The following is a 143400-nucleotide window of genomic DNA, read 5'->3' as shown; positions in this document are numbered from 1 at the left end:
ATGCATTTATATATACAATATATATATTAAATTTTAATGTGTGTTTGTGTGTTGATTGACCAACTTGAACCCTCGAGCCTGGATTGATCCAACCCAATTACATACATATTTGTATACATGCATTGACACATATAAACATATATGTTAAATTTCTGTGTGCTGATTGACCAACTTGAAACCATCTTAGTAGCGGTGGCAATTGGATGGGTTGGGTTAGGTTTGGGTTGAGCTTCAACCCAATCCATCAATGACCTAGTTATATAAAATTAAATGGGTTGGGTTCAACCCAAATCCGTCTTGGCCCAATCTAATCCGCCCAAACCCTTTAATCTTATATTTATGTACTTAAAAGCAAAAACTATCTCCCTTTTAACAAATGAGTTGGTCATAACTTGGTGGTTATGGAAGCTATTGGTTACACAGGTTTTGAGTTTGACTAGACTAATTAGGTTCAAAACCAACTTGAACTATTTAACTAGATTTATCTTTGGGCTAATCACATCAAGAGTGGTCAAACCGTTTGGATTTGAATTGGTTTGATCAGACCAAACTGGATTGGTTCAACATATGATGGGTTGACTTGGGCCGATCCGTATCGAGTTGTGCAAAGATTCAGGACTAAGCCGGTTCGAACTAGGTCAAGGCAACTAGCCTAGGTTGGTCCAGATTCGGGGCTGGGTCAGACTGGTGGGGTGGCACAAGGTTCAGGTTGGATAGTCTGGTCCAAATCTGGTCAATGCGATCAATCAAGGCTAATCGAATCCGGGTTGGACTAGACTCGACTAGGACCACCCAACCCAAATGGATTAAACCGAAGTGATTGGGTCTGTTCATATTCAAACTAGACTGAACCGAGTCGAACTGATCCGAACTAGGGTAAGATTGATTTAAATTTATGCCAATTTGGGTGAACTATGTTGATTCGAGTCAAAAGTAATTTTAGTTAATAATTAATAGAAAATTAATATATTAATTAAAAATTATTTTACTCAAAAGAAGAAAATTAAAGAAAAATGGCTAAAGAATTCACACTTGTACCATTAATGATTAACCCAACGGTTATTCATAACCCAACCCGACACAACCCATTTAAATTGACTCGATAGGTGATTAGCCCATTTCCAATCCGCCAATTAAATGGATGGATTGGGTGGTGGGTTAGGTACTGGGCGGGTTCAACGGATTGGGTGAGGAATTGCCACCCCTACATCTTAGGCCTGAGCCCAACCAGAGTGTATTAAATTTGAGTGCATTCTGGGCCTGGATTGGACATGTTGGGTTTGACATATGGCTTGCTCGGGGGCTTCAGGCCCAATTATTAAGATTGGGCCTGGGTTGACCCTTAAACCCGGCTGAGCTCGTCTTGTCTTCTATGCTTTTCCCATTAGTAGTGTCAACTGCCAGGTAGCCTCTCTCCATTCTCAAGCCAATGTGGTGGGAATAGATGAAGCATGAAATAGTTTTGGTGCCTGAGCAGGGAGGAGCTTCCTTATTTCTTAAGTACTCAGATCTTGTCTTCACTTCTCCGTATTATATAGGCTTCAGTACTAATGTTACTCGTGTGAACTAAGAAACATGAGGCAATTGGAAGAAATAAAAGAGAAATTTGAGAAAAAAGATGGGGAGCCACTTTGAGCCATTGCCTGAGCTGCCCAAACCCCAAAGCAGGACCTCGGACGGTCGGACCAAAGTTGTACAAAAATATATAAAACCTGTGCTCATTCTCATAATCAAATGTAAAATAGTAGAGATCATTCACAGGATTTTCTCAAAACCTAGTCATTGTAAAGTTAACTTACTTGATTGAAATGGGCTTGTTGGATGATATTGGGCCTTTGAGCTCTTTATGTTTGGTCGTTTGGGCTCGGGGTTCACCATGCATTTAATTTCTTGCCTTAATGGCTTGATCGCATATGAACTCCAACACCAATGTGTTAAACCATCGCCAACCCTAACCCTAATCCTAACCCAGCTGAATGTAGTCAACCCAAATGGATGCGTGCCCATTTGGGAGTGCTGCAGAACAGTGGCTTTTGGCTGTCTAGGTGTGGGGTTCACATGGACAGCCTATGAGCTATGCTTGGTGCCTGTTTTGGAATGCTGAACTAGATGTTTGGGAATCATGGGTGTTTATTTTTATAAACACTCACGTCAACACCAAGTAGGTATGGTCGTTTTACTACCTGCTTTTTATGTTTGGTTGGGATGTAGCATTGCAAGAAATATTTTTTGGTGCTTCTTCCCATTGGTATCACCATTATCTACCTTTTTGTCTATGTGACACCTAATGGCACTTAAGTGGCTTGAATAAATAATAAAAATGTGAACATAATCCAATATCACTTTGACGATTTTAAACATTTTATGAAAAAATGCCCATAGTACCAAACACCCTTATTGAAGTGTAGTAGGGTTTGATGTTTGCCCCTCTGTACAGAACACACTAGCGTGTTCTTTCATGATTGGCTATGTAGCCCCCTTATTCAACAGGGTGAGCAGCAAATCCGGGCTCAACAACCATGTCTGATGAAAATTCTGGAAAGCCCAAACCGACTATCGGTCAATCATTTGAAGGGTTGTCCACTTCAGCTTATCCGGAGCACTTCAATGCAAGTAAACCAACTTCATTGAATTTTCATCTCAGCCATCCCAAACGTGTCCTTAATGAAAAATATATGAAGAGCCAAATCAACTATGGATCAACCAGTTCAAGGGCTGCTTGCTTCAGCCTCTTTGGATGGCTTACTTGGAGTGCCTTGTCAAGATTATCTGCTTTTTTTTTTTTTTTTTAGGTTTTTATACTTGTTTGACTACTTAGACAGCTAAGCCAATTGTCAACAAACATAGGTGGAGGTGGCAATTAATAAAATATACATAAGCTCAAGCAGCTATAGCGGAAGCACCTTACATCAGCTTATTTAATTATGCAATTAAGTGTCCCCAAATGTGCCTTCCCCCATCCGAGGCTGAAATTGATCCTACTGATGGAGGTGGCAATAGATTTTCTCTCTTTTTTTTTTTTTAGGTTTTGATCTTATAGGTGGGAATAGATTTCTCTTGCCACCTTTTCAACCCAAATGCTTGGCACACATCTCTTATTTTTTTAGAAAAAATTGAAGGAATCATCTCTAACCTGTTACGCAGCATGAAGAGATAGATAACAAGCATGCATGCTTTCAATCAGTGACAATGGGTCTTACTACTCTGAGCTTCTTACTTTATTCATTTACATTTTAATATATTTTGGTTGACTTAAGTAGATATAACAATTCCCAATTTCCCACAACTTGTAGCAATTCTAGCTACATCTTAATAAAAAAATACATAAATAAATTGAAATTAAGAAGTTGGATTACGTGCAACCCTTTCCATTCCCTTATTCACGCCAAGAAGAATAATAATCATTCAATTACATTGAATAAAATGGTCTATTCTCATAATCTGTTTGGTTCAAATAGGAATGGGAATGGAGTGAGATTAGAATCAGTAGGAATGGGATTTCATTCCCAAGAAAAGGGCAGGGAATGCCCATTCCCTCAAATGGGGAAATGTCATTCTAGTATGAATGAGAATGGAATTCTGATTCCCATAAACCAAATAATTGGAATCGGAATATCCCATTCCAGACTCTTATTCCCGTGAATCAAATGCGGCCTTAGATTCTATCCATATTGAATAAATAATATTAATAAGAATTTGGACTGTTAGTTCTTATCTATATAGAAAATGCTTTGAAAAGGTCAATCAATTTCCTTCTGGAGCTACAATATTAAGAACTTCTCAAGCTAGCCTGGATCTTGGAAGTATGATACAACCTTTTCACAAGTAGCTAGGTGCTTGTGTAGAAGAAAACTGTTACAACAATGGAAGAAAGGGAAGTTAAGGGGCTAAAGGATTTTTGTATTCGAATCCCTGGTTGAGAAGAGAGCCAGCTACCCATAGCTCCAATGTTGCCAAATTCATCTTCTCCTCACATTCTCTAACCTGTTTTTTTATTGAGATGAAATTAATTATATATCAATTAAAATGATCCCAAGATAATTAATCAAGACAGAAACTAATTAAACAAGATGAATATATGGTCTTCTTTTACTCTCTTACATTGATGGTGAATGTGAGCACGAGTCTCTCGGAAACCGTGGTGCAGTTGGAGCTCTGAACGTCGAAGCTGGTTAGAGACTCAAGGGCCCTGTGAAGAGCTACTGCGACACCTTCTCCCTTGTCACACACCACTCTCACGTAGAAACCTCTTTCCTCAACCTGAAATACATCCATCTACACAAATTCATATAAACCAGAAGTTATTACAGTGTTTGATTCAATACGGAGTTATTTTTCTATTTGCTTTCTGTAAATTAAAGCCTGTAAATATTTCAACATAAACCTGCAGTATCGTCTTGCGAACTGGTTGACGCTTCTTGTCTGCAATCTGGGTTTTGTTTAGGCTACAAACCAAACCTTCAGCTCTCTCTAATCCTTTGAACGATGACTCAAGCCCTGCTATTTCTGCTCTTAGCTTCTTAGCTTGCATTTGCAACTCTTGCATGTATAGCACAGCATCTCCGACGATGGAGGCCTTATCCATCTGCATTTAATTCCAAATGAGAAACCATGCAATTTGAAGATGAATTACTACAGAGAGAGAGAGAGAGAGAGAGAGAGAGAGGGACCTTAGTTATGTTAGGAACCAAGGAACGCAATGCATAGAGCTTCTCCTTCATTCGGCCTCTCCTCTTCCTCTCAGAAATCAATGTTCTCGAGCGATCGGCTGTCCTCTTCTTTGTTGGTGTAGTACCAGTAGTTGTTGTTGCGGAGGAATCGTCATCATCATCATCATTACCATCGTTCTCGTCATCCCTTACCTCGAGATCCCCGCCAAAAGGAGGCAACGACATGAAAATCGAGTTGGGATCTGAATTACTCATGGAGTTGAGATCAGACATGGCCGCTGCCGCTGCCGGAGTGGTGGAACAGAATTGGCTATCCACCAAGCCATCACTGAACATGAGCTCCGCATCATAATTGGGGTTGAAGCAAGTGATGGGGTCGTCATTTTCTCCTCGAATGAGACTGATGAACTGCTCAAAGTTGCTATCGTCGTCGACAAGATCATGAAAGGCGGCAGAACCATAGAATTGGGGTTGAGGAATTTCAAATCCTTGACTCTCCATTCTTTCTTACTCTGATCTTCCTTCTCCTAAATGCACGCATAGATCGATGTTAGGAGGTTTACATTAATAGAGAAGAAGGCAAACGCAGATATATCTGGGTTGGTGTGAAAGGAATCAATGACCGGCCGCTAATAAAATAAAAACTTAGAAACTATTTAATGTCTCATCGTGTTCTTAATTAAGCAGCTACCTGATTGAATAGATATATTTATGTAATTTAAGCTTCGGACCCGAAATCTAAGCTCAAATGGATGTCCTGAAGAATTTAGAAAAGCATGGTTGTTAACCCAAAACCTGGAAAAAGGAAAATCGGAGCCAATATTGAAGCTTTAAGTCCAAAGTTTTTTGAGCAAGAAAAAGTGAATGGATTCTGACTTTCTGACTTTCATAATTATATAAGCACCACCAACTTTCCCACATACTGTGGAATGAAAGGCTCTAATTTCGTTATTAAATTTGACACTTGATGAGCTGTTCTTATCAGTCACTTTAAATGATAGCCCCTTACTATGTGTTTGGTTTGAAAGAAAAAGTAGGGAAATGAAGGGAAATGTAAGGAAAATTATACAAGTTTTGTAAAGGTTTTCTTATCTTTTCCTTCTTTTCCTTATATTTTACTTCAAACCAAATATAGCCTTAGGGGGGGTATTCTCCTTTTGAATTTTGAGAGAGAGGAAAATTGATCAATGGGATTTTGGTTTTCATTGACCAAGAATCTCATGTTATTTTTTCAGATTTATGTGTGGATCAGGCCGAGAAAGTTTATTTTCCTACGTATCATTTATCCGGATAAGTGATTCTCACCTCCTAGGTGGGTAAATAACTTTCCCACCTAAGGGGAAGTTGGCAACACTTGAATGGGAGAAAAATGCCCTTTTAATAATGGATTTTTATGGCTAATATGGTCATTACCTTATTTACATGAGAAATTAAAGAACATAGATAAATGCACTTACCCGAGCAAGTATTTCCCAGGAAAAACTTACCCAGGTAACTGCATTTACCCGGGTAAATAACTTACCAAAAAGCGAACAGGGCCTTAGAATAAAAACCTTCTAGGATCGAATGGGTCGGGCAGTGTGGTTCAGGGCATGTTTGATTTAACTTTTATTTATTTTTTCGATAATAAAAATTGTAGAATGGACAAAAATGGATAGAATGAAAAAAATTAATGTTGCTATGAAACAAATGCTTTTTAATAAAAAAAGTGTTTTTCGTGATAAGAATGAAAATAAGTTTTTGAATTTAATTGGTTACAAACATGATAAACATCATATAAAAAATCTCCATTTTACTCATTTCCATTCTTCAAAGAAGCTCTATGCTAGTGGTCATAACCGCGGGTCTAGGTTTCCAAACTGCTGGAATCGATTTTTACTGATATTGGTATAAGTTTTCACCACAACACAATAATCAATAAACAGTTGACCTCCAACCATCTGCCAATAAAAAAGTTATGCCGATGGTTTGTATGATGTAGGTTACCTCAAATTTTATGTCATGATCTCATTAATTCTAAAAAGAATAATTCCTTGACAAAAATTTTATAAACAAACACTTTCATGTTATTTATTCTTCCATAGAATTGAATAAATAAGAATTGAAACTTGAAAATTAGCATTGAACCAAATATGGCCTCAGTTAACCCGGACTCAACCTGATGTTTGAACCTTGAACCCAGAGTCCCAGACCCAATCGAAGGAATATGGTTGGTTGAAGGGATTACAATTTTAAGTAACCAAATACAGACCCATGTGCGCACACAATCAGACACAATACTGGGACATATATAATAATATTTTCAGCAAAACAGCCCGCAGCATGCATCTTTCTTCATTCAATTTCTCATTATCGATCAGACTGACACAGTCATGGAGGCTATTGCGTTGGGTTTTCTTTTTGTCTTGAGAAACTAAATTAGGTCTTATCTGTGCTTTAACTATACACTTACAAGATCAGGACCCACATTACTATATTAATGTATTTGGTTTAGAGCCTGCTATTCACATATAAAATTAGAAATTATAAATCAACAAAATCTTTATGTGGGGTTCTTTGTTCAAATAGAAAACTAAATTAATTATATTTGACAGTAAGTAAAGTATATGAAGTCTCTTCAGCAACGATGTTTGGGATCCCATCACTGTTAGGCTGTGTTTGGTTTGATGAAAAATAAGTGAGAAATAAATTTTGAGGGAATGATTGTAAGGATTTTATGAAATTATTATAAGAATTCCCTCAACTTTTTATTTCTCTCTCATTTCCTATTAAATCAAACACAAAATTAGGGTGTGGTTTTGCTACCTATGTCATTTACCAAGTTTTGTGTGAGTTCCGTGAAGTTTATGGCCGGTTCAAAATTTGAAAATTTTGATTAGTCCTTGATGGTGATTTCGTTGTCCATGGAAAAAGCATACAATGAGAGATTTCAAGTTCCAAGGATTGAGAGAGGGAATGTATTAGACACGCATCTCTCCAAGTTGCTATAACAACCCAATATGGGAGCTATTTAGGCTCAATTTCTTTCGAACAACCAATAAACACAATTGCTAGAATTTATGAAATATGGAAAAACATGCTCTCAGCTTCTCTTGAGGCTGACTTTGAGGTGATGTTATCGGGTCTTAGGTACTAATTTCCTTAAGACCCTTGCCTCTCTAACTCTATACTCAGTCTAGAAGAAGTTGAGAATAATGCTTCTCCAAGGTCTTAGAACTTCAAGCAACCCAGAATCAAAACCTGAGCTAGAAGATAATGCGAGAGGCTTACCTCTTGTATGTAATCTTGTCAATGGTGTTATAAAGTCAAACTGAACAAAAGAGTGGTTAGATGAGCTCTAAAGGGGTTTGAAACTAATGCTTTGATGTTTTGTGCAGATTTCCAATCTCTTGTGTGTGACTTCGAAACAAACTTTCCAGTAGCTAAAAAGACTTCAAACGAAGCTTGAGCGAGTTACAGAGCTAGGTTGAGCATTTTTTGTGTTAAGTCTAGCAAACAGGGGAAATAAATTTGAGGCTTGAGCTTGGCTTTAAGGATTTCGAGATTTCAAATAGAATGAATGTATTATAGAAGTTGGGAAACTGCCCCCCACCCTCACTCTCAAGCTTGAGTTGGACCTCTATTTATACAAAAAAAGGAGGAGAAAGGGTCAAAAACTCGTCCATCTATAGTACTTGGGACTTAACAGTGATTTTTCACACAAATAGGCAAAGATTCTTGAAGGAAACAAATGCCTAGTCAAGCTTTCCTATTTGGTGAAACATTTTCTTCGATTTTGGGGGTGGTTTTCATAGCTTCTATGCATCCAATGGGAGCTTGGGGCGTGCCTGTCATGGCAGTCTCGTATTTGGGGCTATTAGTGCCAAATAATGTAAATTTGATCAACTTTAAAATGCAATTTTGCCTTTTATTGGTTTTAAGTAGGGATATCTTGGGGTTTTTCAGTCCATTAGGCTCTATTTCATTGGTCCAAGTGTTCTAATAGGTCTAACATCAGCCTCACCATTTAGATGTTTCAGGTTGGGACAAATGGCATGACAATTTAATATGGTGTGTTAAAATGGTATCTTTTTAGTTTAGCGATCAACCGGATAAATCTGGTCATGAAATTTGGCATGCATGGTTTTTTTGGGTTTTTGAATATAATGGTAATGTTTGATTTGTCAAATAGGCCAGGATGATTGAGATCTATGGCTAACAAGTACAAGTCAATAAGATTTGTCGAAATAGGATATTGGTTTAATAAATGGTCCAGCAAGGGAATTTTGGGATGAAAATTGGTGGATAAGCACTTTTGATTGTATTGAATCTGATGGAAGCTTTAGATCTTTGATCAGAGGAGTGGATTAACAGATTTAGTTCAGATCATGGTCTTAGCTTATAGTTTTCCAATCAATAAGAGGGTCCAAAATAGAATCTTACTTTTCAATAGTCAAATGAAAGTGTTTGATCGTGAAATTTGATGTATTGGGTTTTTTGGGGTCTCCGATTATAATGGTAAAGTCTGATTGCTCATGAAGTTGGGTTAATAGATGGTACGCTTTAATTAATTAGATTTGCTAAAATATGGTCTAGGCTTGATGGGGGGTCAAATGGAGGAATTTTGAACTACAATTTGGTAGGTAGGCATAGATTAGGGTAGGAGTTAAGTGACTGGTTCTGTTATGAGAAATATATGGTCGATATTGGTAATTGTTCAGGGCCATTAGAATGAAATTTTGATGTTTTTTGTGATTGGTTATCATAGATCTGTGTTGGGATTCTCTAGTTGATTGTTTCATAATCATATTGAGGTGATGGATATATTGGATTTGATTTTGAAGGAGTTGGAATTTAAATATCTCATGGATTGGGGCCATTAGAAAGAAAGTTGGCATGATGAATAATGGATCTTTGTAGTTTAGTCATGAAAACAAATGTGTAATTAAGTTATAGTTTTCCAAGTCTAGGGATGATGTCTAATCGGACGCTGATATTTATCTCAATGTTCTTATTTGTCCCATGGGTTGTGCCAAAGAAGGGTATTTTTGGTTTTGGAAAGTCTCAAATAAATCTGGTTGTGTTTCCAAGCTTCTAGGGTCTAAGAGGAGGGTACGAAGATGTAGGGTGAAGGGACTCATCAAAAGTTGGGTGCTAACACTTTGCCAAGTGGTCAAGGAATCTTTCAAATGACAAATCACCCAAAAGAATCTTGTCTTCCTCTCTCCACCTCGGTGGAAGACATTTAAGCCCAACATATTTCGGTAGCCCAAAGTTTTATATATTCAAGAAATGGGTTCAATAATGATGCCAGAAGACATAATATAAAAGAAAAAAGCATATAACCAATCAACCAATATTATAAAAGTGGTAAACAATCAGATGGGTTTTCATCCAAATTCATGAGGATTTTGATTGATCAAAGCCTTTCCGGTATCATGTCTTTCTGGCATCATATTTTTCTTTAAGGTTGTGTTTGGTTTGAGGGAAAAAGTAAGGAAAGGTAATTAAACCATTACAAACCTTGTATAGGTTTCCCTGCAGCATCTCTCTCTCTCTCTCTCCCCCCCCCCTCTCTCTCTCTCTCTCTCTCTACCCCTACCTTCCTCCCATCGCCACTATCGCTGCAACTTGCAACAACAGCGGTCCAGTGAGTAATAATAATATTTTTATTAATTATTAATTATTTTAATATTTTTATTAAACATTAATTATTTTTTATTAATTTTATTTGTGTTATTTATTAATTATTAATTATCTTTGTTAACTAGTAATTTTTATTTATTTCATTAATTTCTAAAAATTGTTTAAATTTTTATTTGTGTAAATTATTAATTATTTTAATATTTTTATAGTCATTAATTATTTTTAAATTTTAATTGTTTCATTCATTAATTAGTAATTATTAATTTATTATTTTCATTTGTATTGTTTCAATTAGTCAATAAATAATGTAATCTCAAATAATAGTTTAATCTATAAAAAATATTAATCAATAAAATATAAAAAAGCATAGTTGCTAAAAATAAATTTATAACAAAAATACAATAAATAAGATAGATTAAATTTCAAAAATTAAATAATAGTTGTTTAATCTTCAATAATTATTGACAATGTACTACTAAATAACAAAACAATAATAGATTTATAAATGATTAATGAAAATATATTTATGAAAAATATAATAAATAATTACTAAAAATAAAATAACTATTAATTCTAGTGCATATATAAAATGAATGTACACTATTATTGTAAACTTATTACTAATAAATATTATTTTATGAAAGTTATTTTCTATAATTATTAATTGATATAAATAAAAATAGTTCTTTAAAATTTTAAAATATTAATTATTTATTGAATTTAATAATCCATAAAATTCTAATTAGTACTATTATTACATAATTCATCATTCATTTAGTAATACAATAAATTATTATTATTATTATTATTAATATGAATATTATGAAATATATTATAATTATTTTTCTACTTTTAAGAATTGTTATAAATTTATTACATAATTTCGTTATTTTAACTATTCAAAATTTAGTCATGTTAAATTTGTTATTTAAATATTTAAATAATATGTAAAATATTTAAAATTTTCATTATGTAAAACATTATTTTTAGTGTTTTGTTATTTAAGATATTTAGTTATTGAATTATTTAAATAATGTTTTATTTTTAATGTTAATTTTTATTATTTGAATAACATTTAAATTGAGTAATTCGTAAAATTATAATTTATATTGTTACTACATAACTTCATGATCAACTTTGTAAAAATATAGAATTATTAATAATATGAATATTATTAAATCTATTATAATTAATTTTTGTATTTTGAATCATTTTTTAAAGTTAGTGTATAATTTCATTATAATATTTAAATAATTCTGATTTTTTTTAATTGAAATTTTCTTTAGATGGATGTAGATAAAATGTGGAGGAGATGATAAATAGGAGATAAATAGGAGTTAGAGAGAGTAGGAGCAGGTGGGGGAAGGTGGTGCCACTTGGCTAAACATTATAAAAATAAATCCCTCTTTCTATATGATTGTTAAAAATAGTTAAGCCTATGTTATTTCTTTATTGATTTAATGGATAATTATGTGAAATTTAAAAAATAAAAATAAAAAATAAGATATATATATAGATAGATAGATAGATAGATAGATAGATAGATAAATAGATTAAATAAACAAAACTAAATGAAACCAAAGCCTTTTAATCACATATGCAGTGGCATGTTCAAATGTAATCGACATTCCTAAATCCTAACTGAAATAAAACAACCCAACATAAACAGAACAGTTTTAGCTTCAAAACTGATTTGCTTGGTATTCTTAGCCTCTCAGTTTTAGTTTGCATTTTATAATATTCTCTAATAAAAATAAAATAAAAAATCATGCACACTTGTTTGCACTTCTTGTAGTTATTCTATGCGACGGGATTTTCTGCGAGCGAAAACTCTGCACATAATCTGAAAATCACAGGCATCAAGTCGCACATTGGGATTATCTCGCTATGAATTCAGTATAGGAGATATTACTGATGTGTGGCTAGATGCCATATGCGCAGAGCTTTTGCTTGCAAGACTTCTGGTCTTTTCTTCTATCTAGTCAGAATCAGTTGTACCAATGATCCAAGTATTAGTATCACTAGATTGGATACCGATATACTTTGGAAATATCAATAGGGGCAAAATATATGAAAAATACTTTGGATAGGCTAATGAAATGTATCCAAGCCACATAAATATGGGGCTGTTTCGTGTATCTTTTTGACATTCAAAAGATACATTGAGGTTTTGCATGAAGATCTGAACAGTCCAAAGTATATTTGGAAGATATATATCTTTTCGTACTAGATTAAAGCACAAAAGACATGTAAAGCTTTATTTGGAACTTCTGAAATCATCCCAAAATGGGTTTTTTGTATATTTTCGGCGTTCCGTTTTTTGGCGGCTAGATCTTCCGCATGCCAAACGAAAACAGACCGAAAATTGGTCTTTACAGCTTGTAAACAGCTGAAAGACCGCACAAGAAGATGCACTAAACGGCCCTATATTAATAACACTAAACCTGAAGCTGGATTATCTATAAATTTTTATAAACATATAAGAAATGCAAACTTTATTAAGTTATATAAAGAGAAACATTAGATACAATCAACAATATTGGGACTCTATCATGTATATGTCATACAACAATTATCACTCTTTTTCAGTTTTTATAATTATAGTATTTAATTTTTATTAATTGTGTTAAGAAATGTTATTTATTATCTTTATATAAATAATAACTCTATTTTCAAATAATAAATATGTTTTCATTTTTAACATATAATTGTAAAGTAAAAAATATAAATCATTTAAGGTAGATAAAATAAATTATTTTATATTATCCATTATAAAATTTTCTGATTTTTATAATTAGAATATTCATTTTTACTGATTTTTGGGAAAAATATTTATTTGGTATTTTATATAAATAAAACATATAAATCATTTAAAGTAGATAAAATAAATCATTTTTATAATTTCCAAATTTTATTAAAATTTTGGAAAAATTAAATCATCTAAAGTTTTCTAAATTATATATTCAACCTTTTAGTATAGTCCAAAAATAGTCTACAAATGATCAATATGCAAATTCGTCAAATCAGGCACCGACAAGCATTCATATAGCCATAAAAAAACAAATGAAGCATTCATACTACAATTCTAATTTTTAATGGCCTTCATAGGTGATATGATAGGTGATTGATTGGTGCTACATATTTTTTAACTAATAATCTATATATCCAGACCGGACCGGAAAAACCGATAACCTGTCAGCCATGGGTCCGGTTATACTAGAAACCGGAAATTTCTGAAAAAACGTTGAAAAGGTTAGAGAATTGCTGACCCGGGCGTTTGAACTGCTAAACCGTTTAACCCGGGCAGCAGTTCGTGGGTTGTCCTTTTTTTTATTTTCACTATTTTAAATAAAAATCAAAAAATAAAATGACTTGAATATCCCCAAATCAAAATCGAATGTTTAAGGCCTTTAGGGTTAGAACCCCATTTTCATTACAACCCTTCCCTCCTCTCAACCCTCACACCCAACCGGCCACCTACAGCGGTCAGCACCTCCGACGTCCGACAGCGATACACATCATCGACCAATGGCGATTAACGACTACTGGCAACGACAAATTTGCAGCGGTGGGTGGTAAGTTTGCAACGGCAATAACACCACCATTGGTGATTTTGCAAATTGGAGCAGCACTTGCAACGACAACTTACTTACGACCAAGCCCGAGCCCACCGCGGTGAGCCCACTGTCACACTGCCATTACCAGCACTCTTTCTACTCTATTTTGTTTCACAGCTTGAATTGTTATAGAGGAGAAAAGCTGGCTGTCATTTTTCCCCCTTATTCATCATGACATTGCAAATGAAATACCACTCCTTCTACAAAAGTTGCAGTTGTTGCATTTACAACATTGTTAGGTATTATCAATATTCTCTCTTAAATGTTTCAAGCTATTTTTGAAGGATTTATCACAGAAGAAAAAATGAAGATTAGCTGACTTTACATTCCTTTGGTTAGTGAGCACTGATTTTTACATAGAGATTTAAGGGTTTATTTATAGATATTAAGGGCTTATTTCAAGCTTTTTTTTTTCTGTACTTTTGAATTTTTTGTGTTTTTCTGTATTTTTTAGAATTTTTCCGTACTTTTTTTTTATATTTCCTATGTATTTTGTACTCTATTATTTTTTATTTAGATAGTTTTATTTTATATATTTTTCTGTTTTTTATTTAATTTTATGGTATTTTTATTGTTAATTTATTTATGACATCATGGGTCGAACCATTTGACCAGATGGTTGAACCGCTTAACCGAAAACCGATCCCCTGACCGGTTCTGTTTCTGGTTCGCTTTTAAATACCATATCCAAGATGCATACAAATGCAAATATGTATAGTACAAAAAGGCCCCATATTGGTTTAAAAATGCAATGGAGCCCTTGTTTCCAATCAAGCAAACACATGTACATTTTTTCTGGCATTTGGAAGAAAGCATCAGAGCAAAGATTAAATGCTCTATAAATGAGGATATGCTTTAAGATCTGCAAATGGGGTTTACCTGAAACGTTGAAAGTAAAAGATGATAAATCTGTTATTGATTGTGTAAGAGAAAGGTCACCGTCTCCAATGGGTGGTGGTTCAGAGTGGACGACACTGATATGCGATGGATAGAACAAAGAACACCTATAAATAAGAAGCACAAATCTACAAAAATAAGGCGGTGGTCAATACAAAAAAAAAAATAAAGGAAAATCCTGTTTATGGGTCATATTCATTGGATTTTTCGTCGTGGCGGGAAAAAGATGATGATAATTTAACGTTGTGATAAGGTTTAGCAGTGATGGCGACCACCTCCCATGGACGATCGATGCATCCATGAAGTTTGCTTGCTCTCTCTTCGAGGAAAACAAATGTTTGTATCGAAAAAATTAATACGGAAATGTCTCGATTTCTCCAAATCTGAATTAAAGTACATAAATGTATGGGTTTTGCATTTGCATCGCAAACAAACACAGCCTAGAAACGAGTAGTCAAGTATATAATGCTGATGTAGATTAAAAATGAGTTCGTATCCGTGCCCGTACAGCGCACCCGCTGGTGCCCCACATGCACATGTGAGTGTGTATTAGGAATACCTCACATGTGATTAGAGGTGTCCAAGAAAAACTAAAAAATTGAACTAAACTGAAAAAGTGAGCCGCAAAATGTGGTTAATCAAATTGATCGGTTTGATTTTGGTTTGGAATTTTTGAAAAACCAAAAGATCAGTTCGATTTTTGGTTAACTTATAAAGAAATTGACGATTAACTGAATCGACCGGTATATATATTTATATGCATATTTTATATATTTTTAATATACATCACATATTTTTTATATATTATATATAAATATATATTCATTATATATATATATAAGTATATACTTATATTATATTTATAATAATCTATTTATAAATATATATATTATATTATATATTTTTAAAATATTTATAACATACTATATACCATTTATTATTTAAAATATAATATTATACATATATTTATATAATATATATTATAAATATAAAAAACCGAAGTTCAAAGCCAATACCATGGACCAGCTAAATAATGGTATCGATTTGGTTTTAATTTGGAGAAATGAAAAAGCCAATACCACCACCGGTTCGGTTTACAAAATATAGCCATAGTTCAGTTAAGCAAACCGTGGACATCCCGATTTGTATGATATCCTGTGGGGTGCGGTCTGTGGGCCGCAGATACAAATTCTCTCCACAGTTAAAGACCAGAAAAGTACATGCAGGCGAAATCAAAGAAAATTAATAAAATAAAATGACGTTGTCTTGAAAATGCAAAGTTACAAACATTCCCGAGCCTTAGCTCAACTGGCATTACTAAATACTAAGATTTTTTTTTTTTTTTGTTAATAATAATTAAATCTTAAGGCAAACAAATCTCAATGAAGCTAAACTTTCGATCGGATTAGGCCTTTGATTATTATTTACATAACTGGGGCAAATAGGGGAGTGTCCTTACATGATTAGGCATATATTGCCACGTGGAAACATTGTCACTCCAAATCCAAGATGTTCACTAAACGGGACACCCTTCAGATTGGCCACTTGTCAAATACTATGGTTTACATCAGTTCTAATGTTTTAATAATAATAATATAATAAGCTTGCCCAAAAAGAGGGGTTTGTTTTATCCACGTGTACAGGACGAACCCGTGTGATGCAAGGAAGATAGAGAGAGAACTATCATAGAGGGGTTTACATCAGTTCTAATTATGCTGACTTTTATGCCCTTCTGCTCATGGAAACGAATCCATTAACAAACTTTGTTTCCTCCTTGGACATGCAGTCAGCCAGGATTTCCCTGTACCTCCAAAACAATTCGTCCATTAAAGCCTCCCCAAAGTGATAAGTAAGCAATGGTTGTGCCACAGCTCTCATACATCTGGTTAGGATGTTTACACCTCTGAACTTGTCATCTTCGTTACTACCAGACTTGTCTTCAGAATTCCAGTTTTCCACAGAAGTTTCTAGTCTATCAATGTCAAAGGATCCCTCCCTTCCTATCACAGTCTTTATTTCACTTGGAGATGGTGTATACTGGGGCACATTAAATGTGTCCACTTTCTCCTCTTCTATTAGTCGCTGCATGCATATAATTAGGGCTGATCATCAAAAATCCAAAAAATAAATAAACCAAAAATTCTGATTAATTGAATTTATCAGTTTAGTTTTGATTAATCAATATAAAAAATCCGCGATTAACTGAATCAATTGGTATATATATTTATATTATCTATTTGTTATAATTGAATATATATGCATTATATATACATATATAATGTATAATATATTCTTTATTCTTTATAATATAATATATTATATGCATTTCTAGTATTGTTTTTATTATATATTTATGTATTTATTTATAATATATATTAGAGAAATTTCCCGATTAGTACTCTAATCTGTATTTTGGGCTTAGTGCCACTTTGGTCCCCAAACTTTAAAATGTGACAATTCAGTATTCGAACTTTCAAAACATGACAATCCAGTACCTACTGCTAACTAGTTGTTAACCAGCTGTTAAGTGGCATTTGAAAAAGACATAAATGCCTTTCAAGTGCCATCTAATTTTCTTTATCAACCACCCAAACATTGACAAAAAATTAATAGTCTCAAATCCTTGCCTCTTCTATTTAAGAAAGTTTGGGTCACCAGAATACCAACTCAAACGTGACCCCAACTTTCTCCAATGGAAAAGGCAAAGATTTGAGATTGTTAATTTTTTGTCGATGTTTAGATGATTGATAAAAAAATTAAATAACATTTAAAGGGCATTTGTGTCTTTTTCAAATGCCACTTTACAATTGGTTAACATCTAATTAACGGTAGGTACTGGATTGTCACAATGTAAAAGTTTGAATATTGAATTGTCGCATTTTAAAATTCAGGGACCAAAATGGGCACTAGGCCCAAAATAAAGGGTATTAATCAGAAAATTTTCCTATATATTATAAATATCAAAAAACTGATGGACCGAACCAGTGCAAAACTGAACGAATCAACCTGCTATCTAGCCAAATTGGATTCGGTTTGGTTTTTTGTTCGTGATTTTAAAAAAATCAATAATACTAGTTCGGAATAAAAAATAGGCCCGTGATTTGGTAAACTGAACTATGAGGACCCCTGTTTATAATGATAAAAATTAACAAATAAATAGTTATAAAGTAGTGAAAATAATACGATCTTTGCAACAATTAATTAAAGTGAACCGATAGAAGTGCTTTTGTGTGGTTGAGAAATTAATATAATACCATGATAAAAGTTTTTTTAGTTTTACATTTTTACTTAGAAAAGAAATCAAAATTTAAAAAAAAAATGAAAAAAAAAACAATGCAGCCCGATTCGGCCCAGGCCCAAGGCCCACCCTGTGGCCTAGCCCGGCACAGCCCTAGCCCACGGCACGGCCTACAGCCTGACCTGTCATGGCCCACTTTACACCTCTAGGAGTACCCACGGTGATGGATATTAATCCGAACTATACAAAAGCTTGTATTTATCATTTTTGGGTTATTATCTAAAAACTCCCCATCACTTTTTTTCACATTTCTCTTAGTTAAAAATCTATGCTGTTGGAAAGGCATGATACCTAAAGGGTTTTGACCAATCAAAACCCCCCTGTGAATTTGTCCATGTGATTCATTAATTATTTTTAATGACTAAATTAACCTTTAGAAACAAGATTGGAACAAAAAATTAAAAGAAAAAAAAGAGGAAGCTAGAGTTCAGGGTGATAATTCCTGCATAAACCAAGGCAAAAGATAAAACGATGTCAACTGAAATTGCATGTAGCAATTTCAAATTACAATAACAATTATTATTATTATTGTAATTATTAGAGATTTTGTTTAATATAATGATTATATAATATGAGAAAAATGTGCCCAAACTTTTCTAGACAATTTTTATATTTTTATACTTTTAAAGTTTTTATTATTTAATTATAACATCATGGGTTGGCCCATTTGATACAAAATGGTATAAATTCTTACCACCACCTAGACGAAAAACAATTTTGCTTCTGTGTTCATTTTAAAAATATAAGCTTTTATAGTATTAAAATTATTGAGTGGTTTTAATTAGTGGGGTTTAGTGATAAGAAACAAAGTGCCTTAAATATAGTATTCGATGATGGAGAATAGGAATTAATATCTTGAATGCAAGACTTAATGAGAGGGAATTGAATGAACTCATTAATATTATTCAAATTACATTTTTTTTTCTTCATAATAAAGAGGGGCCATATTTAAAAATGAAGGATATTTTAGTCAAAAAATCCAAAAACCATAGACCCTATTCGTATTTATTTGTAATAGTATAGATACAGATATAGATATATAGCCACATGTATGACAAAGGAGAAGGAAGATAGCTCAATGCAAGGCCTGTGGTGAGAGACGATTTGCCTCCCCTCTTTCCTCATTCTAATATAGATTTGGATAATAAATCACAATAAAAATACTCTTAAGTCTTTATTTCCTCTAGCAAAATCTATCATTGTTATCTCTGATAAAATCATTATCAAATCTCTCCCTCACCCCCAATGGTCAATGGTTGGAACATCTCCCTTCCTCCATTAAATCCCATTTTTCCTCTTTAATTTCTCTACTTAACTCTTTTAATAAAGCAGGTTATAAATCAGATGGATTGGGTTGGACCAGGTTAAGAGCCAAATCAAGATTAGCCCTAAACATGAACCTCGCTTGGACCCAAACTAATTTCGAAACTGAAATTTGTCAACCCAAAACTAACCAAATTTCTATTCATATCCATGCATTGCATGGGTTTACCTCGTAGTTATTAATTATTGTATTCAGGTCTTAAAGCGAATTATTAATCAAGTTCCTAACATAAATTGTATTAGTGATATTGTACTAATGCTCCTTAAAAGCAATTGATAAAGTTAATAATTTCTGCTGTTAACCTTCCGTCATGGTTAGCACATTATCTTTCAATTGTACAAGCAGTGATAAGTGGTTCTCTGTTGGGTGGATCATATTTACATTTAGGAGACACTAAAATTCATTGAAAATGTCAAATATGTAATCCACAAAGTATTGCCATAAAGAGATAGATTTATCGTTGATTGTCTTGAAACTTCACCTGAAGTTTAAATATCTTCAGTTTCTGGTCATTGTTTGGGTTTTCATGGTGTATCGAAAGATGTTTTGAAAATTTGAAGAATAATGGAGGGTTAATTTAAGTCATGTTTGAATCGCTGCTCTAGGTCTCATTTTTTTTTTTGAATTCTTGCTCATTATTGACAAGAATGGGAAGAATGAATAACATTAGAGTGCTTGGTTACAAAATTCTTGCCATGGGTCTCATTATTTTTAAAATGAAAAAATAGCCCATATCATAAAAATTGAGATAGCCTATAGCACAAAAAGTAATCATACCCCATCTTGCTCATTTCATTCTTTAAAGAAACTCTATGTCAATGGTCATAAACTGTACGCCTATGTCTACAAAACCACCACCACAATTGTCTATTAGCAGATTGCCATGGAAACTTATGCCAACAGGCATTGACCACCAGCTATCCACCGGTAAACATCTATGCCAATAATTTTGGAGACCTAGGCCGGCAGTTTATTACCGCTAATACATTTTTTTAAGAATGAAAATGAACAATATAAGGCACTTTCCAATTTGAAAGAATTCATTTTTTAAGAAAAAAGTGTTGTGCTCATAACAATATTTTTCATTCTACCCATTTTTATATATTCTTGTCCATTTTAAAATTTCATCTCAGTTAAAAATGAGAAAGAATGAGAATTAAGCTAAAACATTTAGGGGGCATTCTTTTTTTGGGTTTTGAAAGGGGGGAAAGTTGGTCAATGAGATTTTGATTCCCATTGACCAAGAAACCCATGCTCATTTTTAAGATTTATGTGGAGACCAATGAAAGTTTATTTTCCTGGGTATCACTTACCTGAGTACCCATCTCTTAGGTAGGTAAATTAACTTTCCCATCTAGGGGAAAGTTGCCAATACTCGGATGAGACAAAAATGCCCCTTTTAGTAATGAAATTTTTATGGCTAAGATGGTCATTGCCCTATTTACATGGAAAATAAAAGAACATAGGTAAATGCACTTACCCTGCTAAGTCTTTCTTGAGAAACACTTACCCAGATAAGTGGCTTACCAAAAAGTGAATGGAGCATTAATTATTTCGATCAATGTTTAATGACAATGTCAATTTAAAAAAAAAATTAGGAATATTTTAAGTGATTTTGCAAGTAAACTAATATCCATTTGATGATGTTTTCTCTCTGAACCGTATGCTTTTATGAAACATGGTATCAGATCACCAAAGCAATTTTTTTGGGTATTGTTGGGTATTAATTATGTATCCTTTATTTGGGTATTGTTGGGTATTGGATTCTCATCTTTAGGCACTACAAGAAAATCAGTCTATCGGCTTAGGCCTTAAGACCGCTAGCTTTGATCTAAGGTGGCGGTCTTCAGTCCGCCCCTTAAACCTCTGTCGACTTAGGTCAAGACTGCCGCCTTAGGTGGCCCATTCAAATTGCTCTGAAGCGGCGGTCACACTGAGTCAGCGGCTTAGCATTAATCAGGTGGCGGTTTAGACTGATGTCTTATATTTCTGTCAAACTCCCTCGTGTTCTTAGGTGGTGGTCCGACATAGATTTTTTTATTTAATTTTTATTTATATTAAGTTAATTCTAACATTTTTTGGTCATGTTGATAGCTAAGCCGGAGGACATGACCGCCAACATATACCTATTTAAAAAAAAAATGCATATACCCGCTTAATTGCATCATTTTTGTGGTACCTAGATTTTTTTTATTGACTTAGCATTTTCATACCTGTTTATTACAGCAAAACCATTTGATAAAAATCAATTTAAAATGAAATCTATTAATTCAAAGATTGAATATTAAAATATCCAAAAGACATTGTTCAAATACAATATCCAGTTGACATATAAATAATACAAGAACTTAAAAAAAAAGTTAATCAAATTCTCTAATAATGTAGCACATCTTCCTATGCAAATCCACTTAACATATTGGTTGGACCTGCAAATCAAAACATATAAATATTAGAATTATATTCAAGTATTTTAACTATAAAGATAGGAATAGTAACTAAAATCTACATGGGCTGAATTCTAAGCAATTAATTGGAATATCAATAGTAGTTCAAAATATTCTATAGCATCTATAAGGGAATACTAGCATTGCATCACTTATAATTGGAATTCTAACAAGAAATGTAAAACATGGTTTTAAATTTGAGTAGTTCAAAACATGGTTTGGTATAAGAACTGTAAAAGATTTTTTTAAAGAAACCTTACATTTGGCATTATGTGCCTTCCAGATTTTTTTAAAGAACTTTAAAAGATTTTTTTAAAGAAACATGGTTTGGTATAAGAACTGTAAAAGTTAGTTCGGAGCTTGTCATTGTTCGCCTCTTCGCCATAAAACTAGACATTCGCTTGGAGAGAACCAGAGAGAGACTTGTGATGGAATATGTGCCTTCCAAATCCATTTCCAAAGTAAAGAGTTCTAGGCAAGTCCCTTTAGGCATGAATTTAACTATTAACCAAAAGTGACAGGTAGATAAATAGAAACAATTTTATGCTTTTAAGGGAAGCTAAGAACTCTTGAAGCTTCAAACCACCTAAATTATAACAACATTTGAATCCCCATGAGGTATCAAAGATGAACACAAACATGCTATACTAGATTTTACATACTAAAAAAACATATTATATAAAGGAGGAAATGATAGGTTGATTTACAAGCATACACTAATCATAAATTGCTTTCAAGTTACTATTTGCTTAGGCTCAGTTTGGAAGGAGTACAAATGCAAATTTGTAGTGTAAAACCTTGTATTTTGTGTTATTTTGTATGTATTTGCACTCTACAAATTTGCATTTGTACTCCTTCCAAACTGAGCCTTAGGAGGAAAAAAGATAGCTCAGCTATTGCATAGTATTTCTCCATGCATTTCAAAACTATGATTGTGTTTTGATTGTAGAAGCAATAGATCAAAGTGAACAAAAAGTCATATAGAAGCAACAAGCATAAAATGATATGAAACATAGATAATACTTGTATGAAGTGATATCAGCATTTGAATTCTCCAATTGCCTCTCCAATTTTAACTCATTTGACCTCAACCTCAGTGCCTATGTAAAGAAAATAAAGGAAATAACCAACAACCACATCAAATTTAAATATGTAATAGCATCCTGCCATGAAAGAATGAAGACAAAATTTACAAAACAATAACAAATTACAAAAATTTAAATTTAACATATTCTTTTGCAAGCTTTTGTTGCCACGAGGAGTTCCAAAAGGATTCAACATGGTCCACAAAGCGCATCATGTATTTCTGAAATTCTGCTCAAATTTAAAACCATGTTTTGAACTATTTTTCAATAATCATGTGCAGTTCCAGCATTATTCCATTATATTCTAGGAGCTATCAAGCTCGGCATGCAAGCCAACAAGTACCATATCAAAAAGAAATCCAGTCTTCAACTATATAGTCTTCCCAAGCAAAATATTTCCCATTTTCCAACATAATTTACCCAAATAATAATACAAGTAAAATTGTAGAGGACAAATCATAAATTCATAAGTAATAGTTAATTAAGTATTATTATGGTCGAAATGGGATTCCTAACCAATCGGATAACTTTGGAACAGATAAAACATTGAAGTCAAGGCAGTAGAACTATACTAACTTGACAATCCACCAAACAAACACATCAAATGCCTTTGCAGCAATGGCAAGCAAATACTTGGCGTGATAAGCCCGGAAGCCAATGCCTAATATTTCCTTCCGTTCCTGGAGAGGGCCCTCCAAGCAGCATCCACTGCCAACTCCTCATCTTCAGCAGTTGCCACAAGTATATTCTCTGAAATACGTCGCGAGCTCCACAAAATCAGATGTGTGTTAAACCAACCTTCTAGCGGGGTTTGTCGTGTTTCAGGTATATCCCCAACACGAAGCGCGTTGATGGAGAAGATTTCTTCTACTAGAAACTCCATTGGAACAAATTTAAGGCAACAAAGTAGAAGTATAGGGTTTTTGAGCTGAATAGATGCACACATTAAGAGTAAGGAAGGCGTAAGTTAAGACAAAACTATCCTTGTCGAGGTTTGTGGTGGCCATAAACAAATACTGATCGAAGAGAAGAAGATGGGAAGAATGATGCTCTAGGCCACGAAGGGTTTGTCATTAGGCTACTAATGAGGAAGACCGGATCATTGTAGATTATACCGATTCAAATCCGGTTTATTTTGAAAATTGTCGTGTCTATTCTTTTAGACCGCCGCGCCAGTTCTCGAATTGAATTGTAGGTATTAGTATAGCGGCGGTCAAAGAACCATCGGCTCTAAACCGCCAGCTTTGACCGATTTTCTTGTAGTGAGGCGTTCTTTGGATATTGCTGGGTATTCGTTACATGTCTTTATTTCCTCTTTATATGTGTTTCCTATATTCTGGAATTTTTTCGTGGTGGTTTTGGAAATCGATGGCCTCTATGTGGGCCCATGTCCCAGAATGCTGAACGGATATTGGGCTTATATTGTCTTTACACACTAATGATTACTCCTTTCTTGGTGCTCCGATTTTGCTTTTCATGGTCGATTCTTTCCAATGGATTGATCTCTCATTAGTGGGACAAGCATTTCATTTTTATTCCCTGTTGAGACAATATTTGTGCTTATATCTACATGGTGGCGCATCTGATGGTTAATTTGGTTCTGATATTTCCTTTTATCGTCTCTTTTTCAGTTGCTCTCATGGTTTTAAAAAACGACCTGAAGATAGAATTGTTCTGGCCATTTGTTTTTGGGTAGATGGTTTGATTGTACAGTTTGAATGGATGGTTTATTTTGATAAAAAAAATAAAAAAAATTCATAAACCGTTAAACGGGTCGACATTTTGACTGTCTGAATTATTGGATCGTTGACTGATTGTCAAGGACTGGGTTTAAAGTAAAATGGAACAAGTTGTCTGAACAGTTCCTGAACCAAACGGTCCAACTGTCTAGGTCAATGACAGTTCAAAAACCATGGTTGCCCTTTTGCTATTTACTTTTCTAGTTGTACTATGAGCAGTTGACTTGAATATAAATGTATTTGGGCTTCGAATAAATACTTTTTAACAAAAAAAAAAAAAAGAAAAAATCAAAATCATGCATTCCTAGTTTTGTATTAAGAAAAAGGAAAAGCAAGAATATGTTAGACCCGTTCATTGGTCATTATTTTGGGATGGATAAATTGGTCAATTAGATAATTGATGACAGTACCCACATTTTTATGTTGCTAGATTGGGTTCCATGATAAACGAATTTTCTGAAAAGTATCAATTACATGATGAATTGATACCCTCCTATAAAGTGAATAAGTTGTTTATCCATGCCTTGATAACAATCTCTCCCTCCTGACTCTAATTTTACCCACGGAAGTTATATCACATAAGAACGTTCTAACAGAACTTACCTAGGCACCTTTTGCTCAGTAAATACTTGTTTAGGTAAATTCTTATCTATAGGTAAGTGAAAACAAACGAGACCTTTATGTGCTTTTCTTTCAAGTAGTGTTTTCAAACCGCCATTGACCCAGACAATCGGACCATTTGTCCCAGGAACCATCTAGGTAACTGATTCTGTTTCAACTCTAACCCGTTTTTGACCAAAAACTGGTGACTTGGTCAGCGATCCACTGACTTGAAAGGTTTTTGGCTGCTTTTTACATTTTAATTATCTTTTAAATTTTTTATTTTTTAATTTGGAACAGACCATTTATTCGAACCAGGTGGTCAAACCGTTGGCCCAGAAAACAATGTCTAAAACAGTTACAATTTTGAGTCAATTTTTAAAACATTGATTTCAAGAAAATGATGCTGTTCAAAGCATTTTATGAGCCCTGTTTTCCTGAAAGCGCAACGGAGAAAACAATTCAGGTTAGAAAACATCATCTCAATGACCTAAGCCCGACCTTACCACCTTAGGATTGGCACAAACAGCTAGAAGCCAATCATGCATCAAGTTCAAGGTTTGTGAGCCTTAACTAAGCCTGGTCTTAGCTGTATATCGGCTACCAAAAACAGAAATAGAAAAGGATACAAATCCGAAGGACAGAACCAATGTTAAACCAAGCATCTTTTTCATCAGAATTCATCACCACCCATTAATAAATATGCCCAACTTTCTACTGAAGGCTTACTGGTCCTACTTGAACGGGACCAAATTGACCCGGCTGGATATGGCTCTGTCAGATCGCTTCTCTCTCTCTCTCCCCCCTCCTTTATCCTGATTCCTGACAGGAAATAGCTACCATCTCAATTGATGAACTTGTTTGCTATGAATCTAAATGGGTTAGAGAGAAAATCAAGTATAGTTGGTTAGATAACCTATCAAGAATGAATATGCCGATGTTTAGTATACATAAAACATGGGTCCCAAATAAATTTCATATATAACACTAGTGTGTTCACTCGTGATAGATAGATTACTCAGCCCGCTGTGCATAATTTTGTCTCAGCCCATTTAATCCGTTTGTCGAAGGAAACATCCAAGAATTCTTGGGCTTTCCATTTCTTGGCCGTTCTGTTAAGCTTTTGTGACGACGACATGTCCCTTATTTATCATGACCGTGACCAAACCACCAACCATACTGAATGCCAGTGTGAGTGTTGAGAATGGCTTCCCACCAAAACTTGTCACATAACTTGAATATCATCCTCTACTTTGAGAGTACATTAATTACCATAAAAAAAAAAAAGGGAGAGAAAAGAATGAAAATTCCTACCTTATCTTCTTATCAAAATACCGGCACTACATCCATCAATTTTTCCTTCAACTGGGTCCTACATGGTGTACATTATCATGCTCATTTACTTGATCTTTTTTGGTTGAACAAACCCTATTTCACTGTGATAATGGTGGTGGAGATGGTTGAGTGCACCAAGGTTTGAGTCTTCCATACCCAACTGTTTCCCCTCCTTTTCAATCTTTTTTTGACAACGTATTCTTCATGGTTTTAATAATAAAATAACCCAAGACTTTTTATTTTTACTTTACTTTTGTTTCTTAGGTCGTGTTTGGTTGCAGGACAAATAAATTTGCACTGATACAAAATTATGATAGTGCAAATGATTTGGGCACAAATTTTATCTTGATTGCAGTACAAATAAAGTAAAATATAAGACATGAAGCAAAATAAAGTAAAACCTAAGGCTGCGTTTGGAAATGATGCAAATGGAGAGAAAATCCCGGTTCTTAGTAAATTTGCATTCTAGTTCACTTTTGCTTGTTTTTGGCAACATTAAATTTATGTATTGATAAATTACAGACCAATGTATATTTACTTTACATTGATAATAAGATGTAAAAGTATATCAATAAAAAGAAGTAAATTTGCACTCAAATGGACTTTTGATTAAAAAAAAAACATATGCTCTATTGAAATTCATATTTGCATCCATTACATCTAAAATTCTGTTTAATAAGAAGGTAAATTTATCGGTGCAAAATTAACCCAATTTTACAATTTATATGAACCATTTTACACTATATATTTGCATTCATACTTATTTGCATCGTTTTCAAACAAAGCCTAAAACAAAATTAAAATAAAATTCCCATTTTTCATTTGCACTGTAAAAATTATCCCATGATTTCATCATCATCCTTTTTTTTAGTTTTGACTCGGCATTCCTTGATTCCATCTCAAAACGTGTGGGAAGGATCAAATGGTCACGGTCATTGGACTGGGTGTCTTCATGGGCTCTTGACCCTAATAAGACCCGTTCGGATGTTGGAAGCTGGAACATTTCTTTGGATAAACCGGGTCCATCCAAGGTCAAAGCCCATTAGAGGGGTAAATTCGTCGTTTAGAGATTATATGGAAGTCAATATATACACAGACATCTCCTTGCTCTGTTTTCTGTCGTTCCAAGTTTACTCGTAGCCCGCAAAAGCAGGGTTGTTTTAGTATTTTTCGCCATAAACAGAAAATAAAAATAAGAATAAAAGAATTTCTCTTCTCTGTCCCCCCGAGAAATTATATTACAAGGGCTTTATCGGAAAACAAACTGTCTCTTTTTATTATTTTCCTTCTTTAGGCATTTCTCTATTATTATCTCTATTTTAGTATCCGATTCTCTTCGTCTCTGGCCTCCCTCTCTCGCTCGCTCGCTCGCTCGCGCGCTCGGTGGTTCGATTGATCGATCGGTCGATCGGTCGTTCGTTCGCCAGAAGCCCATGAATTGACCGTTGGAGATCACCTCATTTGGTTTTTCCGGCAATGTTCTATAGATGGTTTCGGTTTTACCATTTCTCGGCGGTCGGATTTCTCGACTACTTGAATTAAAATCGGTACCTTTCTTCCCCTGGTTCACCTTCTTAGATCTGCCTGTATTTGGTTTTGTATAATAACTTGTTCAGACATTAGAACGAGAATGAAGACATCATTGTTTTCAGAATTTAGGGTTGTTTCCTTCAATTGTTCTCAATTAGTTGCGATCTTTGTTGGAATTTCAATCTCGTAGGGCATTGCTTGATTCACTGAATTACGTTGACGTTAGTAGCCAGAGGAAGATCCAGGGTTCGGGTTAGAAATGTTTCACAAGATAATAAAGCGTGGGCATCGGAAGGTCTCCAAGTCGGATGCCAATGAGGCTGCTGTATTTGGGCACGGTGCTTCCGCATATCGGAATTCTGGATCCGTTTCGACGTCGAATATTACAGTAAACCATGCCTCTCGAACTACCGATGCTTCTTCTGTTGCCAATTCTCAGCAACAGTCAGGTGGGTCGGCAAATGGCGCCGGCTCGGAGAGGGGGAGCGTTGTTGAATCCATGCCAGTAATCGTTGAGACGCTTCCGTTGTTCAGAGATGTCCCTGTCTCTGAGCGACAGAATCTATTTCTTCGGAAGCTGAGGATTTGTTGTATACTCTTTGATTTCTCGGATACATTGAAATCCATTCGGGAGAAGGAGACCAAGCGACTGACTCTTATTGAGCTTGTAGATTTCATACAATCCGGTTCCAGCAAGATTACTGAGAATGTTCAGGAAGAAATGATTCGGATGATTTCTATCAATATTTTTCGTTGTTTGCCTCCAGCTTCGCATGAGAACACGGGAGCTGAAAATACTGACCCAGAAGAAGAGGAACCGTATATTGAGCCTTCCTGGCCTCACTTGCAGATTGTATACGAACTGCTTCTCAGATACGTTGTATCGTCTGACACGGATACTAAGATCGCGAAGCGATACATAGACCATTCTTTTGTTTTGAAACTCCTGGATCTTTTTGACTCCGAGGATCCTCGTGAGCGGGAGTATTTGAAGACTATTCTCCATCGAATTTATGGGAAATTCATGGTGCATCGCCCATTTATAAGGAAGGCAATAAACAACATCTTCTACCGCTTTATTTTTGAGACAGAGAGACACAGTGGAATCGGCGAGCTCTTGGAGATTCTTGGTAGCATAATAAATGGATTTGCCCTGCCAATGAAGGAGGAACATAAGTTGTTCCTTGTTCGGGCTCTTATTCCACTCCACAAGCCTAAAGCGGCTGCCTTGTATCACCAGCAGTTGTCATACTGCATTACCCAGTTTGTTGAAAAGGATTATAAACTGGCGGATACTGTCATAAGGGGGTTACTGAAGTACTGGCCCGTCACCAACTGTCAGAAAGAGGTTCTCTTTCTAGGAGAGCTAGAAGAAGTGCTGGAGCTAACACAATCCGCAGAATTTCAACGATGCATGGTTCCTCTTTTTAGACAAATAGGACGCTGCCTCAATAGCTCGCATTTCCAGGTTTGGATTGCATTTTTTTTTTTTTTTTAAATCATAAAGTTTGCAATTCATTGACATGGAGTTCATCTTTTGGTATCCGTGTATCACAAAGAATGTTGGTTGTTAGATGATCCAAGTAGAAAATCAACAGCATACTAGAAATAAATCTAATACCTTGCATGGATATGATATTGACGTGTTTTATGCGGAAATTATAAGATGATTTTGAGCCCAAAGTAACAATGGTTCTGGTCAAACCATCATTCTGAATATTCAAGAATGTCAATTTCATTTCTTCTTTCTTACCTAATAAGGATTTGAATTATCCTCATTACAAGTTTGTTTGTTTTCTTCATGCCTCATTTATTTATGTCATTGTCCTATTAATTCTGCTTTTCTTCATTTTTTGCTGGTTTCTTGCATATTACATATTGATGCCTACTTGTTTTTTATCAATAATGTCTCTTTGTTTATTTATCTTACAATGATCCAAAGCAAGGCTCTAAATTTCGACATGATATGCTCTGTATTGGGTGTATCATATCAGTGGGTGTCTGAAACAGGAAATACAAGCTTTTTGGCCTTTTGACCTATTTCAGGGGGTAGGCAGATCTAAGACCTACCCCCTGACCTGTTTTTGGGAAAAAAAGGCTTCCACTAGGTACAAAGTATCGATGCACCCCTTTCAACATATTGGGGTGTATCAATACTTTGAGCCTTGATCCATAGTGCAGAGAGAGAAAAATCTAGCTTTCCATTTGTTAGAGTCCGCTAAGGAAGGGAATTTCAGTCTTTTCTGTTTAAGTATTATGTTAATTACATGTCCCATACTTAAGTAGGGGCATATTTGACTTTGCACACTGCTTTCGATATATAAATATATGGTCAGCTGGGAGAGTCTTTTTGACTTCTCAGTTCGACACTTCTTTCTCCTCTCTTCTTCTCCTCCTCCTCCTCTCTCTTTCTCTTCTCTGTCTCTAAAACTAGTACGACTGAACTATTCTTACATGGTATCAGAGCGCTGCTAAAAAGGAGAAAGGAAGAATACGGCTTCATTTGATCAGATCCTCTTTCCTCATTTCTTTTATTATTATTATTTTTTTATTTTTTCTGGTCTGCCCAATCTGGAGTAAGTGGTGGAGAAGGTTGCAGCAATCCCCAGAAGTCTGCGGCAACCTATTCAGGCGTTCCTAGGGTTATGGTGGCCTAGTTACAGGTGAAGGGAGAGTGTGGCAGCCCTAGTGGAAAATTTCTGGACTACTATCACCATGCGTGACAGCCTTGGTGGTCGTGTGGTTGTAGTTGTGGTGGTCTGAACCCTCTATTGAGCAGTTTCAAGAGGGATATTTTTTTTATGGTGGTTATGAAATCGTATGTTCACAGAAGTGGTCGAATGTACACTAGGGAAGGATCGTGGTGATTGGATGAAGAGACACTGTACGGTAATAAGTGTGTTGGTGTAGTATTCAAAGAACAATAGTCGAAGTGTTTGGGACTGATATTTTTTTTAGTTCAAGCAGAACCAGTTTCGTAGGTTGAAATGGCGTCAATGGGAGATGTTAGTGGTGACCATAAATCAAGTGTGATGATTTCCTCTGATTTTTTTAAGTGCAGATGACACCCATCGAACTCAACGGTGAAAACTATGTGCCATGGGCTAAATTGATGGAAGTGTTTCTTAAGGCTAAGAAGAAAGTAAAACATGCACGGGAGGAGAAACCTATTGGCTACTGTTGAATCTCTGGGTTTCAATGATTGAGAGAAGGAGGATGCTCAAATCATGACGTGGTTGTGGAACAGTATGGAGCCTAAAATCAATGTTAACTTCATGTTCTTAGACACAATAAAGGATATATGGGAACATGCCAAGAAACTCTATTCTGGACAAGACAACACTAGAAGAGTTTATCAGCTTTATCAGGAGTACTTCGGTTTGCAACAGGAAAATCAGACCCTTGAAAAATGTTATGCCAGTATGAGAAATCTTCGGAATGAACTTAATGTCTATCATCCCTTAACTCCAGATGCCAAAATTCAGCAACAACAAAGGGAACAACTTGATGTTACCCGATTCTTACTGGAGCTGAAATCAGAGTATGAACCTATCAGAGCACATATATTAGGTGGATCTGCCCTCCCTACTATAGGGGAAGTGTTTGCCTGTCTTTGTAGGATCTAATTTGGTCCCACAGAGATTACCATACCTCCTGACAGATCAACACTTGTTGGAACTCGAGGAGGAGCTTATGGGAACAGAGGAAGTGGTAACCCTATGTTTGGTTGTAGCAATGGTGGAGGTCGTGATTCAGGGGGAGGCCATGGAGGAAGAGCAAACACTAGGAAATGTATACATTGTGGAAGAGATGGGCACACAGTTAACTTCTGTTATGATCTGCATGGTCCACCCTCCACATGGGCTAATCATGCAACTGTTGGTGGTAGTGAAGTTAGTGATAATCAGCCAGTTGATCCAACACCTTCTACAGTAACAACTACTTCTAGGAAGGAGATTATGAGTATTCCAAGAGATGAGTATGAGAGATTCTACTTCACGTCAGAATACTGCCACCCTTGCTCATTCAGGTATGGCTTGCCTGGCATCAAAACCTTCCCTCTGGATAATTGACTCTGGAGCGAGCCTCTGATCACATGATTGAGACTCTAGCTCCGACCTCCACATCACATAATGTTACCCTAGCCAATGGTTCTACTTTCCCCATTTATGGTATCAGTAATGTTGACATTGCATCTCTTTCTTTGTCTTTTGTTTTATATATACCCAAGTTTCCTTTTAATCTTATGTCTGTTAGTAAACTAACCAAATCCCCCAATTGTTTCATCACATTTTACCCTTCTTCTTGTGTTTTTCAGGATTTCAAGACGGGGAGAAAGATTGGTGGAGGGCATAAAGCCGATAGATTGTATTACCTTGACGGTGGTGGTTCTACAGTTGCACTTCAAACTTCTGTTACTCCTCTCCAGTGGCATTGTAGACTCGACCATCCATCTCTTAAATCTCTCAAGCTACTTGTTTCGTCATTGAGTCATCTATCTTCCTTGCAGTGTGAGTCGTGCCAGTATGGGAAGCACCATTGGGTTTCCTTCAATCCTAGAGTTGATAGTTGCATGTTGAGTCCTTTTGCTTTGGTTCATTCAGATATTTGGGGTCCACTTAGATTTGAGTCTTATAATGGTTACGGGTATTTTGTTGTTTTTGTTGATGACTGTTCAAAAATGACATTGATTTGTTTAATGAAAGAAATGGGCGAATTACTTTCTATTTTCCAAAAGTTTCATGTTGAAGTGTATACATAATTTGGTGTTTCAATTAAAATTCTTCGTTCAGACAATGGCAGAGAGTATTTTTTTCATTTCAGCAATATTTGGAATAACATGACATTATTCATCAGACATCTTGTGCAAACACTCCTCAACAAAATGGGGTGGCTGAGGGGAAGAACCGACGTCTACTTGAAACAACTCGGTCTCTTCTTTATCATATGAATGTTCCTAAACGTTTTTGGAGCGATATAGTGCTTACTACTTGTTTTCTCATTAATCGCATGCCCTCGTTCATTCTTGATGATCATTCTTCGTTCTCTATCTTGTTTCCCACTTTGTCTCCATATCCCTTGACTCTCATGATCTTCGGGTGTGTGTGCTTTGTTCAGAATCTTGGTCCTGGTCTAGACAAGTTGGATGCACACTCCATTAAGTGTATCTTCCTTGGCTACTCTAGGACTCAGAAAGGGTATAAATGCTACAATCCCATTACTCGGAAATCATTTGTCTATCATGATGTTACATTCTTTGAGTCTGTGTCATACTTCTCAAGTCCTGATATTTCTCCTCCCAAAGAGGTTCATCTTCCTCTTCCAGTTGATAATCCCATTCCTGTTGTTCCTGTTGTGACTGAGTCTCCACCTCCCCCAATGCAGGAATTTACTGAAAGGGCACCAATTTGTCAAGTGTATACTCACCGACAAAGACCAACACCTCCTCCAGCTTGTACTCCGTCTGCAGATCCAGTTTCTTCCACACTCAAGTTGCCTTCTGACCTTGACCTTCCTATTGCATTGTGGAAAGGTAAACGTAGTTGCACTTTGCACCCCATATCCAATTATGTTTCTGTCTCTCACCTTTCCGCTTCCCATCGCAAGTTTGTTTCTCTATTATCCTCCGTATCTACACCTAAGGATGTTCAGGAGGCTCTTACTTCGCCAGGGTGGCATAAAGTTATGGAAGAGGAACTCTCTGCCCTTAATCACAATTATACGTTGGAACTCATCAATCTTCCCCCAGGTAAGCATGTTGTTGGTTGTAAATGGGTGTATACTGTTAATTATCTACCAGATGGGAGAGTGGAATGGTTGAAAGCCCGTTTAGTTGCCAAAGGGTATTTTCAACTTTATGGTGTAGATTATGTGGAAACCTTTTCCCTTGTTGCTAAGATTGGCTCAGTACGAGTGTTGATTTCCTTAGCAATCATGAATGATTGGCCTCTGTTTCAACTCAATATTAAAAATGCCTTACTCCATGGTGATCTTCTAGAGGAGAAGTGTACATGGAGCAACCACCAGTGTTTGTTGCTCAGGGGGAGGATGGTAAGGTGTGTAAGCTCAAGAAGGCAATCTGTGGGCTCAAACAGTCTCCCTGTGCTTGGATTGGAAAATTTAGTGAGGTAGTGAAAGAGTTCAGAATGAGACAATGTCAAGTTGACCACTCAATATTTAGCTATGACTCTGAAGTCGAGAAGATCTTGCTAGTAGTTTATGTTGACGACATAGTCATTACTGGCAGTGGTAGACTTGTGATTGATAGACTGAAGGTCTTTTTACAAGATCACTTTTAGACAAAAAATCTTGGGAAGTTGAAGTTTTCTTGGGTATAGAAGTTATTAGATCGAAGCAAGGCATAAACCTATGTCAGAGGAAACATGTTCTTGACCTATTGTAAGAAACAAGACTATTAGGTGCTAATCCAACTGAAACTCCCATGGAACCGAATGCGAAGTTGGGTAGTGATATAGGTGAATTATTTGATGATCCCGGAAGGTAAAGAAGTTTAGTGGGAAAACTGAATTACCTAACTATCACTAGACCTGATATCTCATTTTCTGTCAGTGTGGTAAGCCAATTTATGCAAAGCCCTCACATGACCATGACCATAACTATCTCTTTTGCTTCCTTGGATGTTAGACCCCTTGGGGCCAGTCACATCTGTGGCTTTCATCCTGATGTCATCCCCTTTCTCGATCATGAATTCAACTTTTTCTCCTTCAGCAATGCTCCTATAACCTCAGATTTAGTAGGTGATTGATGGACAAAGAGATCTCACTACCATCGTCCAGAGCAATGAAGTCATAGCCCTTCATTCGATTGAATCACTTTACCACCACTGTAGTTCTGTTACCTCCATGTGTGATGGCTCAATGGGTCGACCTGTTGATGTACCAACTACATCTAAAAAAAAACTCTAGACCAGATACAAAACTCCAAATCTACAAGACTAACAAAAAAATGAAGAGAAGGAGAGAGAAAGAAAAGCCTTGCTGAGTCCAAACCCCCCCCCCCCCCCCTCTTGAGAGTTGAGACTCCTCTGCCTCTGGCTCTGAGTCCAAATTGCTTGCTATGTCACTAAAACAATGGAATAAATAATTTAACTTTCTATTTAATAGGAGTTAAGTACTTGATTATTTATGAATTGGACAATCAGGGATAGTTTGCTCATTAAAAAATTAATGGTCTAGGTGGATAACTTCTGTCATGGTTGCTAACGGTGACCTGCTGGAAGGTAAGTACTAAGTAGCTGATAATAAAAATTCTCTAACAGGGGGTCTCTGGAGGTTTTGAAAAGTAAGGGTATGTTTAAGAGAATTAGAGAAAAGTAAAGGGGAGTTTATAACCCATTTTTAAATCAGAATAAGCCCCAGTTCAAAAATGCAAGCCAATCTATGTTGCACAACGGGCTATTCTGAATGAGCTATTTTCTTAGACTGTATGCAAAGATTAAGGATTAGAAAAGGGTGTCTCCTTTTGCTTGTAGCTGTTTCTTAGAAAAGTCAAGATATACTGCTTGTTAGGGCAAGCTTTCAGATGCCCATTTACATTTCTACACTATATTTCAGGGTCGGGGTTTCTGGTGCCATAAATTGACCCTTATTTGTGAAGTGTTTATCTTATCTAAAACAAAATTCATGGCCAGGGCAACCTGTCGTTAAACCGTCATAGTGCATGCTTTGCATGGATTTGTATCTCTAAATTAGTAAATTCCTAGATGCGTTTATCACAACATTCTTCACTAGTTTAGAGCTTTTACCTTCTAAGACATCACCTTCTAAAAGAACAGAAAAATAGAGACAGTACCTATACAAGATAAAGACTTAGAGAGCAGTACCCAAAAAAAAAAGACTTAGAGAGTACCTCTGGTGTCTATCAGATCTGGACAACACCACCATATTCCTTACAACCAGGGTTGCCATCTCCATAAAAGGTTCTTTTTTTTTTACCTTGCTAGAAATTTTATTATTTCATAGTTGTCAAGGTAACACCTAGGCCACAAGGCACCCTTGAAGGATCATCTTGCTTAAGCACTTAGTTATTTTGTACATGGCTCTATGAAATCCTTTTGTATTCTTTATTTCAAGATTATAATAACAAAGTAGACATTAACTATTCATTTTGTGGGTTTATATTACTAGTTTCTATTTTATTATTTTTTTGATGGGTAACTACGAAGAAGTTTTATTAAGAATAATCATAATGTCCATCATTACAAGCAATTCCTTGGATAGGCAGCCAATACCTCCCCCAAGTGTACAGTGAGTAGCTAAAGTTGAACCCAATACAAAGTACCCCCCCCTGTTTGGCTAAAGAATCAGCCAGTCCGTTTGCGATCTTTGCACCCATTGAACTTTTATTTCCAAGTTTTTTGTCAGCCATTTGATCGTCTTTAGCTCGTTCCTATATTACCAAGTTGCTTTCTCATTGTCCATCATCCATCCAACCATGACCATGGAATCACCCTCTATGATTAATTTGTGCCACTCCACATATTCCTTAGATAGCCACAAGGAGCTCAGCCCTTATAGTGTCTCCAAAACCAATTGGGGCTAAACAAAGCTACAATTTGGCCTTCCTTGTTTCTAAAGACTCCGCCCACTCCCATGGATCTGGATTTTCGAGGCTGCTGCCATGAAGTCTCCTTCAGGTGGTGTCCATAGCCTTGGGACCTTTGTTTTCCTTGATGAAGATGCAGTCACTTCCCTCTATTTTCTTCTCAAATCATCATATGAAAAGGATGCAAGTAAATCAATGGTCCTGACCCAATGCAACACCCTAGCGATAATACATTCAATAACTGCTTCCTTACTCTTTTCCCGCTCCTTAAAAATTCTTGCATTTCTTTCTTCCTATACCATCCAAATGGTTGCTGCTCTTGTGCTTCTCCACATAATTCTTCCTATTTTTCTTGGTTGTACATAAAGTTCCAGAACTAAATAGACTAGCCACACTCAAGAGTAATGCCCACTGCACCCAAAAAGAGAGAAAAATCATTCCCAAATGCAAGAAATAAATGGACGGGAGATTGGTAAATGGCGGCATGTCTCACCATTGGATGTACCAGTTTGGAGATAAGCACCAATTCAGTATTCTCCTTTGTAAAATATCCATGGTATTAATCTTCTCATGGTACAGCCCCCAATAAAAAGCTCCTACCATAGGGGGAATGGGATTAGACCACTCTTCTTTTGTGGGAAAGGACAAAGGGAATGGAGTAGGGCTTTTTTACCCTAACCCATTTGACCCACCCGCTTGAAAACCCACCCATTTAAATAGTGGGTCAATATGGGTCGAGTGACCCATTAGGTTCAGGGGAAAAGGGTCAGGCCTCTCTCTCTCTCTCTCTCTCTCTCTCTCTGTTTTCTTACCACGGCTCCATCATTCCAAGCAGATCTAGTGGGCACCATCACTTGAAGGCATCATTGTTTTGATTGGAGCTGCTGAGCAAAACTTCCAATCAACTGTTGAACCTACGGTGCCATCACCCAAATGATTATCATCTCTCTCAGCTTCATCATTCTGAGCAAAAAGATGAAATCAACTACTTTCTGTAATGATAAAAAAAATCAACTATTTTCTGTGGTCCATCAAAAGCAGTTCCATTCAGTTGGAATTTCTTCCGCTGCTGGTGGTGATGTAGCTGCTACCATAACTCCTTGGTATTTGCTTGTTTATGTGATCTTTTTTCTGCCATCATCTGATGATTTTGTAATTTTGTACTGATCCTCTCTCTCTCTCTCTCTCTCTCTCTCTCTCTGGAAAATCTAAGAGAAGGATTCAAATTTTGAACCTTTATAAAATTTACCAAATTTCACGAACCTTTATCATTTTTACCAATTTTTTGAAAAAAAATAGCCCTAAATCCCAATTAAGACCACCAGAAAAAGAAGAGACTGAGAGAAGTTTTGATATTGGTTCCTTCTTATAAGTGGAGATGGAATTGGCAGATGGAAAGAGGTCCTTGAGAGTCCCACCCATATGTCTTCCCAGAACAAGATTTTATCTCTAGTGCAAGCATCATACCTTATATGATTTAGAAATCTCAGCAAGGTACCATGAATAGCCTTCCATGGCCGATGTGGTAACCCCGCATCCCAGCCATTCTCTATCATTCCATGAGTGCTTATCACAGATTTATGCCATGACTCTCATTTTCAAGGTGCAGCCTCCATAACTTCTTTTTTTGTTATTTATTAGAAAGGATCAATGCAAATCCTATTGATTGCAGAGGTTCCTAATGCAGTGAGACATTTGAGAAATAGAAAAAATCATCTCACTGTTCCGGTTTCAAAAGCATTCTCCAGGTTGAAATGGGGATTATTTGGTATTAGGCCTGATTAGAAGGTAAAAAAGTAACGAATGTTTGCAAGAGAAGCAAAGGAGGTCATGTCCAAGCCAATGGGGATTATTTGGTATTATTTGGTTTAGACCTGATTTAGAAAAGTAACGAATGTTTGCAAGAGAAGTAACGAATGGTTGAAATGGGGATTATTTGGGAGAGCTTTTGGAGTTGTTGTGTCTTTGGCTCTTTGCGATCATTGATCTATAAGTGGTGAGGTGAAATTTGTGAAGTCTTGTGTGGTAAGGTTGTGGATTGGGAGGGCAAAATTTATGTCTTCTGGTTTGTTGGGTCAGTTGATGTGGGGTTTTTCTCAGTTGTGGTAGTATTTCAGATTCTGGAATATCAGATTGTGGGCAGTGTAGATCTTTCTTTTCTTCTCTCTGGTGACTTCTGGTCACCTTTCTTGTATTTTCTTTTTTTTTTTGTTTTAATAAATTTTAGTTTACTAAAAAAATGCCTTGCACCAACTAGTTAGGACGTGCTGCATTGACCTTGTTCTATAATTACATTACATCAATTCGTCATATCTAGTGGCATTCCTAGATATGAAGTGGGGAAGTAGGAAGTTAGGAATGAGATGGTTCTTATTAGGTGCATCAGTATATGTAAGTATTAAACTAACAAAAAGAGGTTTGGTTCAAGATGAATGCTCTAAGCCAAAGAGAGCAAGGGTGAGCAGGCCAGGCTTATCACCTATGCTGAGGGCTTTAGTTTGGGCCCAGGTCTGAAATATAGGCCTGTGACTGGGCCTCATTCCAGGCCTATGATTACATGTGTGATTTTTTTTTGGTACAGTATTACATGTGTGATTTAGATTTTGAGTGTCTTCTGATTTTGAAAATTTTAGATTTAAATACATGTATTTATATTTTAAATACATGTGATTTAAACTTAAAAAAAAAAAGTAAAAAGATGAATAAACATTTAAAAGTTTTGGTGATTCAGATTTTGTATTTTTTATTGTAAAGTCGTAAATGTCTTACCTAAGTGATTAAATTTAAAGGAGGGGAGGTAAAAGGGGAACACCCCTTTTTTATCAAGGATCAATTTCTTAAACTACCCTTATGGTTTTGCTAATTGACTAAGTGTACCCTTACTGTTTGAAAATTGACCAACACTACCCTTACTGTTTCTGACAACTGACTAACTCTACCCCTGTTGTTAACATCCATTAACAGAAAGGCAAAAAAGACTATTTTACCCTTTATTCTTCTTCAAATTTTCAAAATAAAACAGAGAATAGGGGAAAGAAACACCGAACTTGGTGATTTCAGCACTTACAAATTTTTTAAAACCCAATATTGCCCTCGTACCCTGAGCCCCCACTCACTCTCTTCTAATACCTCCCCCTCCGCCTCTGTCCCTCTCTGGTCTCTTCTCTCCATTCTCAATCTGCAGATGCAAACAGATACCGATCATCGCTGCTCGGCAAACCCAACTTTGGCTTGCTAACACCTCTAGAAATGGTGGAAACGGATCATTCATCTATGCCACTGCTCCACTTATACCGATCATCGCTGATGAATAGCAGCTTCAATCTTGCTCTGCTCTTGCCTGGAGTCATCAGACTGACCAAGATTCTGCATCTTTTCATATTCGACGGAGCCTAGATCGTTGAGAGCACTGCCAAGCCAAGAAATGAAATCGCCCAGGTTGAAAGCCCCGAAGAGCTTCGAGAATTCCTGCAATATGGCGACGAACTTGGCAGGTAACCAGTCATCCCCCAACACAAAGTTGGAGACGGTGAAATTGGCAGCATCTGTAGCGTTTATCACATGGTAACCTGGCCACGAAACCCTGTTCGTTGTCACTGATCCTGCACCTGTATTGTTGTATCCCGCGTAGTAGAGTGTGCTCAGTGCAAAGTCTCCAGACCATGCTATCCAACCAGCTGGATCTATGAAGCTATCAATGAAAGATTGCAGATAGACAGTCCTAGAGTACTCTTTCCATGGTCGTCCTAGATAAGAGCTTGTAGTTCCATTGCTAGAAACCAAGTCTGGAGTTGCCATGATATTACAATTCTGAATGGAAATTCCGGTGTTCTGGTTTGGTCTGTTCTGCCTTGGGCGGTCAGGGCATTGAACTGTCCTTGCATCGGCAGCCGGGCATAAATGTTGCAGCTTTGGAAAACAGCGGCGGCATTTCCAAATATGAAGTCTGCAGTTCCATATATATCACATTCCCTGTAGAACTGCCTGAGGGAATGGGCGTATAGGGTATCCTGGTAGCCTTCGAAGCTACGGCTGTAGAAGGTTGACAAGTCTGCTCCATTCTGAACTGCCACCGCCTGATGCTTGATTGCTCCGGCAGTGTTGCGAAGTGTTATATTTATTGCGACGAACCCTTGTCCAACCACAGCTGGACAGAGGCGGAGGGGGAGGTATTAGAAGAGAGAGTGGGGGCTCAGGGTACGAGGGCAATATTGGGTTTTAAAAAAATTGTATAGGTCACATGGGGTCACATGTGCATAAATTGTGGCGGAGCATTAATGGATGCTAACGACAGGGGTAGAGTTAGTCAATTGTCAGAAACAGTAAGGGTAGTGCTAGTCAATTTTCAAACAGTAAGGATACACTTGGTCAATTAGCTAAACCATAAGGGTAGTTTAAGAAATTTACCCTTTTATCAATAACAGGAATCATTTCATTAAAATACAAAGGAGGGGAAATAAAAAGGCAAAACCCCTTCACCTCAAAGAAATAACAAAAACAAACACCCCAAGAGAGAACTTAACACAGTACTAACAAAACCACTACACACAAACTTCACTAGACTCCACACCCCCACTAAAACGGTGAAACCAGCAGAAGCCACAAGAGCAACACAAAAATTCCAGCTGAAAACATCTCAAAATTTGCTTGAAGACTCTGCTGCTTTGGATTCTTGACTGGGAATAGCTTTGCTCCTCAAGTTCCCCTTCTTTGCTTTCTTCACCTTCTTGATAGGCCTAATACAAAATAATCCCCCCTTTTAATCTAGCAAAGACTTTCAAAACCTGAACTGCACAATTAGTCTTTTTTACTTGTATAAATCTTCTAACAGTGTTCAATCTCCTGTCAATCATCTGCTCACCCTTTGATATGGGCTGATGGGTCTTCTTTTTCTTTGGGTTACATCTTATGCATATGCATGCTATGCTTTATTCGTGATTTTTCCTTGTTAATCAAGTTCTGTAAGTCAAGTTGCTTGATTTGATTAGGAATTCTTGTTTTTCTGTCTTAGGAGTAGTACCGATATGTTTTTAAGTATTTTTGCTAAAACAAAAGCTCCATGACAGGTAGCAGAAAGAGCCCTCTTCTTGTGGAACAATGAACACATTGTGGGTTTGATTGCTCAGAACCGCAGCGTGGTATTCCCAGTCATCTACAAGGCACTTGAAAAGAACATACAGAGCCATTGGAACGAGGCAGTCCATGGGCTGACAGAAAATGTGAGGAGGATGTTCTTGGAGATGGATAAGGAGCTATATGAGCAATGCCAAAGGCAATATCTAGAGAAAGAGGCAAATGCCAAAGAATTGGAGGAACAGCGAGAATTGACTTGGAAGAGACTGGAAGCTGTTGCGGCAAAGTCTGGGGGAGAGGACATGGTTATGGTTAACTGATTAATTTGGGTTTGGAACTGAAAGGTGATGGGCTAAAGGGTGATGATGTCCTTGTTCCATTCTAGTGTCATTTTTAGATCTCGCACTGGGCTTATCAAAGCAAGAGAATGGTGTAATTTAAAATTGTATAAAAAATATGTGGATAATGTGCTGCAGATTATGATTGGGTTGTGAAGATATCTAGTAAATTTTCTCTGAAGGGGAGTATTGAATCTGTCTTCATTTCAAACAGGTAATCTGTAGCACAAAATCACCTGTTTCCTGAAGTTTGTCAAGGGTCATGAATCTGGAGATGTAAGCAAATCAGTATTTTCTTCCTTTCTTCCAGTTCTACGGATCCCAACTACCAATTATTCCTGTCTTTGGCATTTAATATTTCCTTTTTGGTTCAAAAATGGCTTCATTGAAATACAGAGTAACAACAATACAAAGCAGAGGATCAATAACAAAAACACAGAAACTAGACCAAACAACCTACCGCTGACTCAAGAAAAAACAAGGAAAACAAAATCTAGCACTAACTAGTATTCTCTACCAAACTAATAGAACATTCATCCTTTCACTAGTCGTCTAATCACTTGGGAGTTAGGAGACAGTCTAATCTCCTACCAAATGAGCATACCCATGACAGGCAGGGCTGCATGGGCTGCATGGGCTGCTCCATTACAAGATCGATCAACGAAAACAAAAGATATCCTAAAAGTATTTTTTGTTACAGTGCTAGACTTGTTCAGCAAACACGAAATGAGATGAAAGAGCAGTGGCTTTCCAGTTTCCACTACCAGCTTGTTGTTTACACCCAGCTTAAGAGCAAAACAAAGACCTTCCAAGATTTTATTTCAGCTTGGAAGGAGAAACAGCCCGGTTTTTTTTCCACACTTCGCAGCAACAAAGTTTCTACTTGTATCTCTCAACACCACCCCAAAAGCTCCAGTTGAGGTTTCTTTAAAGCCTCCATCTACATTAATCCAAAAATATCTCCCGAACACAATTATTAGTTTTTGAAGGGTTTATTCCTCTCCTAACCCCCATTTTTTTTGGTAGTAGAGACAAGCTACAGAAACCTGGAGGAGAGCCCGAGCCCCTGGAATCAAAGGAAGCAAAATACAACAACTCTTTACAAGGCCTATTATCCTCCCTAGAGCTAGAAGAAAGGGAGCCCTTCTATTCTAGCCTCATTTTCCAGCCAGTCTGCTGCTTGGTTGGCTTCGCTTTATTCATGAAACTACTTGATTTCCATTGTGGTGTTATTACATTTTTCAGATAATCCATAATGAACTTAGCATCTTCCAAAGCCACCTTTTCCCAATATTTCTCCATTTTTCATTCAATTTTCTCCCGATGCATCATTTGCCACCAATACATGACTGAAGGATCCTTGTAGGAGGATTTTACTTGGCACCTTTCCCTGAACTAGTAAGCAAAGGAAAATTTTTATTTTTGGTTTACATAATTACATTAGCTATGTTTGGTTTTAAGGAAAATGTAGGGAAAGGATGGAAAAGTTAAGGAAACCTTTACAAATCTTGTATAGGTTTCCCTTACCTTTCCCTTCTTTTTCCCTACCTTTTCTAAATGTTTCTTTTCCTTTTTCATCCTTTCCCTACTTTTTCCTTCAAACCAAACATAGTCTAATTTTCAAGATTTTCTTTATAATTCTTTAATCGTCGTCTTGGTTCCTCACTCGTAGAAATCAACCTATATACACTGACTTGATAGAAAAATTCCCACTTGGATCCTCTCCCCAAATAAGCGTGTCTTCTGTTTCCATGTACGGTTTAGGTTTCAGAGAAGAATGATGAATTGCATTACTGAATCTGAGAAATACATCAGAGATTTATATACTGAAAGACAAATTCAAATCAAATTATATCCTAAACAATCCTAATCCATCTCAACCTTATCATAACACAACCCAATCTTCATATGTTAATCACCCAATCTTATAATATTGCAGTATTGGAATGGAGATTGCTTGGACCCTATTATCTATATTGAGGTTAGTTGCTTGTTCAAGCATTTATCTCTTCCAACACTTTATTTTCTTGATCCATCTCCAATCACTTTCACATTTGGGTTAGTTGTAGATCCCATGCAATTTGAGATGGTTTACTAAAAACCCAATTGTCCATTCAAAACCGTACCCTTCTAAGTTCCTTCCATCCACTTCATTCATTTCTTTATTAAATTTCTATTTCAATTTCTCAAAATCCCTATCCAAGCCCATGACAGGGCAATATTTGGCTCCTACTCCAATTGTGGGTACAATCATGGTTCAAATAACCTTGCACTTTTTTTTTCAAAATTTCTTTGGGGCCATTTTTATGTTATTTAATTATAAAAAAAAAGACTTTACAAAAATACATTAAAATAGGTGTATCATTGAGGAAAAATTATGATATGATATGTCTGATACTTTGAATTAGGCGTATTGTATTGATACTTTAAACCTTTAGTATAACCGCTTTTTCAACCTCATTAGTCATTCCTTTCTTTGACGTACCCTTTGGTGTAGCAATTCTTCCTCGTCAACCCAAGTTGTTTCTTCAATCTAAGGATTTTTTTTTCCTTTTCCTTATATTTTTAAAACAACCTAAGGGTTTTAATTGCATGAAGTTTTGGGTTGTGGCCAAACGAAAAAAAAATCCAAAAAATTTGGATATTTCTCCCAAAATTGAATTCATTCTTCCTTTAGACTCAAACCAACTTTGCACTGTATATATTTATATCCGTACTGCAAGTCTTCCTTTCGACAACCAAACCAACTTTTAGCCAAAATAGATTAAAATACATCGAAGTTCCAAAACTTCACCTTAAGCTTAATTTGGGAAGAGTATAAAATTATAAATACAAACATGTATTATGCAAAATCTTATAAATGGTATTTCTAAACCTTATTATCAAGCCCAGTCTTAGGAATGGCAATGCAGTGGGGTGGGGCCAGTTTTCAACTACTCTGTCCCCAATCCCAAACACATGTATTGCACCCTATCCCTGCCCCATACCCCGGTGGGACTGAAAATCCCAGCCCCAGCCCCATATTCCCTGTCTTGGCCCACCCCACCCCACCCTAACCATTCCTAGTACAAACCTATTTTCTGAAAAAACATAGCATACACATGTTATATAATACATGTACAAAATTTATTTTATACATTACATGATATAAAATAATATATATTATATATTATAGGTGACATATTATAACATTTATATATATAATATAAAATATAAAAGTCTATGATGCGGGAAAGATATGGTACTGGTTTGAGCAATCAAAACCCAACAATAGATTTTAATAAATAGGGTTTCTAGCAGATAAAGGCAACTTTTTGCCGTGAAGAAGATAATATTTTTATAAAATAACAAAAATAAGGTAATTTTTTTTTTTAATATCGAAAAAGGGCAATGACACTGTTCATTGTCTTCCTCTCATGCGAGAGGCGGAGCAAGGCATAGGCAGTCGTGACATTGTTGCCATTGCTACCCTAAAGAGACAACAACATCATTCTATTTTCACGGTTGTTGTTCCAGTCTCAAGCGGTTGTGACCGGAACGTGAAGATTGCATAGGCGGTCGTGACTAGTCCTGAGACCGGTCTTAAGACCAAAACAGCAACTGCACAGGCGGTCATGGCATTGTTGCCTAGAACACGAAGGAGAACGGTCACAACTGTCATGATCACCTGCCTTTGCAGATCTAGCAAGCCCGATTCAAGATGGAGACAAGTTGACGATGACAGAGGTAGAGGAAGACGATAAACTGCCGCAGAAGAGGAAGACGATGACAGAGGTAAAGGAAGGCGATGCTCAAATCACCAAACCTCCGTCCCTTCATCTTAGATCGCCGCTTGCATTCAGTTGTTAAAAGCAATCACAGAGGCTAGAGAAAGAGGAAGACGATGAACATTGTCATTGCCCTTGATATTTAAAAAAAATACAGTTACCTGGTTATTTTATAAAAATATTATCTTTTATTGATAATTAGGGCGAAAAATTGCCCTTATCTGCTAGAAACCCTAATAAATAACACCTAATTGATTACCATATTTATAATTCCAGTTGATTGGTCAAAAGTTTTTTGGATATCATATCTTAATCAAACCCTATAAAATAACATATTATACACATATTGCAACATATTATCTATGAGAATGGATTCAGGGTTCGGGCAGGGTGGACAAAATACCACCTCCACCCCATCCTCAGTTACCAGAGGTTCAGGTTTGCCCAAACCCGATCAATGGTCTTAAAAATTGCCCCGGTTTACATTCATAAAAAAAAAAAAAAAAAAAAAAAAAAAAAAAAAAAAACCTCCCCGGTTTATGGCAAAGCATGAAGGGTTTGATTAGATTCTATCTCTACTTTACCATTCACTTTATAGGCCAAAAATCCCTAGACTTTTATTTGGTTCACCTCAAACAGATTCAAACTTACATAGACATATAAATAAAATTAAACACATACCCCAATTAACAAAAGTGGACGAAAAAGGCCGAAAGGTAAAAACAAAAGAAAGGAAGATGTGAGTAAACAAAAGAACAAAAATCTTACAGTCAATGAGTCAATCAATATCTCCCTACAGTTACCTATGGCACTATCCAACCATACATTACCATTTATCAATCTATGACTATTAAGAGACAAAAGAGCACCACAGATGCTTCCAAAGTATATGTGGATCCAAATCTCTGATCCAATAGAAACCATCATTGCCTCATCCAACTCTATTTCACTCTTCTTTTAAGGGACTGATAAGAGAGGGCTGAAGCCCTTCTTAGCCTCAAATCCGTTTCACCCCAAAACTACAAAAACATCCACACATCTCATCTATAACCTTAACCCTACATTCCTTTTCTTGATAAGCAATCTCTAATTTGTTACTGCTCACGGGCGAGTGAATACAAAGAAGGTTTTTAAAACTGGATTGGATAAGAAACCATTATGTAGACCAGTTCTTGGGTCAAATGATCCGATCATTTACTTCGAACGAATAGCCAATAATAAATAAATAAACTGCTAAAGACCATTATCCCAATCGACGATCCAACAGTTCAATCGCCCAAGTCAACAGATCACTGACCAAATCAATGATTTATGGCCAAAAAATGGTTTTAGGGTGAAATGGAATAGATTACCTGCACCCCACAAGCAAATGCTCCATTAGCCTAAGCAGTTGTTGAGTTGATTCAGGTAAAAAATGAAGTGGGCGTTTATTGTTTTTTTTGGTTGCCGGTTCCAAAAAATAAATCAAAGGATTCTTTAAAACCAGATTATTTCTTAAACATAAGAAACATGTTTTTTCAAAATTGAAACTAAAAACATATTTTCATCTTATTATTCAACATTATGTTTCATAAATCATATAATTTTTATATTAAAATTTTTATTTATTTTAAAATTTAATATTTTATTGACTTTTAAAACATGTATTGTTTTTTTAAAATAAAATCAAGTTGTTTTTTATTTTGAAAACAAAAACAAGGTTCAAATAACATGATTTTTTTCTGACGTGGCGATTCAGAAAAACAGGAGAAAACAAAAACATCTGATAAAAAAAGAAAACAAAAACATCCATGATTCATGAACGCCCCCCGGCCGCTTGATTTTGTTTCTTCACATAAAAGCGTGGTTCATTGGATATTCTGTACTCTTATCCTCTCTCTCTCTCTCTCTCTCTCTCTCTGACTCTGAAGCGTATATCCTCATTGCTTAACAGGCAGCGAGAATTATTCTTGCTATTTTATTTTTTACGTTAACGTATGTTAGCTGCAGGAAGGGGAAGAATCGAAGGGAATGGAAGTCGCTTCTAGGTTCTGGTTATTCCTTTAATTAATTCATGATTTGTCATTGATTGTTGGGGAATTTTTTCAAGCTCGCTGACGACGAGGAGGTAGTTCTAAAGGAAAAGGAATAGCTAAAAGAGGGAAAGCAGAATGACCAGCGGCACAAGTGGCAGAGGCGGGAAAAGGGCAGCAGCAGCAGCAGCGCTGCAGAAGGACGTGCCATGGAGAGCTTCTCCAAGTGGGAAGCCAGTTCCCAAGATACACCACTCTCCCGTTCTTCGTGTGCCCCAGAACCCCACCTCCAATTACGCCCTTGCTGTCATGAAGGTTTCTTTCACATGTCTCTATCTCTGCCTGTTCTCTGATTTTACGTCTTTTTATGGAAGTATATTTCACTTTTATTTTCTGGGTTTTATTTCTGTTTCGTTATTCCGTGATTTTTTCTCTTGTTGGGTTCTTAATTTCTCGATGCAGCACCCCGATCCAATAGGAGCAGGATTCGCAATGGAAGCTACGCTGGAAGCAGCAGGACCTGATTGCTTGGTCCCTGGTCAGATTACACCCATTCGCCTACTGGGTTTGAAGGTTCTCTCTCGCACATAGCAATTGAATACATGAATGAACATTTTCTGGTCCACCAATTCATTCTTACTGCAGTTGCTGTTAGCTTTTTTTTGTAGAATTTAAGCTATGAATATGAAACTTAAATTTAATTGCTCACAAAGATCTTAGTTCTTGGTAATTTAATTGTGTAAGAGACTACACGACTCAGTATTGAAGAAAGATATTCATCATTTTGAAGTCGCTAAAACTATGGAGTCTAACCCTTTAGAGATGAATAGAGATAATATTGATTAGAGAAAAGCAGCAAGAAACTTTCAGCATCGGATTAAATTGAAATGTTGTAAATTTAAAGGGATTAATTTGAATTAACAACTATTTATGTATTGCTCTTTGTGTATTTTGCTTTCAGTATCATTCGAGATAAGGATAATTCAAAATAATCATGGATCTGGACCAAATTCCTTGCATTGGCTGAGCAATGACCTAACTTGCTTGTTCTTCTTCACCACAATTTTCCGTTTATATCATGGACTTTTCTTTTTCAGATACACTTCATGCCATGTGATAGGTCACAGTCAAAGCTAGAAAGGAAAGACTATTCTTCTTAAGGTGAGAATAAAACCATAAAGTTTATTTAACTTCCAACTGCCCATCCATGTGGTCGGATGGTGCTTAAATACAAGAAATTCTAACTGTCTACCACTGAGATAGCCTCAAAGTAAGCGATTAGCCTTCTAACTACATAGCCGATCCCTATGCCATCTCATAATAACAAATTAACAAGAATAACAAACTAACCTATTTGGCCGATTCTCATGCCATGGAAAACTAACAATCAACAACTTAACAGCCTAACTTCTTGATTGGTTCTTGTGGCTAGTAACCTGACCTCCTTGACCGATTCCTGCTCTACTGGGTCATTGCATGGGCCATGCATGATGGCTTTTATTCTACGTACTTTGGGTTGCGCGTAGGCACCCTGCTTTTATTCTACGTACTTTGGGTTGTGCGTGGGCACCATGTTCGACCTTCATGGCCCATCATTGCCCCCATCTTGCAGATGGACCTTGTCCTCAAGGTCCATATTGATGTACTTCTCGCGTAGCTCTTGAGAATTTTCCCATGTGGCATCTTCGTTGGGAAGGTTCTTCCATTGGACGAGGCTTTCTTCCACAAAGGTGGATCCTTTCTTCACCCAGCGGGTATCCAGAATGGCTGCCGGTTATGTGACAAGTTCTCCATCCTCATTTATGGGCGGTAACTCGGTGCTAGTGGCAGTGGTTTCGCCCACCTGCCTTTTGAGTAGGGAAATATGGAAAACTGGGTGGATGCGTGAGCCTTCGGGAAGTCGAAGTTTATAGGCCACCTTGCTGATTCGTTCTTCAATTTGGTACGACCCATAATAGCGACTGGCCAGCTTGTGATAGGCTCGCCTATGAACAGTCTGCTGTCAGTACGGGTGGAGTTTGAGGAAGACCAGATCTCCTACTTGGAATTCCATGTCTCTTCTTTTGGAGTTAGCCATTTGGGTCATGCGGTTAATCGCTGCATGTAGGTTGATTTTGAGTTGCTGCAAAATGGTATCTCGTGAGAGCATGGCTTGATCTACCTCTTCTACCGGGGATGTTCCACCTTGGTAATTTGGAATACGAGGTGGTGGTCTTCCATAAAGGGCTTGAAAGGGCGTCATTCCGATGGAGGAATGGTAGGTGGTGTTATACCAAAATTCTGCCCATGGGAGGAAGGAGCTCCACTTTCGAGGTTGCTGGAAAACAAAGCAACGAAGATACTGCTCTAGACAACGGTTGACCACTTCGGATTGTCCATCAGTTTGGGGGTAATAGGCGGAACTCATGTGCAATTTGGTACCGGACATTTTGAAGAATTCCTGCCAAAAGTGGCTGACGAAGATAGGATCTTTGTCGCTAAAACGTCTTTTATTCTACGTACTTTGGGTTGCGCGTAGGCACCCTGCTTTTATTCTACGTACTTTGGGTTGTGCATAGGCACCCTGTTCGACCTCCGTGGCCCATCACCATGCTCTATGCTGGTCTTCTAATTGTATTTTTATTCTTTTCCCATTGAAATTTATTTTTAGCTTTTCTTTCTTCTTCTATTGTTGTACAAAACCACTAGGAACTAGGTGCATAGGTATTTATAGACTAGGAAGAAGATCAAGATTATCATAGTTGCAATTGACACCAATAAGGATCTCTCTTTGGTTTCCCTCTTTCCTCTCTTTTTCTTTTCTTTTTTCCCTTTATTGTGTTTTGTTTGGAAAGGATAATTAAGTGGTTATTGCATTAAATTAGTATGATGAAGACAGGATCTGATCTCAGCTTTATAGTTTGCCTTTACAATGCCTGGGAGCTAAAGTCCTTTACACTATACCTCCCTCTACGAACATAGGACCGATTGGAAATAACCTGTCTTCTGTTGCAATCTGCAATATATTTCAAGGTGAATGCCCAACATTGGCACATAAACACCAAAAGATATGTTTGAGGCCTTCAAGCATCCCAGTGTTCCCTTCTTCCAAATACACCAAGATTGGCATATAAGCGAAGGTACCATCACCCAAAAGGTGTAACTCCTACAGCTGAAGGAAATCTGAAGCTGGAACAACAATGATTGACAAGGGGCTCAGTCTAAGACACATGAAAAAAAGTACAAAAGAAACAACACAGATTATATGTCGCACATAGCAGAAAAACTACCTATCAACTCCTCTTACTCTTCACATAGCATGCATCTATAGGAGTTTGCAGCCCTCTATGATTAATGTGATCAATTGTCTCTGTATCCAATAAAATTAACCACAAAAGGTTTCCACTTAGGTGGAACTCAATTTAAATTCACTATATTGTACGAGAGCTGCTGTGTGCTGGACAGTTTAGGAAGAAAGAAATCAAAGATTATTTGCAGATAAGGCTCAGTTTGGAAGAAGTACAAATACAAATAAATATGTACAGTGTAAATACATACAAAATAATATAAAATACAAGGTTTTGCACTCTACGTATTTGTATTTGCACTATTCCCAAACTGAGCCTAGGGAAAGAGATTGGGAAGCCCTCATTGAAGCAATTACAACTAGAGTGATCCATTGGGTGAAGACTTAAAAAAAATATTTGAAGGAGTTTCTACTGCTGATCTGATGAGAAAGTGGAGGGAAGTGGCTGACTTTGCTCCATTGAAAGCTATTATTAAACCATCCTGGACCCCTCCATCCAATGGATTTGTCAAATTGAATTTTGATGGTAGTAGTGAGGGTAATCCTGGACCTTCGGGCATAGGGAGTTTTTTCAGAGATGAGGATGGCACTATTAGGGCTATATATTTTTGGCCCTATTGGTGTGGGTGACTCTCCGAGAGCTGAAATCTTAGCTGTGATGGAAGGAACTCAGAAAGCCAAGGAATTAAATATTTCCAACTGATAATTGAAGGGGACTCTAAGCTTGTTATTGGATGGCTTCAAAAGGAGGAGATGGGTTGGTGGGATTATATAAATGAAAAAAGGAAGTCCAGAGATATGGCACAAGGAATGGAAATTCAGTTTCATTGGATTAAGAGAGATGCTAATTGCTTGGCTAATGCTTTGGCTAAGCAAGGGGTGGGAAGAAGTTATTTGTTCTGGGCTATGTTGTAATTTTTTCTCTTTTTGGGGGGGAGCTAAGAGAGTTTATCTCCCCTCTCCTCTTTGTATTTGCTGAATTATTTTTTAATGAAATCCATTCAGTTATTCATAAAAAATAAATAAATTCACTATATATTCAATAGCAACAGAAACATTTAAAACTTGGAAATTTTTTTATTGGTCCAGTTTCCAAATCAACTTATCAGTTGCCACATTGGTCTTGGGAGATGAAAATGCACCAAATTTTTCGGAGAGAGTTGTTCACCCTCCCATCTTATTCATGAGGGGACCTATAAAAGGGGTTGCAGTTTTGCTATCACCTTGGCACTGAGAATTCATCAATGGTCTTTAGCAACTCACAATGAGACATCGTATAGCAGAGCATAACACACACACACACGAGCCAAGCCTACTGCAACTGTCCTCTCAAAAGAAGATTCTGCTGCCCCGCCACCATCTGTAAAAGGCAGGAAACCATCAAGATTTTTTGTGATGCTTCCCCAAAAACTTTCATCCTAATAACTATTGATGGGCTTTGACATCCAACCATAGGGGTTGTCCTTCGATATAGCATGCACCACCTTCCAAAGAGCAAGATCTTTACAGACCCATTATCCTAAATATAGTCCACCAAGAGACTTTAGAGGCCATTTGTTAAGGGCTTAAGTGATTGAACTGAATTTATGTTATCCAGACACGACTGGGCACATTGTCACATATGGAATTTGCACAAAAAAAATTTAAGTATCTGAATTCTGACAATATATAGCACCCTTCTACAAGTTTCCAGGTATCATAGAACCAAATGACTTATCTCTGTCTTTTAGCGAATAAAAGATTTTAGATAATAAAAAGTTTGAGATTATAGTAATCAACCCAAGTCCAGATTCAGTCGTTAAGGAGTTCATAACCTCCTTAATAACTTATTTCACCAAAAAAAAAAAAACTCCTTAATAACTTATTTGCTAAAAGGCAAAGCAATAAACCATACAGTTCAGCCACTTAAGCTGTTATTAAAGAGCCCCTTAGCCTCACCCCACCCAACTTTACAGCCTAAGCATGTCAGATCTTTGTTCAGTTACAGGCATGTTTTTGATTTTCTGAATTGCATTGAATTCTGTGGTAATACCCACAAGTGCTAACTTCTTGTCACATTGTCAATATTGAATCCTGTTTGATGGCATTGTACATAGATGATTATAATGGAGTCCAAGAATCTTCCACAATAAGTAACAGGATGACAAGACTATCATGGTCTAGTTACTATCAGGTTGTTACATTGTGTATTAACTGGAGAAGGGTTCAAAGGTTTTTTGGTGAAAACAGCAGATACAGGATAGCAACCAATTGCTGCTTTTACCTCTCATGGAAGCAGGAATAGGAGCTTATGCTATTAGGAAAAATAAAGCTGGGTTTGGAGCCTATTCCATGGGAAACCCAAGTTCCTACCAGTAAGGTGTTTTTGGTGTACTCAGGACTAATAGGAGAGGGAGTCTTACCTAGTGGCTAAACTAATAGCCCTAGTACAAGGTCTAAAACTAGGTTATGTTGAGGTTATGCTCGACGTCACCTGACTAGGCTTAAGAGCTCATTAAGGTAGATCAACAGTCTACGAACTCCCTTGCGGACACTTTATCAAGGAAAGGGTGGATAGGACAATAGAGATATTAAGGATCCTATGCTCCGGTTTGATGTTGTTCATTGCCTTTTTTGTATTGCACCGTTTGGTGTCAGTTCTGTCGTTGGTGAATAGCATAAACCTGAAACTTTACGGATTCAGGTTATGTTGCATTAGAATCAGAATTCAGAAAATACTGGAATGTCACTTGTGTGAGGTAGACCTTGTCTAATTCAGCCCTCCTGCTCTAGAGTGTATCATATTTGTCGTAGTATTTCTAGAATAGCTCTTAAGCAAGATGCTTTCAGCTTTCCCCAAGTGGAATCTCAAATTATGTATTTTTTCTATACAGGTATGGCCTATTAATATCAACATGAAATTCATGGAACCTGTTGAACGGGAGCTCAGAACCATTGGAAAGGTAATACCCTGAGTTTATTATTCTTGTTTTTCCGCAATAACTTGCATTCTTTAATGACAGAATTCCTTCTATATGGTTGGTTCCACCAATGATTTTGCACGGAGAGAAAATACAAAGCACTATACAATGCATGCACATTAGATGCAATCTTTAAGAAATCACTGCCTGAAAAAAGAAGATTACCTATCTAAAAGGGAAAAAAAGAAGAAGAGGAAAAAAACTGAAGCCTCTTTTCTTTAATACAAGATGCATGGTTACAATGCAAATATGCTCAGTTAAATGTGTTAGTAACTCATGCCTATGATAATACTATGATTTACAAGAATCTAGCTCCATGCTAAATTCAAATTTTAACTTGACTTTAAAAAAAAGTGAAAAACTGACTCTAACTTACTGATCCAAAAAAAGAAAAAAAAAATGACTCTAACTTGGAAACAGAACTACTTTAAATATTAGCTTAAAATCGAAAACAGAAATCTAATATCAGGTATATATACACCTGCTGTGTTCAGATATCTGGGTATCATAGCTGAAGACATAAGTGCTTTTGCATTTCAAGAAGTGCATATTACAGGCTTTTAGACTGACTCCTTTCACATTCATGACCTCTTGATCAGTAGTATTAATGCATTTGTTTTCAGTTCTCTGGCTAAAGCCCAGAAATAAGGCCTTCTATATGTCCACTCTCTTTTGCATGGACCTTATTTTATTTCTACTATAGGAATATTCCCTTTGACTCGATGTTTGTGTCAACTGTCAAGAAAGACGGGCTTTTTCTTCATATACTTTGTTCTTGTTTTGGTAGCCAAAAAGATATTGGCATAGCCTAAGCAATGTTTAAAATACGAGGACATGAGGCAAGGCACCAAGAGCTTTAGAAATTTGAATGATAAGCCTTGGGAGCAGTCTTAATCCTCACAAATTACTATTTCTTTAATGGGAAAACGAAAGCACGAAACCAAAATGAGGAAAATCATATAAATATGCACTAGGACTATATTTCATATAGGAAGAGTATATAAATGGAAAATGATAATGTAAACAAGGACACTATAAGAATATTAAAATATCTTGAGAAAATCGTCACATTATTACAAGCCCTTTAATAATTTTAAAAAGCCTTTGATGTAAAATAGTACCTCAAAACAGTTTATATGTTGCTTGGTGTAATGGTAAAATCTCAGGCTGATTAACATGAGAACATGGTTTAAGTCTGAGAGTGGCCATTTGTGCAAAAAATATGCTACAGAGTAGGTCCGTATCCAGTCCACCACACCCAATTAATGTATGAAATGCACTTTCTTAGGGGAGCCATGCCCCCGCCCCCCCCCCCCCCTATGGTCCTAAAAATCCCCACTTGGGATACACTGTTTCATGTACATTTCCCCCTCCCCCACTCCCCACCCCAATGGGTTGGCTCCCCCCCCCCCCATTCATCTTAGGTTTTGGCCCCCCTCATGAAAGTTTCCTAGCTCTGCCCCTGCTTAGGTTTGAGGAATGTACTTTGTACTTATGAGCTTTTAAGTGTTTTCCTTGATCCTTGCTTTGAAATGAGCATCATGGATATGCTTGCATGTCTTTTAAAACAGTAAGTCTGACTACAGTGGTCCAAACATTGGATAAAGGTTAAGAATTGTACATCTTCTTGTTTCTTTCTTTCTTCTTTTTTTTTATCAGCACCTTCATGTTTCTTCCTTTTCATTTATTTGGGAAGAGGGAGCTATGTGTTCTTTTATTTCCTGTTTTTTTCTTTGCCAACGATAATTGCATACACCTGTTCCTTTATGTTTTACACCATTTTTAATAAACAAGTATTTTTATAGATATAAATCCTTGCAATTTGTTTAGGTGTTTGTGTTGAATCAAACTCGACAACATGAAGATTGAAGAATATATTGATATTCTCATTTTTCTAATTTTCTTGTAGCCACAAATTTAGGTGAAAGTCCAAACGCCTTCTTCCAAACAAAATGCATGAGCCGACCTTATCCACTCTTTGGCTCCTTTGAAGAAACATTAGTTGGAGTTATTTTGGTTGGGTATTATCTACATTACTCTGCATTCTTGACCAAAAATAGAAAACTATATCTGCTTATGCCATTTTCTTATGAAGCACAAGATTTCTGGCAAATGGGAATTACTATATGATTCCGTAAGCCCATTTGCTGAGAGGGTTACCCCTTTGTGTATCTCATTAGCCTCCCCCCCCCCCCCCCCAAAAAAAAATAAAAAAAGAACAAGAAAAAGAAATGAAAAGAAAAAGTCATAAAAACGCATGTAGTAAATATGCATCAACTATTGTTCTTGTATTCCAACCTGAAAGTTTGATATATGAAGTTTGGACCCCTCAACTACTATCTTCTAATGAGCTACTTGTTTTTTTATAATCTTCAAACACTATAGTTTTCTGCACGAATCAAATTATATTCCCAACAAAAATCCCTTGTATCTTGATTTTTTAGGAAATACCTGACATCTTAATAGCATTACAGGATTCATAGTTCTAGATTTATGGTTGTTTTGTAGTTTAAAATTTTAATTAGTCGTCTGTTTCGTGGTGTCTGCTGTTCATCTGATAAAATAAATAAAGTTAAATCATGCGTCTGAATGACCATATTATGTGTGCATGATGATAATACCAGAAATCATAGGTTTGTATTTGCAAGGACAAAACTAAGTAATTCCTCTTTATTTTTTTTTTATCAATAAACAGAGTTTCATTAAACAAAGTGAAAATTACCTCTCCTCACCAGAATTATAAGCAAGAACAGATTATAATTGTGCCCAAAACATTTGATATCTTCTCACCCCATGTTTTGCTAGTACATCAGCAAAAGCATTAGCAGTCCTTTTTAACCCAACTTAGTTCTACTTCCATGTTTTGTAATTCCTCTCTATGAATAGATCGTGTTTGAAACTAAACCCAAGTAATTTTATACAAGATACTCACCTCACAATCCGTATCTATTGAGCTCTTCTTTTTAGACAGCAAATCATGCATATTGAGGTTTGGATCAGGCAATGCCTTCTCTAATGATGATTCGTATGGTTGTATTTGCATTTTATGATATAAAATACTTGGCAAACTCAAATCACAGTCACATGCTAGTATTTGGATTTTAGAAGGATATTTCCGATTAATAGCATTCTCCTTCTCATATAATTTATTTCTATTAAAATAATTTCTTTTGTCCCTCTTAACTCTCAATGTAATGGACATTCATTAAATAACAAGCAACATGGTGAAGAAAATAAACTGGCTAAAATAACATCTATTTTGCTAAAGCTTTTAATTGATAAATCCATTTGTTCAATCAATGTATATCTGATTCTAGTTTTAAACAGTTGCTTCTACGGTAATTTAACCTTTCCAATTCAATAAAAGTAGTTATTAAGGAACTAATTTCTTGTTATTTCATGTTCGTTTTATTACTCCAAAACCTGCATCTAAACAGATTGGTCAAGTTCAAGGCTAATGAAGATTTTCTTTCTGCAGTTTATGGATTCAGCTTTCAACCTTATGAATGCATCATTTACAGATCGTTGAGAGTTTGGTTATCTGATCTAGTAGGTTGGGGCTACAGGCTCAGGTTGCATTTAAATCATATTATAGGATGAGCTGCAGTTTTGTCATCAGTAGCCTCATCGTGTAGTTCTTTCAACAGCTATATTTGTAAGAAACATAGTTGAGAAGATATATTTTGTTCTTTTATCATGAAGTGCTTGCCACAAAATCAAACATTTAAACTAAAAATTGTGTATATTTGATATTAAACAGAATAAGTTGGTCTAAACACTTAGCATTGCTTTCTTGACTATTAGTTTTGGTCAGCAACATCAACGGTTAAAGGAAGTTTATCACTATTTCTGTTTTGACAAAGCACTACTTTCTGTTGCCTTCATTTGCTCTTAGAATTGCTATGTTAGTAGCAAAGTGAAGAGATGAGAGATCCATCATATGGATAGCGAACCCTACAGGTAGGTTGGGCGAAATTTCAAAAATTTATCTCTCATGTGGGAATCACATTTCTTATTTTAGAAAACTGCATTTTCATTGATCAATCTTGAACCTTAAACTAGACCAGATCTTAAACCAAAAGGTATGAGAAGTAAATACCTGATATGGAGTAGTAATAACTCTCAACAAAAGTGTTTACGCCCAAGGAAAACGCCAGACTGCTCCCACTGAAAATGACACAGTATAAGGTGGAGCAGAATTAGCAGGTGGTTCTTCAGCAAGAATCGAACTCTTCAGCAAAAATTCGATGGAGGGTGAGTGAGTATGACTTCAGATCAATTTTTCTCAAAAACTGATATCAAGAACATTTCTTGATCGCTCCTACTAGTGGAGATCAAACTGTCAATGGCGGTAGCAATAGGAAAAGGCAAGAGCAGAAGATGACGTCAATTCAACTGGAGTTGTCTTTTCTCTTGAATCTGTAATTTGATTGGGTGAATTGAGGTTCGCCCTCCTCCTCTATTTATAGCCTTAAAGAGAACTTCTTCTAATCTCATTAGGAATTTCCTAATCCAAATCTTATATTTGGATCTGGACTCTCTTTAATAGATAAGAATAATCCCTTATCTGCAGATAAATATCATCCATTCTAAATTAGGAGTTTTCTAATCCAAATCTTTATTTGGATATGAACTCTCTGAGTGGATATGGACAATCTCTTATCATATCTATTGATCTAAATCCCAGAACTGCCCCTCTTTAATTAATCATATTAAATCAGTTCGAATTGGGCTTTAGGCCCATTAAGTTCATGTGCTCACTGCTGCCCAATTGGGTATCATTGTATGGCGTGGGACCTAAACATTGATTTACACATCAGTTACATGGGTTTAGTCCAGCATCTGTTACAAGGTTTGGCTGAATTCACTATAGGTGACAGTGAATCCCTAAATCCATGACCATGGGCTCTTAATGGGCTCAACATTTACACTAAATGGTCTCTGGGTCAAGTCACCTTATAAAAACACAAGGATTGTGGGCAGATGCAAGATTAGTCCATCAGGTATTATCCTCAATGGTCTTACACTTAACCTCTCAGCCCATAATGATCAAACATTGCCTGACAAGAGAGAATCTCTCCCTTGACTGCAAGGAACAGTGTTCACTCTTTACTCGCATGGATCCCGGGAATTAAAACATTTTGCAAGCGTTTTGAAATCATATATATGTATGTATGTATATCTCTATGTAAATATATTTTGCAAAAACAGATTTCAACGATTGAAATTTGTTGCCGGCAGCTTTGGTTTTCATCAGAGAGTGCATCCCCGATCATTCACTTTGTTCGACAAAGGGGTTGATCCTGTCACTATGATCACCCACTCAAATGAATTCCCGGACTGTCCCAACATACCTAGGTTTGACCCCCTCTAAGGATCTCACTAATTGGCATATCAAAAACAGTCCAATCTGACACTTAGTTCAGTATCATAATCGAATCTAGGGGTCAAGTGTAACATTCTAGTTTTGCCCATCTATTTCCAAGGTCCAGGGCAATACTAGAATTCTGGTCCAGTTCAAGATTTCAAGAAAACTCACACTGCATGTACCTCAGGTCTCATACTGGCAGTTGAGACAAGCTACCCCAACCAATTTGGTAGCACATTAGTGTCAACCTTGACAAGATAAATCTCCCCAGATTTATCTAACGGTTGTGAATATTCTAAACTAATACGAGTCTCATATGTGTCCAATTTAAGGATATTATACAGAAACACACCACAATAACATGAATCAAATATGTATTTTATTCATTTACAATAAATGTCATAATGTACATTATTCTGATTGGAGCTAAGGGCATATTCTGTCTAACACAAAGAAGAGGGGAAAACGTTGTTGAATTGTGTTTTTTAATTTTAAGAAGTAAAAGTTTGGAAAAAAAAAAGAACAAAGACAATGTTTGGAGTTATATATAGTACTGAACACCACTGAGTTGTATCATAAATTTGAACTTTTGAAGTGCTTATATATATTTAAAAAAAAAACTGAACACCGATTTGAATTGTTTTTCTTGTTACAAGTTCCAAAAGCAAAACTAAACCAACTAATCTGAAAACAAATTGGTTGTTAAACAAAAATACAGAAAACATGTTATTGGTTATATGTATGTTTTTCATTTTTAAAACTGAAACCAAAAACATGTTTTTAAATTTCTGGTCTAGGGAATATGTTTTCATCTGGTTATTTAATATGTTTGTATGACCAACTTTTTTCTTTTCAAAACAAAAACATAGCTTAAGAAATAAGAACATGTTTTTGCTTTTCTCTGCTGATGTATTTTTAAAAACTAATGAAAATAAAAGCATTGAACACCACCTAAGCTATCCTTGGAATTACAATCATCTGCAAAAGCAACAATAGCTGTAAAGTTCTAATACTAATCGATGGCTAAGAAACAAAGATTTTCCCGTTTCAGTGAATTTACCCAATAACAAGTATAAAACCTACATCAGCGATAGAAAAACATAAACAAAAGATGCACACAAAATTAATTCTAGAACATGTATGAAAAGAAAACCCGTTCAGTGGTTCCTTTAGATGGTATCAGGGTTTGTCTGATCAAGTGATTTAGTATTTGATTGTCATAGGAGATGTTTCCAATACAAAGTTGGAATGTGCTGTGGTGTATGATTTTTAAAACTGGATGGATCGGATGGTCAGACTAGAAAAATCGGGAATCGGTCAGGTGATTGGCTTCGGTTTTCCCCAAAATCGAAAATTTGCCCAAAACCATTGATTTTGGTCAGCAAACCGCTGACCCAGGCAATTAACCGTTTGAACAGTTTTGACCTTTTTTTATCTTCTTATTTTTTGTCAGATTGGACTTTTGACCTGATAATCAGACCCCTGACCGATTCAGTTTCTGGGTCGTTTTTAAAAACCATGCTCTGGTGCGCTGATGCGATCTCTAGGTGGACCTGCCTTATCTATGCTTCAAACTTAATAAGTTTTCATTTGAGAGCTACTCGTCTAACAGCTTAAACTTTTACATTGAATGATATATATTTTTTGGGAGTAATACAGCATCACATTAATAGTTCCCCTCCGAAGTCAGTTCCAATCCCCATATTTACTAGAACAAACCAGCTAAGCTCAGTTGGTCCCATACAGAATAAATAATGTGTATAAACATATGTCGGAATTAGTTTCCAATATAGTGACATCGTGTCATTGCTAATTAATTTTGTTTCTGCTTTTTTGTAATAATAATAATAATAATAATAATAATAATAATAATTATTATTATAATAATAATAATAATAAGTATGAAAACCAAGAAAAATACCTCTTTAAAAATTTTATGAGAAAGAACAAAAATGTGATAAAAAGATGGATGAGCTACAGGAATATAGCCAACCCTTTCGGTTCTTGTCTCTTTGTTTGTGGGACATTTGATGCCTCACTCTTACCCAGTAAAAGCGAAGGAAGAAAGGTATCATTGCGTCATGTAAAAAGTGGGAGTTATCATAAAAACAAAAATTGAGGAAATTATATGGGTCTTTCTACTCATGGTTTTGACCTGGTCCGTGACCCGGAATCCACGAACCCTGAGCCCATAGCCAAGATGGAGGTGTACAAGTATAATTTAAACCCAGAAGCCCAATCTTGCAATTTAAGATCCAAAACCCTACACGGCTACACCCTATAAAAAAGAAAATGAAGGATTCTAAACCCACCGTTTACGTTTTCTTTTTTTTTTTTTTTTTCTTTTCTTTTTTTGATTATCATTTCAGGCCCTCTCGTTGAATGACCCATCACATCAGGCCCTGCATGTAGGATCATCGGTGGGCTGGGCTGATGGTTTTGTAGGCCGGCCCTATTGTAGGCCCAGGAGATTGGGTTTCATCAGAAAGAAGGTGAAGACAATAAATGGGTTTGGGTTCAAATCTTATGCAACATAAGGACAGATTCCCTCAGGGAAGGATCACTAGCCACAACTCACAAGGCCCACAGCAACTAGTCATGCGCAATGGAGATGTCAGATGCCTCATCCATCCCCCACCCCTCCCCTATTAATATAATAATTAATTATTTGATCGGTTCAGATGTCACAATATCAACCCATTTTTTATATTAATGAATTTTGTCAGTTTATAAATAGGATTATATAAATCAATGTATTATGAATTTGAATTGAGAGAGAGAGAGAGAGAGGAGAGAGCAACTTTCTTTGTTTCACATGGAAATGTTTAGAAGAGAACGACAGGATGAGATGAATTATGAGTGTTGGTGGGTAGAGCAAGTTTGTTTTGCTCAAAAGTGTGGGAAAAGATCCCTGGTTTGATCTGATTATAAGAGCTAAAGCTGTTTTCCTTCTCTTATCTGGTTTTTGTTAGAAGTCAGAAGCAATTCCCATATTGAACCTGTAGTTGAAGAAAATCTCGGTGTCAATTTGTCCTCCTGTATCAGTTGAACAGGTGCTTTTTAGAAACCCAGATAGTACTCCCCAGTCAGTTGCAATCCCAGAAGCTCGTGACTTGTGTGAGAGAGAAATATAAACCATGGAGGAGGCATGGACTCACTGATAGTTCGTGGGCTTGGTTTTCAACACTACAGCACAGATTGGGCCCACACTCCTCAATCCATATAATTGAATTGATGGGGACATGCAGTCATGGTGATGACTTTACGATAGGCCTGGGTTTGGATTATTTCCTGGTGGCTTTTTGTTATTAGGTATATGATTCACCAGATAACATGATTTGATGGGCCCTACTGAATCCAGTGTGAGCCACTCCATCTACTTCTCTGGGCCCAAACTTTGAAACAATCAAGCAGGTTACTGGACAATCACAACCATGATTGTTTGTTGCAGATGAAGTGATAAACTGGATTGGGGTCCCATCTCCATGCATAACCAAACACCACATTATGTTCCACGTCGAATTCCAAAGGACAAAGTGTGGGCTTGGAATGGAACCTTATCACCCATGGGCCGAGAATTAATGTGGATCATATTCACACCAATTAATTATGGGCCAATACCTTTTTGCAAATTGCAATGAATCTCTTGTCTCAGTCCAGAGACTATAGTGGTGGCGATGTGGAAATGTGGACTGGATCAGCACATTGAATCAGATATAACAAGTTAAAAAAGTGTCAACCCTACGGTTTTAGCCTAGGGAAGACAGTGCATCTAAGGAGGATGTCATTATATCAATTCAAAGCCCACAGACAAGGGCAAATTGGACTGGTTGCCAAATCGGCCCACATGCCATGTTCAACAACGTGAAACAGATCCAACAAAATTAACTAGTAAAGTTCTCAACCTTCGAAGTGTTGAAAAAGGGAAGAAAACGAAAGGTGCCCATGAAACGGACAGGGGATCCGGGAAAAAGAAAAAAAAGAACCATGATCCAGCTCAGCCGCACACAGAGAATCTTTTTTTAGAGACTAAATCAACCCCCAGAAAATCTCAAAAATAATTTTGTCATAATCGAGAGATGTTTCCAATACATGACAGAAATGTTCTGTGGAACGTTGTGAGGAACAACAATCTTGTGAGGGGCAGATTTAAACTCTTTTTTCAAGACCTATGGATCCAAATCCAACGGTCACAGCAACACAATCATGAAAACATGTTAGATCCAGGTGGACCCAACTTCAAGAACTTTTTTGTGGCCTTTAATTAATTAATTATACAAGAGGGATAGGACGAGCTGATCAAATCAAAAATTTGAAGATATGCAATTATAATCTCCTTTTTTTTTTTCTTTCTTTCTTTCTATCGATTTCAGTAATCTTATAAATAATAATTTACTATAATCTATATTATTATAATAACGTGGTGATGGTGGAGATAAGATACAGAAATAATAACAAGGAAGAAAGGCAGGAAAAGGAGGGTGGCGGTGGTGCGCCGCTGCCGCTCCCGAAGATCATTCCGAAGTAATCTGGATCACCTCCTCCCCCACCAGCGAAACCACCCGACCCCACTTCGGTGCCGGTGCCCGTGCCGGTGCTGGTCCCACCACCGTTGAAAACCGGGTACGTTATGCTCCCACTGTTGTCCCTGTCCAGTCGTCACCAAAAATAAACAAAAAAGTCACAAAATCACTTAGTCAGCAGCAATCTGTCTTTAACCTAATAACTTTTACTAATTATTTATATAATTAATTTAGTACACTAGGAGCTGCCTCCTTGAGTGTTGAGTCCTCTTATCAGTCTCACTCTACGGCTAGTGACATTGAAAACGAGTCGCATTCACAACCCAACTCATGGGCTGGCGCGCAGGTTTACAGGAATACCATGACTCATGTTATCTAAAGTAAAGACATCTCCGTCAATTTCAAATATTCCAGCCTGAGAGCACTCACCCAACATCCAAACAAAACGCAGCTGTAGCCCTAAGCTTCTCCTACAATTCCTTTTTTTATCTTGTTGAAGTGAACAGAAAACGACTTTTCTTTTTTTTTTTTTTTTAAGTGCTTTTAGAAAGCACTTCTTTTACATACGAAAGAAGAGAAAAAGCAACAAGAGAAGAATCTGAAAAGCTGAAAGACCAAGACTGCAAAACCCCATTAACAAGGCTTTATGGGTCAGCCAACGTCCACTGGTTTACCAATGAAGAAATCAAACAATTCCTTACCAAAAAATGAAGAAATAAAACATGCAAAAAAATCTAAAATAAAACAAGCAAAAGAAATGCTATTTTAGGGGTAGTGGCGATTACCCCTTCAACTTTCAAGTTCATACAAAGACCCCTTATCTGTTAAGTTGCGTGATAGAAGAAATCGATTTACTGGAATTTTAATAAAATGAAAATTGCAAAAAATAAAGAAAAACTTCTACTAAAACTTGGAATTGCAACAAATACAACATCCAATTAATATTAATCAAGCCAAAAACAAATATGGAAATCAGGAAAGAAGAAACCGCTATAAAACAAGCCCCAACACTTATTTAAAAAGAAAAAATTATTGGATAAAGGATAGTTTGGGAATTTAAAAAAGTTTAAACAATTACATGAGAGAATCTTTTTCAAAATTAAATGAGGAATGTCAAGCAAGGGGATTTCTGTCCGAATCTGAAAGCTTAGGGGGTTTTGTGCAAAAGAAAGTTCAGGGGGTAATGGCAGTATGGCAAGTACTAATATGTAATTTACACATTTATTTAAATACCCCTCTTAAGTGACAGTTAAATTGGACGTTAATTTAGTTATGGATGATGAGAAACCGGAAAGTGAACAAGAGAGCAACAAAGGAAAAGACATACCTGGTCCCTCCCAAGACACCGGCGTTCATGGTTAACTGGTCAATCAGCTCAGCCGACTTGGGCTCCACGCTCGTCGCCTTGGCGTACTTCACCCCAAGCCCCTCTCCGGATGGCACGAAGAACGCCCCATTTACCATTAGGTCCCCCTCCGTCCTCCAGTTCCATCTCGTCCACTCACTCTCGTCTGTGTCCACCCGCTTCGTCACCTCCTTCGCGTTCGGGTTCGTCGGCGCCATGTAGCGGTTGCCCTGACTGTTGATGGTGGGGTTGGCGCTGCCTCCGATGGCGTACATCTCCCACTGCGTGAAATCGTTGTTGACGATGTGGATGTATCCATGTCTACACCTCGGCATTCTCTGCACCAGCGCCTCGCCGAAGTGATTGAACGCAATGGTCACTTGCATCCCAGAGTCCAGCATATAGGCATCGTTGTGTCCCAGCAGCATTACCTCATCGTGATGGGAGAAGTAGTTGTTTGATATGGTAATTCCCGTCGAACCCAGAATCGCATCGATTAGACCGTCTGTGCAGTAAGACAGCGAGCAGTGATCGATCCATATCTTCCTCGACCCCGATATGGAGATTCCGTCGCCGTCCGACATCGTCCGCCAGCCGTAATGGGTTGGGCTCGAGCGCACGTTGGCCTTGCCGGAGGGCACGCAGTGGTGAATGTGGATGTTGTGGATGATGATATTGCTAACGTACTGGATGGTGATGCATCCACCACCCACGATGTGGACATTGGCGCCGCGGCCGTCGATGGTCTTGAAGCTGTTCACGATAAGCTCTTGCTTCAGCCTGATTAGCATGCTGCTTGCGAAGATGATCCAGAGGGGCTCGTTTTGGATCACGGCGTGTCGTAGCGTGCCCGGCGTAGGGTTGACTGGGTCGTGGTCGGAAGAATCGGTGACGACATAGATCTGACCCCCCTTCCCGCCAAGCGCGTCTCGGCCGAACCCGATCCCGCAGTCTGCTAACCGTTGGCGGTTCGCTTCCCAGTTGGGGTCGCACCTCCAACAGTCATCGATGGGGTTACCGGTGACGCACGAAAACTGGTCCTTGTTCCAAACTCCAAGCATTTGCCTCCTCGAGACGGACACATTCACTTTCCTGCAAAATCAGACGAAAATGGAACAACCCAGATTGAAATAAACGACGGAGAAAACAGAGGAAGCAGGGGCAGAGCAGTAGAGAAATAAGAAGCTAAATGTGCATTTGCTGTGCTTTGCTTTGTTACCTCTGTACATCTTGAACAACAGATTCGGGGTCGGGATGTTGATGGGGAAGAGTGAGGTTGAGGGTAGCTCTGACTCTGATGAGAGGAAGAAAGGTGGTTAAGAGACAGATTAGGAGAATGCGGGTGTTAAGAAGCATCTTGATTGATGATTTGAGGAGGGGAAGTTTCATGTATCTGTAAAACCCGCGCTTTCTTCTTGTTGAATGAACCTACGATTTTGGGAATAATGGGTTTCCGTTTTATATATGTAAAATCATAAAAACAGTAATGGCAATAATGTATTACTTTCCTCGTAGGCTTTTTAATGTTTATCTCCAGAGCAAGAAAGGAAGAAAAAGCTAAGACTAAGAGCCGTTGTTGATGTGGACTTGGTGAAATATTACGATACAATCGTAGAGACAATGGCCTAATGGAGACTCTCCCTCCCTTGCTTACATTCCTACCGTGCTAGTTAATTTAAATCAAATTCAGAAAGCAATGAATGAACAGGGAGGAGAAAAGTCATTCCAAAAATGGCTTTAGTTGCTTCTCGTCGGCGTGACTAACTAGATACCAGTAATTCTTTCTCGTCTGCCCCATTATTATTTTTTTTTTTTCCTGCGGCTTGCTTGGCCTTTGGACTCTATTATATTCGTTGCGGAATGTATTTGTCATGTCGTTGTTCTTCATTTCTTGTAATAACTAATAAGGCTTTGAATCTCATTTGCTGAACGAGAGAGAGATGATGGCTTAGATGGAAATGGGTGGGTGTGAATCGGAAAGAGAAAAGAAAGGAGTCTGGCTATGGCTGCTTATATATGCTTCGTTGCTTCTGTAGCAAAAAATCCAAGTTAATAAGCTATTGCTAAAGCAATCTGATTTGTTCAGCACCAGAGAGGGAGTAGACGAGTAGTCATTTTCCTATCTGTAGGCTACTTTTAACCTTAACTGCATTGCATTTGCTTTTCAATGCACGGCGTCGGCGGCTTTGCTCAACTACCGGCGGCTTTGCTCAACTACCGGCGGCTTTGCTCAACTACCGGCGGCGACAATGCTGTAAAGTTAATTGACTAGGTCATGAAGATTTTTGTAATCAAAACTTAATAGCTTTTTTATTAATGGTAAGTGCTTCAGCTGTAGATGAAATACAACTAAAATTATTACTATTGGAAGCGTGTAAACTGTAAACCAGATAAAACAAAAGGATCTGTTCTTTAACTATTGAAAATTTTTTTAAATTGTATTGGTTGAAGTTATACTGTATGATAGTGCTTTTTTGTCTTCTCAGTGCACAAAGCCGAAAATTAATCCGTGTTCTCATGTCATGTTGGTGTAAGGGAACTAGAATATATGGGTCGATATGGATACAACATGGTCCGAATCAGACTGAAAAAAGGTGTTTGATCTACTTTTCAATGTTTACAAATCAGTTTGATCCAAATACCAACTCGCCCGAATGGTTGAACCATTTGATGCATGGATCAACTCTAACTTGGATAATTAGGGTTAAGTTAGGATCTACCCTTTGTCAACCCAACCGAAAAAGTTGTCACCACTTGAAAATGCCTTGATTGCGAAATGAGAACCGATTATAGACAGATAGATTTATTTAGATCATAGGAGGTAGGTCTGTCAATGATATTTGAAAATTTATGATATTTCATTCAATTATGTTATATCGAGATAATATATTTATGTAATCTGATTAGATTGGGATTTGAATCTATGTGAATCCAATTATATTATAATATGTATTAATTTTAATATATGAATTGTATATAATTATATTTAAAACTGTATATATATTATAAATTTATATATAAAAAATTCAGTATACTATATTTACATTAATTTATTATATAGAAAAGTTAAAAAGTAATTAATCTTTTTATATTTTCAAAAATTAAAGCAGATTCAGATTAAATATGAATTTATTCGAATTCAAATCCAAAATCTTCAAATCTCATCGCATTTCAGATTGAATTTAGATATAAATTTTCAATAATAAGACATCCTCAATAAGAGAAACACTGGAGAAAAGAATCTAAAAACATATGATGAAATTCACGTGTGAATGCGATTTTGGGCTTTCTTTGCAATTGGATAATGAGAATCCACAACAAAGAAGCCCACGACTGCGTTTAATATTTAAGAATGCAAAATACGTGGTTTATCTACGTGGGCTTTGCTTTGCTTTGCTTTCCACAGGAAGCAAAGCAGGGATGCATTGCCTCCAGCCGGGGGAAGATGAATCTCAAAAGGGGTGGCTGAAAGACTGGTGAAAGCAAACCCAATCCTATCCTGTGGTGAGAAGACCGTGTGTGAGGACCAGATGCTTGGCATCTTGTCAAGGGGGGCCCACTATCTCATCCAGAGCATCAAATCTAAACCCCTAGAGAAAGTTTGTCCTCAATTTATGGGGCCCCACGAAGTTTTTTGCGGGTTTTTCCTCTCTTTCTTCTTTGTACACATCCATCCAAATTCAACTTGGCCATTGGCAATTGGCAATTCGCATGGAGGTCAAATGTGTGGGACCATGTGGGCCCCACCACCTGAGGCCCAACGGGAGTTGATAAACAAAAAAAAAAAAAAAGTGTGATTTGAAGCCATACCATACGAGCCACGTAATATGGACTGGGATTTGGATCCTATTTTACGTGGACTTTCCCCTTGAAGCCCAACCCATTATCCAATTATGAGGAGAATGGGCCAGATGTGAATCTATGTAGGTTGGAACTGGGCTTACATGTAGAGTGGTTTTCTAATTTATTGCCCAAACGGTTCCCATGCAACTGTCTTCTTGCCCAAACGAGGTTCTGATCTTTGTTAATGATTTTTAACCGTTTTTAATTTTATTTTTATTTTTATTTCTTCAACTGGGGCAAACTGATCCATTTAGGCCGGACAGTTAAATCACTAATGCAGAAATTTGTGGCCAAAGCCATGGTTTTTAAAAACAAACCGGTGACTGAACTGATCAGGGGTCCCGGTTATCAGTTTGAACAGTTCGATCGTTCGATTCAAACGGTTTGCCCATTTTAACAAAAAGATAAAAAAGTTAAAAAACGTTCGAACAGTTAATCGGCCGATTCAACGGTTTACTAATCAAAATCAACACTTTTGGAGAAAAAGTGATTTTAGGGGAAAACGGAACCGGTCAAGTGACCAGTTCCTGGTTTTTTCCACTCCGACCATCTGGTCCGATCCGATTTTGAAAACCATGGCCAAAGCAGTTCTGATTTCAATTCGGTTTTTAAAACATTGATTTAAATCCTCTGAAACTGTCAGATGAAGTTTATTTTATTTCATTTCACTTGGATTTATTTATAAAAGATAAAGCAAGAACGGGAATGAAGGATTTTCTTTCTATTTGTCCAGTCCCATATGTTTAGAAATATATCTGAAACAATACTGTACTGGATGTGAATGATAAAATATAGAAAATGAAAGAAAAGAAAGAGACCATTTGCGTCCAACTCAAGCTTCTTTATCATTTTTTCACACGTTTTATTGGCAACCAAAGAGAGCTTTAACGCTTTCAGAACTTTTCAAAAGAAAGAAAACAAGGTCGAATGGTCGATGATAACAATAATAGCAATGGCTCAACTACTAAATAACTAGGTTTTTATGTTTGGGTTCATTCAGCGTTAATAAAGTTTTGACTTATTTGATTAGTGTAAAGAAAATTAAATCGTTTTTATTTTATTTTTAGGAAAAAATAAACATAAATTCATGAAATATCCAAAATGGCCCTCGAAATAGAGACGGTAAGGCCCAGTTTGGGTTGAACACAAATATAAATATGTACAATGAAAATACAAGATTTAAGAATACTATATACAACATTTTTTACATAATGTATTTGTATCTGTACTCTTCCCAAACACAGCCTACGGAGAAAATAGGAATGTGTCAATATCAATATCATGTGGCACCCATATGGCTGATACAATATTGGGAGAATGATGAATCAGCCCAGATCAGAATTTTATAGCTTCAAAGTACAGGGAGAATGCATCCTGATCATAAATTGATGCCAAATTCATGGACAGGATGTGGTTTACAGGGGGAGAGAACTAGTAGTAGGGAGCTGGAATTCAGAATTCTGCATCCTGTGTATTTGTACTTCTCCATACAATATTTCACCCTTGTTTTCTATATTTTGAATTACATAATGAATTCAACTACGATGTATTCAGCTGTATGTGAAATTCGAATCTCAACCATTTTAATTTAAAGTCTGATTACTTTACATTGGTTCAAGTTTCAAAAAAATGTTCCATCAATCAATGTTTTGCTGCAAAGTGCAACTGATGCACATTTGAGGGGATTTTGTAGTAGAGACAAAGTAGGGTGCAGGTGAGATGCAGTGGCCATACTATACCACGGAGAGCTTGCAGTTCCATAGGTTGATCCCGCACCTTTTTTAGGGTAATGCTGAGTGACCATCTCAACACTAGGTCATTGCATAAATTTACCCTTCAATTATAGGGGTGCCACAAGGTAGATAGAGATCACCGACATTATCTGAGCCTAAATCCTTGTCTCAATTATAGAGGGTCAACTTCATTTTGTTCAATGTCATATCTATTATTAAATTATGAACACTAATATCATTTATTATTACTTCCCCAAGATAGATAGATAGAGTTGATTTTCAAACAAAAAAAAAAAACAAAAGAAAGAATGATGGATGGAGATAATGAAACATATAGAACTGTGGCATGGATGGATGTGTCAACAGGGGCAAATGGAGCAAGAGAAGATAAAAGAGAATATTGAGGCAATTTGGCACATTATAATAGAGCAGGTGCCAGCCCAATGTGTTGTTGGCAGATGCAAAGATGAAAGAGCACATGAGGCTGAGGTATACTCCCACTAGGATGAACTTCATTCCTTTGTGACAATTAATAGTGGCTTTTACATCATAAAGTGCACAATTACACATGTCATTTGATTAAAGCTGTCTTGCTTTCCATCATGCTTGGTTTACCCTTTAATTTGAACATCTTTTTCTTTTTTTTCCATTGGACTTTCCCACCTCATCAAACCCATCTACAGGATGCCTTGGCTTAGGGCTTTCAATGAATCAGATTTTGACTTCCTGAATTGAAACACGCACTAATTTGTGCCAATCCATGCTCTATATGGTCTAAGTATTAGATCCAAAAAGAAATCAGGGCCAATGACCTAATAGTTGAGATAATCACCCTAAAGAGGGGACATTGGATGAAACCCACAAACTATATGCTTTGATGTCCCAAAAACAAAAACTCTGCAAGATGCCACGTGTATAGAGTTTTTTGTTTTCAGAAGATCCGTGTTCACCCTATATAGTCCCATGCACCAACTGATGGTGGGTCAGTTGGAAAATTCTTCTGTTACTGATTGTAAAAAGAGGTCTGGTGTGCAATGTGCATCCTGCTCTGTCCCCACCCTTAACTATCCTCAATTGTGTACTATGCAATATGAAAATAATGTCCTTGTGGATACTATCCTCAGTTGTGTAATATGCAGTAAGAGAGATGTTCCTAATGTACAGTGGGATGTGTTTGTAAGGTCAATGTGAGGCATCATGTGTGAGGAATAGATCCAGTCTCCTTTGATATATATATTTACATGATCAATTAGTAACAAGATAAAATATATAATCTACAATGAGGAGTTCCGATGGGGCCATGGAGCTCCCCACAAAGCACATCCCACGCGTGCAGCATATTCTCCTATATATGCAAACATCTCCCCATGACAAATACAAAAGATGTTTTGGAGGATATAATGTAAGGAGCATGTGGTCTGGCACATACTTTGTAGTGTGAAGAGATATTCCCAATACATTGGGGAATGTACCATGGGCCATAAATAGGATGCACTCTGTGGGGAGTCCATTATGGTGACGGGATCTGCTCCTCACAAATGGGCACTTCACATGTACATTCACTGTGCATTGGGAATATCTCCCGTGAATAATAACAAATAAATACGAGAGATGTTCCCAATGTATGATAGGATGTATGTGTGAGGCACCTGTGAGGTGCTAGGTATGAGGAGCATATCCGGTCTCAATTCTACAACGAGGAGAGGACTTCAAAAGATATAAAGTGACAGTTATGCAAATAAACAAGAAGTCCTCAACAAATGCAGAGAATGCTGGTTTTAGATCCACCAAACTACCAAAGTCCTCAACAAATGGAAACTCATGTCCCAAAGCCCTCACCCATGCTACTACAAGGGAGCGCGGATCTGTTATCCACAAAGGCTATCCACATGTACCCACAAGACACTAGAACTGCATATTGGAAACATCTCCCCTGAAATATGTAGTTATAGTGTGGGTGGCACTATGCTAGAGTACCCCGAATTATGCTTAATATGACTAAAAATTTAAGTGTACATATTTATTTGAATCCAATTTCAAATACAATGTGGGTAAGTCCGGGTTTGAGCTAGCTTTAGGCCATGTTTGAGAGTATTTAAAAATAAGTATTTATTTGGGTCATTAAGCACTTATTGGTATTTAAAAAATAAGCCTGGAATAGGTGTTTATTTTAAAAATAATAGGCTTTTTTTAAGCCCAAAATTTCCAGCTTTTTTTTTAGTTTTTATACAATGAGCACGCATTCAACTTTTCTTTTCCAAAATTATCCCTAGTTGAATTTTAAAATACCACTTATAAAATTATCCCTAGTTGAATTTTATAAAAATACTTTTATGAAAATACTTTACGAAAATATTTATAAAAATACGTTTATGAAAACACTTTTATAAAAGCATTTATAACTCAACATTCTTTAAATGCATATGCTTATATCTACGGAAGAAAAGCATGATTCATATGCACATGTTTGTAACTTTGGTGTTATATATCAAAATAGAATGACCAAGAATTAACTTCGAGATCTGAACCAATATATCTTAGTTAAATATACACAATACTGTAATTGAAACCAACTTTTTTTTTTTTTTTATTATTATTATTATTATATAATGCGAGTATTGTAAGATTGAATCATATTGGATGAAATTGGGATGGAGGATGGATTCATATTTGGTTTAATTGTAAAAGAATGGAATTTGGTTTGTTTTTATTTTATCAATCCAAACATGGCTTTTGGACAAATTGATACCATTTGTTAAATTTGTGAAGTCTGCTTGCTTTCGCTTAAATGGTGTGTAATTATTTCAGACCCAGCATGCAATTTTGTGGGCTTGGGCTTGTTACTTAGGCCGAGACCAGTGTGGAAGATTTCAAATGCCTTACATACATGTGGGTCAGGTTAATTGATCAACCAGCACTTACCCCACCCCTATTGGGTCAATTGGAATGGTCTTAGGCTAATTCATTGGCATTGAGCGGGGTGGGTTCATGTTGACATTGCATGAGGTCAGGTTCAGGTTGAGCCAAACCCGTAACAAACCCGACCCATTAACATTTCTTCATGTATTTATGTTTTTTTTTTAGGGAGGGGTGGGTGAGGGATTTTCATGTAGATTAAAATATGCATACACTACTTGACAAATTATAAGTCAGTTCATTCTTAGATCTTATTCACATGTAAAAAAAAAAAAAAACCTTATCAATTAAACATCATCAACACTAAGATTTCTCTTCCATTACCATGTTTCAAACCTTGGTTACCCATTCTGCAAAGCTTTGTATGCATATTTTGGTTACTCTATTGTTTTCATCAACATTGCCTAAGCACATCTTCATAATTCATACTTTATATAAACTATTAAAATATACGTTTATTGTATATGTATATTCATTTTCTTTAAGGGAAGGAAAGACATCATATTAAAAAGGCATTGATCAAACACAACCCTCCCCACTCTCCAATGATTTTGATGAAAATCCGCCTGATTGATCACTACTGTTATGTTGCGTTATGATGCTAGTTGATTGGTTGTAAATTTTTTTAGTATCATATCTTTCCAACATCATAACCAAACATTTTCTTTAATGATTTTGTATATTATTAAGATATATATGAATTCCCCTAATATAACCATTTGTATCTTAAATTAATTTGTCTAACATATCATGATACATATCTCAATTTTTGCCTCTTGATACTCTTTTGCATTTCCAATTGAACCTTGACCTTGATGATACCTAATGCAATAATTTACATTATTTAAAAATAAATAAATATAAAACTGTAATTTCTCCAATCTTTCGCTATCCATTCATTTGATGAGAACCCACCAGTTTACATCTGTTCCACCCTGACCCTGAGACTTGCATCGTTGTTCAGGGGCTGTAGTCATTCCTATTTAAGGTTGTCGCTCTGAAGTAGAGGTGGTCATGGATTAGGTTAAGCTTATAACATATTCTAACCCTGGTTCAGCTCGGCCAAACCAGTGCCCAATTATAGGACTATGATTACATGTTGATTTAGATTTTGAAATGCCTTCAATTTCATATTTTGAAAATTGTAGATTTAAATGCATGTATTTAGATTTAAACGCGTGATTTAAATTGAGGAAAAAAAGTAAAAATATGAAAAGAACATTTAAAAGATTTAGATATGTTGACTTTTATTGTAATTTTTAAATATCTCATTAAATTTAAAATTAAAATATTTGCCTATCTGGGCAATTACTATTTGCACTGACGATACTATTAAAATAATCCAACTTTAATGGTACTATAGGCATAATACGTATGGACCCAGGCCCAACTTAGGCCCCATTTTTTGTGTCTTTCCATGTGGTCTTTCGGCTGTTTACAAACTAGATAGACTGTACCACGATTTTTTTTTCTGTTTGGTTTGTAACAAATTTAACTGCCAAAAGTCAATGCATCAAAAAGATGCAAGAAGTCCATTTTGGATTGATTTTGGGAAGCTCCAAATAGAGTTTTTCGCGTCTTTCTAGCTTTATTCTTGCACAAAAATACACGAAAAGACGTGTAGTAGCCAAACTAGCTAGCTTCAGGCTTCTCAAATCTTCATGCAAAAGCTCAATGCTTCTTTTAACCGTCAGAACTACCAGAAGATCTTCTTCAAAAAACTTGCTAAATGACTCCTTAGATGTTGGACCTGAGATGATCTCAAAAAATCTTAGGCCTAAATACAAAATCTAGCCCCAACTTCAGGATTTCTGGACCAGGTTGAAAATGATTACCCATACTCTGAAGTCAAGGCATGGGTTGGTTCGCATTACATGATCCATACTTGTATCATAGGTGTTATCTTTTTTTTTTTTTTTTTGAAAAGAATAGAAATGTACTACACACAATGGGGGGTAGTACGTTCCCAAAAGTCAACAGAACAAATAAGAAGATGAGAAGGGGGAGGAGATGAAGTGCTGAAATCTAAAGAAGAATAAGAAAAGAGAGCCTCATGAGCAAGCCAATCAATTGTCTGATTTGCTTCTCTAAAACATATTGATACTGACAACCTCCTTTAATCAAATCTCTCCTCCGCAAGTAATTTGAGAAAATACCTTTGACCTTCCAAGGAATATCCACCTTCCTTTGAGGCAGGAGATGACAAGAGGCGAATCACCCTCAATGATGATAGGAAACTCCCTATAATTTGTGGCTTGGATGTGAGCTTCATATGCAACCCATGCTTCAGCCCCGTTGATAGAGCATGTACCAAGTTTATAAGCTTTGACCACAAGTACCTTACCGAGATGGTCATGGACTATAATGGCCATTGAACATTTTTCGTTGCTATTGCGAGAGGCATCAAAATTTATTTTAATATAGCCCTATTTTGGAGCATTCCAACTAATTTGTTTCCAAATCTTGCGGGATGTGGTAGAGGTACTAAATTTGATCCCATCAAAAATTTCCATAAACATATTGAGAGCTCTATCTAAAATTATTGCAATGGGAGTAGTAACCTCATTAAAGGTTTTGGAGTTCCTATTTTCCAAACAACCTAGAGAACAAAAGCTAGATTTTCCTTTATGAATAGAGTTTTGTTTTATTTATTTTGTGAACCAATCACTTGGATTTTCATTTTCGTTTGGGCCCTCCAAATGTGTGTTAACTTAAGCCAAACTTGCTTTGTGTGATCACAACTTTTAAAAATATGTTCAGTATTTTCCTCAAACCCACAAAAACTACAAGAGCCATCAATGTTGTATCATCTTTTTCTCAAATGGCTTTTAGTAGACAGCCTATTATTAAATAGAAGAAATAAAAACAATTTAATCTTTGGAGGGCATTTCAATTTCCAAATGTTATTCAGTCAATTAAAGTTGCCAATTGGGTTTGAAATAGAGGAACATTTAAGCAAATAAGTTGTTTTATCGAGAATATCCCCTTAAGATTACACCCCCAAACCCTTCTATCCTCCATGTATTTAGGGGCAATATGAATAGTCTTAATGTCTTGCAAACATTTTCAGAGACCTCAACTTTAACTTTGCCCTCCTTCTAACAATCCCTCTCAAAATCAATCATTTCTGCTACTTTTTTATGATTCAAAGCTTTAGTTAGAGGTTTGTCATATATCCAATTATCCAACAAAAAATTAATAGTGATTTCATCACCCACTTGCCAATGAGAACCCATTTTAATGAGATCTCTAGCAAGGATAATGCCTCTCTAGGCCCAAGAGATTCTGTTTTTTTTTTTTTTTATTTTGGTGTTCACAAAGTTTGCCTTCTTAAACATTTACTCTTAATAACTTTTACCCATAAATTATTTTCCTCATTCAGTATCCTCCACCCTAACTTAGCCAAATTGACCTCATTGACCCAATGGAGTCTTCTTATTCCCATACATCTCCACCTTTTGTGAGTGCAGATTTTTTCCCAATTCATCAAGTGGAGAGTTTTCTTACCATTAGTATTGTCCCAAGAAAATCTCATTGAATTTCATCCAACTCATTTATAGAATTTTTAGGGATTTTAAGGGAACTCGTTATATATTGAGGCATCATGTTTTTTGTTGAATTAATGAGGGTTAATCTACTCGTGGTTGATGGAGAATGTTTTTTCAATTTGCCAATTTATTCATCATTTTCTCTTTGATATGAGTAAATGTGTTCTTTGAAACTCTTCTTATGATAATGGGGGCCCCTGAATAAGAATTAGATTTAGCCTTCAAAGGGATTCCGAGCATTTTAGAGAGCATCTTCTAGTATCTATGAGGAGTATTCTTTGAGAAACAAATTGCAGATTCGTTAAAATCTGGACATTGGCTTGAGGCCTTTGCATAATTTGTAATGATTTCCTTAATTTTCATGCATGCAAGAATGGTGGTATTTGCAAAAATGAAGCGGCCATTTGCAAATTGCAAGATGGGAATCTGTGGACCCTCTTTCGAGATTCTGCAATCAAATTGTTTTTCATTATCCATTGCTTCTTTTTCCAGCACATAGAACAAAGATGTAAGGAGATAGATGGTTTCTTTGCCTAATACCTCTACTAGGTTTAAATTCATCTATTGGACTCCCATTAATTAAAATCTTATAGGAGACCATTTTTATACACTCCATAACCCATGCAATCCATTTTTCATGAAAGCCAAATTTTTTTAGAGCATTCTCAATAAACTCTCATTCCAATTTGTCATAGGCCTTCTCCATATCAATTTTGTAGGCCATAATCCCTGATTTTAGTATGTATCATCTCATGCACAATAAGGATATTATCATTTATTTGTCTGTTTGGCACAAAGTCACTCTGATAAGGGGATATAATTTTGTTTAGGAGATGTTTAATCTTATTGACAATGATTTTAGTAATGATTTTATAAATGACATTATAAAGATTGATAGACCCGTAATCATTCATAGTTTTAGGGTTCTTGTTTTTTGGGATAAGAGTGATAAAAGTTTGGTTCAAAATCCTAGATAATTTTATGCTATGGAAGAAAGCTTTAACTACATGGCACACCGAATCTCTTATAATATTCTAGATTTTTGTTGAAAAATAAAACATTTAAGCCATCTAGGCGTGGAGCCTTGAGATCCTTCATGGATTCAAGAGCCTCACGAATCTCAACATTTGTAACATCTCTATATATTTGATCATTTTGTTCCTCAGTAACACATTGGTCAATTTCATTTATGAAATCTTTGATTCCACAAATACCCTATGATTTGAACCTTTGCCTGTATTTTTCTATGAAGTGAGATGTAATTCCTGGTTGGTCATTGATCCAGTTGCCCTCATCATTTTTTACTTTAATAATTCTATTTCGATATTTTCTAATAGTAGTCATTGTATGAAAGAACTTATTGTTCCTGTCTCCCAAATAGATCCAGTCAATTCTTGCTCTTTGAGCCCAATAAGCCTCATCACTTTCCAACAATTTATCAAGTTGTTTTTGAAGAGCATTTTCATGATTTAAGAAGGTGATATTATTTGGATATTCAGAAATGTCTTTCTGAATTTGATTCAATCTATTAACTAGTTTTTTATTTTTTTCGAAGGTGTTGCCGAAATGTTCTTTGCTCCACTTTTTTAGCTTTTTTGCAAGGTTGTTTCTCCTTTTAATAAATCTGATAGCCTAAGATCCTATTTACCTCAATATTCCAACCTCTACCAACAACCTTACAAATGTTTGGGTCCCTACACCACATAGCTTCGGATTTGAAAGGTTTGGGACCCAAAAAATTCATCAAACTTGTATGTATTAAAATGGGGGAATGATCTGAAGCCAAGGAGGGTAGGTTATAGAGAGAAGCATTTGGGAATAAAATTCTCCAATCTTCATTCACAAAGACCTAGTCAATTCTTTCCCAAATATTCTTATTTTTCCAAGTGAACTGATTACCCTTCATTTCAAGCTCCATAAGATTGCAATCATTCAAAAATTGATTAAAATTTCGAATTTGACTAGGTAGAGGCTCTCTTCCACCTAACTTATTTTCAACTGATTTGAATTTGTTAAAATCTCCAATAAAACACCATGGTTATCCATATTAAGCTTGGGCCTACTTGGCCATGATTACACCTACAAGGCTAGACTATAGAAGGAAAATATTTCATGTTCAAATGTTCAAATATTATTAAGGCTGCGTTTTGGAATCGGTGTAAAACATCATCTGTGTGAGAGTACATCGCTGGTGTTTTATACCAAACTATGCGAAAGTGACCATTACATTTTAAAAAGCATGATGAGAAAAGTGTAAATTTTAACATATAGTATTTACATCGATAACCAATGTAAACTTTATGTTTTATGAGGTTTTACATTGGTTCATGACATAAATCTCCACTCCATCCAAACACTGATAAATTCAAACTGAACTGGAGTTTTACATCGATATTCATTTACATTCAATTCAAATGCTGACAAATCTAAATTATAATTAGACAGCTTGTGCTTCGAGGTCATAATGCTTAACCCTTAAACTTTGTTTCACCACAAAGGCCCCTTCCAAACTTTTAGGTTATGGCACTTTGCCCCTAACTTGCTACTGGGTTAATTATAAACAAAATTATTAAATTGCCATGTCAAGATTCCATGGATAATTAGAAAAATGCCAAAATGATGAGAATGACAATGATAAAGCATAGTTTGTTCTTGAAGGCATTTATGAATCAATCAATCATTAGGGATGGCAACTTATATATATATATATATATATATATATACATATGATAGTGTTCATATTATATATCAAAATATATTTAAAATATTATTTAAATTTATTTTTTTTCATTTTAAGTAAATTTATTTCTCGTGAATATGTTGTTAAAAAATTTCAAGAATTTGAGTCCCCTATAAGGAGCCCATCTCCATAAGGGATCAAGGATGGAAGATAACTTTTATCCCTATTAGAAATTGGGATCAAAATCAATGCTGGAATTAGGGAATATTATCCCTACCCTAAACCTACACCATTGCATTTCCTATCAATCATCCTCAAGGTGTTAAGGTGAAACCCATCTAAATAAATTCAAGAAAATATGAGATTTAGGACCTTATAAAAAATTGACTAAAAGGGGAAAATGGTGTCTTAAAAAAAGGATAGTTTAGGGTTGTAGAAATAAAGAATATTGTATTAGCTGATGGAATGCTAATGGAAGGTGATGAGAGCAGATTTGGCCCTCCAGTGGAATTGTGACATGTGGCACCTCATGCCAACTAAGTATGGCCTCTTGGCAGCTCGCCTTAAGCAGCTTGCCACAGGCAGTTCGCCTTAAGTAGCTTGCCACAGGCAACTCGCCATAAGCACCTAGCCACAGTCAACTCGTCATAGGCAGCTCGCCACAGGCAACTTGCCATAGGCAGCTAGCCACAGGTAGCTCGCCATAAGTAGCTAGCCACAGGCAGCTCGCCATAGGCAGCTCACCATAAGCAGCTTGCCACAGGCAACTCACCATAGGCAGCTTGCCACAGGCAGCTCGCCATAGGTAGCTCGCCACAGGCAGCTCCCCATAGGTAGTTCGCCACAGGCGGCGAGCCACAGGCAGCTCGCCATAGGCAGCTCACCACAGGCAGCTCACCCTCATAGCTTGGCAACTTAGACAACTCGGCATTACATAGGCAGCTCGCCACTTGTAGGGTAGCTCGATACAGGAGTAGTTTGACGTATCGCAGGAAGATCTCCTGCCTGACGACCTGCCTAGACACCGACCCGCCAATTGACACGGGCGCCGACTTGACAACCTGGCCCAGACACCGACCCGCCGACTGACACAGACGCTGACCTGACCCAGGCACCGACCCACCGACTGACACAGACGCCGCCCTGACAACCTGGCCCAGGCGCCGACCTAGCCGCCTGACACAAGCGCCAGCATGATGACCTTGAGGAGTTCACCACCGTACCCCGATTCTGACGGGATGTGACGAGTCTTACCGTTTGGAGGCTTTTCACCCACCTAACCCGCGAGGACTCCAGTATATAAAGACCTCACCCCCCAAAGGGGAAGAGGATGGAAAAAATGGAGGTAATCCCTGCTCTCTAGCTCTCTCGTTTCTCCAATATCATCTTCAAATCTCTCTACAATCAGAGTGCTAACTTATGCGTCAGAGAGCCCCCGCCGGGAAAATACCCCCGGGTCCTCTGATTCAGTTCTCGCAGGTCCCTCAGCTCCCGCTGCCTACAAAGAGGATGGAAAAAATGGAGGTCCCTCAGCTCCCGCCGCCTACAAAGAGGAGGAAAAGATGGAGTTCTCACAGGTCCCTCAGCTCCCACTGCCTACAAAGGAAAGAAGACCACCTCATGCAGAGGGCAGTCGGGAGTTCGCCACCAGATAGCTCTCCACCAGGAAGTTCGCCACCAGGGAGCTCGCGACCAGGCAGTTCGCCACCAGGGAGCTCGCCACCAAGTAGCTCATCACCAAGGCACGTCACCATTGGGTCAAATAACGATGTACTTAGCCAGAAAAAATTTACATCACAAAACATTGGTACGTGACCAGAAACGGTTACATCAATTGGTGCCGTCTGTGAGAACACGCTACAAAAAGCTAAGTTCTCATCTTACAAAAGCTAAGTTCTCTTCTCCCAGAAAGCTAAATCCTCACTTTTTAGAAATCAAAGCTATCGCTTTATAGTTTACATCTTTTATGAACTCAAAGACTATGCAGGGAGCTAACAGAATAAGTAGCTCCACCAATCTTACTTTCAATTCAGATAATGCCTCATCGGTCCTCTTTGCAAGGTCCCCCTACAAAGATGAGCTCTTTGTGGCTTCCGCGGGAGTTGGCGGCCAACTGACTACATAGGCATCCTTATCAGTCAAGCCTTCCAAGGCTCCCGTGTGAGCTGGCGACCTAAAGTTGGTAGTGCTGCCCCCGAAGGTCGAGCTCTTAGTACCTTCTTGTAGGAGTGGGTGACCGGCATTACGAAACTGATGCAGCACAATCATAGCTCGACACCTCACAAGTAAAGCCTATGGGCCACATTACTACTTAAGACCCGGTCACCTCTCCGGCACGGGCAAAGTAAAAAAAGAGTAGACTACGAATCACTCCCAAAGCCTACGGGCCACATTATTACTTAAGACCCAGTCACCTCTTCGACACGGGCAAAGTAAAAAAAGAGTAGACTATGAGTCACTCCCAAAGCCTATGGGCCACATTACTACTTAAGACCCGACCGCCTCTCCAGCACAGGAAAAACTCAAAGAAGAGTAGACTACGAGTCACTCCCAACTGAGTTACTCTCAACTCGGGAGTGGGGGGCAATTGATGAGGGCAGATTTGGCCCTCTAATGGAATTGTGACATGTGGCACCTCATGCCAACTAAGTATGGCTTCTTGGCAGCTCGCCATAGGCAGCTCGCCACAGGCAGCTTGCCACAAGCAGCTCGCCATAGGCAACGCCATAAGCAGCTTGCCGCAGGCAGCTTGCCATAGGCAACGCCATAAGCAGCTTGCAACAGGCAGCTCGCCATAAGCAGCTCCCCACAGGTAGTTCGCCATAGGCGGCTAGCCATAGGCAGCTCCCCACAGGTAGTTCGCCATAGGCGGCTAACCATAGGCAGCTCACCCTCATAGCCTGGCAACTTAGACAACTCGGCATTGCATAGGCAGCTCGCCACTTGTAGGGTAGCTCGGTACAGGAGTAGTTTGATGTATCGCAGGAAGATCTCCTGCCTGACAACATGGCCCAGACACCGACCCGCCGACTGACGCAGATGCCGACCTGACCCAGGCACTGACCCGCCGACTGACATAGATGTTGCCTTGACAACCTGGCCCAGGCGTCGACCTGGCCGCCTGACACAAGCGCCAGCATGATGACCTCGAGGAGTTCACCACCGTACCCCGATTCTGACGGGATGTGTCTTACCGTTTGGAGGCTTTTCACCCACCTAACGCGCGAGGACTCCAGTAAATAAAGACCTCACCCCGGGTCCTCTGATTCAGTTCTCGCAGGTCCCTCAGCTCCCACCGCCTACAAAGAGGAGGAAAAGATGGAGTTCTCGCAGGTCCCTCAGCTCCCACTGCCTACAAAGGAAAGAAGACCACCTCATGCAGAGGGTAGTCGGGTTGCGCTGCACCAGGGAGCTCCACCATTCTCTAACTCACAGGCCGCCTAGTAGGGAGTTCGCCACCAGGTAGCTCTCCACCAGGGAGCTCGCCACCAGACAATTTGCCACCAGGCAGTTCGCCACCAGGCAGTTCGCCACCAAGTAGCTCATCACCAAGGCACGTCACCACCGGGTCAAATAACGAGGTACTTAGCCAAAAAAAATTTACATCACAAAACATTGGTACGCGACCAGAAACAGTTACATCAGAAGGGGTAAGGGGGATTAAAGTGTTGATTCAAAAGTGGAGGTATTTTTTGCAAAAAACAAAATGAGATAGGGGAGCTAAGTATCAAGATCCCCTAAGTACATGGTTGTCTATAATTCTCTCAAAAAGGGGAAAGAAATTCCCGATCAGTACCCTGTATTTTGGCTTGAGTGACAATTTGGTCCCTAAACTTTAAAATGCAACAATTTAGTACCCAAACTTTCAAAATGTGACAATCCAGTACCCGAACTTTCAAAATGTGACAATCCAATACCTATCGTTAACTAGTCCGTTAAGTGACATTTGAAAAGTCAAAAAATGCCATTTGAATGCCATCTAATTCTCTTTATCAATTATGACTATTCACAAATAAATTCAAATCGACCGACCCGGCCAGACCCAACCCGATTTGATCGATTTTTCTTCATCATTGGTGGATTTTAGGTTGGAAAGATGGGTAAACTGATAATTCAGTTCGGTTTCAATCTTCACACATGAAAATCAAAACTGAACCGAATTATCTATAAATATATTCTCACTAAAATATTATATATAATATGTATATTTCAGTTTTAAATGTATTTCCAATAAATATATTCTCACTGAAATATTATATATAATATGTATATTTCAGTTTTAAATATATTTCTAGAAAATATATTCTAAAATATTATTTTTAATATATATATATATATATATATATATATAAAGCTGAAATATATATTTCGAAAATATCAAAAATGTCACTGAAGCCAAAATACAGGTATACTGATCACGAAATTTCCCTAGTTTGAAAAAAGGAGAAGAGTTTCCGGCCATACGGCCCATACCGCGTTTAGTTTTGGCGGTTCCCTCACTCTCACAGAAACTTTGAAAGAAGTTGCACAGTCGCACTATCGTCGAACAGTTCAGAGTTCAGACATCAGAATTGAAAGCGTTATACAGTAGCGTAAGGAGCACGAGAGAGAGTGAGTGAGAGAATGGATGCCCCCCTTGATTTCGAGAACGAAGACCCGCTTTTCATCTCCACAGCTCCCACAAAGAAAAGGTCCGTAAAACCCTAATTTCTTGTTCCTGTTATTTACGTTTCCTATTCGAAAACACAAATTGGGTAGGACTTCTTCGTGTGTTTCCATTAATTTCGTATATGGGTTCTCAATGAACTTAGAGTTCCATTGCTGGAGCGCATCCTATGTACTTTAACAAGTCGTTAGTTGTTGAGAATTTTAGTAACTGAACGGTTGCCTAGTTCTTGGAGTGATGATAGTTTTCAGCGTTTTTAGGGAGGACAAACAGTTACAAGTTCAGCTATTTTAAGCCCCCTTGTACGGGAAGCAATGCGCAATGGGCTAACCCCCCCTCATTTTGGTAATACCACATAATGCTGAACATGCTTACTGGTTTTGGACAATACAACATAACCTACCATTTTTCTTTTTTCCAGGAAGAAGGTTATTGGTTTGGATGATCTTCTTCAGGATTTCTACAAGGAGCAAAGTAAGAATATTGAGGAGTCAAAACGGAGGACTTCCCGTAAATGTTACAATTCAGACGATGACGATGACACGGTTCAGAAAAACAAAGAGGCTTCGCTGTCCAGGTGTTTCAGAGAGTGCGAAAAGACGGTAAAATGAACAAATTTATTGAATTTTTGCCACTTGAACTATTTGCATATTGCATACTCACTGACTGACTCTTTTATAGATGCAAGACGTAAGCAACGAGGATGAGTTCCCTCTATGGGGTCTACCGGTTTTCGGAAACCAGGTTTGTACCCAACATTTCTTATCTCTCTGCTTTTACAGCATTTTGAGGTCTTTGCTAGAAGTCCTTATAATAGGAATAACAGGTATACTACCTTTCATGAATTGCAGAAGGCAACTCCACCGCTTGTTTTTTCTGAGCTTGGTAGATGCAAGCTTCTGGAGTCTTTCATGAATAGCAAACAGAATTCGTTTCTGGAACTGAGTGCTGAGAAAGGTGTTGCTTTTGGCTTGTTCATTTTGCATTTATCTTTCTCACATATGTACTTCTTGTTAGTATCCTTCGCATTATCTTGCTTTGATTCCTTTTTTTTTTTCATAAGAGATTTCGAATATCCATATCCGTTATGTGAACGTGCATGCAAGGGCGATTGGTGAATATCTAGGCAAGAACATGCTATGCTTCTTCTGACTCAGCAGACTGGTGCTTATTATTGTGTCCATGAACTAACAAGCTGTAGGTTTTACTGAATCTAAGAATCAAGGTAGAATTTGACTTTTACTGGCCAATATGGTTAGCCTATGTTCCAGCAATATAAATACATGCTTTGGAGAGCCACTGCATTAAAGACTCGTATAAGCTGTGGTAAGTGAAAACAATGTAGTGGCTCTGGAGGTGTTAAACAACCCATATTAGATTTCTCTTCATTGAGATAACTGAGTTCTTTCATCTTAATTTCTTCTCCCAGTATTTTTCTCAATTGATATTTATAATGGTTTTGCAAATTGAGAGTTTTAGGTCTTTTCTTTTTTTTTTCATTATTTTCGCTTGAACAGTGTTTTAAAACGCGGAGGCGTGATGCGAGGCGTTCCACTACCTAGAGGCATGAGGCGTAATTCAGAACGCAAGAGGCGTAAGCCTCCCGAATACAAGGAGGCTTACGCCTCCTTAAGAGGAGGGGGGTTATGAGGAGGATGAAAAGGAAGGGGGGATCTCATTTTTTCTTTATTTTTAATAAAAATCTTTTATATTAAGAAGAACAAAGATGCATAACAGTAGTTCAAAGGGGGGTCTTGTCGAAATGAACCGAAGGGACAGGGGCCAAACCATTTTCTTTCCCTTTATCTTTTCTTCCCTTCCCTTACTTTTCTTTTCTTTCCTTTTCTCTTTTTTTCTTCTCTTTCCTTTCCTTTTCTTTCCCTTTCTTTTCTTTTCCTTTCCTTTCCTTTTTTTCTTTTTTCTTTTTTCTTTTTTTTTTCTGTATTTTCATATCAGATGTGCATGAGGTGCAAGAGGCATATGCCTCTAGCATGCCTCAGAGGTGTCAGCGCCTCTGGCATACGCCTCAAGGCGTTTTGGGAGCGCCTCCAGGCGTACGCCTCCCACGCCTTTTAAAACACTGCACTTGAACAGTCCTCAATATGATTTACTGGCACTTTCCACTTGATATATTGATTTAGTTTGAATTTTGATTTCTGGTGCCTCAAACTTTTTAGTGACCTTTAAGCTATAAAACTAATTTTTGCCTCATTCTAGTGCTAACATGTACTGGTGCATTTCACTATGCATATGATTTCTGGATCTTGAGTTCTTTATTGCCTTCTTATATATTTCACTCTGAAATCATATTTATTACTGTACTGGATCCTTTTTCTTTGGAGGATATAATGCTCAATTGTTCTAACCAATGTATCAAGTTGCACGAACCGAAATTCTCTTATAAATTTAGTTTGGTAGATTAAGAGCATCACATCAGTAAATATATTATGAACAACACCTGCTATCTTGTTCTTGCAGAGGAAACACTTCTTCAAAGATTATTGATAAATGGTTGGATTTCAAAGTTAGTTTTTGTGTCTGGAGACGTGGAAGCATTCATAGCAATTTGGGCCTTTAATCTAAGTTAGTCTTTTTGTCCTCTCCATGTTTCCATATGGTTTCTTATGTTTTGTCCTATACTTATTTATTTATTTTTTTGGTTTTATTAGTGTTGTATTCATCAAGTGAAGAACTGAGGTCTTCTGCATGTGACTTTTGGTGCTCCATTCTTCCATCCAAAAATGAGGTAATATTGATTTTTATTGTTCTACAGATAATTTGAGTAAGAGTTCAGTTCAAGTCTGAGAAGTTTGACTTTATCATTCTTTATTGTTTTCCAACTCTCCTTGCCACAGTTTAATTTTCATAACTTTTATTCAGGTTGATCCACCATCCATTAGGATTGACTGGTTTCCTAGTGCTGCTGAACTGAAAAAGGCGCTTGAAATATACGGATATGTATTGGATTCCTCAATTGATATTTCATCCCTTTCAGATATGGCTCATGGTGGTGAGTTCCTTTTCCTTTTCAGTCTCTATAGATGAGGTGGAAGATGGCACTGTAATGTGCAAATCCACTTTAGATGATTCACTAATTGGAATTGGAAAGTGGTATCCAATTCTTAAAACTGGTTCTGTAAAATTAGCAATATTTTCAGTTGCACTGTTCATGTGTTGCACAGTTTTATTGTCATGTTACTGCTTTAGATGGTAAGGTCATTTATCTGATACAAATAGGCATGCTTGTTTAATAATAATATATTATTGGGGACAAGTAGGCATCCAATTCTTAAAACTTGTTTAATATCTGATACAAGTAGGCATGCTTGTTTAATAATCAGTATGGATCAATTGCTAACAATAATTTCCTAAGCTTCATGTACGTAAAGTTATCTTGATTGTGCTCAGTGTGTTGTCTCAATTTTGTGTAGCAGTGGTGTCATTCAACATATTGAACTAAGATCTTCATTTCAGATTCTGGTTCTAAAGGTCCACCTCAAAATATTAGATATTGGATCAAATTTCTTCTTGCTTGTTTGCGAATCAGGTATGTTTGACTGGAACTGTTCTTCTGGAGAAGCCATGCATTTAGTGGTAAAAAGACAGTGGCCTTAAATTTGGTTAATTGATAGTATTCAGTATCTTCATAAAAAAATGGTATACAATATCAAAATGTGTTTTGTACATTGATGATGGCTTGAATAGTTATTTGCATCTTTAAATGGATTTGGACATGTTCTACTTCTGTTTCTTTTCATGTTAACCTGGTCATCTGTGTTTTGTTCCAGAGGTACAGGGTCTATCTTCTCAACTTCAGAGGCACAAGAGTTTCTTTGTATTATTATCTGCCTATTCTTAGACCGCCGTCTTCAAGGCTTATCATTACTTTTGTATGATTGCATGCAATCAATTATTAGTTTCTTTGAAGACAAAGATTGGAAAAGCAGTTGCGAGAAAACAGCAGAAGCTCTAGCTTACAGGTTATTGCGTGCAACTATTCAAATATTCAATTGATTTGCTTCTTGGGGTCCATGTTTGCATATACTAATATACTTAGAGACAGTGAATATTTGGGTTTAACCAACCTGATATTGCCCTACAGGGAACTTGAGAATTTTCTGAACACGTGCAGTCATCAGTTTTTAATGCTGTTAGTTTCAATAAGTACTGCCTGGGATTCTTTAGTTAGGTGCATTGTGTTAAGCTGATAAATTTTTGGGAATCTGGAAGCTATTGGTGAGATGGTCATAAAACTAGAACTTAGGGGAATAATATAAATAGCTCAAGAATCAATCTGTAAACTGATTCTGCTGGCATGTCATTTATGCAACTGACCAAGAATTTAATTTTTATTTTGTCCTAAAAAGGATCAAACCACCAAGAAATGCTTCAAGTTATGACTAACTACATAAATCATGCCAATTGGAGGTGGAAGGGAACTCAAAAGTAATCATTTCTTGGGCAAGATGTAATAGAAACATTCCTTGGACTCTCAAGAATTCTTATAGGGAAGTAGAAAGGATTGCAAGAGATTTGGGTGCTGAATTCAAGTGGGCTAGGAGTGCAAATGGGCTAGCTGACTCCCTTTCTAAACAAGGGGTAGCAAGGCAGCAATTGTTTTGGGCATCTCTGTAACATAGTGACGTTATTGGGGATGATGTTATGGTCATCAAATTAAATTTGTACTGTTTTTTCACTATCAATATAATCAAAGCTTTATCAATAAAAAAAGCTTCCTACATAAATCATCACTGGACATATAATCTTTGATGTACACAAGTCATCAAGAAGCTTATCTCTACATCTGATGCCAACTCATAGGTGCTACAGAAAGCTGCTCTAAATGTTGGTATTGACATCTAAACCAGACTAACCATTCTCTTGACCATTAAAGTGATTGGATCTTGAGTGTCCATCAATATTCAGTTTAAGATACTACTTGGATCTTTAGTTTTGTTAACAACACTCAAGCAACTCACCGGATGCCAATGCATGACATTTATTTTGCTGTTTTCGACCTTAATTATCTATTTTCTGTTGTTATCTTCAAATTCCCCACTTTGTCCATTCCTTCAAATACCATGCTATTTCAAACCAAATTTTCCATATGGTGATGCTTGGGTCAGTATCAGTCAGACAAATTGCAGATGTTGAGTTTTCTATTAACATCAAAATTGGTTCGCATCTAAACAATGCAACATGAACAAGGATATTTGCTTAGGTAGTTAGGTCAAAGCCTACAAAACTAAATTTGTTACTATGGAGGAGATTTCAATCTGCAGGTATTTTAACATGTACAAATTTGGATGGAAGATGGTAATCTTGGTCAAAACAATTGTGTTCCGAACTTTTTTCAATCATATGTTTACAGAAAGATTCCCCTGAAAAACAGACAGCCTCATCTCTAATTCTTTTGGAAAAGTGGTGTTTTGGACTGCTTCTGTAAATGGTCTCCAAACTAGGGAGTTTGGAGCCCAGCTGAATTTGAGAGATCTCTTTGAGCTGTAATGTAATCGGGTTCTTGGGCCAGCCTTCTTTCCGGGGGCCTGTTTGTATCTTTCTCTATATTCCCAATAAAATTACCTTACCTTTTTCAAAAAAAAAAATCCCCTGAAAACACTGTCATGCAGATTAGAAACACACAGAGAAAGTTGGTCTCATAGGCAATAAGATCCTTCTGATCCTTAGAAATTTATCCATAATATAAAATAATGCTAGATATTTCTAGTCATTGGAAATAACTTTTGAACTTGATCTGCTAAAATCAAAGTTCTTTGTGTTATGGCCTGGTTATGTCTGATCTGTTGTCAGATACAGTCTTTCTGTAAAATACATTAACTACAATGGAATGCAACTACCAGACTATTAATGGGGCTGGAGGAAATACTTAGGGTCTGTTTGGTCCACATCCAGGATTGGAGTTGGAATCCCCAGGAGTCATAATCGGAATCACCTGATGCTTGTTCGGTTCAGTCAGAAATTGGAATCAGATTCTGATTGTTACTGTTTGGTCCAACTAGACGCCGGAATCGGAATAAACCAACATTTTCAATAATGCCAGAAGAAGAAAGGAGATGGGAGGAAGAAGCCACCAGTGATATTAGCAGTGGTGACAACAACAAAGGGGAAGAAGAAGAGGGAGAGAAACAAGAGGGGGTGGAAGAAGAGAGAAGAGGGGAGAAAGAAGAGGAAGAAAAGGAAGAGGAGGGGGGATACAAGTGAAGGATAGCAGGCCAGAAACCAGTCTTACCTCACCGGAGATGGTCGTTGGCTGCTAAGTTGTATGAAGGCCTATGAAATGCTAAGGCCTTTGGTTGAATAGGGCTTTGGATCGAAATGGGGGCCTTTTTGTCAAAAAAAAAAGAGAGGGGAATGGCAATTGCATTCCTGGGGAGGGGGTGGGGCAGGAATGGCCATTCCCCCATGTGGGGGAATCCCATTCCGATCAACCAAACGGTTGGAATTGGAATGGTTCATTCTGATTCCGATTCTAGGTGCCTATTCTCACAAACCAAATGTACCCATAAGTTTTCTGAGATAGTTCTTTTTGGTCTTCTTTCTTGCTGTACTTGTAAGGAATTGGGTCACACCAAAGGATACCTCTTGCCAATGACGTGGGCGTTGTACCATCCATTTCCATCTCCTTCTTTGCTTTATGTAGGTGTGGATAGAAAGAAGTAATCACATATTTGACAGAGTTAGCTCCTCTTCTGATGTGATTGTTGGAAGGATTGACTTGCTGGTCTTCAATTTTGAAGGATTGGCATTTGATCATTTTAGGCATCAATTGAAGGAAATACTCCTTAACTCTTTTTTGGTTGCATCTGTATATATGTTTGTTCTTGGTTTTGTCTCATTAACCATATACTGAATGAAGTTGTTATTCTGAGGATTCACCCCCTTTCTGTGATAATGTGATTACATATGATACGATACCTATCACAACTTATAAAAAAGAAAATGCTTGTTATGTATGCTAATAAATGAAAAAGTCTGTAATCTTGTGAATTGACAAATGTTTGCCAAGTGCAGTAGCCTGCATAACTTAATTTCCTTCGCTAGCGTATGTTTGGGGCTCATTATTGTGGAGTAGCAGTCATGATTATTATTATGTACTGGTGTTTTGGAGGTTTACTTACCTTGCTTGTGTTGATAAATGCAGAATGCCAAAAGACTTGAACTGCTTGAGAATTGTAGAGTGTATTTCAGGAGTTGACACCCGTAGCAAGCATCTCAGAAGTGAAATATCCTTTCAAATCCTTATAAATTGCTTTGATCCAAAGGTAGACTATTTTCTTTGCTGCAAAAATATGATTCTTGACTTAGCATGTTTGAATATTCTTTAGTGTCTCCATATATGGCTTTAACCATGCCAATCGAGTTAAGGTACTCAGGTACCTGTACAGTTCGGAGTTCTAACTGACAGGAGTGGCAAAAAGGTTAAAGATGCCTTTTCAAGGGTCTTTTTAATGATTTATATCTCAATAATCCGGGCACCTTGAGTTGCTTTTTTTTTTTATTTATTTTTTATTTTGATAAGCAACATGGATTTCATTAATTAATTAGAGATAAGAGATTGAGTACAAAGACTGGAAAAGTCCAGTCACCCATCAAGAATTCCAAGATAACTCAATTACAGATTTGCCCAAAAGAACTGCTCCCCATGAATCCCTTGTTTTGCCAAACAATCTGTCATCCCATTTGCTGTTCTCCTAAGTCCTAATCCAACTAAAACTAGTTCCCACTTCCTTGGCTAAAGACTGGATTTCCCTTGCAACATGCCTATAAGCCCAATCTCCTGGAATATTGCTGTTTAGCAAAGGGATGACCACCTTGGGGCCCCCCTCCACCTCCAAGTGTTGGAATCCCAGCTGCTTAGCTAATTGCAAGCCTAGTGACATTACCATTAATTCTGCTTTAATAGAACCATGAACTTCAATAGGTCCTGAAAATAAAGTTTTGGTTACTTCTGCTGCATCTCTAAAAACACCTCCAATTCCCAATGGACCTTGAGTTGCTAATTAAGTATCTACTATTGATGTAAACTCATCCTTGTACTTTCCTAAAATTAATGTATATTTTTGTTGCTTCTTTCCCATGCCTATTATATGGTCGAGGTTCATTGCAATACCTGGGCACAACCTTGAAATGACAGTATTTATCGGGTTATGGTTGTTTGTTCTAGGTATATTAGAATTCACAGGACTTTATGGTTTATGGCTGTTTGTTCTTTTTTATTCACTACCAAAAGAAAAACTAATAATTACTACCTTATTCTTAAACACTTGTCCTTCATTAGAAGCTACACAAGGAGAGATGCAATTCCAGCATTCTGTCACAATAAAACCATCTATTGTGTTGTCAAAGGTGCATATCATTGCATCTATAAGCATTTTGAGCATTCTTCATGAAGACTAATGTTTTAGGTTTTGAAAATTTTGGACCATTCGTCTGTGATGATTTTTTTTTTAATTTAGGTATTTCAGGAAAGAAATTGATAAAATTTTGATCATTTTGTTATTATGTGTAAATATTTTATAGTGTTATTTATTTATTTATATGATTTTGATTACACTCAAAAATTTTTGTTGAAATAAATGGCCAAACTTTTGACTGAAACAAACCGGCCTGATATATTTCATAAATCATGTTGGTGGCTTTGTCTAAAATTTCAAGAAATTTCAATGTCATTTAAAACCACGATGATGACTTTGTATTACTTGCTTAACAAAATTTGATGATGAGGCATTTCTTTCAGCAAAGAAAATACTGGCCATTTCATGGCAGAAACCTGCCATGTTTGTCCTCAATTTTTGTTTCCATCTGTTATGGTAAATGCCTTTTTTAACACATATTTCCATTTTTTGTACAGGTTAAAGATATGGAAGAGATTCTTAAATTGCTCCTTTCAATCAATGTAAAGGACAAAAGTTGCGATCTTTTCAAGATGTATGTCTACTTGGTTCTCACAGAAAATTGGCTGTTCTCTGATAAGCTAGTAGAAGACAAGCCAGTGATTCTTGAAATGTGGGGGGTTTATCTTAGGAATTGTTCTTGCCAAATTACCAGCACAGATTTGAGGTCTTATGCATCAAAGGTGTGCAACTGTGTTCTGTTGTGATATACCATTTTGAATTCCATTCTAACAAATCTTACCTTATATCCTGCCAGGTCCGTAACAGGGCTTCTTATCTCCTACAGAGCACCATGCATAGAAGGGATTATGATTGAAGTATGTAACCCTTGTATCTTTAATGGATGATGATTTATTTAGAATATTGCTTCATGTGTGCTTTTCCATAAACTAATGAAATGGGGAAAAATAAGCAATTTGTTTTAAGTGTTTTTTTGCTCAACGTAATTTCTGATTGGGTACCTATCTAAAAAAGCTCCTGATTGGGCTCTTATTTGTTCCCTCCCCTTCTATTTAATATTGTCTTTTCTCTTACTTGTCCATAAAATGAAAGACTAAAACATAAACAGTATATTTACACTATCAGTTTCCTCCCTTTCAGCCTGTAGAGTTGTAGAATTGATAGTCAACTGCATTTTATGAAGAATGTATGCCATCCATTCGTTCATGTTTTTCTTTTTGCCTTGTAGAAATGAGGAAAAGGCCTTGGATTACTATGATGTGAGTAGGTTTCTGGGTATACATGGTACTGTCCTAATCCAGTAGGTCTAGCCATTTAATATGGTCATACCTTTTTTTTAGAATGATGTGTAAAAATCATGAATTATTGCTCAAAAGTAGTTCAACTGGATAGTCTGGAGATGGTGAGTTTGAAGCGTTGTCATCCCTACATATTGTAGAACTTGGTTTCAATTGTATGCTATCCAGTTTTAAAATAAATGTTTTCTTGGTCTGTATTTTTGGAATATGCAGAACATCTTATAATTCCATGTCCATTTAACAGCACCGCAGGTGCAGGAAAGTGCAGCTCAAGTGAATGAAATCAGTCAAGACTATAATTGTCTATGGACGGCTTTGGGTGCAGTTTGATCTAGGAAGTTATGCAACAGAGAAGGAAGTTCTCAAACAGAAGTCATTGAGAAATTGAACTGTGAACCTTGCTGGGTATGGAAGCTTAAAAATGAAATGGGCCTTCTGCTCCGAAAGAATGTTGGACTCTATACCCCTAGTGCCACAAAATGAAATTGTCCCTCTCTGTAATTTCTACGTATTTTCTGGACATGTACAAAGCTTTTATGTATTTTGCCTTTTGATTATAATGTCTTTTCCATTTTGATAACTTTTTTTTTTTGGGAAAGTAAGTTTTGACCTTCTGAAAAGCGTCTGTTCTGCTTCAGATTGTAAAGAAATACAGGCCTTGTTTTTTTCATTATCCAGTCTACTGTAATGACATCTATCTGTTAGCATTGTTTTACTTAATACATGTCACTCATGGTTCTCTGACTTGCAGCCCCTGTTTACCCTGTTTCACATTTGTTAAGTTGGTCCTTTGCCAAACTTAAGTGGCCTTCACCCTGTATTTAGGCTGTGTTTAAAATCAGTGTAAATCAAGATCGATGTAAAATTTTACACCATTTCGATTTTGTTGGTGTTTGGAAGGAGTGTAAATGAAGATCGATATAAAACTTCGCTCTGGTTTAGATTTGTTGGCGTTTGGATGGAGTGGAGTTTTACATCGTGAATTGATGTAAAACCTCATCAAGCATAAAGTTTTACATCGATTATTGATGTAAAATTTTACTTTTTTTTTTTATCATGGTTTTTAAAATATAATGGTCACCTATTATATGGTTCAGTGTAAAATGCCATCAGTGTATTTTTACATTGATGACGTTTTACACCGGATACAAACGAAGCCTTAAGTAGGTTAACAAAGGATGCTCGACTTTCTACTAAACTGAAATTATGCCTGAATTCTGCTCATCAATGCAACTATCTGTAGGGGTGTTCGTGGTCCGGTTTGGAGAAGATGCCAGACTAAATCAGTAAATTATGATTTTAGAAATTTCCAAGCTAAATCAAACCATTTTTGCATAGAAACCAAATTAAACTAAACTGTTTCATTACAGTTTGGTGCAGTTTTCTAATATGGTTGGAGGGTTTTGGACCATTCTATAATTCTATTGGGTTTAACCAAGGTTCAATGTATTGATACGTATTGGCTTGTATCGGCCAATATGTATCGTTCCGGGACCCCTCCGATATGCCCCTATAGTGGGTGTATCGGGGGTCTAACCGGTTCAGGGGGTGGAGCCCTAAACTGGCCCCCCTGAACCGGTTTCGAAAAAAATAAAAAAAAAAGTATCTATTCACCTGATACCCCGGTAGGGGCGTATCAAGTGTATCGATATTTTAAACCTTGGGTTTAACCTAATTATAGTATCCCTAAAACTTAGAATATTTTATTTTATTATAAAATATGAGAGAATTATATATTTATAATTTTATACATTTTATTTAAATATATTATATTATATAATATTTATACATCATATATTTATATAATTATATATAATTTGATTCGATTTATAAAATCCAATACACCAAATTGAAACTCTAAAGTCTAAACCTAATCCCTGTACCCGCTGCATTCATCTGCCTGCAAGGTAGCAGATCTGAAGTCGCAAGGTAGAGTACAACTTCAACGCAGTTACAACTCAATCGTGTTAAGGACTAAAATATCACTGTAGTAAAACGGGTGATCAATTTATAAACATTTTTATCTGCGAACTCATCAAACACCAAATGGAGCTCTTTATAGTTCCTATTAATTCCTCCAATCTCAACTCTAACGCAGCCCCGTTTGTAAATCAAAATTCAAAAGCCAAGCTCACAGCCTCTAGATGAATCATGAATCTTAAAACCTATTAACTCCAGATCAGATGTTCAAAATCCACAAATGAGTTCAATCACACTGTTTTTGTGAGGCATGTGGAGTTGTAGGCACTTACACATTGAATTTGCCTTTCATGGATTAAGGCAATGGTCCCGGCGAGGCTCGAACTCGCGACCTTCGGCTCATAAGACCAACGCTCTAACCAACTGAGCTACGGGACCAATGTAATGTCACATCGAATTTTCATTTTCTTGTAAACTCTTCCATTCAGTTTCAGTCTTTCAGCTAATAAGCAATGCCCAAACAAGCCTTTTTTTTGGCCTCATAATTAGAGATTAGACTATTTAATCGCTTTCGATAAACATTAGCATAGTGAAACAGTAGATTGTTGGGATTGGCAAATGGATTAATTCAACGGTTAGGATTATCATCTCACCATCGTCTTTTGACTTTGCTTTTGTCGTAAGATAAAAACCCGTAAAATCTCAACCGTTAAAATGGGAGGTCAACTCATTGGGTGGTCGATCAGATACTTCTTGGTTTGGTTCGCTTGTCCTTACATTTTAAAATAGGTCCGGATTTTGCTTCGGAGAGCCGTTGGGTTACCGAACCTCCCCCATTCTTCTATTGTCCTTCTCCCTCTGATGACTCTTTTCCCTCCCCCCAATTCAAACCGTCTTCTTTTCGACGTCTCACAGTCACGGTCTTACAGCAGGTGAAGTGAAATCGAAGCTGCCATACCCACACACACACAGAAGGTTGGGGATTTCTTGATCCCTCCATGGAGGGCTTTTTCGTTCTTGGTTCTGAAAACTGTGGACTTGCAGTTGCAGGTACTTCTCTCGTTCTAATTATTGCAAATTATACTTCCTTCTTGATTTGAAATACGATTCCATAGCTTTTTAAAGCTCCATCTTCTCCCCAAATCTACCGAGAATATTTGAAGACAAACATTTCTTTCTGCTCCTCCACTCATTTTCATAGATCACAAATAAACCTTAACGACCCGACCCCTTCTCTTTCCTGTAATTTCTTTTTGATATTCTTCTCATTTTATGTAACTTGCAGTCCTATTCATGCTTACCCATGTATGGGTTCTAGGGTTACATAACTGATTATTATACTCTAGGTATTATTTATTCCTCTCTCATCATTCTAGGTTTCTGTTTGCAATCTCATTTATCGCTTACCAATTAGGGTTAGGGTTTGGGTTTGTTAGGAGTAACTTTCCTTTTCTAATTGTTCCAGAGTTAGGTAATGTGAAAGGAGAGAAAATGGTCAAGAAAACTTCCTTGGGAACCGTTGTAAGGAAGAGATTCTCAGATATAACCAACTCACAACATCGACCAAGTACTCTAGTTCAAGATGACAAGCCATTACCCGTTTCATTTTTGCCGAACGACTACATCGAACATCTGCGTAAGGTATTTCTTTTAGTGGTTTCTTTGAGGCTTTCATTCTTTTCTCCCCTTCCCCTCGGTGTAGTTGCTTTAGCTTACTATATTTTCTCCTTTGGACCTGTCATCTCAGGAAAATGCTATGCTGACGCGGCTTCTAGCAGACAGAAAGTATCCTTTTTCATGATTATTTGGCGTTGCTTTCGTCTTAATTGGAAGCAAATGGTATCTTTGATCTGTAATTTCTTCCTTGTAACTATGTTCAACTTTTGTTTCTTTTTCTGGGCTTTTCTTAATGCTTATCGATAGAAAAATCATTGAACTGAGTGGGCAAGAGTTGCAGAAACTGCGGATGAATTTGCAGAAATTACAAAAGCAGAATTGGCATCTTGCACAATCAAACAGCCAGATGTTAACGGTCTGTTGACGTTAATCATGCTTAATAACCAATTATGCCTTTTATTTTCTAGATACATACTCCTTAATCAAAACTATTTCGTTCTATTTTTTACACAAGTTCTTAGTTTTATTTCTCTAATTTCGCAGGAACTGAACTTGGGTAAAGACAGGGTATGATTTGATTTCCCAAGATAGCCACGTGCAAAATTAAAGTTCAACTGTTTTGGAAGTTCCATTCAAATCTTCATGTTGTATCAGTTTCATAAATCTATTATTTGGTATGGTATTATTCATTTGCAGCTAAAAGCAATGCAGCATGAGCTTGGGTCTAAGGTAGCCCTGCTGAAAGCAAAGGATTTATTACTGGGGGTTAGTTTGCCTGATATCTATCTCCTTTCTCTCATTTGCATGAGACGAATGCTATGGGCATAAACTCGTTATTTTTACTAAACCCATCTTGTTTACACAGGAGAAAGAGAAAAAAGCAACATGCCAAAACAGTAGCACCGAGGTATTTCAGCATATATTATGAGTGGTGTATTTTCTATGCTTTTATACTTGATCTTGCTTCTCAGCAATCTTCTTATTCCCATTACTTTATTTTATGGTGCTTCATTAACAAGGTTAAGGTTAAGTGTGAGGAAGCAGCAGAAGAGACCTTGAAAACTAATGATGATAAGAAGGCTTGCAATCCTAGTAGGAGGCGCCATTCAAGGAACCATTGTAATCACTAGCACTTGACTCTGTTACTAGCTTAAGTATATTGATTTTTATTGGGCCCTTGCATAATCCAAAACTCTGAATGATGTCCTGCAGTTGCAGATCCTGCTGGGGCACAAGTAGCTACAAAAGAGAAGGCTGACAATAAAAGGTTTGTGTCTGCAATCAGCATGTATTATATTGTATTACATGCATAGTTGCATCAAGTATTGTTCTTAGTAACAAACTTTGTTCCTTTAGCAGACTTTGTTTGAGAAGGCAATCTGCTAGGTTTATACAACCTGAACCTACTGAAGATTTGTTTGAGATAGAAGATGCCAAATTTCCAATCCATCAATTGCTTGATGAACAAATGGACGAAAATATTCATACTTTATTGGACTCGTCAACCACAAAAGAAGAGGCAGAAGCAAAGAGTTTTTCTAAGTTTGAAACTCAACAGTTACGAAGATCATCAGTTGGAAGACCCTTGCGTAGGGCAGCTGAGAAGGTTCAATCTTACAAGGAAAGGCCTCTTAATGTAAAAATGCGGAGATCTGAGTAATTCGAAACCAACTTTCCATGTAGTACAAGAGGGGTGGAACCATTTGTGTTTCCTACATGTTACTGTATCACTATGTCCTGTGATCTAATTGATTTTATAGAAGTAACAATCCTTTTTTCTTGTGGAACTGTGAAATTTAGCTAATTCACATTTGGTGTATTCTTCTCTATCATCTGCGAGTGATAGGCATGATATGCCAGAGAGATGAAAATATATAATTGATGTTTTTTTTTTTTTTTTTTTTTTTCCTTCTACAGTTTTGCAAACAGGTAAAAACCTCTCAATGCAGTTCTTTTATTTTGTCTCCATGGGTTTTGCTTTTCTTTTTCAATGTTTCTCCTCAGCACGCACATAGGCTACCTATGACCTAATGATTTGATGTAAAGGTAAGGAAATAATCAACTGAATGAATTTTGTACTTTCTGTGAAGTCATATTGTTTTCTAAGGAGACAGATTCTGTTTTTAGCAAGATTCCAGTGAACTGATGAAAATGAACTTTCATGGCTGCACTATGAAGGACATCCAATCATCCGTTTTTAGAATTTTCCTGATTGTTCTCTAAAATTTTATCAGAACCATTACAGAGTTAAGTCTACAGAATGTTCTTTTCTTTTTTTGGTAAAAATTCCACAGAATGATCAAGCTTAGGCACACCATATATCATATTAGAATTTATATAGAATTCGAGTAACATGAATACAGTTTTAATGCCTTCATCTAAAATGGAATTTAAGTAAATGAAAAACAGATAAAATCCGATTTTATGGTCCAATTTTTGTTGCTAACTAACAATGACTTCATCTTGATGACAACAGGTCCAAATTTTGGACAGTTCAACTCCAGGTTCGGTTCTGTTATGGTTTTCATAGTCTTGGTTTTTGACTATGATTAATCCATTATTATCCTTGCTGTGATAAATTTTCATTTTTCAAAAGTCCAACAAAATTTTAGAACTTCCAGAGTGTGTTCTTCTCGATCAAATGCATTCCTTAAATTTGGGGTCTAAGCTTGCAAATTACTCTGGCTTGGAATCAATCGTGGGCCGTGGCCCAGATGCTGAACCTTTAAATTTGGGGTCTAAGCCTAATTTCAAGTCCATTTCTGAAATGGACCAGACTGGCCCATGTGTGCCACCAGAGGGACAAATCCAATATCTCAAACGCACGCAAAATTTTACGTAAATTGGATCTTAATAAAGGTTACAACTTACAACTACTGGCTCGGTCTCTACCCTATGGCTGTGTTTGGTTTGATAGAAAATAAGAAAAAACAGAATGTTGAGGGAAAGCTCACCCTGCAGATGAATTCAGTATCTGTGATGGTCACTTTGACATCCCTCTACATATGGAGATATGGGATCAAATCTGCATAATTGCAGGTTTCTCAGTGATAAGGTCAGTGGACCTCATGTGCACCCTGCTCTGTTTGTCTCCTATTTCCTGTCAAACCAAACATAGTCTACACTATTCATAACAGTGTGGGTTCAAAATTAAAGCCCAAGCTTTACCGTGTACAACACTGATTTGATTGGCTTTCCTCTTTCGAAGTGTTGGAGACAGGGGATATTGTATCTTCAAAATCAGATCGATGCATGGTGCAAGATTTAGGGTTTAGGACTTAAAGTTTAGGTATGAAAATATTACTTTGTTTTTTAATAGGGAAAATCTTCATCCACATCTACATGTTGAGTTTTTCAGTTTGATTTATGATGACGGGCTTTACTTTGCTCCTACCATGGTTGGCCAAAATGGTCCGACAGCCTCTTGACTTTTATATCTAAATCCTTTTCCTAAACTTTAAACCTAAATTTTAAATCCCAAAACCCCTAAATATTAAAATTAAAGCCAAAAATACATTTGGTTGGATGCATGTCCAGTGTCCTTCAATTGGATAGGAGCCAATATTTTCTATATACTTTTTCTTTTTTTTCTAATAAGTGTTAACAGACTCGGACTGGACAGGATGGTTGAACCAGTGAACCATGATTGGCTAAACTTTCCATTTTTACATCCAATCTGGTTCTAACTTCTAACAACATTGTTTCTTAAGTAGAGTAGTAGACAGGGTTGTGAAAGAGTTGTCTGACTCTTTTGATGGTGTTAACTTGCAAACCATTGCACCTCGTGGAGACATTCTTTCATTTTGAGACTAAAAAACCTAATTTTTAGACTTACATGACACCCTTACAACACTTCCCAATACACACCAGGGAGTCCGGATCTGCTCCTTACACCGACTTCACAATATGCATTAGCCGCACATCAGGAATATCTTCTGTATTTATATATTATTATTTATGAGAGATGTTATCATTACATGGCGAGATGTGGCTGTGAGATCGGTGTGGGGAGTGTTCTTTGAGGAATAGATCTCAATTCCCTACCAGAATTCAGAATGGGAAAACTCACTCATTCGAGATTACATCAGCGCCCCACAGATGTCCCACATTCACATCTCAGCGTGCATTGAGAACATCTCCTGTATTTGTCGTTGGGAGAAGTTCCCAATACACGGTTGGGATGTGCTGTTGGACACACCCAGTGGGACGCCGATGTAAACTCTTGTATATATGGGTAGAAGCTAATGGAAACTACCATTCCCATTGAAGTATATGTTTCTTAGAAAAACAGAAAGTGAGTGGAAAAGGATTCCTGATTTCCACTATGTCGGCATTGGATAGAAGGGGGGATTTCTACTGATTTGGTGAGAAGTCTAAATCGTTTCATTTGAGGGTGCCATGTAGCTTTTGCTGGTAAAATCTCCAACTGGTTGGTTTCTCCTGATGGAATCCTAACTCATTATTAGAGTTGGGTTTGTGGGGTTTTGGGATTTGGGCTACCCCTTGTTACCCTGGTCGTAGAACAATTCTGTCAGTCAAAAAAGACTTGATTCCGCGTTTTTTTGAAACCCAAACACAACCTTATGGAATCACAGCCATATGATATGCATTTACAGTACTTGCACAGAGACAGAATTAATCCCTGGTATATATAAATAAAAGAGAGCAGTCATCAAATCAAATGTGACTTATTATGCAAGATTCTCCCAAACACAACCTTAAGAAGCCATCAAATTGGATGTTTGGAATGGATGGATCAGAAGCAAGAGATTTCTATGGTCAAATTAGTTTTGGATTTTGACTTCTGACGTCCTATTTAGGCCCCACAAAAAACACACACCTGAATCATGTTTTCATCCATCTGTTCTGCCGACTGCAGCGTGGGCCAGGCCCAAGCATTTTTCATTTTAAGCAAATGCAATGATGTGGGCCTCCATGGAATGAAACTGAAGCTCTTCTCTCATTCTCTGCATTTATATACTGGATTTGTTCAACAAAGGACGGCAAGAGGGGTGGATGAAGTCGAGGTAGATATCATACAGCCCGTGAGCTTCCAACCAAAAAACAAACCTCTGCCCTCTTCTGCTGTGCCCAAAGACCAAATGCGATTCCCAAAACAGAGTCCAACTAGAATCTATGGGCTCATAGGAGGTTTACAAGTGGGAGTAGGATCTGCTCACAACAAAAATTGTACCAACACCATCTGTGTCCATACATCTCACCGTGAGGTTAGGATGTCAATGTGTTGGAACAAATTTTTGTTGTGAGCTCATCTGGCTATGAGGGTTTTGTTGTAGTGGGAGTAGGATCTGCTCACAACAAAAATTGTACCAACACCATCTGTGTCCATACATCTCACCGTGAGGTTAGGATGTTAATGTATTGGAACAAATTTTTGTTGTGAGCTCATCTGGCTATGAGGGTTTTGTTGTAGTAGGAGTAGTAGTACGTCCACTCATCACCCTCACATGCCGACGAAAAAAGGTGATAATTTCCTACTCTCAAGTCCCAACTTCCCAATACCGCGTGACACCACACACTTGCCCTACCGCACGGACCGAAAAAAGCAATTCCTCCGGCCTCCACCCTCCAACGTTACTAATCCCTTTGTTTCTTTCCCTATCAACCAGACTTTCTAAACATTATGTGTTTGGCAAAAAAGTTGAATAAGTGATTATTCCTGTTTGAAATAAACACTTTTCACCAAAAACTCATATAAGTGAATATTAGGATAGCACTCAAGCTCTCCCAATGAAAGCTTAAAGCTTAAGCTATGTCAATCAGCATGTATATATTAGTCTTTAATATATGTTATTTCTATTCAATGTGGGATCTGTTTCTCATACATTCACATATACACCAGCTCACTTGAGAATTGAAATGATGCATTGGGCCTATTTTTTTAATAAACCCTTCCAAACAAACAAAAAACAATGGAAGACATACGACCCGTGTGGCTATCATTGTCCATAGCTTTAAAGCAACAAACAAAAGCTAGATCACACTGCTCCCGAGTTAATGGGGCCGATGGGGTCCACTCCACTAGATACGGTGCTGATGGAGTTGATCTCAATGGCATATGATAATAAGCTTTTTGGTAAAATATGTATAAAAAATATTCATTAATTAATTATAGCACGAGGCTATAGTAGGGATGGTGTGGGGAAAAGGGATCTTGCAATGATTTTTGCTGTCTCCTGCTTTTCTACAAAAGCATCTAATCTCTCATTTTCCATTCTATATTTTAAATAAATTTAGGGCCCGTTTGGTTAACGGGAATAGAGGTTTAAAATCAGAATCAGAATCCTATTCCCATTTTCAGTGAAATAATATTTTTCCATTTGAGAAAATGACCATTACGTCTATGTTCTTTAGGAATGAAATTCCATTTCAGCCAATTTCAATTCTAATTCTGATTCCAACTAAGAAACAAATAAGCCCTTAAAACCTATCAAAATAAGCCTTATATTTAATCTAGGTGGATAACAAACTTTCTTTTATTTAATTCATTTTTATTGTTTTTCAAAGTGATCGCGACGAACTAACCAACACCCAGAGATCTTAGGCGCCTACATTATTGTTGAAAAAGAAATTAAGTAATGAAGACTAATGTAATGTGCAAGTAAACTGGACGTGAGTGCTTGATGAATAGTGCAAGAAGCAGAGACTGGACGGCCCACCCAGAGACTGGACTTTATTGGTGAGTTTTGCCGTTGTCTAGGCCTCTCGGGCAGTGCAAGAAGCAGAGAAAAAGTGAGGCAGGTAGAGAGAAAGGAAAGGTGTTTCTGGGGGTCTGATGGCGATGGGACTTGTTAAAAGAGGCATCTACCTCTCTTTTGTTTGTTTTCAACTCTGGATTTATTTGTCTTAGGATTTTCTTCCGAGTTCCGACACTGCCATTAGTACATATGCATGTGAAGCAGGCTGGGGCCCAGATTTTGTATGAGTTTTTATTATATACGTGGAAGCTAGCTTTACCCATTGCTGTTTGCCACGTGGCAAAGTGGGTTGGTTATTACCTGATTAGGAAAATTGAGAAGCGAATTAAACGGCGATTTGCGGGAGCGCTGGATCTAATGAATAAAATAATCTCGTACTCTGTCAGTGTCTCTCCTGCACTTTACCACGGCCTAAAAAAGTGACTTTGTCTGGGAATTCAACACGTGGCAAGTTTAATAATATAGCTAATGATTCGTTGGTATTACACGTGGCATATTAAGAGAAGATCATAATTCATAATTGCCGACTTCTCAGGTCTTGGGCTTCAGAATGGGTGTTCCAAAATCCATATTACGGCAATGCATGGTTAATGCTACAGACCATCATCGGTTTAATCAAATGATGGTTTAACCATCTGATTTACATATTAGGCTCAATTTGGAAAAATTACAAATACATACAAAATATTTGTGCTCATTCCCAACTAAGCCTTACGAGTGAGGCATTTAATTTTCATGTAATCCAATTTTAAATACAGTAACATCAAAATGTTCTAATCTTTGTAATGCTGAATCCACCATAAGTACATGTATGTATGTATGCATTGATAGCTTTTTTTTTTTTTTTTTTTTTTAATGTAGGTGCAATTAAAACAATTCCAATTTCCAACAAAGAAGAAGAGTGAATCAATGGATCAAACAAGAATATTTAAGTTATGTTTGGTTAATAATATGATTTTTTTCTGTTGAAAACCCAAAACAAGATTGAGTTTTGGGCCAATAGCTGAGATACTCAAACACTAGGGGTGCAAGTTAGGTATCCAATTTGAAGATTTTGGAGTACATTGAGTCCAAGTTTTCGGCTCGGGTTTATTCAAAATTTGACAAAATCCCAATCTGAGTCCATCAAAATTGCATCCTTATTAACGTCCCTCTAAATACGGAGGTGGGGGATCAAACCAGTGTAACTACATACTCCACATGGTTAGGTCAGTGGAGCTCACATGCACCCTACTCTCTCCCAATCCTTTAATCACTCTCCAATCCATTCAATTTTTGACAAAATTTCAATTTAAGCCCACTGAAATTGCATCTTTAGGCTTAGTTTGAAAAGAGTATAAACACAAATATGTACAAAATAAAAGTTGTTTACTCTACATATTTGTATTTATACTCCATCCAAACTGAGCCTTATCAACAATATAGAGGTGTAGAATCAAACCTGTGTAACATGCTCATGGTTAGACAGGTGGACCTCACATGTACCCTACTCTCTCCCTATCCTAAATCCCCTTCAATGTAAATTATAATCAAATTTCAACATCCAAATTCAAAAATTATTTTTAGAATTACAAAAACTCATCAGAATTAATTCTCTAAAAGCATGAGAAACACAACCTTACTTACCTTATGCCAGTTCCTAGTACTTATTCCTGGTTGATTCAAAATTTAGTTTTATCTTTCTTATTTTTGGGCCAATCAACAATAAACAAGTGCCCAAACGCTCCAACTCAGAACCGATAAGAGATTCCACAATTTCTGGTCAACATCATTGACCAATTGAATAGGGATTATAGGGGGGACATACCTCTTCCTTAAGAATTTCTGTTTCTAGAATATGCCTCATGCCATTTACAAAAAGCTAGACCTCAAAGGCAGTGTATAGCAAGCACGTTCAATTATTTTCTGTCGGATGGGCCATGGGATTGGAATCTGAAGAAGAAAAATTTACAAAAGTTCTTTTTCTTTTTCTTTCCCTTTTTATAAAGAAAAAGAAGATAGAAACCATGGGAGATCTATAGTCTAGCATTTGCTGCAACCACCAACATCATCTCTAACCTCTTTCCAGGTTATAGGAGATGGAAATGGGGCACAAATGTTCACATCTGAACCCCCCCCCACCCCCCCCCCCCGACCCATAAGGACACATGCCACAATCTCTTCTTTTTGGGAACCATCTCAAAGGGCCCATTTGCCATTTCATAATATGACTGAAGTGGCTGAACTGAACTGAATGACTTATTTCTTTGTCTTTTACTCAATGGCTGAATGACTATCATACCCTTCAATATTTTATTATATGATTATTTTTACTCACTATAAGACAAAGATACAAGTCATTCACTGCAACCACTTTAGTTGTTATAAAACGATTCCTAAGTCTATAAACCCCTCTATGCTACTTTCTCTTGTAGGCAGTAGGCACCACTACTTACACAACTAGGGTGTTAGAATTCATTTCACAAGAAGAGATTGGTGAGAAAATTAAAAAAAAAAAAAACAAGGATGAGGTTTCAAAAATATTAGAAAAATCTTGCAACAGTGTGTCAAGGTATATCTATTTAGGAAGTATCCTTCATCCTCTAAAATAATTGTTCTTGAGATACCTCTAAACCTCTGTATAACCCTTAAAAGCTAGCCCATTGAAGTGGAAACAGCTTCCATTTCTTCTTCTTCTTCTTCTTTTTTAAAAAAAGGAGTGAATGCTTCTTTTCATGGTGGATGAAAAAGCCATACCATGCATTTTCAAACAATCTTTATAGATGATGTGGCTTAGGAGTAAAATTAAACTCCATTGAAGCAGTGAATTTTTTATGTTTGTCCATCTTTGATAATCATATTTCAACATCCAATTTTGAACTGGTTTATATTTAGCAAGAGGGTCCTCCAATCTCCAAAAACCTAATGACATGTTTAATTTTTGTTTTTATTTATCTCTAATAGTTGATTTATTCTTTTTTTTTTGCACATTTATAAAGATGCCCATGTTTTATTTATCATTTCTTTTTAGAGAAAGGCAAGTGAATTTTATTAGCAAAAAAAAAAAAAGGATTTATAAGAGGGGCAGCCGGAGGCCCGCAAAAATCATCAAAAACCAGCGTAGGGTGTGTTTGGTATCACTAAATGCACCTTTGATCGCAGAAAAGTTGCTTTTTCTGCGGTTGGAGGTTGTTTGGTGCAAGATCGCCTCTTCAAAGACCGTAAAGAGCTCTAATCCATTCCGCAGTTCGGCAGCCTCTCAATGCGGTCAGATGGTTTTTACATACAAAAAATGCCTTTAGAAAATAAACAAATTTCCATATTGCAATATTTTAAATCATTTTTATTGATTATAAGATTTTTTTTATTTTTTGAATAATTTACCTTTTTTAATAATTTAAAAATAGTTTTAATTATTTTACTAAAACATTGTATTATCATAATCATTTTCATTATTGTTATTATAATAATGATTTATGGGTAAATTTGTAAAACAAACATTTTTCAGACGTTATCATAAAAACATATTTTAAAGGAAAGCTTTCAGAGCTCTTCTAGAGTTATTTATTTATTTATTTTTAAGGGCCCCCAAGCAAAATTGGGAATTGGTCACATGACTGGTTCTGTTTAACCCCAAACCACTTTTTGGTAAAAAAACTGTTGGTTTGTAAGGTGTTTGGTTTCGCTTGCATTTATTCAATAAATGTTTATTACTTGTGTGACTGCAAAACCGAGAAACATATTTAATGAGAGTGTTTATGACACATAGGTGCCATTAGACACTACACCATCAAAATGCCAATAAATGCCTACCAGTTTCAGGAAGCTCTAAAATGAAGCTTCCTGAAACGGGAGAGGCACACAGAAACCAAAGTTTGCAAATGCAATTGATGAGGCATTTGCTGATGGGATGCCTATGTGACACCGCCAATAAACGTTTTCTCAATAAAGTTTGCAAATGCAATTAAATACTTACTCAATAAGCAAACCACTGACCTGAGTGGTCGAACCATTTGAATTGAGAATAGTTTTTGGCTATTTTTTGTTTTTAATTATTTAATTTTTTATCTGAGCGGACTGTCTGTTCAAACCGGAGAGTCGGACCATTCAACCTGGGAACTGGACCCAGAACGATTCCCTGTCCGGTCCGGTTTTAAAAATCTCGATTAATACTCTAATTAGATTCTCTCCCTTTGACATTTTTTATTTTTTTTCCCATTTAGAGCCATTTTTTTGTCTTTCCATTATGCTTTATATTTTTTATTTTCTTTGACCATCTTTTCTAAGCTATAAGATCTGCTTCCAAATTTTGGAGACCCATTTTAATTATTTGTTCTAAGTGGCTAGATTGAATTTAGCGAGTGATTAGAGCTTTTACTAACAAATCGGCAGTATTTAATACAACACTACATACAATGATACGATTGAACAAGTGTTGATCCTATACTTTTGCTTGCGTTAGGCTGGTAGCTCCACATTAACAAATTGCAGTTAATTAGATTGATTTATTAAAGAAATCACTAGGTAGAGTGCTACCATACTCCATGATTAAATCTGTAATAATTACATATGTAAAACCAAGAAGCAGATACTCTGGAGACATTATTCTTCTTCCTTCTGAAAATTCCAATCCAATCCAATCCAATAATAGTGAGTCTTTGATCGGTCAAATACAATGGAAGCCATTCTTCTTTCTTCTGAGCAATTTTCGGTGGAAAATTCCAGCTCCCTTCTCTGACTAATTGAAATAGGTACAGCAATCGACTAGACGACAAGAGAGAGATAGAGATAGAGAATGTGGATAGTCTGTGATCAGCATGTTAGGCACATCACATGGGCGATTATGGTTTTGATCCCAGAAATCTAATTCAAACCCTCAAGCCATAACCCGTCAGTTTACAAGGATCACAAGACTCACTGGAGTAAAAAAGACTACACCAGAAACAACAAAAATTCTCCCGAATTTCAAAGCAAGAAAGAAAAAAAAAAAAACTCTTTCTAGTGAAAATAAAAGCAAACCCATTTCTAAATTCTAGTGTTAATTATTCTTCAAGCTTATTATAATGTAGTTGACACAATATCATACTTAGAAACAAGCTTATTTTAATAATATGTTAGAAGGGCTTTAAATCATGGTTGTTTGGTTTATTCGAAAATATAAAATAAATTAAAAAGAAAGATTCACGTATATATGAACTTGCTTTAGCTCCCGTTTTTATCGCCGGTCTACATTCCCGCCCTTGCAGAGTTACAGTTCCCTTGCTGGTGTATAGTGTAGAGAGAGAGAGAGAGATGTGGATGGTGTGTTTGGCTTTTTTTGGCTTTTGGACTTATGCGTTTTGTCCTTCCCATAAAAATTAAAAGCATACAAAAGAAGAGCAAAAGAAACAGAGGAAGCAAATCACATTGTTATATTAAGAGGGGAAGAAGCACACTAAACATTCTCCTCCTCCTCCATCTCATTCTTCCTGTGACTGTAGTGCTTGGTTTCAACCCATTACAAGGTTATGGACAGCCAACGCAGCCCTCTTCTTGGCCGGAGTTTTTTCTTCCAAGGAAAGGTAGGAAACTCATCTGGGTTCACTCCTGTTTTCTTGTCTTTTGTCTTCTTTTGGTAAGAGATTAATGGGTTTTCTTTGTATATGGTTCACGAACTTCCTGGTTCTTTTTATGGGTTTTGTTCCTTTCTAGCAGTTGTGCATAAATTATGCTTGGTAATGGGGTTATGTTCTCTGTAATTTGCATATACAGACTGAGGAGGAGCTGCGGCATTCTCTGTTGTGCACAACTCTTGAGCTAGAAACAACAAGGGTAGCAGCTCAAGAAGAGATAAGGAAGAGAGAAGATCAAATAACCCATCTCAAAGACCTCTTAAGCAGAGCCATCAGGGAAAGAGACGAAGCCCAAGACAAATGCCAAACACTACTCATGGAAAAGCTCTTGCTTCTCCAGCAGCAGCAACAACAACAGCAACAGCAGCTTTACCAACAACCCCAACAAACAACTCCTTTGTCTGGAGTCTCCAGCATTGATGATGAGACCAGAAGAGGTGGAGACTCCAACACCGGAATATCCTCATCAGATTGTGAAGAAAGCATCGTATCATCTCCGGTGATGGACCCAATCCTACTTCCACCATTGCCCCCAGCAGCAGCAGCAGCTGCTGCAACAACAACAATAACGACAGTACAACTAGTACCAAAGAAGCCATTGCCAGAGAAAGGGAAGCTTTTGCAGGCAGTAATGAAAGCTGGGCCCCTACTTCAGACGCTACTCCTGGCCGGACCTCTTCCTCAGTGGCGATACCCCCCTCCACGGCTTGATTCCACAGATATCCCGCCGGTGGCCATCCCTTCACCACCTCCACCATCCTATCTCCTGCATCAGCAGTCCTTTATCAACGGAATCAGTGACGACGACTGTGGCAGCATTGTCAATAAAAGGAAGAGGGATCTAATAGTCTGTGAAGGCTCTGATTCTTCCACCAAGTATCAAAGGGTTCTCCAATGACTTTCCTCTCATTATCCTCTACCTTGTCCGTCTGATTTTGTTGATATGAGATATTTAATTAGGGTGAATTGTTTAGTGTGTACAGTAGACAGTAGTTTCTCTTGAGTGTGTCTGTGAGTGAGAGAGAGAGAGAGAAAGAGATTGTTCTTGGACTTCAAACTTCTTGCTTGTGCTCTGATGGAGATTCTCTCTCTCTTTTCTTTTTTCAAATTGGTATATCTTTTTTCTGATGTGATATGGAGGTTTGAATTCTCCAAAAGTTCATCTTAATTAACTTTAATTGTATTTATAGTATAACATTCATATGAGAAGAGGGTTTCTGCAACTACTGTTTAACAGATACATGTTGATATCCGTTGCATGTCTTCTCATCCCTTCAACTCCACCTACTCCTAATAACAAATAGGTGGTTTCTGAGTTTCATAGGCTTCACATAATCTTTCTATTACTGATCGGATCCCGAGCAGGCGGTAGACGAAATATCCGATTCATTGCTTTTCACACACCATATGAATTACGATCCAGTCGAGAGAGTTCCTGAGTCAGCTCGGTCCATTCAGCAAAGAAATTTTTTTTGATCCCGACCGCTCGCCTATGGGATCCATCATTCTTTATCCCAGAAGATGATATAAATCATGTAGATGATGCTCGGACTCAGAACAATTGAGTATGGAAGTAGGAAACAGGGACAAGCAACAACCAGTGAGGGGGTGTAAATGGGTTCCCAAAATCCAAATCAAGGTCAAGATTTAATCTTTTATTCTTATCGTTTCATTACTTTTTAGCTTTTGCAATTAAGTTCCCACTGAAGTTGTAACTTTGTTTCATTGTTCCATTTTATAATCTAAAAGCAGAGCAATCAATAATGGTAAAGATGAAGGAGCAATCATACAACCTTCCAACAGATCATCCTCCACATCGGGATGAAGCAACAAAGAGTGAAGAGAAGAGGACATCTGGGCATGCTAACTAGACCCATTAACAGAGTTGGGTTAAACTTTAATGGAGGGTGGGTTGCTGAGTTAAAACCTTTTATAGGTTGGCTTGTGAGTTTTGACCAAGACTGGGTTGGAATATCAGGCGCCGAACCAAAAAAAAAAAAAACAAAAAAACAAAATTGATGTGGGGTTGGGCCCACATGATAGATGAGTACTGAGTTGATGATTGTTGTCGTTTGGTTCTGAGACTGCTTGACAAAGGCTCGTGCTTCATATAAACATGGGCATGGTGAAACTACCTTGATTGTTCCTTCCTTGTCTGGGGTCGTTGTTACACTCATTAGACCAATATGGAAAGCTCTTCAGACCTTTTAGCTTTAAGAACATCTACATTTTGCATCTCTCTAATGAATAATGATCTTTTCTATCAATTTGTATTGCCAATATATGCATCGGTTTCTCAACTAAAAAGAATGTAAGAGCTGCAATTGTATCCACTTGAGTCAAATCCAATATATTCAAGATTTAAAATATCAATATAATATATCAGATACACGGCATATTGCCTAAAATTCAAAATATCAATGCAATATATCCAATTTGGGCATTTATATCAATTTTTGAGCCCACTGATAAGCTATTTAGTCATGTAATTTCATCGATTTTAAATGATAAAAGACAATTTATCATAATATTAGTTGACAATTTCTCGCATCAAAATACTAAAAAAGAAGAGTTTTCAGTGATTGAAACTCTCAACAATTTTTTTCATATTTAGAGTTTGGATGCTTTGAACCATGGATATGCCTAGATTCAAATTAACATTCGAATTTGAACTAATCTTATCCATTGTATCAGATTTTGATAATCTTCCTTGGGTGCTGAATACTATTTATAAATTAAACCAAAATTTGATTTTGATATTGGATACCGCCAATAAAATGATTTGGGGATATTGAATCGGTGTGACCATAAATGCAATGTCAACTATGTTGAAAAATCTTTTCTTATCCAGGCATGTAAAAAACAAGGCACTGTAGAATATTAACAATTCGACAAAACTTTAAAGTCATACGACTCATACAATTAGGCTATGTTTGGTTTGAGGGAAAAGGTAGGGAAAGGAAGGGAAAGGTAATGAAACTTATACAAGATTTGTAAGATTTTTCCTATCTTTTCTTTCATTTCCCTACTTTTTCCACATTGTATAAGTTTCCCCACCTTTTCCTTCCTCTCCCAACCTTTTCCCTCAAATCAAACATAGCCTTATTTGATTAACAAGTTCTTATTTTGCCTAAATCAATAAATAAATGAACCCATGACTTAATAAAGAAGGTTGTGTAGGAGGTTTTAAAGCCCAAAAGCAATAAAGCCCCATTTATAGGCTTTGTGCTTTGAAGCTCAAAAGGTGATGATTTTAGATTATTATGTTCTTGAAGCAACTTACGACTTGGTGGCCGCGGGATGATCTAATAAGCTCAGTTATTCATCATCCCTCCCTTAAGGAGGTGCGAGTTCAAATTCATGGAAAGGTAGGCTTTCAGTCAAATGAATCACTGAATGCCAATAAGCCTATGCATGTAGCCTGACTGCCATTAGGGATGATTATGAAAAACGGAGAAACCAAAAATCGAACCAAATCAATGAGACCAAACTAAAAATTCAGATTAATTGAACTGATCGGTTTGGCATTTTTGAAAAAACAAAGGTATTGGTTCGGTTACAATTAACCAATATAAAAAATTGGTAATTAATCAAACTGACAGATGTACATATATATAAATATATAATATAATATGTTATTTAATATTTATAATATAACATTTAATATGTATTCCTAGCTTTTTTATTATATATTCATATATTTATTCATAATATCTATTATCAAATTCAAAAAACCAAAAAATTGACAAACCAAATTAGAGGTTGATCCAACTGATCAACTGGTTAACCAATCAGCTTCAATTCGATTTTGATTATCAGTTTTCCAAAAACCGATACTATTAATTTCGTTTGAAAAATAGGTCCATGTTTCAATTAACCAAATCGTGAACACTCCTAACTGCCACCACTAACCCGCTATTTTTTCTAATAAAATAAATAAATAATTATAATAAGAAAGAGGGAACTTACAAGAAAGTATTGGCACTGTATTTCCAACATTTAAGTGTCACTATACACAAAGTTCAGGGCCCAGATCTCATGAAAACGAAAATTCTGCACACATGGAATCCAATCACATATCGGGAATATCTCCCATAATGTTCCGTGTGGCTGGATGCCCATACTTGGAGAATTTGCGCAAAGGTTTTGTTTGTAGGAGATCCCATTGCCAAAGAAGAAGGGAAACTGGATTTGTTGCCTGCTTGGCTGTGTATCACGGTTATCAGCTGCTACGTAACCAATCAACAAAAAAAGAAAAAAAAAAATCACTAGTGAACACCAATTTTCTGTCACTGACATGTGGGGCCCATAGATACAGCCAAGCAAGCAACAGATCCTGAATACAACAGAGTTTCCTGCTCTAACTTTCAATTCACGGTATTCAAAAATTTGATTTCAAATTCAAGATTCAATATTATTGAATCGAATTTGGATAATTCGAATATCTAATCAATCAAATTTGGATATGACTTGATTCAATTCGATAATTATTCAAATTTGACCAGTTATTTAACTCTTATATATAATATATAAAATATTTAAATGTTTTATATAACTTATATATACAAATAATTTATATATTTATATACTTTATATAAATAAAATATTTATTAACTAGCTAAAATAATTAACTGGCAAAATTCGAATAAAATTGAATATTTAATCAAATTTGGATTTAAATATTATTTTTCAATATTCATCACATGGTTTTCAAAACTAGACTAGACCTAAAGGTTAGACCAAAAAAACCAGAAACTTATCAGGTGACCAGTTTCATTTTTCCCCAAAACCAGATATTTACAAAAAAAAAATGTTGATTTAATCAACAAACTGCTGCCCCAGGCAGTTGAACCATCCAAACTGTTCGATGGTTTTGACCGTTTTTTATTTTTTTATTCTTTTGTCAGAACGGGCCAACCATTCGACATGGAAACCAGACCCCTGACATGTTCGATCTCCAGGTTAGTTTTAAAAACCTTGATTCATCAGATATCAAATAGAATGAGGATATTGAATTTTCTAATTGGATTTAAACTAGAATATTGCCTAATTTGATTCAAATTCGATCAGTTTACACCCCTACTTCAAAGTTGTAACCATTAAGGTGGTGAGTCCCACTAACTCAACTCAAAAACAATTCCTAGATTTCGTTTCTTGAGCCAAGAAGCAAGCAGCAAAGTCTATAAGAAAGAAAACATTTAGAAATATATTTTATTAGATCAAGTATGTGAAGCCAACACTGCATTTACATGTGCCAAATAAAATACAACAGACACATACACACATATAAATCGTCCTTTATGTTTATCATACACTGATTTAGCATTGCAACATAACATACAGCCCAAATCTCAAAAGCCAACGTTTTTTCCAAACAAGACCTAAGGTTGTGTTTGGTTGTGATGGAGCGCGATCCGGCTGGTCTTAGCTGTCCGCTGCCTTGCTTCCGAACGGGGTAGCAGGGAACTTGAAACGGAGGAGATGGGAAAGCTCCGGGGGGAACCCGGTGTAAAGGCTCCGAAGCTCAAGTTATAATCCTTCAAAAGCAAGGTAATACCAGATAACGCAAAGTTTGCATACCTCCATTGTCAGGGGGCAGGTGGCTCTTATAGTCACTTCGTGCACTCGTCCCGGGGCCCTTGTCAGGTCAAGTATGATTACCCTTGTGCTTGTCAATTCGGTCGTCGTCCTTTCTGCTGAGACAGAACCGTCACTGCCTAACCGTCATCTAACTGGAGATGGCGGTGGCAGGTGGCCGTTTACGATGCTACCGCCAAACGTCAGATCCCAAGTCAGTCAGGCGCGACGCCCTTGGGCACGAACTTCCTTAGTGTCAGGCGTGGTATGACTTGTTTGGCTTCGGTGCCAAGTGATGCGAAGTGCTGAGCGAGGCGGTCTTGAGCTCGGAGGTGTCTACAGGTCAGTTTGGCGAGGTGTATCCCGAACCGTTACAAGGTGGGTAAGTTCGACGAAGTGTATCCCGAGCTGTTACAGTGGGTCAGTTCGGCGAAGTGTATCCCGAGCTGTCACAAGGTGGGTCAGTTCGGCGAAGTGTATCCCGAGCTGTCACAAGGTGGGTCAGTTCGGCGAAGTGTATCCCGAGCTGTTACAAGGGTCAGTTCGGCAACGTGTGTCCCGAGTTGTTACAAGGTGGGTCAGTTCGGCGAAGTGTATCCCGAGCTATTACAAGGGTCAGTTCGGCGAAGTGTGTCCCCTTGTTCCCGCCTAGGCTTGGCCCCTTTTGCCGAGCTGTTGTTTCTGCCACGTGTCACATAATAGAGAGGTCGGGCCAAATCTTCCTTCATCAATTGCCCCCCCTCCTTGCACCGGGGGTCTTGCCATGGTGCGGGGAGTTTTCGCGAGGTAGCAAGTGGATTTGTCCCGTCCTTCGAACCTTCACTGCACGAGACGCTTTTGCTAGGGTTCTTTCGGTTTCCGAGAAGGCTGGAAACGTGCTTAAGAATGCTGGTGGTTGTGACAGTGCGCGCTTTAAATTTCAAACCAATTCGTGCCGCTAGGACGTGACAATGGGTCATTTCAAAAAGGCGCGCCACTGCTGTACGTGCGCGGGCGATTGTCAGGGAGACGTGCAGCGCGTCAGTTTCGGAAAGACGCGTGTCGAAGCGACGTCAGTTTCAAAAAGACGTGCGCTGACGTTTCACTTTTTTCAGAAAGACGTGCGCCAATCACGTCTCAACCTTAGGGGTCGTGCGGTCAGTAAGAACGTGGGCCATCGGATCGTCTTCGGTCTGCACGATTGATTCTTGGTTACTGTAGCTATAAATAGTGGGGTACCCCAGTCGGTTTGTCACTTCTGCGGTTTGTCTACTGAGTTCGCGTCCAACCTTTCAGCTCGCATCCAAGTCTTTTCCAGCTCGCGTCAAGGCTGGTTATACAGTCTTCACGGTTCTTTGGCCTATTCTCAAACTTTCCGGTGAGTACTTTCTTGAATCCATCTTTTCTCCAATGTCTAGCTTTGATAGCTCAGACGATTCTTCGAGTAGGGCCGACGTAGGTTCCACCAACCGAGCCGTGTCCCTAGACTGCCTCAGTGATCCTGAGGTGGAGCTTGAGGACTATGAACCAGTAGGCCGAGTTGCTTCGGGCAGTTTGGCGTCTACCTCCCGCCGAGGTCGGATGCTAGACAGGTTTGGTCCTTCGACCATGACGCCTGAGGGGCTTCAATCCATACTTCTGTCTTACAATCTTCCTGGGGGCTACACATATTTTATTCCTTCGGGTAGCTTTCCTTGGGAACACGGTCCCGACGAGATCGTGATTTTTCGAGAGCAGCTCGCTGCAGGGTTGCGACTTCCTTTCCATCCCCTTCTCGTCGAAGTCATAAACCACTTCGGTGTCACCATTGGCCAGCTTCATCCGAACTCTATTCGGAACCTGGTGGGGACAATTTCCCTTTTTTGCAAGCAGAACTTTCCCTTAGACTTAGAGATATTCTCCTCTATCTTGATGCTCAAGAGACAGGCGGGTTCTCTTCCTGGGGGGAGACGGGCGTATTACCTTTCTCCTCGCCAGGGTTTCAAGCTTCTGCACGATCTTCCTAATAAGGTCCCGGCTTGGAAGCGGGACTACTTCGGCGTGCGAAGTGCACAAGGATGGCCCTTTCAGACCGGGTGGGGTGAGGCCGCTCCCGATTTGGGCGTAACTCTTGATAAAGAGACGGTGAAGGGTCTCCGGCAATGGGCACGGCAAGGCTTAAAGTGCCACCACTACTTAACGGAAGCCAAGCTTATTGCAGCCGGTCTGAGTTTGGATAGGTTTCTAGCTATGCGGTTTCTTGTTTGCTGTTCTTTCATTTTTTCTGATGTCGAACTCGTTTCTGCAGGTGTGATGGACGCGGAGAGAACTCGTGGGGGGTGCTTGTTTCAAGGTATGAAGAGGAGGAAGCTGGTCGCCAAACGAACTCGTACTGAGCTGCCCCTGGATGAGGAGCCCCAAGTTCCAGACCATACGCCGGAGGATCTGCCTAGGGAGCCCGAAGTGACTCCACCGGTGCACGAAACTGCTAGGGTGCCTTACGCTGAGACCACTCATACGGGCGCTCCTACGTACTCAAGTGCTCCTGCTCACTCCGGGTCTACTCATACGCGGGCTCGGACCTCAGGCTCGGGAGCTCAAGGGGAGTTTAGGAGCGTGTTGACGCCGAACTACGCTCTTCAGAAGAGTAGGGACGCTACTTTCCCTGAGGAGGTCGCGGCGTGGACCGATCTTCCCTTGAATCAGGTCGCTGGCCGTGCCGTAACACATGCCATGGTGGTAAGTTAGATTCTGTCTTCCTTTTTTATTCTGTTGCTTCTGTTGTCATTTGCTCACTTGTTTCTTTTGGTAGGTGAGTTCTTCAATTCATGCCTTGGCGGCCCAAGTGGAGAGGAGCTCGCGACAGGCGCGAGCTGCTGAGGCTGCCGCTCATGCTGCTGAAGAAGCCTTCCGTGCTGCAGAGGCAAATACCCGGGCTGCTGAGGCGGCTGCTTATGCTGCTGAAGAGGCTGCTCGCGTCGCGATGGCCAGACAGGCGAGGTCTCAGCGTGACGCCGAGGCCACGGGGGTAGTTGTCAAGCATATGGCGGACTTGAAGTTGGATTTGCAACATCAAGTCGAATATTTTCAGGAGGACATCAGGGAGAGAACACAGATTTTTTCCCAAGGCATTGAAGACGCCAAGAAGAAGGCAGTTGAAGACTACATTGCCTCTCCGCGTTTTGACGATCTGATGGTGGACTCTTACAGGAGGGGGTTCAAGTTGAGCCGGTAGATGATTCGGAATATGTACCCCGACCTCGATGTAAGTGCCATAACCACTTCGCGTATAACTCAGGAGATGGCCAATGCTGCCGATGGCGAGCCGGACTTTGAAGGAGAGGCAGGGCCTTCGGGTGTTGTTGAAGTGCCTTCCGATGGCGAAGAAGTGGCTTCGGGCATGTAAAATTATTATTATTTTCAATGTACTGTTTCTTGCAATGGAGTGTCTTTTTCCCCTTGCTCGTCTTCCCCGAACTGTTTCTTTGCCGGGTTATTAAATTTCCACGGTCTTTTATGCCGCGAACTAATTTTTTGCCGAGTGGATAATGTGCTCTTCTTTGTGTCTACGCCGAAGTTCCTCTTGGCTTGCCTCGTGGCACATAGGGCCTGATTTCGTCCACTTCGCTTGGTGGTTTATAGGTAGTATCGCCTTAAGTTCACGATGTTCCACGTTCGAGGTACTCGTTTGCCTTCCAAGGTTTCGAGTTCGTATGCGCCCCCGAGCGATCTTTTTACTTTATAGGGCCCTTCCCAATTAGGTCCAAGCTTGCCGATGCCAGGTTCAGGCACCATTATCTTACGGAGGACCAGGTCGCCGACTCGGAAGCTTCGTTGCTTTACTCTGCTATTGTAGTAGCGAGCTACCTGCTGCTGGTATGCCGTTGTTCGGATGTGCGCGAGGTCCCTTACATCGTCCAGTAGGTCGAGGTTGGTGCGTAACTCGTCTCTGTTCGTCCGATTGTCGTATGTTTCTAATCGCAACGTTGGTATTTCGATTTCCGCCGGGATCACTGCTTCAGTGCCGTAGGTGAGGTTGAAGGGGGTTTCTCCCGTGGCTGCTTTTTCGGTAGTTCGGTGAGCCCATAAGACACTTGGTAGCTCTTCGGCCCACAATCCCTTAGCTCGATCCAGACGTGCTTTCAGTCCGCGTAAGATGGCTCTGTTCATTACTTCCGTCTGACCGTTTTCCTGCGGGTGCACGACTGACGTGAAATTTTGCCGAATCCCCATGTTCTGGCACCAGTCTTAGAACTTGATATCCTCGAACTGTTTGCCGTTGTCGAAGATTAGTACCCGAGGTAACCCGAACCGACATACTATGTTCTTCCAGAAGAAGTTTTGTATGTTTCGAGCCGTAACAGTTGCCAGAGGTTCGGCTTCTATCCACTTCGTAAAGTAATCTACTGCCACAACTAAGAATTTTCTTCCGCCTGGTGCTGGTGGAAATGGCCCTAGGAGGTTGATGCCTCATTGTGCAAAGGACCACGGGCTGGCGAGGTATTTGAGGTCGGAGGCGGGTTGATGGTGGATGTTAGCGTGCTTCTGACACTTGTCGCATTTTCTGACGAGCTTGACAGCTTCTGCCTTCATTGTTGGCCAGTAATATCCTTGTCGAAGTGCCTTTTGGGCGAGTGCTCTGCCCCCCAAGTATCCGCCGCACAGGCCTTCATGAGTGTCGTAGAGTACGAACTCGGCTTCGGTAGGTCGCAGGCAACGCAAATAGGGAAGCGTGTACGACCGTCGGTATAACCGTTCGTCTATTATGACGTATTTGGCCGCCTGGCGCTGCACCCTCTTGGTCGCATTGCGTTCTACAGGGAGGGTTCCGTCTATCAGGAAGCTCGCGAGTGGATTGATCCAGCTCGGCTCTGCTTCTAAGACGGGAACGACCTCCTCTGTCCCTCCGAGAATACTAGGCCGAGGTAAGTCCTCTATGTACATAGTTCTCATATTGTTGTGACTCGTACTGGCTAACTGGGACAGGGCGTCAGCCTCAGTGTTTTCTGACCTCGGGATTTTCCTGATGATGTGTGACCGGAAGTTGAGCAGGGCTTCTTTTACTTTGGCCAAATATGCGATCATGGAGAGATCACGTGCTTCGTATTCGCCGGTAACTTGGTTTACCACGAGCTAAGAATCGTTGCAGATGACCAAGTGTTTTGCCTTTACCTTTCGCGCTAGGTCCAGCTCGGCGATCAACGCTTCGTACTCTGCCTCGTTGTTGGATGCCGCGAACTCAAAGCGTAGTGCGTATTCTAATTTTGTGCCGCCCGGGCTGCACAAGACTATTCCAGCTCCGCTGCCTTGCCGGTTCGAGGAGCCGTCCACGTGAAGGATCCAGGGCTCCTTATCCCAGTTCGCGCTTCGCCTGACCAGGAGAGATGCCACACTGGCTGCTACTTCACGGGGTTCGGCCTCTATGGGCTCAGGGGCTCCGGGTTCGCCCGAACTGGGGACCTCGGGCTTGACCTGTGGGGCTTCGTGACTGAAAGTGCACTCGGCGATAAAATCTGTCAAAGCTTGGGCCTTGATAGCGGTTCTCGGTTTGTACTGGAGGTCGTACTCGCTGAGTTCGATGGCCCATTTCGTCAGTCGACCGGAGACCTCGGGTTTGAGTAAAACTTGTCTAAGAGGTTTGTCAGTTAGGACGATGACGGTGTGAGCCTGGAAGTATGGGCGGAGTTTCCGAGCTGCTATTACTAGGGAGTATGCTAGTTTTTCTATCTCCGGGTACCTTGCCTCTACTCCCTGCAAAATTTTACTAACATAATATATGGGTCGTTGGACCCGGTCTGTTTCTTTTATCAGTACTGAACTGACCGCCTCGTCGCTCACCGAGAGGTACAGTTCTAAGACCTCGCCCACCTCGGGCCGGGCTAAGGTTGGCACACTAGCGAGGTAACCTTTTAGTTCGTCGAACGCGAACTGGCAGTCCTGGGTCCACTCGAACCCTTTGCCTTTGACTACCTTGAAGAAGGGTAGGCAGTGGTCTACTGACTTAGACAAGAAGCGGCTTAGAGCGACTATGCGGCCGTTTAGCCTCTGAACCTCTTTTACTTTCCGAGGTGGTTTCATATCTAGAATGGCTTTTATTTTGTCCGGATTGGCCTCAATACCGCGCCGATTGACAATGTAGCCTAGGAACTTGCCCGAGGTGACGTCGAAGACACACTTGTTGGGGTTCAACTTCATGCTAAAGTGATGCAGGATTTGGAAAACAGAATCTAAGTCTTGTATTAATTCTTGTGAAAACTAAGTCTTGATGACCATGTCGTCTACATAGCACTCTATCTTCGTACCAATCAGGGGCCGAAATAGCTTATTTACAAGTCTTTGGAAAGTCGCCCCGACATTTTTGGTTCGAAGGGCATGACTTTGTAGCAATACAGGCCGAACTCGGTTATGAAGCTGGTTTTTTCCTCATCGGATGGGTCCATCCTAACTTGGTTGTAGCCCGAGTAGGCGTCCAGGAAGCTAAGCAACTCGTTTCTCGAGGTCGCGTCCACTAGGCGGTCAATTCTGGGGAGGGGGAAGCAATCTTTCGGGCAAGCTCGGTTCAGGTCGGTATAGTCGACGCACATGCGCCACTTGCCGCTTGCCTTTTTTTACCAACACCGGGTTGGCCACCCAGCTCGGGTAATGGACTTCCTTTATGAAGTTTGCTACGAGGAGCTTCTCGACCTCCTCGTCGACCGCTCTCCAGCGTTCTGGGGTTAAGTTGCGTTTCTTCTGTCTAACGGGTCTGACTACAGGGTCAGTCTTAAGTTTGTGAGTTATCAGTCCGGGGCTAATGCCGGCCATGTCGGCCGCGGACCAGGCAAAAATATCTAAATTTTGAAGTAAAAAACTCACCAGTTCGGCTCGTAGGGGGTCTTCGATGGAAGCTTCGATGCTTAGTGTGCGAGCTGGGTCCGTAGCTGAAGTCGGGATTACGACTGTTTCCTCCGTGGGCAAAGCTCGCTCCTCACCTTGCTCTGCAGGTCGCTCCAGTTCGAGGTCGTCGGCCGCCTTGGTTTTTCCCTTCAGGGCGGCAACGTAGCACTTGCGGGACTCGAGCTGGTCGCCCTGCGCTACCCCTATACCGAAGTCCGTAGGGAACTTCATGGCCAAATAGTAGGTGGAGACCGCCGCCCGTAGGATATGCGTGATCGGTCGCCCTATTATGGCATTGTATGGTGAGGGGGTCGCGACTACCAGGAAATCATGGTTGAGTCTGACCGCACAAGGCCATGTGCCGACTTTCACAGGGACAGTTACTTTTCCGAGGGGCCTGACTTCCTCTCCGCTGAAACCTACCAGGGGAGTGTTCGCGGGCTTCAGCTCCCTCCTCTGTAACTGCAGCTGGTCAAATGCTGATTTGAAGAGGATGTCTGCTGAGCTGCCCGAATCTACGAATACGCGCCTGACTTCGAAGTCGCTGATCCTTAGCTTAATGACAAGCGCGTCATCATGGGGGTAGTGGACTCCTCGCGCGTCGTCCTCCGTGAAAAAGATTGGTTCTTCGGTCTTTGGTCTCTTTGGGGGGTTCCGTTCTTCGAGGGTTGCTTCGCGAACTGAAGTCCGGGCTACTGCCGAGGTACTCCCCGCTACCACCGAACCTCAACCTCCCACTATTACATGGATGGTTCCCCGAGCTAGCCTCTCTTCCGGAGGCTGCTTCTGCAATGGTTCGGCAGGTCTGTTGCTAGACTCGGGGGCATCCTTTTCGTGCTCCCCTTGCCGACCTGCTTTATTGTTATTGTTGTGCTGTACAAAGTTTCTCAAGTATCCGCGACGGATGAGCCCCTCTATCTCATCCCGGAGATTATTACATTGTTTGGTGCTATGACCATGGTCTCTATGGAAACTACAATACAAATTCTTATTTCTCTCGTTCGGATTTCCCTTTAGGCGAGGTGGCCACTTAACGTACGGAGCGTCTTTGATCGTCATTAAGATCTTTGTCCGCCTCGTGTTTAACGGCGTGTAGTTCGTCCGAACTGCTAGGGGGGCCCGGAATGACTGGTTCAGCTTCGGCTCCCGTGTCGGGTTTTTTTCTATTCACCGGGTTGGGGAGCTCGCCTTCTCTCTTCCTTTTCTCGTTCCCACCTTCGGTTCGTTGGTTGATTTCTTCCTCTGTCCTCATGAACTTATCCGCGAGTTTGAGGAATTCGGCCACGGTTGCGGGCTGGTTGGCCACCATGTGCCATTTGAATTCTTTGTGCGTCACCCCTCTTTTGGCCGCCGCGAGCTGCATTGCGGGGTTCAACCGCGGTATCTGCAAGCATGCTTCGTTGAATCGCTTGATGTAGCCCCTAATGGATTCTCCTTCTCTTTGGACTACTCCGAAGATGCTTTCCTCTGTTCTGGGGCACCGTCGGCTAGTGACGAAGTGTGTGGTGAAGACTTGCACGAACTGGGCCCAACACTTTATCGACCCGGGGGCCAGGTTCCTGTACCAAGTGCGGGCTACCCCCCTGAGGGTGGTGGTAAAGGCCACGCACATGCACGATTCGCTGGCCCTAGCGAGGTGCATTTGGGACTGAAATGCGTCAACATGGTCGTTGGGGTCGAAGGACCCGTCGTACTTGTCCAGAGGTGGGAGCTTGATGTCTCTGAGTAAGGGGACCGCCAGGAGTTTCGATGCGAGGGGGGAAGGAACCGAGAGAACCGGGGCAGCCCCTACCTCGTCCGAGCTCGTGTCTTTGCCTCTGAATTCCGACAAGGCGTGGGTGGCGGTTCGGCGACTTCGCCAGCGCCTTCGCCATTGAGCGAGCCTTGTGCTGGCGCTGCTGGCCTCCGTGTTATCGAGCTCGATGGACCCGAGATGCTGGTAGTTTGCCGCCAGGGCGCTGAATCGGTTTTTGGTGAGCGGGAGCTCGGGCTTGGAGCGCCGGGGTGCCGACCTCGCGGGCGAGGTTCCCAACCCGCCTGCGGGTTGCGAGGCGGGGATGACATTTTTCTCTCTTCGGCCTAGGGACGAGGCCTGGCTATTGGGGTGGTTCTGGGGCCGGGAGGCCTTCGCCTGGTGGGGGCGCCCATCCTGCGGGGAGGCCTTGACCGGCCTCGGAGCGGGGTGGCGAGGTGGAAGTAGTGGTTGGTTCAGTGGCAGTTGGGGGAACTACTGTTGATAGTGATACTGGGAGATGTTGTGCAGCACTTGGTGCTGGTGAAGCCGGTGTTGCTGGAACTATTGCATTTGGGCTTGCATTGCCCGCATGCACTACATCAGGTCCTCCAATCGGTTTTGGCTAGCTGCTAGGGGGACGGCAGTTGGTTCAGTGAAGGTTGTCTCAATGGGGAGAGGAAAGGGGACGCTTGTGGTAGGAGGGTTTACGGGTGCCATTGCTTGTGGCGCGTTCAAGATGGGGATCCCATCCGCCGAAAGGGGGATGGTGAACTGTCCAACGACACTACGGGGACTTGAAGTTGCTCCCCGGTGGCGTTTGTCTCCGTGCCACATCCGGTGTTGCTGGAGGAGGCCATGAGTATTGGGTTTTTTGAAGAAAAAGGGGTTATCGAAGTTTGGAGGGAGGCTTTTTGAAGCGGTTCCCACAGACAGCGCCAATTGATGGAGTGCGATCCGGCTGGTCTTAGCTGTCCGCTGCCTTGCTTCCGAACGGGGTAGCAGGGAACCTGAAACGGAGGAGATGGGAAAGCTCCGGGGGGAACCCGGTGTAAAGGCTCCGAAGCTCAAGTTATAATCCTTCAAAAGCAAGGTAATACCAGATAGCGCAAAGTTTGCATACCTCCGTTGTCAGGGGGCAGGTGGCTCTTATAGTCACTTCGTGCACTCGTCCCAGGGCCCTTGTCAGGTCAAGTATGATAACCCTTGTGCTTATCAATTCGGCTGTCGTCCTTTCTGCTGAGACAGAACCGTCACTGCCTAACCGTCATCTAACTGGAGATGGCGGCGTCAGTGGCGGTGGCAGGTGGCCGTTTAGGGTGCTATCGCCAAACGTCAGATCCCAAGTCAGTCAGGCGCGGCGCCCTTGGGCACGAACTTCCTTAGTGTCAGGCGTGGTACGACTTGTTTGGTTTCGGTGCCAAGTGATGTGAAGTGCTGAGCGAGGCGGTCTTGAGCTCGGAGGTGTCAACAGGTCAGTTCGGCGAGGTGTATCCCGAACCGTTACAAGGTGGGTCAGTTCGACGAAGTGTATCCCGAGCTGTTATAGTGGGTCAGTTCGGCGAAGTATATCCCGAGCTGTCACAAGGTGGGTCAGTTCGGCGAAGTGTATCCCGAGCTGTTACAAGGGTCAGTTCGGCAACGTATGTCCTAAGCTGTTACAAGGTGGGTCAGTTCGGCGAAGTGTATCCCGAGCTATTACAAGGGTTAGTTCGGCGAAGTGTGTCCCCTTGTTCCCGCCTAAGCTTGGCCCCTTTTGCCGAGCTGTTGTTTCTACCACGTGTCACATAATAGAGAGGTCGGGCCAAATCTTCCTTCATCAAGTTGCAATGCGAATAAATCTAGACTGATGCGAAACTGTGGCAGTGCAAATGATTTGAGTGTAAATTCTAACATGTTTTTGTTTCAAATTTTAGCTCATTTTGTTTGATTGCATTACAAATTAAGTAAATTACAACATAAAACATAATAAAACAAAACCCAAAACAACATTAAATGAGAATTTGCTCATTTACACTCCCATGCATTTATATTAATACGAATAAAATTGCACATTTGCACTACCACCAAACACAGCCCAAGTCTCATAAGGTTAAAAACAGCTCAGATCATTTTACAGCCTGGATAAGGACAATCTATATCTACAAGATGATATAATTGGTGTATATAGCATAAATAAAATTATAAAAATATGATAATATTATTTTAGTGGGCGGCAATGAAAAATGTCCAGTTGGATTGGTAAAACATTACCAGTTCATCACAATGTTCCAGTGGGACCCATTCATAAATAGGTTTGACCGTTGGAACATGAAAGAGGTGACAAGTTACGTGACTAGACCACATAAAAAAAAAGGATAAATTGCAAATTAATACCCAATATTTTAGGGTAGTCTCACTGAACTGAAAATTGCCATTTTAATCCCCACCATTAGCAATTTGTCAGTTATTGCATAATGACATGTAATTAAAATTTTTTTAAAAAAATACTAACACTATCCTCCAGAATAAGACATTGTTCCATCTTTTTTGAAACTGAAGCGAAGTAACAATAATCTTTCATTCTTTCATTCATTTTTTTCCTATATGGCCAGCCAGCTGGTTGGGAAGGTATCCTGCTTGTGGTAAGGGAGACTTGGGATCAAATCCCGCCTGTAATTGGGTTGGGGGATTATGCCTTTATGAGTTCGGGGATGGGGTGGGCTACCCTCACCCCCTCCGGGGGGTTGTGTAGCCCCTTAAAACGATACCCAAAAAAAGTCCCTACAACATATTTTTATATAAGCCATTGCTCTTGCCGTATACACGAGGGAAAACAAGGGCGAACACCACCATATCATGGTTGGGGAATCTGGTCTACATTAGAGCTTCTATTGTGATGGTGGAAATCATTAAAGGGCAGTTTGATAATTTTAATACCTAATATGACGTTCATTAACAGTAGAGGACTAAATTGACACTTTTTTGGAGTTCAGGTGGTATATTTTGAAGTTTGGGTATTAAAGTGAGACTACCCAAAGTCCCAGATACTAATCTTTAAATTATAAGAATTCAAAAGAGTGCTGATCTGGGCAAACCCACCCACAACGCCCATGAAAGGACAAAGGAGTGCCATTGTTCAGAAACATAACATGCATGCGTATTCTTATCTTTTAAGCAAAGTAGTACAAATTCAGCTATTAATTAAGTAAATAAAAAAATATTAAACCACCACACACAGGCCATTCTAATGAATTTCCCTTGCATATCACAAAAGTCAATTAAACCATCAGAATTAGTATCATCTAAGTAATCCATCTTTCTAGTATTTCCCCAGGTATGCCTTTCCTGTGGTGCACATGACAAGAGGACTAGAAACTAGAATACGTCATTCTGTCTATGGTGGGTTGGGGTTGTGGGTAGTGGGTACATGCATCAGAAACTCCAAGCTCACAATTCATTCATATTTGACTAAAGATGATAAGAGATCCTCCACCACTCAGTCCAGCCTAATTTGTAAAGATCACATGACAGAACCCATTGAATGCACGGCACCTTTGCCCTTTTGGGCAAAGTCCAATATAAACTTCTCTATCTTTGGATCGGCGGCCATTCACGTGTTCTTGATTCTGCACAGAAATATCTCCAATACATCTAAACCTTGCTGTTCATCGGTACCTGAATTGTAATGTAAAATGCCCAGCATCTGTTTCACTCGACAGATGCCCAATTCTTTGAAGACCCAAGTGCATAACCAGCTAAGCGACAACCTAATGACTTGAAGGTTCTTGTTTCAGTGGAGAAGGCGAGAAGCTAGGTGGCATCTGATTTTTCCTCAAAACATTAACTCTATAATTGCATTTACAAAAGGCAACATGAAGATGGTCAAAAGTATTTAACCTAATTTAATGGCTAACACCTAACACATACAGATTTTCCACTTAAGTTGAGATAAAGATGACAAATGCAGATCAGCAAGACGAATCAAGCAATTGCCACTGCATAAATATGGCAGACATATTATTAGTATTATAAGCACACTTTTGCTACTCAATTTTCAAAGGGTTTGGCATGTAGCCATATGCTTGAGATCAATCATCCAACTTAAGTGGGAAGTCCAAAGATGGCCACTGAGAAAATGCTTGTCCAATACTCCAAAACACAAGCCATTGATTTATCCAACAGCAGTGATGTTAGAATTTGTAGTTTTCTGTATACATAATATAACTAAGAAAAAAAATAGTTATGGTTACCTATACAAGTTAAATATATTATACTCCTGGGTTTCAGAGAATAACTACCAGTTAAAAAGCTGAAAAATATCAAAACTTTTTTTGCATTGAATAATCACCATCTTCATCTGGATTGTTTGTCTGGTTGCTCTTCTGAGCACTCTGTATCTCAGCAACCAGTTTATAACCAAGAAGCTAGAAATATGCATTACATCCATCTAGGTGAATATATATTCATTAAAGACAAGGAGCTACCTTTATTTTACCTGATCAGAGAATCTAGCTTGCTCTGAAATCTTATCTTCTATGGTACCAAACTACCAATCAGGTATGGAAAACAAAGAGAGATGCCCTGCTGCAAAAGAATGAAATTGAATAGAAGGGGGAATATGTAAGTGTGCACCTCACCAATACTAAATGAAGAAGAAAAAAAAAGTACGACATAAATGGATATATCCATAAAAGTGTAACCGTCTTTTGATCCATAACACCCATTGCAGCACAATGAGCAACAGGGTTAATAGTCAAATCTGCCACTTTCACCTCCCAAACTTGAAAATGATAGAAAAGAAAACTGTAAGTTAATGTGGAAGAGGCAAAGGGAACTTTTTACCCTAAATATAGCATGCAGAGATCCAGTCTTTGCATGCAATGGTTCTACACAAAACAATTGGCACTACATTGGTATGCTGTGTGTTCACAGCATCAGGATGTTCAACAAAGATTGGAAATAAGGCTTTGTTGAATCTGAATAGAGTATTTTTCTACAAGCGATGATTACTAATACTAAGACTATAAACTAAAACAAAATCATGTGTTATCAACAGGAAAATTTTCAATGCATATGCACATATGAGAAAAACTTTAACCCTGAGAAATTTTTATGATAATCCAAGGGAAGTTTTTTATCATTAACAGCATTTTTGCTAGTGGATAAATGATTCTTTATTTGTTCAAACAACCAAGCTTTTAATATTTGCTTGTACCATTAAAGAGGCTCCTTGAATCTAGCATTTTCCCCCAGATAATCTTATCCACAAGTTAGTCTGGTAGCTGAACTTAGGGATGGTAATGGTAGGTTTCAGTACATCTCCACTCCGTTCTATATTGAACCAAGCCTGACAAAATTAAAAAGGCTTAAACATATAAAGGAGTCTTATTGATCAGGCAAAAAAAAAACATATGAAGTAGTCCACACACTTGGTTTAGCCAATTCTATACCCATCTAGAGGTTTACCTTCACCAGCCCATCCTGAGGCAGTTTAATTTGACTAGGAGGGCAAGAAAACCACCATAATAGAGGATGTTTGGGTCTGATAACTTAATTCAAACCTCATCAACAAATAAGGCCAATAAGGCTTTAATGGCAAGAGAACTTGTGTGTATTTGCATTTGGATAAATGGTGTTACCAAGATAGTTCAAAAACAATGGGTCAAACCATGCAAATATTTGGTTGGCATGTGCTAAATCTTAACAATTTCCCGGCTGAAGTCAATAAAAAAACAACAGTATTTAGCATTCTTATACATGGTATCATGAGAGATAGGGTGGGGAAATTTGGGGTTAAGGATGGTTGAGGTAAGAAGTATTCTTCTTTAGCACAAAAGTTGAGGGGTCCCCTACCATGCGGAGAACTGATGTGGTCAATTAAAAAAAAAAAGCATGATCATATCAAGCCACCCAACTTATAGGGGAACTCCATATTGACCATATGAACAGTTTTCTCATCTATACCTGCTCTGGTCATAAACTGAGTCCGACTAGGATCACCACGTGGACCAACCGAGGATTGACAACTGACCAAGCCAAGGACTGCCCCACAGTCAGAGCAAGGAGAACCAATGCAAACTGAGGAGAAGTGATGTGGTGTCCTTTATACCCAGTTACCCACAAGTTTAAGCAGCAAGTTAGTGCTGAAACTAGACCTGGCAATTGAGTTTGGTGGGTTGGGTTTGGGTTGATTTCGGGTGGGATTGACCCATGGGTCAATTAGGATCATTCCAAAAAATAACTGAAATTTTAAAAAATAAAGAAAAAATACCTGAAAATGCCGAAATTAAAGGAAATAAACTTGAAATTCCAAAAAAAAAAAAACTCTAACATTTAACAATTCAAAGAGTAAAGACTGAATAGTAAAAATTAGAGTGGAAACTTCTAATAATGCATAAATAGTCCCAATTAGACATGGCAATCGTGTTAACGGGTTGACCCATGACCCAACCCAACCCAATTTTTTCCGGGTCGGGTCGGGTCATTCCCATATTTGGGTAGCTAAATATGAGACCCTAACCCTGTTTTTTCGGGTTGGGTTGGGTCAGGTTCGCAGGTTGGGTCAACTTTTTGCCAGGTCTAGCTGAAGCACCACATGTCCTGAATGTAGTGGGACATGTGGTGAATGCTGGCTAGCTCCTAACCAGTTGCCAAGGTCTGTGCAACAACTCTCAACCTCCTCATTCCGAAAATGGCGAGTTGTGTCACCCATGTCAGACAATGGCTCAAATGGTGATCACTTCAAAAGCTGATACATGTCCTACAAACAAGGAGCACAACGGCTCTTAGGGCACCCATATATAGGCATGCCACCCAAGGTGAGACTATACACTTTAGCTACCTAAGCCCCTTACTCTTAAGCTCTCTTGTTCACTAAGCTCTTCAGCTAATAGCCTAGTACATGTAGCTCGACTTGTCCAGCACAGTTTGGCCTAGCTGATCACCTTCTTGTCTTTTTACTGACTTGACTATTGGAGTCCTACTCCCCAAGGATTAGGAATGGCAACGAGGCGAGTTCAGGGCGGGGACTACATTCCCCATCCCCGTCCCCGATGCCCGTTGGGGAAAGAAATGCTCCTCCATCCCCGACCCTACCAGGGATGAGTTCCCCGTCAAAGACCCAAATCCCCGATTGCTTTTGAGAGAGAGACTTCAAACTTGCGAGTTGCGAGTTGCAAAGTTTCAGATCTGTAACATCTCACATCTGTTTGAGATTTCAAAAAGCAGAAATCAAACTTGTGAGCACTGAGTTGAGAGGAGAGACTGAGAGAGAGAGAGAGAGAACCGTTGCAGTCTTGCAGCGTTGTCTCGCTTGAGAGAGAGAGAGAGAGAGAGTACTGACAGGGCCTACTGATTACTGAAGACGATAGACAAAGAACGGAAGAAGGGTAGGGTTTTGAGTTTCAGCCGCCACCACAAGTTCTTTTCTCTATCTTTCTTCTTTGTCTGTCGAGTTAATTAGTTTAGGTAGTAGAAGAGAGTCAAGAGACTCTTGAGAGTCGATAGTTTTAAGTTTTTGTCTTTTACTCTTTTTGAGTTTTTGTTATTTGTGTAATTATAATATAATAATATTATATATATATATATACATATATTAATCAGGGCCGGGGCGGGGCGAGGATTGCATTCCCCACCCCCATCCCCAAACCCGATCGAGGATTCAGTTTTAGCCCCATCCCCGACCCCGACCCCGCCAAAGCACTCCCCATACCCAACCCCACCGAGTTAGGGAGCCTGGGTACATGTCAGGGATGGGGAAAATTGCCATCCCTACCAGGGATCCACTTAGGGCCTCTAGCTACTTGTGCTCATAGGTCATTGGGTCCAACTCAGCTTGTCTAGCTCACCTACTTGAGTATTTGCTTCTTGTCCACCTCAATTCAGACAGCATCAATACCAATCACATATTGGACAGTTTAATTGTGAATTGCAGCAAGTGATTTATTAACAAGAAAATTGCAAGAAGAAAAGAAGCACTTTATCAAGATGGCAAAGTCCCCAGCAATGAAACTTGGGAAGTAAAGATGGCATGATTGACACACCCTTGGTATATGTGTCACAAATGACAAGATCAGTTGTGGAGCAAAGAGCTCTAAGCAACCCATGAATCTTACATGTTGGCATGGTAGATAAGTTGATGGCCCAAAGAGAATCCATGTCTATAATTTTCAGCCTAGTAGACATCACCTTGTGGGACAAGCACCACCTATCTAGCCTCCTTCTAAATAAAAAAGTTTCAAACTTCAAATTGTTTCTGTTTTTTCTCAAACTTCAAATTGTTTCTGTTCAAGAGAGAATCTACTACACAATGAGGTACAAAATTGAAATGGATTAACACATTAAACATTCCCAATCTAGATGGACCTTTATTCGATGGATGGTACAGATTTCCAGTTTCCCATGCCATTCATCCATGTGGCTGGAAGAAGTAGATGATCAAGAGCATAAATCTGGACACGCACAAACACATAGGGCTGGGATTTGCTAGTCGAGTCATTCAGATAGATATACTTAGCAAGTCTTCCGCATGGAAGCATTCTTTGGGCCCCCATGTGCCCCAATAGTCACGAGGCAAGTTTTGGCTGGAACCTTGGGAAGTGCCTAAACTATGCCCTTTAGAAGATTAATATTACTTTTGAAGATATAAAAAAAAATGGTGGATACAGAGCTAGATAAACAACAAATGTCAAATTCAGAGGCAGCCCTACCCGATAGATGGTTGGATTGTCTAGATGACCTCTGTAAATGGTAGAAATAGAGAAACATGTAAAGAACCTAAGAGCGACCCAATTTAGACAAAAAATGCTTTATGAATATATTAGAAATTGATATGTTCAACAGCATTTTTTTGTTCAAATAACCTGTAAGTAAATAAAGCAATTGGTACTAAATCTCAAGAGTCTCTAGTGTTGCAGAACACAGCTAGTCTAACAGGAGAATTAGGCAAGAAAATGACAAATCATTGAAGAAATTGGACAAAAGGCAAGACTCTTCAATTTCACCCAGTTATATGACCATTTTGATGGCTCATATGTTGCAATTCTACCTTCACAATTACAACTCCAAGATAAGATACACTAATGCTACCAAAAACATGAACACACTACAAGAATCATATGCATGCAAAAAATGACAACTAGTCATTTGAAAAGATAATTTACTTTCTAGATGGATACATATGAAAAGCTCAAATCTCATGACATCAGATGCATTGAATTACTTTTATAAACACTCTGTTTCTCTGTTTTCAATTTTCAATAACTGCAATAGCAGTCACTAGTGTATTGCTGGATTGCTAGAGAAAAAGAACAACAAGAAACATGCATAGAAACACTTAGAAGAAAATTCCATAGAGAGGGGGGTGATGAAATATTATGTCAAGAATGATTGCGGTATAAATGATGATAACATATAGATGAATTGGCATGGGCAAGCCTAATAGTCACAATAAAGAGAATTACTGGATTTTTTCTGTCAGGAAAATAGCTTGTTTAATAAAAATGGTAAAATTTCCTTAGAAAAGAATACCTGCTACTGGTTGATCGAACAGATTCTTCTTGACTAATGAGGGCAGAAAATGCACAGCTTACACTAGATGTGACCATGGGCTGGGCTTAGCACCTATTGTAAGGGCATTCTGTAGGCCCAGTCCTGCCCCAACCAACACCTTGGGCTGGGCCTAGAAACTTTATATATTATTATTATATTATATAATATATATTGCATGTATCTTTTTCCGGTAAACATACTACATGTATCATATAATAATATTAGACATCATATAATATATAAAGATATATGTATGCTGGACCTGGGCCTGGGCCTGGGCCTGGACACAAAACCTAGGCTCAAGCCCAGAAATTTGCGGGCTAAGCCAGTCCAAATTAGGAATCATCACCCCTAGCTTACACTATAGCTGTATTGGCATTAAAATGTATTAGCAATATGCTCTATCAAATGCTCAACAAAAATGTGGAGAAATAAACAAAGTGACTTGCAGCAAAAATACAGAAGGCTAAGAGCAACGTTAATAAGAACAAAGTAACTGCAACATGAGTATTGCACACTCTGAGTAGTTCAAGTTCATAAGAACTTTTATTTTAATCGTGTATAATAGCAATGTTACCTGAAGAAGGTTGATAGAAAGGATCAAAGGACACCTAATCTCTGCTGTTCTTTACTAAACTAAAGTTTCGTGTCCTGGTAAAACTTAAAAGTTAAACTGTTTAATTGAATACAACAACAACTCAAATGTCCTGACTGATTCCTCTTTGGGGAGAACACCCATTACAGAAGTGTTTATGATCGGTAGTAATAACAAACTGAGATGCGAATGTAAGTAACAGTTGACTAAACAACATCCTGATGTTAGACAAAAGCAATGCATGAAAAACTTCAAGAACAAAAATGATTAATACCAGCACATGTTTTCAAGGATATGATCAAAGGCCCGGGTAATAGAAAAACCAAATAGAGATCACCTTCAGTTGTTTCTTATTTCTTAGCCATTTCTTCTTTCCTTCAAATAGCCTCGGCGAGCGCCAAAAGCCTTTCCAATGCAAGCTCTACGCCCTCGTTATCCGGGGCAATCTCATTGGCTTATCATGTCGAAAGCACGAACGAAACAAACAGTAACGGCATTAGGTCTCTGCCTTTCGAGAAAGCAGCGGATTTTGGATTGAAATCTGCTACATTGTTCTTCAACTTGACAATCGTTTCCTCGAAACTCAGTAACGGGTGACGGTTGACGGGCCTTCCCTTTTCGCCATTGTCGTCTTCTTCAATCTGGATACTTTGGTTTCTTCGGGTTGTTGGGGGTCATTTTCTTCCGAGCGGCAGCTGCTAGACAGTGGCCATTAGAACAGTGAGTTTAGGGTTTTCAAGGAGTCATAGAAAGGGGTTAGTAGAAGTAGCTGAGAGAAGAGAGGAACGGGGAGAATGGAGAAGACAGGTCGACGTCCAACACTCCAACCTACCAAAACCAAAATGAACTGACTAATCGACAAGGGTGCCAAAACGAGACTCTGGTTTTCTACTTTTTCTCTTGCACAACTGATCTATCCATCACCTTCACCTGTAGAAAGGGTCGGACTTTGGCCTATGGGTGGATAAATGGCGGGAAGCGCCCTCGTCACTAGTGGGCCGGGCTGAAAGTATTTGGCCAGATGGATTTTCGGGCCAAGCTCGGGCTCACGCTTTTCTAAATAAGTCTGACTGGACAATATATTAACATTATATATAATAAAAATATGTTAATAAAATAACATTTGTTTTTTCTTATTTAGACCAAGCATCGGGCTAAATAAGGGCTGGACACTGGTTTGGGCTTTTTTCTTAACAAAGAAGCAAAGCCGGCCCAAACCTTGCCCAGTCCGGTCAGTAAACAGGTTAATTCCAATGGGGACGGATACATCTGCGCCCCACAAAGAGATCGGATCTGCTCCTCACACCTGGCGCCTCAGAGGCGTCTCAGTCGCACACCCTATCATTCATTGGTAACATCTCTCGGTCTCATTAGTTATTATTCATGGAAGATGTTCTCAATGCACGATAGATGTGCATGTGAGGCGCTCATTTGTGAGGAGCAGATCCCGTCACCCCCACAATGTCCCACAGCACATCTCTGCTATGTATTGGGAACATCTCCTAATGATGATATCATCAGGAAATATTCCTAGTACATGACGGGGATGTGTTGTGGGACATTGTGGGGCTCACCCTTGTGGGGTGCAGATCTGAACTCGATAAATTATGTCTAAATTCAAAATGAGATTGAATTTGTCATTCCTTTCAAGCAAGCATTGTGCCGGGGACTCTTGGAGTACAAGTTGGGTTGGGCCAGTTGAACACCAACCCCCACCCAATAAAGGGTTAAGTTGTATTTGGCATTCTTTATTTTACTCATTTTTACAGTAAAAAATTTAGTATTCATTGAGTCAGGATCTACTCCTCACAAATGAGTGCCTTATAGATACATCCACCGTGCATTTTTCCATCAATATTCATTAATAAGTACGGGAGATGTTCATAATACATGGTAGGATGTACGTGTGAGGTGAAAGAATGGTAGGATCCATCTAATGGACGCCATAAAGGTTGCGGAATGGGTGGGCGAATTTCAAAAATTTTCCTACCTTCTCCCAACTGGGAATCATATTCCCTAAATTTAGAATACAATATTCAAGGATCCTACTTGAACCATAATCAAATCAGATCTGTACCAAAAGACAAATGGGAAGAATATACCTAATCCGGAGAAGCACTATCTCCCAAAGTTGGTGTTCACGCCCAAAGAGTGCTCCAAGATCCGTTCCTGCTGAAGATGACACAGCTGTGGATGGAACAGAACCAACAGGGTGCATCCTACACACTGGATCCTTCGCAAGTATCCTCTGGAAGCACTAAACACTGAATCTATTTCAGTCTTTCTTGCAAGACTGATGTCAAGAACAGATTTCTTGACTTTCTTTTCTGCAAAGATCTAATCTTGCAAAGGAGATGGCGGTGGCAGGAGGAGAACTCTAAAGGCGAAAAGGCTGAATTGCCTTTTTTTTTCTTTTCTGGAGTATGAGATCTGATCTCAATTCGTAGGAACCTTTCTTACGATTTTTCTTGATTCGAAATCTGTTGTATTTCTCTCCTTCTTGGTTAGGGTTTCTCCTCATTTCTTCTTGATTAAGAAACCTCCTAATTAGGAGTTATCCCAATCCAAATCAGTATTTGGATAGGGGATAATCTTAATCCTATCTGCAGATAAAGTTAGCTTACTCCTGATCTTATCAGGAGGTTACTAGATTCAAATCTAATTTGAATTTGGTCTCCAAGAGTGGATAAGGCTAAAGGCCCAATCCTTTTACTAACATTAATCTCAGATTCGCCCCAAGGATGGGTGATCATATCAGCCCACCTCGAAATGGGCTTCTGGCCCATTAAGTGTTCAGTGTCTAATTACTTTCCAATCTGCTGCCCAGTTGGGCTTCTTTGTATGGCGTGGGACCCAAGCATTGATCTACACACCAACCACATGGGTTCAGCCCAGCCTTTAATACAAGGCCTAGTCGAATTCACTAAAAAACTCAATGAACCCCTTGAGTCCATCATATGGACCCTATGGGCCCAACACTTACATTAAGTGGTCCCTGAGCCAAGCCATCTTATAAAAACCCAGGGACTGTGGGCAGGTGCAAGATTAGCCCATCAGGTATTATCCTCAATGGTCTTACACTTAACCTCTTAGCCCTTAATGATCAAGCACTGTCCGACAAGAGAGGACCTCTCCCTCGGCTGCAAGAAACAGTGCCACACTCTCCTCTCACATGGATCCCGAGAATTAAAACCATTTGCAAACAATTTGAAACCGTACATACATATATAAATATATTAATTTTGCAAAACAAAATTCCAACGATTGAAATCAACTGCCGGCAGTTTGGTTTCTATCAGAGAGAGTGCATTCCCGATCATTACCCTTTGTCCGACAAAGTGGCTGATTCTGTCACTATGATCACCCACTCAAATGAATTGTCAAACTGCCCCAACATACCCAGGTTTTGATCCCCGCTAAGGATCTCACTGATTGGCATATCAAAGGCAGCCTGGTCCAACACCTAGTGAAGTGTCATAATCGAGTCTAGGGGTCAGGTGTAACTTTCCAGTTTTGCCCATCTATCTCCAAGGTCCAGGGCAATACTGGAAATCTGGTCCGGTTCAAGGATTCAAGTAATCCCATACTGCATGTGCCTCGAATCTTACCCTGGTGGCTGAGACAGGCCATCCCAACACTTGGTGGCACACCAGTATCAACCTTGGTAGGATAAATCTCCCCAGACTTATCCAACGGTTGTGAACATTTAAAACTAACACGAGTCTCTATAAATGTCCAGTTTTAGGGTTTTACACAGAATTAAACCAAACAATATGAATCAAACATGCACTTTATTTATTTCCACTAAATAACAAAAGTACATCAAATCAGATTGAAGCTAAGGGCATACATCCACCGTGCATTTTTCCATCAATATTCATTAATAAGTACGGGAGATGTTCATAATACATGGTAGGATGTACGTGTGAGGCACTAGTGAAACGCCAGGTGTGAGAAGCAGATCCAGTCCTATACTATCCTGGCACTTTAACTGAAAAAGAAAAAATGATGAGTCCTTAAAATAAGGATTGCCAAATGCAGCCTTAGATTGATAGAAGTGAATACTTCTGTTACGTGCGTAATAAATGGGTCCAATAATGGGCCCACTTATTAAATGTGGTTTAAATTGGAAGAATAAGGTAGTGAGTGTTTCTATTAGTTGTTGGGCCACGTATGTAGTAGAGAACCACGTGGGCCCATTTGTGAAAGTTGTTATTAGTTTGTTTTTTATTTATGGGTCAGTTAATATTGAGAGAAAGTCTTATGATAAGTCACGTATGCTATGGGTGTAATGGGCTATGAGTAGTTGTATGTGTCTGTGAGAGTTTGGAGTTGTATATATACTTCCATTATTTTTTGAGAGGAGGGGAATTGAAGAGTTTTACCTAGAACCATTTGGTTTTTATTAGAGGTCTCTCGTCTCCCTCGAATCAGACGAAATTTACGTTACGTCCTATTTAAGTCTGTAACAACTTCTGGCCTAGCCCGGCCCATCCCAGAAATATATGGGCTTTGGCCTATGACCTTTCAGGCCATCCTAACTCTTCCTAACACTCCACACATTGTTGGGCAGAGTTTTTTCTCATAAATCCAGTATACAATACTTGTATTTATGTCAAGGTTCAATTATGATATTAAATTTTTTTTTAACTGATCAATCGATATCATAAAAGTGATAACCAATCAAGTGGTATCAAAATTTACGAGGGGATTTTGGTTGGCCAAACTCTTTCGATATCATATCTTTCTGGTAACATAAATTTTTTTTGTTTATCAAGTGTGGCTTTTTTGCTTCTCCTTATTGACTTGATTTATACATAGTCAAAGCAAAAGTTACAATACAATTTTTTTAAGGGAAAATTCCACTTTAATATCTTAAACTTTGGAGGTAGTGTCAAATTAGTAACCAAACTTTCAAACGTGTCACTGCAATACCCAAGCTTTCAAAAAGTGTAAAGTTGGTCCAAACGTTAATGGACATTAAGATGGTGTTTGATAAATCTAAAAATTCAGATTTGAAAAGTTAAAAAGATATTAAATGTGTTTGAAATTTGAAAAGATGCATAGTTGCTTTTATACTTTTTAGAAGATCTAATTCCTTAAATTTGTTTGTATTGGATCAACCCTTTACCTATGAAATTTACTAATTTTACTATTTTACCTCGAAAACATACAATTTGGAAATGTTGAATTCAATTTACATTATCTCATAAAAAATAATTTTTAACCTCAAAATAATATTGAAATAATACGAATATAAAATAATAAATTAATAAATGAAATGATTAAAATTAAAAAATAATTAATGATTATAAAAATATTAAAATAATTAATAATTTACACACATAAAAATTAAAATAATTTTTAAAATATAATGAAATAATTAAAAGTTACTAGTTAATAAAAAAATCAATAATTAATAAATAACACAAGTAAATTTAATAAAAAATATTAAAATAATTAGTAATTCATAAAAGCATTATTATTATTCACCAAACCACCACTATTGCTTGTTGTAGCGGTGGTGGTGGTGGTGGGAAGAGAGAGAGAGAGAAAGAGAGAGAGAGAGAGAGAAGACAGCGGCGGTGGTGGTGGTGGGAAGACAGGGGAGAGAGAGAGTGAGCTAGAGAGAAAGAGAAGTCAAATGTTTAGGTTTTCTAGGTTTGGGGTATCAAGGGTAACTTGGGTCATTTTACAAAAAAATTATAAGGATATTTTGGACATTGGGTCGGCTTTGAAACGCGTTAAGAGTCGGCCCAAGGTCTATGATTTTCATATATGAAAATCAATTTCAAACACAGTTTAAGAGGTACATCCAAACAAGGGGTGAGGTCTGAAAAATAGCATTTTCAAATCTAGACCTCTAAAAAAGTGCAATCAAATGACACCTAAGTGTCATGTAAAAAGACAAAAATGCCCTTTTTATCTACCATGATACCATCTAATTTTCTTATGATTGGTATTTGATCTCTTCTTCCCGGGAAAAGAGAACCTGAACTTTGTTGCTAAGAACATTAATCGCAGCATCTCGAATACCAAGAATCCATTTAATGGCGGCTTTCTCAACAGAACCACATCATCATTAGACATGTTCATGGGCCAGGTAACCCGATGGCCCAACCTGGCCCGCACCCCAGTCGGGCTTGGTCATGTAATTAGGCCCGCGGGCCTGACGTCGGGCCTAACACAGTAAGCCCAACTGTGTTTCGGGCCGAGCTCGGGATTTGTCAAAAAAGCCCGACCCAGCCTAACTCAACATTATATATTTTGTAAAATACATATTATGTATTTTATACATTATATAAAATATATAAATAATATATTATTTATTGAAATATATGTATATTTATAGTTTAATATATATATTTTTTATTTCTTTTCTTTATAATTTCTCTCTCTCTCTCTCTCTCTCTCTTTATTCAGCCGCTTCAGCAATAGTAACAGTATGGGCTAAATTTTGGGCCCGGGCTTCGGACTTTTTATGAGGACCGGGCTCAGGGCCCGAGCCCGCCCCATAAACAAGTCTAATCACCATCCAGCGTATTACCCGGCAAAACATATCAATAACGAGCACACACTTACTCAAATTCGGGACAAAATCAACAAACATAGACGACCAAACTAAAGGATACTCGAGGCAAATGAGAGTCACCAAAAACCTGAGCCAACTTGTTCTTCACGAATGCAGGACCCTCCAAAACCCTAGCTAAGTTCTTAATTCTTATCATCTAAACCCTCAAAACAAGCAACCGAAAACAAGGGCATCCTAATGAAAGATTTCTCGTCCGGACTCATCATCGACGAGTACCGGAGACGCATAGCTTCATGAAGAGCCTGCAAGCACTAGAACTTCACTTGAACAAAACTAGTGTAACATAGGCGTTCTATACAAACACGACAGATCGACGGGCCCCCTTTCACTTGGTTACAGTAAGCAGCAGCTTGGGATTTTGGAACCAGATCTATCATACTGGAGTCATTGAAGCTTATTAGTATAGCCTTTTCAAGGTCATCCATGGCGGTTCAGCAATCTCAAAACCTAGAATCTGATCCGTTAAACCCTTATTCCCTTAAGAGCGTGGATTTTTTAGATTTACAAAAGTTTTTTTGGTCCTCTGTACCAAGTTAATCTCCGGAAAAACAAATAAGGAAATTGATTTTATTCGGTTAATGCTCATTCGATCATAGTTTGCAAGAATTATTTGAAAGAATAATTGAAGATAACAATGAGCAATATCAGAGACGGGTGGAAATTGAGAAGTTGATTTCGGAAAAAGAACTAGATTGAATGGTGTAAACGATTGGACGAGGCTTACCACGATGGAATGGGGGAGGTTCTCGATCGAGAGTTCTTTGGGTTATTGAAAATGAAGGTTTTTGATTGATTGAAAGTCTTGCTTTCCGCCTTTTTTTGTTTCAGGGAAGGGGGGGGCTCAGAGTGGAGGATGGATTGACTCCAAGGTAGAAGACATCAATCCAAGATATATATCACATCCGTAATTTCGTCATCCGCCATTCTTGTTGGCGGATGAGAGAACAGGATGAATAACAATTTGAGATTATTATTAATTAAAAACCAAAAACCAGAAAACAGCAATGGTTTAACACATCAACCGGTTCAGTCTCAAGATAGAAGACAATGACCAATGTCTTCTTTTGAGTTTTGAAGGATAGTTTTGACATTTTCAAAAATTTTAAGTTGTACATGCCACCACGTGATAATTGATGGTTGATTAATGATAGGAACCAACTTGACAATTTTTGAAAGTTAGAATTCTACTTAACATGTTTAAAAGTTCTGGTACTAATTTGACACTACTCCCAAAGTTCAAAGTATTAAAGTGGAATTTTCTCTTTTTTTAAATGTGAAACAAACAAATGGTGAAATAGTCCTCTCGTTGCGGTTTCTAAAACAAAAAAACCAAACCAATGTTTTTTTTTTTTTTATGATTTAGTATATGTTAGCACCGATGTTGCAGATACAATATTGTTTTCTGATGTGTGGGTTGTAAGCACAATTTTTTAAGAAATCGATGCCTTTTTTTTTGGAAATATTACTACCAGGTAAGACGTTTCCCGGAGCAATGACAACACTTTCTATTTGATACTAGTGCTCTATATCTGTTTTCAGCATTGGTACCTATTATATAAAGTCCACATCACTACCACATCATGTCCTCATCGACAACAATGAGCTCCAATATTAGAAAATGTCAAATTCAGCATTGTTCCAAACTATGCCTTTTCGATTTTCCAGGCATGGTCTGAAGCATCATTATTTATAAAAAAACGGTTCCAAACAAACAAATAAACGTTTTTTGGAGCAGTATTTTTTTCCGATACTGAAACAATGACATTGATGCCAAATAGATAATTAACAAGTGGGGTGTCCAGTTTTTTAAAAATCACCACGTAACTAATACTGAAACCGCGTACCAAATACGATGGGAGTGTAAAGAGTGCATTTCACTTAACTGGTAAGGAGATTATGGGGGAAATTCTACGAAGAAAACAAAACTAAACAGAACAACTACAAAACCAAATGCACACAAGAACACAAACGTAAAAAAAAAATAAACGTATCAGATAAAAAAACTAATTCAATTCATAGAGAATTATTCAAATATTTAGCTATTTATTACTCATGGGCTTAGGAGGCAAATAGGTATTACCAATGTTTAAAAAACTGATTGGAGGTTGAATCGTTTTTGTATCCAGGTTGTGAGAATTGGTTATATCGTGTGGGTTTAAGTTGTTTCACAAGTCAACAGTTAAATCATTCAAAATAGATGTTTTTTAACTAGGTCAATGGCTTTTAATCAAA

General features: G+C 38.3%; 7 protein-coding genes, 1 long non-coding RNA gene, 1 other non-coding gene and 1 pseudogene across 20 annotated transcripts; 5 read left to right on the top strand and 5 right to left on the bottom strand.

Annotated features, from left to right (window-relative positions):
* Window positions 1-3688: 3688 nt before the first annotated feature.
* On the bottom strand, window positions 3689-5292 carry LOC148870940 (transcription factor FER-LIKE IRON DEFICIENCY-INDUCED TRANSCRIPTION FACTOR-like). Of its 2 annotated transcripts, none has more exons than XM_088973040.1 (4): window positions 4671-5292; window positions 4385-4585; window positions 4102-4275; window positions 3689-3984 (listed from the first exon to the last, which is right to left on the bottom strand). In XM_088973040.1, exons 1-4 carry the CDS (start codon window positions 5169-5171, stop codon window positions 3880-3882), a joined length of 981 nt encoding a protein of 326 aa, XP_088829166.1. In that variant the 5' UTR covers window positions 5172-5292; the 3' UTR covers window positions 3689-3879. The 2 variants fall into 2 exon arrangements, with proteins under 2 accessions (XP_088829166.1, XP_088829167.1); XM_088973041.1 differs by having other exon boundaries at window positions 4102-4260.
* A 22462-nt stretch (window positions 5293-27754) lies between these two features.
* On the top strand, window positions 27755-42449 carry LOC148870938 (serine/threonine protein phosphatase 2A 57 kDa regulatory subunit B' beta isoform-like). 2 transcript variants are annotated; one of them, XM_088969012.1, is made up of 3 exons: window positions 27755-28181; window positions 28355-29632; window positions 41796-42449. In XM_088969012.1, the coding sequence occupies exons 2-3, from the start codon at window positions 28424-28426 to the stop codon at window positions 42120-42122; spliced, it is 1536 nt and encodes a 511-aa protein (XP_088825138.1). In that variant the 5' UTR covers window positions 27755-28181; window positions 28355-28423; the 3' UTR covers window positions 42123-42449. The 2 variants fall into 2 exon arrangements, with proteins under 2 accessions (XP_088825138.1, XP_088825137.1); XM_088969011.1 differs by lacking the exon at window positions 41796-42449 and adding an exon at window positions 32483-32961 and having other exon boundaries at window positions 27904-28181.
* On the bottom strand, window positions 40027-41582 carry LOC148870939 (putative pectinesterase/pectinesterase inhibitor 41 pseudogene; annotated as a pseudogene).
* Window positions 42450-47693: 5244 nt separating the features above from the next.
* LOC148870937 (uncharacterized) lies at window positions 47694-57941 on the top strand. 4 transcript variants are annotated; one of them, XR_016107084.1, is made up of 5 exons: window positions 47760-48234; window positions 48382-48492; window positions 49017-49080; window positions 54079-54147; window positions 57644-57941. XR_016107084.1 is itself a non-coding variant. In XM_088969009.1 (4 exons), exons 1-4 carry the CDS (start codon window positions 48058-48060, stop codon window positions 57692-57694), a joined length of 408 nt encoding a protein of 135 aa, XP_088825135.1. In that variant the 5' UTR covers window positions 47694-48057; the 3' UTR covers window positions 57695-57941. The 4 variants fall into 4 exon arrangements, 2 of the variants coding, with proteins under 2 accessions (XP_088825135.1, XP_088825136.1); XR_016107085.1 differs by lacking the exon at window positions 57644-57941 and adding an exon at window positions 56075-56181 and having other exon boundaries at window positions 47771-48234; XM_088969009.1 differs by lacking the exon at window positions 49017-49080 and having other exon boundaries at window positions 47694-48234.
* Window positions 57942-63844: 5903 nt separating this feature from the next.
* LOC148870936 (putative pectate lyase 18) lies at window positions 63845-67049 on the bottom strand. The gene is made up of 3 exons (XM_088968119.1): window positions 66621-67049; window positions 65384-66493; window positions 63845-64181 (listed from the first exon to the last, which is right to left on the bottom strand). The coding sequence occupies exons 1-3, from the start codon at window positions 66788-66790 to the stop codon at window positions 63944-63946; spliced, it is 1518 nt and encodes a 505-aa protein (XP_088824245.1). The 5' UTR covers window positions 66791-67049; the 3' UTR covers window positions 63845-63943.
* A 17460-nt stretch (window positions 67050-84509) lies between these two features.
* Window positions 84510-95204, top strand: LOC148870935 (actin protein 2/3 complex subunit-like protein). 4 transcript variants are annotated; one of them, XR_016107662.1, is made up of 15 exons: window positions 84557-84812; window positions 85048-85132; window positions 85209-85389; window positions 85469-85531; window positions 85639-85744; window positions 87266-87370; window positions 87457-87533; window positions 87668-87797; window positions 88262-88334; window positions 88576-88767; window positions 91950-92070; window positions 93660-93884; window positions 93959-94019; window positions 94391-94446; window positions 94705-95204. XR_016107662.1 is itself a non-coding variant. In XM_088971952.1 (14 exons), the coding sequence occupies exons 1-13, from the start codon at window positions 84749-84751 to the stop codon at window positions 94016-94018; spliced, it is 1482 nt and encodes a 493-aa protein (XP_088828078.1). In that variant the 5' UTR covers window positions 84557-84748; the 3' UTR covers window position 94019; window positions 94705-95204. The 4 variants fall into 4 exon arrangements, 2 of the variants coding, with proteins under 2 accessions (XP_088828079.1, XP_088828078.1); XR_016107663.1 differs by lacking the exon at window positions 85048-85132 and having other exon boundaries at window positions 84530-84812; XM_088971952.1 differs by lacking the exon at window positions 94391-94446.
* Window positions 95205-96744: 1540 nt separating this feature from the next.
* TRNAI-UAU (transfer RNA isoleucine (anticodon UAU)) lies at window positions 96745-96818 on the bottom strand. The gene has a single exon. It is a non-coding gene; the product is annotated as a tRNA-Ile (tRNA).
* Window positions 96819-97120: 302 nt separating this feature from the next.
* Window positions 97121-99829, top strand: LOC148870933 (uncharacterized). Of its 4 annotated transcripts, none has more exons than XM_088968070.1 (11): window positions 97175-97430; window positions 97666-97726; window positions 97846-98021; window positions 98128-98165; window positions 98304-98412; window positions 98541-98564; window positions 98694-98762; window positions 98863-98904; window positions 99017-99116; window positions 99210-99264; window positions 99357-99829. In XM_088968070.1, the coding sequence occupies exons 3-11, from the start codon at window positions 97872-97874 to the stop codon at window positions 99655-99657; spliced, it is 888 nt and encodes a 295-aa protein (XP_088824196.1). In that variant the 5' UTR covers window positions 97175-97430; window positions 97666-97726; window positions 97846-97871; the 3' UTR covers window positions 99658-99829. The 4 variants fall into 4 exon arrangements, with proteins under 4 accessions (XP_088824194.1, XP_088824196.1, XP_088824193.1 ...); XM_088968069.1 differs by having other exon boundaries at window positions 97259-97430; window positions 99014-99116; XM_088968068.1 differs by lacking the exon at window positions 97666-97726 and having other exon boundaries at window positions 97121-97430.
* A 10248-nt stretch (window positions 99830-110077) lies between these two features.
* LOC148870932 (uncharacterized) lies at window positions 110078-111530 on the top strand. Its single transcript, XM_088968204.1, has 2 exons — window positions 110078-110256; window positions 110447-111530. The coding sequence occupies exons 1-2, from the start codon at window positions 110203-110205 to the stop codon at window positions 111203-111205; spliced, it is 813 nt and encodes a 270-aa protein (XP_088824330.1). The 5' UTR covers window positions 110078-110202; the 3' UTR covers window positions 111206-111530.
* Window positions 111531-127677: 16147 nt separating this feature from the next.
* LOC148870931 (uncharacterized) lies at window positions 127678-135572 on the bottom strand. Its single transcript, XR_016106920.1, has 2 exons — window positions 134914-135572; window positions 127678-129016 (listed from the first exon to the last, which is right to left on the bottom strand). It is a non-coding gene; the product is annotated as an uncharacterized LOC148870931 (long non-coding RNA).
* Between the last annotated feature and the right edge of the window lie 7828 nt (window positions 135573-143400).

The sequence above is a fragment of the Nelumbo lutea genome, chromosome 2 (genome assembly GCF_056320005.1).
Source record: "Nelumbo lutea isolate HS-2025 chromosome 2, American lotus-T2T, whole genome shotgun sequence".
NCBI lineage: Eukaryota > Viridiplantae > Streptophyta > Magnoliopsida > Proteales > Nelumbonaceae > Nelumbo > Nelumbo lutea.
This window is presented reverse-complemented; position numbering and strand designations above follow the sequence as displayed.

Bases quoted from the DNA above. Each gene is read 5' to 3' on its own strand.
- LOC148870932 (XM_088968204.1), top strand. From the start codon at position 110,203: ATGGACAGCCAACGCAGCCCTCTTCTTGGCCGGAGTTTTTTCTTCCAA. The intron at 110,257-110,446 runs GTAGGAAACTCA...TTGCATATACAG, and splicing joins GTTTTTTCTTCCAAGGAAAG to ACTGAGGAGGAGCTGCGGCA.
- LOC148870940 (XM_088973040.1), bottom strand. From the start codon at position 5,171: ATGGAGAGTCAAGGATTTGAAATTCCTCAACCCCAATTCTATGGTTCT. The intron at 4,586-4,670 runs GTCCCTCTCTCT...AATTAAATGCAG, and splicing joins TGGTTCCTAACATAACTAAG to ATGGATAAGGCCTCCATCGT. The intron at 4,276-4,384 runs GTTTATGTTGAA...GAATTTGTGTAG, and splicing joins TTCGCAAGACGATACTGCAG to ATGGATGTATTTCAGGTTGA.
- LOC148870936 (XM_088968119.1), bottom strand. From the start codon at position 66,790: ATGAAACTTCCCCTCCTCAAATCATCAATCAAGATGCTTCTTAACACC. The intron at 66,494-66,620 runs GTAACAAAGCAA...CTGATTTTGCAG, and splicing joins GTTGTTCAAGATGTACAGAG to GAAAGTGAATGTGTCCGTCT. The intron at 64,182-65,383 runs GTATGTCTTTTC...ACGACTGGACAG, and splicing joins GGTGTCTTGGGAGGGACCAG to GGACAACAGTGGGAGCATAA.
- LOC148870935 (XM_088971952.1), top strand. From the start codon at position 84,749: ATGCCCCCCTTGATTTCGAGAACGAAGACCCGCTTTTCATCTCCACAG. The intron at 84,813-85,047 runs GTCCGTAAAACC...CAGCGTTTTTAG, and splicing joins ACAGCTCCCACAAAGAAAAG to GGAGGACAAACAGTTACAAG. The intron at 93,885-93,958 runs GTGTGCAACTGT...ATATCCTGCCAG, and splicing joins TGAGGTCTTATGCATCAAAG to GTCCGTAACAGGGCTTCTTA.
- LOC148870937 (XM_088969009.1), top strand. From the start codon at position 48,058: ATGACCAGCGGCACAAGTGGCAGAGGCGGGAAAAGGGCAGCAGCAGCA. The intron at 48,235-48,381 runs GTTTCTTTCACA...TTCTCGATGCAG, and splicing joins ACGCCCTTGCTGTCATGAAG to CACCCCGATCCAATAGGAGC. The intron at 54,148-57,643 runs GTAATACCCTGA...TTCTTTCTGCAG, and splicing joins AGCTCAGAACCATTGGAAAG to TTTATGGATTCAGCTTTCAA.
- LOC148870933 (XM_088968067.1), top strand. From the start codon at position 97,379: ATGGAGGGCTTTTTCGTTCTTGGTTCTGAAAACTGTGGACTTGCAGTT. The intron at 98,905-99,013 runs GTATTTCAGCAT...TGCTTCATTAAC, and splicing joins GCCAAAACAGTAGCACCGAG to AAGGTTAAGGTTAAGTGTGA. The intron at 99,117-99,209 runs GTAATCACTAGC...GATGTCCTGCAG, and splicing joins GCGCCATTCAAGGAACCATT to TTGCAGATCCTGCTGGGGCA.
- LOC148870938 (XM_088969011.1), top strand. From the start codon at position 28,424: ATGTTTCACAAGATAATAAAGCGTGGGCATCGGAAGGTCTCCAAGTCG. The intron at 29,633-32,482 runs GTTTGGATTGCA...TGTGTTTTTCAG, and splicing joins TCAATAGCTCGCATTTCCAG to GATTTCAAGACGGGGAGAAA.